Source organism: Athene noctua, chromosome 12 (genome assembly GCF_965140245.1).
Source record: "Athene noctua chromosome 12, bAthNoc1.hap1.1, whole genome shotgun sequence".
Classification (NCBI taxonomy): Eukaryota; Metazoa; Chordata; class Aves; order Strigiformes; family Strigidae; genus Athene; species Athene noctua.
The window spans coordinates 3,625,277-3,747,172 of record NC_134048.1 but is presented as its reverse complement, the minus strand read 5'-3'; the positions used below and the strand labels follow the sequence as shown (position 1 = coordinate 3,747,172).

At 45.5% G+C, this 121,896-nt stretch overlaps 2 protein-coding genes across 7 annotated transcripts; both read right to left on the bottom strand.

Annotated features, from left to right (window-relative positions):
* Nucleotides 1–531: 531 nt before the first annotated feature.
* Nucleotides 532–106,885, bottom strand: LOC141965032 (protocadherin alpha-C2-like). Of its 6 annotated transcripts, XM_074916100.1 has the most exons (6): nt 47,055–49,865; nt 46,860–46,889; nt 38,664–38,722; nt 36,351–36,439; nt 2,361–2,462; nt 532–1,921 (listed from the first exon to the last, which is right to left on the bottom strand). In XM_074916100.1, the coding sequence occupies exons 1-6, from the start codon at nt 49,566–49,568 to the stop codon at nt 1,851–1,853; spliced, it is 2,865 nt and encodes a 954-aa protein (XP_074772201.1). In that variant the 5' UTR covers nt 49,569–49,865; the 3' UTR covers nt 532–1,850. The 6 variants fall into 6 exon arrangements, with proteins under 6 accessions (XP_074772201.1, XP_074772196.1, XP_074772200.1 ...); XM_074916095.1 differs by having other exon boundaries at nt 532–2,462; nt 47,055–49,864; XM_074916099.1 differs by lacking the exons at nt 46,860–46,889; nt 47,055–49,865 and adding an exon at nt 104,373–106,885 and having other exon boundaries at nt 532–2,462.
* Nucleotides 106,886–115,784: 8,899 nt separating this feature from the next.
* On the bottom strand, nt 115,785–118,648 carry LOC141964940 (protocadherin alpha-6-like). Its single transcript, XM_074915882.1, has one exon. The coding sequence runs from the start codon at nt 118,590–118,592 to the stop codon at nt 115,980–115,982; it is 2,613 nt and encodes an 870-aa protein (XP_074771983.1). The 5' UTR covers nt 118,593–118,648; the 3' UTR covers nt 115,785–115,979.
* Nucleotides 118,649–121,896: the final 3,248 nt, after the last annotated feature.

The window sequence follows — 121,896 nt, the reverse complement described above, 5'->3', positions numbered from 1 at the left end:
AGTAGCATCTTTTTCATTGCCAGTAAAACAAGACTGGTAGAAAAATAAAACTCTAAATAGACCACACGAGGCCATTGGTGGTTTATGCTTTGAGATATGAATTCTTTTATTAGAGCTTTACCTTCTGTGATGTTTTAAGACTTGCTGAAGGTTCTTAAAAATGAATAGAAATTGTCCTATTCTGCTCTGTCAGTAGTTTGGAAACATAAACCATCCAGGATATGTCTCAAGAAATCCAGTTGTTCTCTTTGATCCTAGATTAAAGGGTCTGTTAGATATTTTAGAGCTATGTAGTTTCTTACACAGTTCCAATTAATACAACACTTGAGCTTTATTCTGTGAATGTACAATAATGTAGAAAACTCCTTGGAATTCCCTCATCAGCTATATTCTATTTAAAAATACATGTATTGGTTTTATAGCAACATCCTCAGCCACATTCATTACTCCATTTATACCCTTACGTTTAGTAATTCACAGAGCTTTAGCTTCACATATTCCGACCAATAAATCCCAAAATGCATGCATGGCTTGATTTAAGAAAGATATTTTACTTGTGTTTCATACACAAAAAACTGATAATCAACAGTGGCTTAAAAAATTAACACTACTCCACTTTTTCACAAGTGTACAAAAAAGAAATAATGAATTTACATTCAACGGTAAAGCTTAAAGTCCACTCTAATAATAGTTGCATTGACATTCACATACACAAGCACAGAATAAATATTTCAGGATTCTTATAAGAGCATACAGCATACATACAGTACTTGAATTTTACATAATGAGTGTTAGTAGGGTCAGAAATTCATAATCTTATAGAAAAGTAAAACTAAAATCAGAAAAGGTTGTGTGGGAGGTAACACCAAGGTACTGCACAGAGCTAGCAAGTTAGTAAATCCATTTGTGTGAGGAGTTTGCTTCTGCTTCTTCATATTAGGACAGTTTGTTTGCAAAGGTGTATTCAAAGTGCAGATTAATACAGAAAAAAAAGATAAGATATTCCTGTATTTATTAATACATGCAAGAGGCAGCCCCCAAATCACCCGACAGAATAAAGCTGTTATTGGCAAGTGGCCGATATAATACAGATGTTTCAGGCAATTTTTCTAAAGCACTTTAATAGCAGCAATTGTAATTTATAATGGCTCTAGATTGACTTCTGTTTGGGTTAAAGGGCATCATATTTCTTTAACATTTACAGCTATATTTCTTTATAAATAAATATCTCAAATAACAAATAGCATAGTTAGCATTTCTTTTTTCTCTCTTTTGCATAAGTGTCATGGAAAAACTCTGACCTTTTCAGAGATATAATGTGCAAAATAATGTTAGAGTGGAAATAGGGACACAGAGCATCACAGTCAGTTACATTCCTGGGATGTCAGCCCAGCCCTTTTACACTCAGAGGGCTAGCCTTGCCAGGGTAATGCAGGGCTTTAAGGGACAATATTCCCAATGGCTTGCTTGATAAGAGATAAAATTTACGGTATCTTAAAGAGCTGTAAATGTGAGGTTTTATTTGCAGGAGTGTGTACAATACGTCATGTATAGGACTCAGTATTTCCACACAGTGACTTCTCAAGATTTGAAAAGTCTGGTCATCTCCTTTCAGACATTTCCTCCCCAGCCTGAACATCTTTGAACATTCGTGTTCATTAGGTGTTTCCTCTGTTGCATATTTACCAGCTCTTCTTGCATTTTATAATCTGATCTCATATCACCTAGCTGACATCTGCACACAAATATTTCCAATCAGATAGAGGGTGCACAACATTAAAAATGTTAAACCTGTCCTGTAAGTGTCATCAAGACAGGAACACAGGAACCACAGTGCAGAGTCCAACCTCTCACTGGCTGTACTGTGAAGATTCTCCTTTTCGGCGTAGGAGAAAGGAAACTTGTGTCTGCTTTTTAGATTCTGAAAACAAGCCAGAGTGGAGAAAAAGAGTTAACACCAGACTTAATAAAGCTTTCAAGACAAAACCTGTTAAGCAATTTAGACAGACACTGTGAACTTCCTGCTGATTTTCTCAAGTCTGTACATACAGGAAATTTGTTAAGAGTAGGAAGAAGTTGGGAGTTGCTACATAGGAGAAATCTGCCATTATTACAAAAACTGGCTAGGTGGGTTCTTTCAGTATAAACCCCTCACTGGTCACTGTTCTCAGTGGTGCTGTTGCCCTTTTCTTTTTTCTCCTGAGTCTTGTTTCCCTTCTTCTTTTTCTTCTTTTTCTTGGTCTCTTCCTTCTTGCCAAAGGTTATGAAGTCACTTTTGTCAATTTGGCTGTTTGGTGGTTCCTGCCGGATGGAGATGATTGCAGGAGATCCTGGGATAATGAATTTGTCTGGCAACTCACCAGGACCACCTTGTTTGGGATTGCCCGGTCCAAATTTAAAGGTCCAGCTGTTGCTGTTCACACCAGCTCCCACTGGGGGGGACACCTCTCCCGCCTCAGGTTCTGAAAAAGTCAAAACAGGAAGAAAAGCTTAAAGCATCATTAAATACAAGCACTCAGTGGGTATCAGCTTTGTATTTGAAAGCTATGGCTTTAGCCTGGCTTTACATTGACACTTGGTTGTCTGGCTGCTCATCTGGATGTTATTGACTGGTTCTTGTCCAGGCTAGTATGCACTGACTGCTGGGCCTAACATGCTCTGGGTCCCAGTGCCTTGAAATATAGTTGCTTATTTTTCTTTCGAATTTGAAGTGCACAGAATAAGAGATGACCACAATGCAGCCCACTGTAGTGTTTTATAGCACAAAACACAAGCATGTGTATTGCGTGGCACAAGGGTATGTTTGAGGCTGTCAGGTCTTGTGGGACAGGGTTAGAGGAGTGTCCAGGGCAGGGGGAGTCAGCCTTGGCAGTGTGCACATCCATGCTGGATATCTTAGCAAATCATCCTGTATCTTCATCCAGGATTCCTCATGGAGGAATGAGTTGGTGGATCCCAGAGAGAAACCTGAGAGCCAGCTAGCATGTATGTATATAGTATGTATGTATGTAATGTGGCTGATCAGCAGACACGGCCCTAGAGCAAAACCAGGAGTGAACTGAATTGTCTGGGTGGATATCAAAGGATTCCTTCAACCAGGGTGCAGAATCTGGTCTCAGAAACATTCATAGTCTTCTTCAAGGTGATACTCTGACAACCTGTTCCCTTTTGCCAGGAAATGGAGTCACTCTGTAAGAGAGTTGTAAAGTTTTTCTAATTGGGACATCAGAAAGGGCTGGTGTCAAATTTGTGCTAAGCTGTCAAGAATGGTTCAGAAGTAAATAATACTGCAGTGAGTTCTCAAACTGGGAAAACCCTCACTACAGTGTTTCTTTTTTCTTACTTTAACATCACAACATAAAGGCTAAAAACCACCAGACTGGAGACTAACCCCTGCTTCTTTGAATCGATATAGTAGAAAGGTAGATCACAATATTTTAGACAGACAAATATAAAGTTCTGTCCCCTGCTTTAGGCTTGCAGTATGAAGCAAGTTTTAATTTTATTTCAACAATTTTGATGAGATTGAGCTAATCAGATTGAAATATTTATGTATGTTGATCTCACAAGGACAATTTTCTAGCATAATGAGAGGCAACACCAATTAGGTTCTTCTGTGAGAGAAAGGCTTAAAACCTGGCTGTTTTACTTTTTTGTAAACTTTGAAAAACCTTTGTAATTTAGACAACTCCCAGTTTTGAATAGGAACAGCATATCCATTTTAGTGTATCATTTTAAGTGTTTAAAGGACTGTGATGAGGGGAAGGCTCAGTACTTCTGCATCTGATGCCCTCAAATCTGATGAAAATATACTTATCTACACTCTAAAAGTGCAGTATTGCAAACATAGGACCTGTCACACTTGTAACACTCCTAGCCACACACAAATTCTTGCAACACTGCACAATGCCAGTACTACTGATCTGATTAAGTCTCAGCATTGTGTGTTCTGCATCAGAGCTGTTCAGTTGAACAGGTAAAGAAGTTCAGGGTAAAAGGATGTAAGATCTGCACTGCTACAAACAAGGGCTGGAGAACCAACTGAGAGTGACTTCATATCCCTTGAAAGAGGAGGCAAGGGCACAGAAAAGAGAAGAAACAGAGAAGTTCTAGGTTTCCCACTGGTGAAAGGAGCAGGAAGAGAAAACAAAGTAGACAATCTAGAGGGAGGTCTCCACTTTTTGCCAGACCAGAAGATGCTATTCAGTAAACTTCAGCTATTGACTGCCCTGTACCCCTGTAGTAGTAATGAACTTTAGCAGCCATTTCATGAACTGAAGAGCATCTCCTGTACTTATTTTCTCATGATTTTTCATCTTCTGTAATGTTGTTTGTACAATTTTCTATCTTATGTAATAAAACATATGTCATGCACATAGACCTAAATCTCTCCTTGTTCAAAAGCTCAAGAACACATTCTGCTGCTTGACAATATTTCTCTTGCATGTCAGTAAAACAAACACCTCTGGAAAGCATGGTTCCTTTTTAAGCTTTTCCATACTTATGCAATACGTCCATGTTACAGAGCCAAAGGAATGTGTATACATGACACATCAGAACTGTCTCTGACACCACCTGTATAATATGTTTGGCACCTGGAATCTTTGTAAAGGAGGTGATATGACCACTCCTACAATCAGATGTTTAATCAAGAATTAGAATAGCCTGTACAATTCTTTTTCCCCTAGACTGTATTTAATGATGAAGATTTAACTTTATGTGCTTTTCAGGAACTGCTGAAGTTGTTTTAGTGACCTCAACCTCCCTAGTCTCAAATATCTTTTTTGAAGGTGTTATTAATGTGGAAGTTCTTCTATTTTATCAGTTGTAGCTTTTCTGTACATTTCCTGTGGTCTTAACTATCAACTTCAAATTTTTTACATGTTTGCTGTTGGCAATAGCAATGTCCTAGCAAGCCCTTCCACACTAAATGCATCAATATGAATCAGATTTCATTTCTGCTTAATAAAGTATTTTGGTCAGGTACCTTTTATATCACTTTTGTTTCTCTGAGATGATAAATTACAAAGGTGAATGCTGTGTGTCTTGGCCTTTTTCCAAATTATTAACCAATTGTCTTTTTCCAGCAATACAAAAATGTGAACTTTCATATTGTACGGAATAAATTAAGCCCTATTTGACAAATAAATCTTTCTCCTTTCCAACAAGCCCATGCAACATTCCTTCCAAACAACATTGGCCCAGACCCAATGCTCTTTTCCTGTTCCTGGCAGGAAAAAAACAGCTGAAGGTGACATCAAAGCATTTTTGAATCATCCTTGCTCTGGCTGGGGAGAGCCTTGTAGAAGTGAAGAGTCCCAAAACTGCTTTGAAGTGTACAGGATACAACAGTCTGGACTGCAGTGCCACCACAGCACAGCTCAAACAACATGGTGTGTGGTCATGCCATTTCAACATGAGCATATTAGGCTAAAGATGGGACATGAGACAATGACAGTGACTTTATATTATCCATTTTACCACACAAATACAGTAACATGTAAGAACAGATAGATAGAGTAGGTACAGGCACCTCAAACCTCCAGCTGAGAAGCAGCTGTAGGTACAGTATCTCTTGCATGAAAATCTTGCCAATCTAACAGGGTGCACATATACATCTGCATTATTGAAATCTAATTCAGAACAGGATACTGAGCCTTTAATCTGGTTCTGCCTAGACAAATCCACTCACCAGATGAAGTCAGTAGCATTTATCACAAAGCCATCTGACATAATGTATCCAAACACAACAAACCCATTATATCTACACTGGAATCACGATTCTGTCAACTTAAAGACTCAAGGGGTTTGCTTGCATTTCTGTTTGTTTCTCTCCCAGCCACTGAATATGTTTTTTTACCATATAAATTAAGCGGTTTAATACGCCTTAATACTCACTAAGCCAAAGGAAACTAATTATCCTTACAGCCATGTGGAGAGCTCACATACAAAAAGACAGAGACTGACAGAACTTAATGAGTTAATAGCCATCATTTCCTAGAGTGGGTCTTCAACAGCCTCCTCAGGAAATTTCCCTTCTGCATGATTTACCTGATAACACGTGTGTTTATCTGTATTGGCAGGCGGGAAGGTCACAGTTCAGCTGTACTAACAATGTTGTACATTTATGCATTTCAGATCAAGGATAAATGTCACTTATCACCTAGTTTCCAAGGCTTCCTTAAATATCTCTTCTGTTTCTTACCAGCAGGAATTTCACAACAAAAACTTTCCACTTCGATGCTATTTTACATTTAACCAGATTAGTCATACTCTTGTTTATTTTCTGGGTCTTACTGAATGCTTTAAATTTGTTCATTAAACTTAGAGGAAAATCTATATAAAACAAATCCATCAGCTATATTTGTAACACTTAATTTAAAACATTACAGTTTTCTTCTCCCTACAGCTACAGAGCAGGTTTTCACCAGAGTTCCTACATAAAAGCACAGGGTCTGGCCATTTCCTCGTATATCTCAAAGGATTACTTTGGAGACTGCTACTTTGCTTTTTTCTCAAGGAACACGGCAGTCTTCATGTTCAATGAGCAAATCATCTATTTTAAAAATGTATGCATGCAGCAGAACCCCAAATCTAGGCTGCTCCTTGCAGCTCCTGATGCTTCTTTGCCTGTGTGTCTGCATACTGAATTGGGAGATAAACTTTTCACCCCTTCCATTTGCTTGTACTCTCACCAAAATACAAGTGTCTCAGTAGACTTTAAATGGAACCTGGAGCAACAGAGACTCTGCAGTCAAGTAGATCCTATACTTAGTTGGGAGGAAAGGTCTTCTAGGTTGTCTTTCAAAATACTTGATTTTCTATCCAGTGACTGTTGTTTGAAATGCGCAGGCAGACTTACATACCAAAAAACCCCACAGCCTAAAATCACCTATCTGAAAGCTTGAAGCAGAAGGGTACAGTACCTAGCTACTTTTTTCTTTTCCAGAGGCATTTACGGTTCATATGCTAATAGACCTCTACCTCCCACAGGACTTGAAAAACATACAAATCTCAGTCAATAGGCACTTGTTCAGCAAGTCCTTAATTGCTCTTAAAGCACCTGAATTTCTACACATTGTTAGATAGTGTCATGTGGATGTCATAGGCTCAAGACCCCAGGAAAGGAGCAGGTTGCATGCTCTAGGCAGTCGTGATCTCAGCACACAGGTTTTTCAGAGGTACCTAACTCTCCCCCTTCTCTGTGCAGGGAGCTCAGGCACTTACTACAAGGAACAAGGTCCCTAAAATTTAGCACCTAACTTTTTTTTTTCTTAGATGTCATCCACAGAGTAAGGTGTCCCTTTTCCAAATTCAGCCAACAAAAAAGTAGCCATCCAACCTAAACTAATTTAGTTCTTGCTACAGTCTATAGAAACAGGCACCCTCAGAAGGCAGTCCAACCACCCAGCTTAAATGCCTGGTTTTGGATGCAGTGAATTTTATTTGTTTCTCCCTCTCTCTGCTGGAGCTGTATTACCTTTGCTTCTTCAACTCAGATAAAGCCCAGATACCCAATTTAAATTGGACAGCTTACTTTTGGATGGCTAGTGCAAAAGGACCTGAATTCCACCTTCAGGAGCAAGTTAAGCAGTATCATAGCTTAGGGAATGTTGTACTTATGACCATGCCAGAGTCTTGAAAAAAATAAGAAGTTTGAAACTAATCTCTTTAACATTGACAGCCACAAAAATTCTGTGCAACATTTTGCAAGAGGAGGTCATTTTCTCAGCCGCAGTCCCCTCATGGGATTTTCATTTAGGCAAGCATTGGCATCTTCTGAGAAAGCTCAGCCATGTTGTTAAGGTTGCACCATTTCCACCCTTAAAAGGCAACATTTTAGTTACGATGGCAATACACCAGTGCTGTTCAGGTTGTCAGTGATACTCTGCTGCAAAACTCTGAAGTACAGGTCTGTCACTGAGATTTACAGTGCTGTCTTTTCAGATGTGGCATTTGTGAATTCACTCAATTGAAGGGTTGGCTTTGATCAGCTTGTAAAACCATCCAAACTGATATTTAAGTGGAACAAAGTCAAAATGCCGAGCGATGGGTACAAACAGTCTGAAATTGAGATGTCTTCTAAATTTGGGGCAAATGCCTGCTCACAGAACATGTCATCACTCAGCCCACAAATTGATATCCCACCCGGTCTGGGCTAAGACTACAGTTTCTATCTCACTGACATTCTTCTCTCATTTGGGGAGGCCACGTGTTTCTTTCCTGTCCCTGTATAGCCCCACAGCTCCAATCTGGTGTTTACTAGGAACAGGTGGTGCTCACTTCCCATAATGCGAGCTGGCCATATATCCCGAGTGTCACGTACACCGTCTCTACTTCCTATGCCTCTGCTGCTTTCTTAAAGAACCTTCATCAGAAGAAGGCTAACTCATGTTAGAACAGATGTGGCTCTGCTCAAGGGAGAGAAGAGGAAACATTTCTGGGCAGTTCTGTATCTCTGCAGAGACATTTTTGGCTGTGTGACATGCTCAGCCAAGACAGCAGCTTGCTTTCACTCTGTGACATCCCTCTCCACTTTGTCCCAGTCTTTAAGAATTTGGTGGCTCAAGGACTCGACTTTGATAAAAGCTTTCAATCAAATAATCTATTATTATGAAGTTTAAAGGAAATATTTTTCAGTGGGTTTTTGGTTTTGTTGGGGTTTTTGTTTTTTTGTTTTTTTTGTTTTTTTTTTCCCTAGACACCAGAACATGCCAGCTAAAGCCACTGTGAGACCAGGAACACCCCATCATTAATCACAGACCCTTCTGTCCGCAGGTCAGAGTAGCAAAACATATTAATTAAATGAATTTATTTAAAACTGAGCTCAGGCAATAAGCAGGAAGCAAACTGCAGAGAAAGCTAGTCATTAACCTGATTTCTCTCTTCCTGGCCTCCTCCACTGATGCTGTACTGACTGCAGATTCTGCCTCTGGCAGGCTTAATGAATATTCACTGTTATAAAGAGTCTGATGTTCTGCACTGATTCTGAAACATCACATCAAATGCAAACAGCATGCACTGAAAACCACTGTGTCATTTGGAGGATCTCTGTGGATATTCTGGCTTCACTGATCAACCCTAATCCTTTTTGGGATTAAAATGCCCATTTAATCTTTTTTTTTTAAAAAAAAAAAAACCACACACAAAAAAACCCCACAAACAAACAAACAAAAAAACCCCATCCAAACCAAAACCACAACAAAGAAAGCAAAATAAAAATCCATCATCAGCTTGATAAAATGACAGAAACTGAACTGAGAGAGAAATTACTGTCAGGACAAAGTTAAACCACTTTCACTATCAGCTTGCCAAAAAATCCCAACCATCTCTAAGGACCATGTCAATTTGGAGACTCAAAGAAAAAGCAAAAACATGATTCTCACTCTCTGCCCTTCCATCTGTTTGACCTGTTATGCACTAATGATTTAGAGACAGGAAGAATGAACAAAATGAAAACTTCTCCCCACCATGGAGCCTGTAGCTCTAATCCTTTGCTTGGATTTAAAGCCAGTAACATTAAACAGGGTAATTATAGCACATATGTTGTGGGAGATCCATAACCCCCCACTGCTCCAACATCCAGACACAAAGCAGCAGGAGGGCATGGAGGTCACTTCCAGCTCAGTCTCAGGTTACTGTCCATGCAGACATTGAAACTGAATTTCAACAGACGTTATCTATCTCATTATAAGAAAACAATCTTACATGGCTGTGTATTAAAGGAATTGTCTCAGCCATCAAATAGCTCTGCCAGCATATTCTGAGCTATGTGAAAGCAAAAAACTGATTTGCTTGCTACTACAGTCTGCTGTGGTCAGAGCACAACACAGGCTAAATGGCTTCTCGCAGCTGCTGAAGAAGCAAACAGAGTCCAGTGTCCCAAGCTCCTCTCATTCTCTTTTCACTCGAAGAGGCTTTTCCTCCCATAAAAACATCAGCCCTCTCAGGTAACATCTTTCTAGTGTTGTACTTATGCCCAGTCCTGCTCCCATTGCTAGAATTTGTCTTGGAAAGCACCTGTTCATACTTGCCTAGCACAAGTCTCAAACTTTTCCTCGCCAAACAGAACTAATCTGCTGTATCACCAAGACAGAATGCACACATATTCACAATTCCCCATGTCATCTTTCCAGCTCTACTGGATGCTGGACTGTGGAAGATGCAATGTATGAATGTTTGTGTTGCAAGCAGAGGTTGTAGGGACAGACTCCTCCAATATAAGGTAGATGGATTTTTATTTGAGCATTTCACCATGTCTGCAGGCCTATAGTGACCATTTTTAAAGTTCATAGTTGAAAACAGCCAAAAAATTGCCAACCCAGACGATTTTCATTTTATAAATATAGTGTGGGCAGCTAGAGCACCAACCATTCTGCCCTTGTTTTAATGCAAACAGTAGGGTAAAGGGCAATGAATAGTGCAGGAAAACTGGACTTGGTGTTGAGGGGACTGCCGTGCCCCTCAGTACTTGGGAAGGGAGAGGGGAGAGGTGGTATGGGGGGACTCGCTGCCACCCATCCCACCTCCACCAAAGAAAAGGCTTTTCTTTGCCTTAATGTCAAACCAGGTGCTATGTAATCTCCTTAAATGCCCTAAACTGAACTGATTGGAGCAGTAAACAGCTACCCAGGCCTCTGCTGAGGGCTGATTTTAAGATTGCTAGGTGACACATTCCAAAAATGTGGACTTTGAGACAAATCTTTAAAAACTGAGATGTCTGATTTGTGTCTCAAATCTGCCTCTGGATGTGACCAGGAGGGAGGTGGCATTCTAACTGCTTTCAGCTGACTGGTGCTGTGTGTTGGTGCTGCCTCTATTATATAAAGACACGAAATATTGCAAAGAGAGCAAAAATCATTGGAGAATACAAAGCTCTGAACGTCAGGAGGACAGAAACAGATCTTGCACTGCTTAGTCTGTATTATGGATAAGACTTAATACCATAATTCTACATAAAAAAAAAAATCTTACATACAAGCACTTTTAAGTCAACAAGACAGCAGGCTCAGAGAGCACCATAAATCCTGCTTGTGAAGGTGAAAAGGAGGAAGCATTTCCTGGCTGCTGCTGCCGCCTTTTAATAGTGTTCTGCAGCCAGCCAGCCCCCTCCTCCCCTGCTCTCTGTTACTGAACTGAGGCCAACAGCACAGACATCCTCTATATCCGGTCACCTCCTGCCACTGGAGGCCACTCTGCTTCCATGGGGTGATCACAGGATCAGCAGCTTGGACTCCAGCCTACAGCTGCTACAGCCACCCTCTGCCTCAGCCCCTATCTCAATGCCTGCCTGTGACCGAGTCCCCAGATAAGGAAAATCTCAGGCTGGGGTTTTCAGGTTACCTGAAGGGAAGACAGAAGGTAGGATTAGATGTTCTTGCATTGGATGTCCTGGACAGGACTAGCTTGTTTTTATTTGTGTCCACCTTGGAGAGTGAACAATCCTATAAGAATTCATTTGAATTCAGTCCTTTCTGCTTATCCTCAACAAAAACGTTTACCAAGTACCAGTTTCTACAACTGTGAAAGACTTCTGCAGGTGAACTTACCTTAGCACAGTCCATATTACTGCTGGTGCATAAAGAGGAAAGAGCCCAGCATGGCTACCAACACCCAGTGCTGGTAGGCAAAAGAGAATCCCCACTTTTTAACAGAGCACAATTAATAGACAGTAACTATGGAAACTTGAAGCATCAATTTTAGTCTTTCAAAGCAGAAGCTAATTTTAACCAACTAATTGGATGTTTGAAGTGGTAGTGAAAGAAAATGGGACACATTTATTTCAGTGCTTTTAGAGGCATCTATTTTAAACATGAATGAATGTGTGAGCTTCAACACTTAGAAAAGATAGCATAGTAATGAATCATAGACACTTAAGAAACAGTCTTAAAAGACAACTTTTTTCTTTCCTGATCATCTATGTTTAGCTTAGAGGCTTCAACAGTTTCTCTTGCATATGGCTCCCACCCCAGCAGTCCAAACCATTGTAATTTCCAGGCCAGATGACCACAGTGTGAAGCTTTCTGCTTGGATCTTCCTTTCTATAAATGTACAAAGCTTGGGAGTGTGGAAAATACAGTGCCTTGTCTCTCAGATGTTGAAGGTGGCTCTGTGTTCTGAATCTCAGAGCTGGAACCTGTTCCCTGGCTCCCTCTGGCTCTGATCACCAATAAAGGGGTAATTTTACTGGAATTTTATGGATGAAAGCCAAAACTGGCCTTTTCTCTATCTGGACCATAGAGGATACTATTACCGTTTAGTTTAGTTTGGTTTAGTTATCATCAAGGGTTTTCTTAATTTTAAAAGTAAACTATACCATATAGCTGTATAAAATCATTTTAGACCTACGTCATCCTTTCACTCACTTACTCTGACTAGTTTATCACTGAACCTCTGCAAACTTCTTCCCCTCCGAAAGCCAATTAACTAAATACTAACCAATGTCTATTTTGATTCTCACCAATATGGCTGTTAGCCAGCAACTTGCCCTAATAGAGGTGTGTTAATTTTAATACCTTTCACAGGAAGGGGCTGTAAAACTCTACACATCAAGGCCTCAGAACAGATTCTGGCAGTCACAGCCCTCTTTCTCTTCCACAATATTCAAGAAACATTAGCAGCTTCCTATCATCTCCTGTTAGGATCACATCCCATTATTATTCCTTTTTACTGACAGGGGATGAAGCTAATAATATTTCACATCAGCTAAAAAGGAATCTTAGTTAAATGTGATGAGTAACTGCTAATACAATACGATAAGCCCCCTGGATAAGCACACTACACAATTTCTCTGTTTTTCAGAATTCTTTAAATATTCTCTGAGGAGAAAATGGAGGTGACCTTGTGAAGATTCCCCACATCCATTTTCCTACTGCAGAAGGACCTTTGCTCTTTCAAGTGGTTGTGAAGTCAGCCCTTGGAGGACTTTTTCTTAGGCTGTAGGTAAATCCAGATATTATGATCATTTCATGTCATCTGGGTCTTTAACCCCTTAAAGTAGATTATTTTGGTTCTGATGAGATGAACCAGATTGACTACCCTAGAAGAGTGGATCCTACTGTATCATGGCTCTAAGGCTTCTACCCATTTGTTCTTCCCTGCAGCTAAAAGTGTCCTCTCTTAATTGAGAGGACAGTACCTGCTTGAACCATATGATGAAAAGTTTGCATTAGGTTTTCAACAGGTGTATATCTGTCTAGTTCTGCTAAATTTAATAGATCTGCATGCAGTTCTGCTCTGGCTGGCTGTTAAAAGCCAATTTAAATGTGTTTTTGAACCTCTTAACTTGTTCAGCCCTTTATTCTCCTTCATATAAATTGAAATCACAAACTGCTAGGTGATGTGCTCTAAAGGCCACACAATGCTGAAAAGAAGAATTAACAAAGAGATTATTTGAGGGAGGATAATATAAAATTATGGAATATTAAGGTATGATTATCTAAGTAAAGACAGGATCAAAGTTGGCAGTTGCTCTAAATGGATGGCACCACATTGCAACAGCAATTTCAACAAAGTTGCAGTTACCTTTTGTGTCTTGTCTCTAGAACTACACTTTCTTAAGTGGTAAGTATCATCAGATGGTAAGTATTAAGTCTTGGAGGCCTAACACTTATACAAAAACTGGGTAGAGCCGTCACTGTAATCTTTTCAGAATAGAGCCCTCATAATCCCAGTTTAAGAGTTAGTAAATGACCTACTTTATATTTCAATTATTTTCATTTTAATTTTATATTGCCAGATCTTTAAGCCAATAATTATTGCCTCAATGGAACAATTGGAGAAATGGTTTAGGTTTGCCCTTCCATGTAAAACAGTGCTTTACATTATACTCAGGAACTGCTCATTTGCTAATGAACTCTCTTTCAAGAAAAGCATTGCTCAAACAGTTGTAGTAACATATCAGAAAGTTATTTATATAATATGCCTGCCATTTAACTTCTTTGAAGGAAATATTAAAAATGGAAGAACTGGCTTGAAATGAACAGGAAGATCAAATCTGCAATATGAATTATTACACATAAAGTGTAATGGATGTAAAATGGATGCCTGAGAGCAACATAAGGAAAATTAACTTCATTTCTATATTATTGCTTAATGGAGGCTGACATAGAAAAAAAATCCTATCTTGATTAGATCTTAGAAAATTCACATTTCTTTTAGCTGTGATTCTTTTAAATTAAAAGGCACGGAGAAAATAAAGGACAGACGGTATCTGGATTGATAGCATAGTTATTTTCCTTCCAGGAAATGTGTCATATGCCCAGGCAACTAGGACAAGCTGTCAAAGAATAGAAACATTTAAAACATCTTAGCGATTATAAAGGCTAAAAGGTGATGTTATTGCTTATTGAATCTTTCACTTCAAAATTAATTTTAAATTACCATCTGGTGGGATCTACATATAGCATATTTAAAAAAATATTTTAAATCTCAATTAAACTTTAAAATTTTGTTTTCCCTTTGTAATTGTGTGTATATACATATGTGTTAATATACAAATGGTTCATTTGCTTTGAATTTCTGTGATTGTTGAGGACGTGACTATCTTCTTAATTATTACATATACGGTCTACATTAAGTGCACTCAGAATGATGCAGAGAGCAGCTCCTGACAGTATCAGGGACCACTATGAAGTGTCAGCCTCATGCATGCCAATCCGTAATATGGGCACTGTGAGAGGCACTTTGTTAGCAGAAAGGAAACCGGTGATGTAGGTACATGCATTGACATTCTTTGCATAAATTGTGGCTTGCTATTACCAACAGTGGTCCTTGCACAGAGCTGGATATACATAATGCAGAGTTTTTCTTGCAGCAACTGTAGGACAAATCAGATGCTTATATGTCAACTTTAAAAATTGATTTGAGTTGGAAAAGTGAAGTGAGACAACATTATTTGCCATTCCATCAAAGCCCTATGCAACCAGGGCCTCCTGAACCAGTCTTTGTGCTTCCAAGGATGGGCCAAGCTCTCTCTCGCTTCAAAGAACACCCCATTTCAGATTCTACTTTCCCAGGATCTTTCCTCAGTCACACCAGTACCACCTGAGGACACGGAGGAAATGGCTTGTTACATTATCAACTTTGTATCTGGAATAATATCTTCAAGGGTATCACATCCTGGTCCATTTTAATCCATGCAGACCACTCAAGTTCACAAAGCCCTGATGTGTGGTGCAGCTCACATACGTCAGATCACATGATGATAAACGCATATTCTTGCTATACCAGGAATCCCCAGGGCCAGGCAAGCCAACTCACCCACCAGCTCTCCAGATCTCTCAGCTGATTGCATTTGGTGTACGAGTTGGCAACAGGAGCAATTCTTCATTGCAAAGGCGTGAGACCAGCATGTGTCAGCAGGAGAGCACAAAGCCAAAAGAGCTTCATCCTCAGATTAACACCTGACAGTTCCACAAAGGGGGATTTTTGTCAGCTATTTCAATATATATGCCCTCACTGGAAAGGGAGAAAAAAAGAGAAGGCAACTTCTGCAGCAAAATACCAATTGCCTGGACAGCAGCAAGCACAGCCATTCATTAATCTTGATAGGCCTTGTCCCACTAAGCACTAGGTGTAGAGGGCTGCAGTCCTTAAAATTGCTTCATATTCTCTTTGTGATCCACAACTGCAGCACTGAACCTAACTTAAAGGTATTCCCTTTACACCAGACTTGAAGAACAAATAGCTTGGGGTAGCCAGCAGAAATGTAGCTTGTGACAAGGAGAAAAAAGCTCTATTTATATCTTTTCCTGCTGACACAAGGAGCAGCACACACTTCATTCAAGCATACACGCAGCTGCTCAGTGACTGGAATTTCTGCAGCGGCTTAGAGACCGGAGGAAGTGCAGTCAAAGCACATATACTCTGTACGGAGGAGAAACGATAGCAAAGGGATGCTTTAAAATGCTGTCTTCGATCTAGTTCATTCTACCCACCAGAGAGGCACACCACTCTGAGTTTTATATTCAAAACCATGTGTGCATATTTACTGAAACTAGAACTAATATTTAATAATTCTTCCTGTAAAAACAGTGTAATCATGCAGGTAGATCTTCTACAAGCAGCTATCAACAATTTTTGCATCTGCAATTATCAAATTTGCATCTCTAGTGAAACAACTCAGTGAACAGGCAAACAGATCTGTATCTCTGTACACCAGCAAATCTGCCATTCGCTTACAGCTGATGTGTCGGTCTTCAGGAGAGGACAATACCTGGAGAGAGGACAATTATTTAGGCTCAATAGCAAATAATGATATGAGCCATATAGTTTGGTGTATAGTATATGAGAGAAAAAAATAGCAGAAATAAATTATGATGGCTTTACTCATTTTTTTTTTCAGGGGCCAGAGATTTCCCTTTGGCACATAAATATTTTTGAGAGAGAGAGGAAACCAACAACACACCAACAAAATAACTGTTTATAAATACTGAGAATAATGTCTTAATTGTTCAGCTGCTCTCTCCAGGCCTTAGCCATTCACCAAAGTATACCAAACAGTGCCAGGTGGGATGACTTTCTCCTTATTGAAGAAGCTGACATAAACTCATTGATCCAAGGCCATGCTAGGACCCAAAGTCACCTGTTTGGACAACTATGTCTGCAACTGCACCCAAACCTGCAGAGCTTTCTTAAAGCAAACCCCACTATTTTTCACTTCTATAAATAATTTAGTAATCAGTTCATCATATTTTCAAATATCCCTCCCGACCCAGCCTGCAGCTTTGAATGTCTTCAGAAGCCAAAGTGAATCACCCATTTTTCTGCCTCCTAATCCTCAACTATCACAAGGCTCTCTGCAAGTTTTCTGCTGCTCCTCCAGGTAATTCTGCTTTGGGCTCAGTACAAAAGCTGCATTTAGCAAGAAAAAATGCTGAGCAGGTGGCACTACCGTAGTCTAACACAAGAGAATAGAATCAAGCTTGTTCCCTTATGGCTGTTGTATTTTAATCACAATTAAATAATGAAAGAGCATGAACTGCAGCCTGAGTTTTCTCATGTAGCTTTTTCTACCTGCATGAGATTTTTGTGTCTCTAGGCTTTGCACTGTGGGATCATGTCAGGGCCATTCATTCTGCCAGTTCTCAGAATACTTGTCACTTCAGTAAAGTATCAGTAGTTTTGTGATTTTGTGAGAATCTCAGGTTTCACAGGGGAAAAAAAAAAGTTACTTTTAGCTGCTAATGCACCAGAAAGCAAATAAAAAGGAACTCCTTTGTTGTTGTTGTTGTTGTTTTTTAAATAATAATTTAAAAAACAACCTCTACATGAGACTTAAGTTTTGAGTGTTCAGGATTGGCAGCATAGGACTGACCCAATGCGATTTCATGGTCTGTTTATCCATCCTATTTTCTACACCATCATGCAATTAATAACAGGTGCTCTCTCTTACCTAGTCATCTGTGGAAAACAACATGCCATGCATGTGCTACTGATGCAAAGAAAGCAACCGCCTTCATAAATCTAATCCCAGTCAATGAAGAGCTCATGTCTGAGAATCACACAACTGACTAATCAATAATCATGGTCTGCAAGACAGAAAAACATCTTCCGATGGCTTCCTTCAAAGATGTGCACTGGTTTCTGGATTATTTTTCAGTATTCCAGTATTATGCTGCTTCCCTAAAGGCTGTGTGGAGCAACACTGTTATCCTGCATAACTCTATCTGGCACTTGACCCGAATATGTTTCTCCTGATTAGGCAGTGACATTCTCATCTGGAAACTCTGCTTGTACATTCACACTGTTGCCTCAGCATAAAGGTTTACCTGAGTTATTCTGAAAACCCATCTGAATGTTTGCTAGGATGTACTGTCTGTATCTCAAAACCTTTAGTGATTAGTATGATTTGGAAGCTTTCACCTCCAGATTCCAGAATCTGCTGCAATTTACACCTCCAATCCTATGTGTTATGAAGTGATGGGTCTCTGTCAAGTGGTGGGAGGGACAAACCTCCACATTGCAAATAACAATTACAACAGCTTTTTTCCCTAACTGCCAACCTCAGCAGATAAATAAAAGAATGATTAACACATAAATAAGAAATAGCCAGTGGTTACTAGTCTTGATTCTTCCAGGTCAAAGATGAAACACAAGCAGGTCTGCAAAGGAGGCACCTCTCCTCTGCAGTAAACAGGAGACTTCACTGTCAAGGTACAACAATTTGCTGCCTTTCACAAATACTAAATCTATCTCAACAACTACATATAGTCAGTCACCTTACCTTAATCCATGTTATATATTTTGCTTATTTGCTATTAGAATTGCACAGTCTCAGACCACATGTTCTGTATGAAAAAACCCCTGCAACTGTTGTCTCTTTTCAGAGTGAATAAAGGCCATTCAAAACACAAACAACCCTCTCTTGCCTCCTCAGTGCCCCTGTGAAAGTAGAAGGACTTTGTATACAGCCCAGAAGGCCAAAAAGTCAGTATCTGGCAGAGCAGAAAGCAAGCTCTGCTCTACAGGAATACCTGTTCACCAGGTTCAGAAGTAATACTCTCAGCATCTGAGCCAACCTTAACTATTAACCCAACATATGAAGGGAGCATCCAGAACTCTGGACCTAGGACATCTGAAAATTCAGTTCAGCAGCAGCACTGTATGCTCAACATTTGCTTGACTAGGGTGTCAAAACTGATGTAGAAATCTGTATTTATATGTTCATAAAATTGAGTACCATGGAACTAATATAGCTCCACTTTTTACCAGTAATTATTCTGGAGTGCAAAATGGCCAATTTTCTCATTTTGTGCATGCTACATGATGACTGCTAGACTTTCTGAAGGCTCGAATGGTGCTCTAGCACTATATAATCTCAGAATTAAACAAAATCAAATCTATAATCCGTATGTCTTTAGGAAAAGCCTGGGGTGGAAAAAGGAAAGGAAAAATAATCATAACTCTGATGATGAAGAAAAAATAAACAAACAGTTTTATTTTCTAAAATCAGATGATCTTTCCACGTTTGACTACTGAGCTCTGTACATGGGACTGGTAACAATTAGCTTTCATGTAACTTCTGAAGTATAATGTTCTGCACAGCTCAAAGAAAAGGTTATTGCTGTGAAGCCAAAATGGTAGAGCAAATATTTAATTACTCTAAATCCTAGCCTGTACGTCAAAAGTACGACCAGTCCAATGCAATCCTGTCCACTTTTGCCAGAATCCATCACCATATTACCCAAATCCCATGCAGTAATATCAAAGACTGTTGAAATGTTTGGAAAAAAAACTAGTTTGACCTTCCAGTCACTGTGTATCGTTAAAGGAAAACATCAACTAGGCTGGGCTTCCATAAATGAGCTAAAAATAAATAAAATTTTAAAAAGATACAGATAATTAGGAGTCTCTAATTAGGAGTCTCCTGACCACAACCTCAGCGTTTTAATTTCAGTACAACAGAAAACAATGAGATTTCACAGAAGTCCAGGTCTCACTGGTCTTGGTCTAGGACTGCTCCTGGAGCATGAGATGGAGTGATGATCTGTGATGAGCATGAACCACAGTGGTTCAAAGATGCCATGAGGAAAGACCTGCCAATGGAAGGCTGAGACTCCTAGCCATGGGCATAGCTCTTCATTTCTCCAAGGGGGAATGAAAGTTCCTGTCCTCAGAAAGGAATTCCAAACGTCAACAAGGCAACTATGGCTTGGGGAAGACAAGCAGCGCAAGCTGTGGTTTAAAGAGAACAAAATATAAATATCATGTTTTCTGCTCCCCACTCAGATCTTCTGTCCCCTCTTTTAAGTAAATGGTAAGGATGCTAAAAGCAATAGCTTTTATTGTGCTTGAAATAGTGCTTGAAAAGAATGCTGACTACCTAAAAGTGAGATACAAGTACATGAAAATAGCAGTCACTTCACCAGGATGGAGGAAAGACAGAGAAAACTAGAGCAAGCTATTACACATATGTGGATTACAGAAGAAAATGTATGGCTATGTAGATGGATAATTCAATCAGATCAATACACAAGGATCTCCTGTATATTGAGAAATCATCAGAAAACCTGCAGCTAAAAGGGTTAATAGTGTAGGAAGGAGAGTGTATACAGGCAGGAACTCTGAATGATTTTTTTTTTTTTTTTAAACTCTTTCAAGAACCTGGTCTTGTTAACTTTATCACAAGTCAACGATCTGAAGAGCTTCCTGGATACTGTTAGGAAAGTACAGAATTTGGAAAGGTGGTTGGTGACACTATAAACTGCTTACTCCCTTCCTACCCTTTGGTCTGGGCTCGTTCATTCAGGCTTTCAGTCTCCTGTGAACTACTGGCGTTTTCAGACATTAGCATTATTCAGTATAGGATTTCTTCTGCCTTATTCATCTTCATCTTGTCTGCCTGGCAAAATTTTCCTGTCTTGGGGCAGGTTTCATGAAAGACTGTAAAGCTGAGTCTGCAATGAAAGGGAAAGAGTTGGCTACATCCTTCCTACACTCATTTCCAGAGGCATTTCTAGGGTATGATCTGGGGATTTTTTTCTAGGCTTGCTTTCTTTTCCACTAAATTGGTAATTCAGTGCCATTTCTCTAAATGGGTGCCATTCAGATGGTTGGAGTTTCTCTACTGTCCGCATATATCAGTACTGAAAAATCTTTCAAGCCCTAATGCCCTAAAGCATTTATTCTCAGAAATGCTTACCAAAAGTTAAGACAAAGGCAGTCAGCTAGTCTGATGAGTCCTCTCACTCTGTCTGGCAGAACACAGTCCTTTCCACAATCAGGAAATACTGCCTTGGGCAGATCACTTTGTCCTCAGATTGTAGAAATAGCTGATATTTTTTTCAATAGGTTGTCAATGCTGATTCTCAGTTTACCTACAAGTTTTAAAATAATTCTTTGGCTGTGGACCTGCTTTTCTATTTTTAGTGGATATAACAATTTCTTTTCTTCACAGACTGTTCTTTCTACAGTGATATTACTACATCCGATGGCCATCTGCATTTCAGAGGTTTCATGAACTTCACAGTGGATTCTGTTTTGACTTCAGTTTGCTCTTAGAAACAACTCCTTAGAGAGCATGGGAAGGGCAGGAAGAACCTGTGATGACCTCCCTCCTCTCTTGTGAATATACTTATGTAATACTTTAACCATATCAAGGCTTACTTTACCTGCTATGATGAATTCTAAGTGTCTCATGGCTAGTGGGTTTCTCATGGCAATTGCCCTCTAGCCATTAAATAGTTTTGTTAATACAACACAAACATTTGGTCATGTTCTCCAATCCAATATTGCTGATTATATTGCAGCTGGCAGCACAATCCATCTGGAATGGAATTGGTCACTGATCAAATAGACTGGCTGCACCTATGGCGGCTGAATGCCTGGCAGCTCTTTCTGACTAGTGTATTTGCTGAGAATGTCTGGGTCTACAAAAATCATATCATCGGTCTCATCTTCATTGTAAGTTTCCACATCACCAGGTGGATTCTTGTACCTAGTTTTTCTTAGTCTGGATAGCTACAGTATCCACAGATTTAGAATAAACCTGTTTCCATACAGTGTCACTACCTGCCTTTCCCAGCAGAAGGCAAAGGTTATAGTCTCAGGTAAGAACACAAAAGTCATGGCTCTGTGTATTTCGGCCTCTGTCTACAACACAGATGTCAGCATTTCTGGTAGTTGTGATAGGCTATTTGAATAATAGTGAAAAAGAAACTTGGCAAACATAATTATCTGATCTGTTACAGTTACCTGCTCTAGAAGTGACAAACTAAATGTAACATCGTTTCTTTACAACAGAATTTGCTTGAGTTCCCAGGTTTGTGTGACCAACTGGGATTCTATCATTTATGCCACAGGTGACTAACATTAAACCAAAAACCTGTTTTTCTCCTGATTCTCAATTTCTGACATGTTGAACTGGTACACTTGCCTTGTGCTCATAGCATTCAATATTGATCCATCTCCTATAGACCTGAGCGTTGCTCTGATGTTGCACCTGGGGCTTTTTTTTTCCTGATTTTTTGTATTTGAGTGGCCTCAAAACCAGATTAACTGACTGATGTAGTGCTTATCTATACCTAAGGCTCTACATAAGCAATCCAGGGAGCACAACTGGGAGAAATGTTCAGTATTTTTGCAAGTCCACTGAAATATGGAGGAGCCATGCAGGCTGAGCATAGCCTAAGCTGTTGTGACAGTATACCTGTAACCCATGCGTATCTCATATCTAATTTCGGAAATCAGTGTCTCCAGTGCTGGAGCAATATGTTCTTCATGCAGATATCTATTCAATTTTTCTACTTCATAAATACACTTCAAAAAGAACACATTTTAGAAGAATTAATTCTGTCAGGGGATTACTATACTTCTCAAACCCCTTATCAAATGCTTCATTGTTCTTGGACATAGTATCTCTTTCATTGTTTGTGTTCTTCTTACTCAGGTAATGAAAGTCCTTATCTTCCTTTTCTCTTCGTTATGTTATGAGCAACTCTACAACAGTTCTTGTTTCCTGTTTCTGCCACCATGTTTTGACAATGTTGATTCTCTACAAGCACAACAGTCCTTTGTTCTGAAGATGCAGTTTCGCACATTTAGTCTGTAGTATCCCTACCACTTCTTGTGCTAGTATTAGTTTGCAGCAGCAGCTAATTTAGCTGAAAATTAAGTCTACACAAGCCTTTTCAGGCAGATCAGCTCCCTCAACCAGCTAACTCTGACTATGTCAGAGGAGAAACAATGCTGATTTGAGAGAAGACTGCAATGTATGGGAAGAACTAAAAGAAAAAGCAAAACCAAAAATCTCAGACTTAGACTGGTATAATCTGATGTGGAACTATACAAAGCCCATCCATTTAGTCCATGTAGCCTCCCTGCAATGCAGACAAGCTCTTCCCTGCTACAAGCCTATTTTCCCTGCCAGCTGCCTCCATGGTTCTTTGAATAGAAGCTGGGTAAGAGCAGGGAAGTATCCCATTGTCCTAAAATTGAAAAATAACTCTTTATAAAAATCAAAATTACTTGCAGTAAGCCTGCAACACATGTAGGACTACAGACAATAGGACAGAGATAAGCCTGCTTCCTCTAACTCCACTTTATGCAGCCTGTCTCCTCCTTCCATCCTCCACAATCTTACTTAACCACCACCAAAAAAAAAAAAAAAAAAAAAGCAGCAAAAATCTGATATGCTCATGATATCGCTGTGCTTTACAAAGTAGGGATTTTTATTTTGGTTTCCTAGCAACTCTGCAGGCCACTGTGGCAGTGATTTTGTGCTGAGCATTAGTTAACATAGCATTGTTACAGTTCTTCTCAAATAGATACTTTAGACTCTTTAACTGCCTCTTTCTCTCCTTTAATGCACAAGTGGAGTGCACTCTAAGGCTGCCTGGAAGATTACTATGAAGCAGGAAGAAACACCTACATTTTACTTTTACTTACATTCCATCCTCTGATGATTTTTGGTCCACATGAAAGAACTGTGAAGAGCTCTCTAGCTGGTATTTAATCCAAATTAATCAGGAGAAATGAACAAATGGAAAGAAGAATCTGCAGATTAGAGTGAAGTTATCAAAAACCTCCAGCCAGGGCTGACCTTACTTCATAGCTATGAAGGACCCAAATGCAGCTTCTGCATTGTCTGTTACAAACACTTGCCATCTGGGAATGGTAAAAAGAGAAATACCAGGCAAGAATAAGGAGGTTTATTGTAAACCTGGATGAGGATTAAGCTTTTAAAATTATATTTGACATATAATTTGAAGATTCATAAAAATGCATCAAGAAATAAACACTCATAGCATCAGTATTCATGGCTGGGGATGTATTTTCCACTGAGAACAGCTACAAAGCTGGTAGAAATGCTCCGAGCTTCCCGTCATGCTGTCTAGCCAATGTGCCTCAGAAAAGATCACAAGCTGACCTGCATGGATTTAGCCTACATGACTCACTGGCCTCCCTGCTAGGGCTGCCAATTAGTTTCAGTTGTGACAGTGTTTTCTCTGATGCGGCAAATTGCCAGCGAGAAACTGGATTAGGGTCACCAAATTATTTTGCTTGGGGGCCCAGAAGTAAGTAGTTCTCTTTCCCGTTAACAGATCTTCTAGATAGGTTTAGCTACAGTTTGAAAGTCTGTACACTGAGATGGATATACTGATTTACAGTGTGAAACAACAGAAATGCGCTTTGTTCTGTCTCCAAACTTCGCTGCTGAAAATTGTTTTACTACATAACTGCATCTGCACTCTTCAGAGGGCAAAGACAGGGATCCAGAGCGGATCACAGCACATGTGGTCCTTGTGGGACTCTGTAACCTTTCTTGCCCCACAGGAAATAAGCTCAATTAAAAGCAAAAGGTGATGTTCATCATGGTGCTTTATTTCTTCCAACTGCAGTGAAGTCTGGGAATAACTGAGGCAGATAGTCTGACACTAATGTTATTCATTTATTTTAATTCTTCTGTTTCTAGTTACACATGTGGGAGGCTCTGCTACCTACTTAGCATAAATTTGCAGCAAGATAATAATCTACCAAAACCAGGTAATTTTTGCCATGAAGAGATGACATTATACATGATAACTAGAGAGAACAAATCCCCTGGAAACCTAATGAGCAGTGTAGTGCTAGCATACTCCTGCTGATAGTCTATGCATGCTGCAATTACAGGTCCCTTATATGGGCCAGCTTATCCTCTATATGTGACCGAATATATTTGACTTTGGGCATTTGGAAAGGATGCTGCTTTCCATTACAGTCTGAGATGACAATGGAGCAGTTCAAAATGGTGTGGTGAACATTGAAGATAAAGTATTCGGTTACTGTAGTTATGAATTATGACTACTTAAACACAACTATAGGCATGCAAGTTGATTTACCACTAAAATGACAGCCTCTTGTTCCTGGTTGCATACAGAATCATGGAAAATTATGTACTAAGAGACAGTGAAAAACTGAGAGTAGGAGGGAGGAGAATGTAATTTGCAACTGCAGATGCAGAGATGTGTTCAGTGTGTAACGTTCCTCAGTAATGAAAAGCCTGGGTTGGATTCTGTGTCTTAAAATCAATGTTGTAAGGTCTGCAGGCAGAGTTTGGAGGAAATTTGGGGGAGGAATTGTTCATTCTGCATTTTTCAGTATTATGATAATATTTTGATACAGGTTTTGCCATTTTTCACTCACTGCCTTTGTTCAAAACCCCTCTGATTTTATTCTAAGTCTTACAACATTCTGTTCTTCCTTTAAGCTCAGCTACCACATTCAAGTGATTATGTGCAACAAAAATAGCAGAAAATTGAATCAAGAGAACTAAAGCAGGGTCAGGACTTCCCTGATTGTTTTTGAGCTCAGTCTATGGTTTCTTGATTTCCAAGTTTCTCCCAGCGTATGAAAAATCTGAATGTGAAAAAACTGATTAAATTATTTGTTGAGAGTTTGCCTCTTGGAAATAATTAGGTATTTATTTTTCAAGGTTTGAATAACCTAGCTAGTATAAGCAATCCACAGGACCAGGCACAAGGCCAAGGAGGTGTGATTACAGGATAAGAAGGTATAACCTAAGGCAAAATCCCTCGACAGCCCTGGTAACCACAGGGACAAATGCAGAGAGGGAAGGGCAGAGGACCTTTCTTGCCATTAATTGTCTAGGTGAGCCTAAGGAGATTAGCTGCACAATTAGGCATTTAATCAGTCCACTCCCAGTCCAGGCAGCAGCCTGCTCTGTGTGTGCTTCAATACTATATGCCTGAGAACTGACCTTTACATGAAGATTGAACTCTCTTTGCAGACCCTCAAATACCACCCAGCTCTATGCGACAGGATAGCACACGCCCCCCAAGAGATCCTATGAATCCATTAGCACAGGATTTGCTTGCCAGTCAACAAATCTTACTTGCTTTTTCAACAGCTCCTTTTCTTAACAGTTAAAAGACAGGTCATGGAAGGCAGGCACAAGACAGAAATGGGCCACTAACAACAGCAAATGAAGCACTTGCTCAGTTCCTAGTAACAATAAGCAATTTAATTTCATCGTGTTCAAACCACTACCAGTGAATTCTGTTCTAGCTCCAGCCTCCTTTATAGCATTTGCTGTGGGATGAACTGCTGCTGTTAACTGTTTTGCCCTGGTCCTCTCTTGGTATCTGAATCCAGCACTGTGTGCTGAGCTGGGATGTGCACGCTTCCAACAAGATCCCGCATTCTGCACCAAGCTTCCCCTGCCTTATCTGAACCTGTCTTATCTACTTCTGCAAGTAGAAGCAGCACATGATTTTTCTCAGCATAAACACATAGAAACAATTTCCACAAGGCTGCAAAGGGTTTGTTGTTGTTTTTTTCTTCCTAATCAACCCAGTCATTTTGCTAACTGTGTGTGCATGCTAAGAGAGGATGCTTCTAGGGATGGGTGACTGTAATTATACAAGACAAGAGCAGAGAACTGTACTCAGATTCATTCCCTCCACAGCCAGAGCCTTGATTTTTCTGAGAATTAAATCCCCATAATGAAGGGGATGCCTCTGTGGGCTGCTGTTACTGTTTTACATCTCTCATTACACCCTCTGAGTGCACACAAGTAATGACCAAATGAGTTCAGAGTTTATCTCCCAAAGTAAATTCATCATGTCCAGGTCAAATAGTCAGAATGTGTGCTGAAAATATAGGCACGGCATTGCAGTGTTGTTTTCTCTACTTTGTGCAGTCCAGTTCTATTCTGGCAGTCCCACCACGGCAAGGATAGGGCTAAGAGATCGCGGAGGTGCAAAGGAGAGAAATGTAATGGCCAAGAGGAATGTGAACCAGTCTCTGCTTGCCTCTTTAAAAGCAGGGCTTGTGAGCTGCTAAAGGTCTGGCACTGCAGGCAAAGGGCCTGTAAGCACCGCAGTGAAACATGAAGGCCGAAAAAATAATCCCATCGTGTTCAGGAAGCCCTGACCTTACAGCGCTCTCTGGCTCAGCAGCCTGGAGAGGAGCAGGGAAGGATGGCCCTGAACAGGCTCACAGCCTCAGCATAGCTACAGAGCACTTTGTGATAAGAATAACTTTAATTTTTCTGCACCTTTTTTTTTTCCTTTATAAAACAGGATAATGATCATGTCCTTTCCCTTGTGTTCCCAGACTGTCTGCCCTGCTCATGTAAGTGGTAAATTCCTTAAGGCAAAGCTTGTCTTTTGCTATTTGTATGGGCTTTGTGTAGTGCCATCTAAGCTGAGAGGCACTGCCACACTACAACATTAGTAACAGACGGTGAAGCAATGCCTGGTCACAAAAATAAACACATGAAAAATACATTCATGACCCTGTGTACAGCAAAGTGCTGTACACAGGCAGACATCCATTAGGGGAAGATGCAATATCTCAGAGTGGTCTGTACTCCCTCAGCCTCTTCTCTCCCTCCATCACTTGTACTATAAATACATTCAGATCAAAATTTCTTAGAATTGTTTAGAACCCTCCCTATTTTACCCACCTATTTTCTATCAGTGAAATGTATATTGCAAGAGATAACAGGGTTGAAATTCCTTTGGGATCATGAATATCATAAGCTGTTTTGACATTTACTTGAGTATATTTTCTTTAAAAAAAATCTAAAAAGCATAAAATTAAGCCCACAGCAATAGAGAAGGGGGGTGGGGGGTTGGAACAAACCATACACACAAAAGGGAGGCACAACAGGGGGAAAATAAAGCAGCTGTAACCTCATGTGGAAACAATTTGATTACCATCAGTTCCCTGAAGTACTGACCAGATAAACACTTATTTAGCTTATAAGTTCTGACAAGATCACAACCCAAGGTAGTACAGCTGTGAGTGATTTTTCTATTTATTTATTGAAACCTCTGAGAAAATAATAGAGATGGGAATCAAAATCCATGTCTTCTGTGTAGCTACAGATTATTACCAGTAGGTAAGCAAGACAAACCCACTGGTATTGTTACCAAGATCACAAAGAAGCACATGCCTAGAGCAATGAAAAATTGGACTTTATTTTATTTACAAAATAATTTCCTACCAGATGTCTACAAGCCAATCACATCATCTGGCAAATGTGTTTTTTGGTAGAGAGTGTTGTGCCATCCCCCCCTTTTTGGCTCAGTTACAGCGTCATTTGGGGTATGCGTAACTTCTAGATGATATGTTAATCAGGGTGGGAAATCTGATAAACCAACTGGAGTTTTTGGTGTTTGATTCAAAAGAGTTAACAAACTATTGGCCTTTACAAACATAAAAAAAATAACCATGATCAAAATCAGGTACTGTTCAAGAGATGTTGTTTTGTTTTTAAAACATAGAGTTAGTACAAACAGTTACTAACAGTAAAGCATACGGTTAGTAACAGCTATCAAATGAGACACATTTTTCAGGTGCAACTGCAACTTCCATTTTGAGGAAGCAAAGAGATACTATAGGAAAGAAATAATTAAGTAGATAAGGAGTTATTGTCATTAAACTTTCTCCTAGCACCTAAATATAGCAATTATAACCAGCTAGCCAAAACCAGCTTGTGTAAAATCTCTTGCTTTATCACTCCTTCAAATGACAAAGTTTTGAGCTGCAGCAGCTTTTACCCACATTTTGGGAAGACCTCCTTCATATTACTCAGTCATAGAAAACCACTAGCCTTTTGCTCCCATTACTCTTATTTCACTCCTGGTTTTAGAAACTGTTCAGATCTCCTGTGTTATTAGTATCCCAGCTGGAGCTATCAGTCTTACATGAACCTTCAAGCAAGTGGAACAATCACCCGATGTGGAGATCAGAAGATGGATGTGGTCATCTCCACTTTGGTAAATTCAACAGCTGGCTGCAGTCAGGGACAAATGTGGCCCTAATCTAAATTAAAGGACTGCACATGCACAGGGACTTGACTAAATGACAAGATGCACAAATGCATTCTGCATTGCCTGGGGCTAATGAGAAAGGTTAATTCCTCTCACAAATTTTTGCAGCAGGTGGAATCAAGAATTCTCCACAGTATATGAAGACATAAACTCTTCCAAGACCATTCTCTTTCCTAGTCAAAATGAAAACAAAGTCTTCTTCAAATATATTAAGACAAACAGACCACTCAACTTTGAAGTTTCCAGCATTAGCATTTTTCAAATTCTGATGAAGCCTTTTTTGTCCTTACACTGATTCTTCAAGGACTAACGTTATCACACACTATTAAATCTCTCATCCATGTAATCTAATTTAGTTGGTACACTCCACTGAAAAATAATGGACCCTGTGATAAAGATCATAAATGCTATTTCAGGTCAGTCATGATTTTTTTTGCAGCTAAGAGGAAAATAACAAAATAACAGAAAGTAAATTTAACATTAGTCAAGTCATGACTGCAGTTTCTGTATAACATAATCTGTCTTCCCCTCCTTTCTTTGACCACTCAGCTGAACAGAAATTTAAACTAACCTATTCATTTATCTAGTCCTGGCTGCAAATACTGAAAGTCCAAACTGCTGGTTCGACTATATTTTGCATGTGGTGAAGCAGATGAGTTCCTGATCAGTCATCAGTTTTTAAAAAAATAATAATCAGTATATCAAGCTGCATCAGTCATAAAAATTCTTTTTGACATGTTCTTTTGAAAAATCTTTCTGATTACAAAATGCTTTTCTTCGGCCCAAGCAGCATCTGAAATCCTCAGTCCTCTCCAGCTTCCATCAGGCTCTCAGAAATCAGAAGCATTTACCACAGAAAATCCTTAGTTCAGTATGAAATATTGAAAAGGTGATGTGTGGCCAAGCCAGTGATCTACATTTCAGCATTCCTGGAATAACAATACAGAGGGGAGACAGAGCAGACAGATGAGCAGGAATAGACCAGAGTCATTAAATGAAAGGAATAAACAGGTTTTGAAGAGAAACAGGAACACAGAGATGCATGCTTGGCAAACCAGGTAAATAACAGGAAAGAGGTGAAGATGTAGGAAACAGAAGTGGAAAGCTGAAGAGCAGCAAGTATACAGGGAGTATCCTGGGAATAAAGTGTACTGGGAGTAAGGGCAAAACTGAGGGCTGTGTATCACGTTGAAGGCCTCAGAAATTAGGTGGAATTAACTTGAGAATTCAGTGAACAAGGTCAAAGCATGGAGATAAAAGAAAGGGATTTAGCCTTATATGGTCCTTGCAGATTATTTCTATTTCAGTACAGTGTGATTGCTCTGCATCTACATGAGAAAGCTGGCATGATTTCCTCCTCCAGAAACTACTGGGCTGGTAGAGATACTGCAGCTTTAAATAATGATTTTAGTGTGCTTTATGGGGATAAATTTTTCCATGATTACAAGAGGCTGTGAACCAAATCTATATGACATTTTACTGTGTAGGCTTAGAAACTAGTTAAACTGCTTATGACCTTCATTTTGGGGATTTATTATATCAGTAATTTGAAGACTAATTTTCATGAGACATGAAAATTGGCTGTTCTGTATTTTCCCTATTTTCTCCATTAAAAATATACATATCATCAGAGTGTTTCTTGCACCACTTAGGGTATGGTCCTTAGGGCTGGTATTTTGATATGTAGGTATTTCTGGTTTTGAAAGTTGGAATAATGAAATTCCATAGGAAACTGGTTATAAATGAAAATAAATATAATGGATATAAATGTGCACAGTCCTATTTTCTAGCTCCTTCCATTTTAAACGGCTGCAGCAGTCTGCAACAAACCAAGATCCCAGTTTTGTATTCTGAGTTGCTAATTAGTTATTATCTTCTATAGCTTTAATCAATGAACTGCTAAAGCTAAGCCAGTGTTCTCTGCTCTTATTTGTAAATTAACCTTTAACAGTTCTCAAAGAAGCAGCACTTTCAGCTCCTGCACATTCTTTGCAGTTACTGCTTAATTAGATCCTTTTTCTCTAGATAAGGAAGGTTGTTTGAAGAAAGTTAATAGAAACTCACTGACATTTAGGAATAAATTATTCCCCATTTATAACCAGAGTGTAACGCTATATCATATGAAATATGTTATACCTCAGGTCTCATGACTCTCAGTTATTTTCTTAGACTCTTTCTCTTTAAACTGAATTTTTAGAAAAATACTTCAGAGGCCAAGAGCCTTGTGAAGGTACTGTGGCTCTCTGTGAGCTTGTGCTGGAGTGTTATTCCTGCTGAATTCCAAGAACAGTGTCTGTTGCAACAGTGAAAGAGTCAACCTGAAAAACAAATCATGCATTTCTTCTGTGCTGATGTTAAATCGACTCAAAGATGCAGACAGATCAAATGAATATTTCATTAAAAGAACAACTAACTGAAGTGTGGCTTTCTGTCCCCCTCATCACAATCTATTGCCCAGTCTTGTTGTGCCAATCTTCTTTCCAGTGACCTATGCTCAGTAGTCACTTAAAGAGTCTACACTGTGCCATTCCTAATGCTATCTGCCTCCTGTAAACCTTCTAGCATCCTTTTCCAATTGTTTCCCTCTACCAGATCATCTGTGCTCACCTTCCCATTCCAAGATTTTTACTGGTGTCCCCTATCATGTTCTTAGATTTCTCTGCTCAGATCTCTCCTGCTTACACTACTGCCCTCTCTCTTATCTGGGTCCTTCTCATGCTGTTCTGTTGGAAGAGAGTATCTCTTTCTGACAGAATGTTATTTATTCAAGTAGGATTTACTTGCTTGACATACAAATTAGTCTGTGAAAAACAGAACTGTGTATGCCACAACTTACACTAGATAATTATAATAATGCCTCCTCCTATCAAGGCATTTTTGGACATTTTTAATTGAAGTCCATGCAAGCGTCCCCTTTCCTTTCTTCACAGCTTTCCCACAGTCATTCCATTTACAAGTCTCTACCCCAGACCAGCAGTACAAAACTTGCTAGGAAGACTGAATTTACCTTTCAGATAGCTTTGCTTATTTGCCATATTTATAGTTGCTTCTCATTAAATTTTCAGTATTCATCACTTATTCTACAGGCCATGCCCCATCAATGGACCTCTTCTGCATTCCAGCTGATTGCAGCAGGAACCATCCTCTGAGAGCAACATAAATTTATTCCAGAGCAACTGTAGTTACCAGCATAAAACCAGGACAGTCTGAGAATATATAGGCATGGAATATCCTGAGCTAGCATGGCATGTGTAAAAAGGTCATAGTTAAGTAGGAGGTAAGGAACAGCAGGATGAAATACTGAATAAAGACAGGAAAGCTGTGATAGACACAAACTTCAGAGGACAAACGCTGAAAGAATCAGGCTTGGGGTGACAGGACACAAGGAGATACACGTCTTTATACAAAGACTTTATATATATACATTAAAAATACATATATAGCACATACACTCCTCTTCAGACCTGGCGTTGATCTCTGTGTTTCTTGGTTATAATATTCCCCTGCCTTTTCAAGTAGCTATGAAACCCACAGCTAACCTGTCTCTCTTGCTTGTTTCTCTTAGGGAACAGCAGCCAATATTACTACTGCTGTTTACTTGGCCAGTTCAAGGGATAAACATATGCACCATGAATGTCAAGCATGGAGGGCTGCCCATATTGAAATCAGCTGATTCTCACACAGTAAAATTGCTTTTTTCATAAGAGTGCTTTAAAAAACAAGGCTATCACCTCTCTTCCCCAGCAAATTATATGGGGAAAGGAAACAAATGTGACAGATTTACTTAGAAGAATGTTACCACTGCAAAATTAGAAGCACAAAATTAGCATGTTTGAGGACTCCATTTGCCTATGCAACCTTTATTCAGTCTCTCGTGCATATTTGTAAGGCTAGACATTGAAATCCTAGCTTCCTTCATGTCAGTGGGCTACTTGCCATGGACTTCAGAGATGCCAGTATTTCAGCCACAATCTTCACCTACATGCTTCCAAAGTTCAGATGCAGATTTTTCCATGAGGTCCTTTCCTCTTTTGTTTATAGAGTTGTCTGAATAGAAGTATTTTTTCCCCTCTATATATGCAATGTGTGGCCCAGTGCCTTATTTATGGCACACATATAAAGCCTACATTGAATAGAGGATTTAAAATTCCTCCTGGTTGTTTTTCATCAAAAAACCTTATAATTCTCCTGAGTCTTATGTAGACTGTTTTGTGAAGCACTTGCATTACCAGTTCTGTTTTGTAGATTGGAACCTGGACACAGAGAAGTACATACAGATTTGTCTAATGCCCACTAATTCTAATCTCTAAACTAAGTATAAGACATTCAGAATCTTCAGTATGTTTAGAGAAAAGTTTCAATTCATCTTCATTTCTATTATGAGCTCCCACCATTTCTGCAAATCAAGCTCCATTTATTGCAAGTTAGGCATCCAGAAAACAAAGTTCACTCAGATTAGTGGTCACCTATAGAAAGTCTGATATAATTCCCAGTTCTGCTGAAGTACATAGAGCAGAAACCAGAAATCTGTCTGCATTTCCCAGACTCACTATATAGCATGTGGGGGACAAATGAGATGCCCCAGAGAGCTAAACCCAATGTTATCCTCTACCCAGAGGGAGTTTGAGCCTTCTTGTCCCACCTTGCTTGGAAGTATTTTGACTACAAACCTAAAATCTATTGGACTGGTACATAAGAAAATGCAAAGACAGTTAAAAATGAATCGAGATTCACTGTCCCCTGCATGGGTGAAATATGCAATAAAGTCAATAAGAGCATTGTCAGTCAAATGAGGACCAGTTTTTGCTTGGGGAACACATATTTGTTGACACATCATGTGACACTGAAGTTCAGCTATGCATTAGGAAGGAATTAAGGATTTACTGGTTTAACACTTATTCATCTTCTTAAAGTGCTTCTATGACATCATCTTTGAATACTCTCATTGATTAACTCTCTGAATCTGTCTCTGTGAGGCACCTTATCCATGGCTTTTGTGGATTGTTAAATTAAATGAATGGTTTAGTGACAAACTGGGATTAATCCATTGACTAAAACAACTGCATGGAGAATATGTACACAGAATAGGCTTGGAAGTGGTTTCTAGTAATCAGAAGTCAAGACCTGCAGCTGCCACAGTATGCTGAGATAACAAATAGCTTAGCTAGGAGTTTATCTGGACTCAGGTGCACTCCATTCACATGCAAATGATATGTCAGGAGAAAATGCATTTGTTGACTCAATTGACCATAATGAGTTGAATCTCTCCAGAAAAGCATCAACTGTGTATGTTAACCTGACAAAAAAATTACAGGTCTTGAACCTAAGCCAGAAAAAGAAAGAAGCACTGGAAGAGATATTCGGGGAAACTGCAGATAGGATTCTAAAACAGTGGTAGTAAATCACTGAAAAAGTGATGCAAGACAATATACTCAAAGCTACAATCACCAAATCTGAGATTTCCCTATGAATCATGTTTACTATTAAGGACCAGGAATATCTGCAGCTTTTGCTTACAAAGAGAGAAGAAGAATATTAACTGAAACCCACTTAAAAACAGGATAATTAACATTATGTCAGGGTCACTAATCCCTTGGGAGCAAAAAAACTCAAACAGTCTTCATCGTGTAGGAAAAAATACTCATTCACAAGGAACCTGATTCACAAAAATTGGATTTAAAGGTAGCTGTAACTATCACGGATATTCTGCAATCTTAACTAGTCAGATTTTCCTATATGGCAGGAAAATTATGTGTTACTGAAGGTATTTCTTACAACTTGTTTAATACATTACCTAGAAATATAATAAAAAACACAGAGAAACAATGGTCTGCAATGCTCAGTCCAGAAGCCAGAGTAAACAGTCTTGGCACTTGGACTCTCCAGCTGCCCAGCTCCACAGGGCCTCCTGCCAGCTTCCTCTCACTGTGCCTTACAGTTTTCTTCACCTTAAGTAGCCACCAACATAGTAAGCAGCATGTGTGACAGGGATGCATTTACTGCATGGTCATGTAGGGAAAGAGCAATAAGAGCCAAGGGTTACTGCTGCTCCTCAAACGAAGAGATGAGTCCCAAAAGGAACAGCAGGGAGGAGTCGGGTAGCAGAACAGGGCTCTGGGACCCAAATGCCAATGGACCTCCTCAGAAGACAGAACGATCCTACTTTTGCATTTACATTCAGGTACTTAGAAATCTGCATTACCAGCAAGCAAATGTCTGGGTGAATATTTGCATCCATATTGGAGCTGGTGTAAGGTAGTACACTAAGTGCTCAGTCAAGGATGATTAGTGCAGCTGAAAGCCCGAGGGAGCCCCTTGTAAAGGTTAGAGTGTACTTGTGGTGACATTTTCAAATGCAAGCTAAACAGTTATGTGCCCTTCGTAACACACGAAACCTCCTGCAAAACCTCCAGCAGAAGGAAGAGCACACAAAAAACAGGTAATTATAGCCTAGGGGCCCATTATAGAACATATTCATTTCCAAACCTGTTTCTGCAGACAACCCTGTTGTAACTGTGATTGCAAATCCTCGAGTTGCATCTCAGTCCTTTATCCAGGTAAAATTCCCACTTAAACCAAGTGAAAGTTTTGCACCAAAAGGGATTAAATAAAGCATCTCTCACATCTTTTCTGTTGGAGATGCCACTTCTCGGCCTTTGACCTGCCTCTGTGATATGAGTGCCACTCCTCATCTGAATTTCTGGAAGACTCACAATGCTCGCAGAGCTGTCATAAAGGGCTCACAACCCTACACAGGGCATCCACTAAACTGACAGCTTAGTTTGAACACGATTGAAACTGCTGATCATACCACTGACTGGCTGCTCTACCATGTCTCTATATTATTCCTGCTCTAACACAAAAAGTGAGAATGTTTTATTGCCTGCACTGCAAAAGGTACAGGTGATTTCTTTTTTTTTTTTTTTTTTTTTTTATTTCTTAACTCAGTAAAGACCTTTTGTCAATTCTTACTGACTGCTGTAAAGTCACCACTCAGTGACTGAGTAAATGAAACTACATTCTAAAATGCAGTTTGGATCATTTATTTTGACAAAAAAATAATAATTTAGTTTCCATCATCGTGCACTAGTGAATGAAAATAACTAGCAAAAAAATAGGTCTGATTTCACCATAGAAAATGAGAAGAGACGTTCAAAGAAACTTACTGGGTTTTTAAAAATAACAAAGGGATAACTGATAAGCTCCTACCCCAGTTTTACTGTTCTTTTGAAATGGAAGGCAAATCAGCCCTAGATCCAAACATTTTTAATCTGAATACACACATCAGAAGTGAAGCCCTTCCACTGTTCCATTAGACAAACCAATAACCTCCAAAGGCAGGGTGAAAGCTGGCATCAAGGACTCTGATTTCCAGTGCTCATCTGAGACTGAGTAAAGAAAAAGACATATTTTATGCTTTATTATTTCACTCTATTTAGATTCCACAGGTTAATTTACAAGAACTCCACTCAGAGACACAAAACAGAAGAAAACTAAGATGGAGACATTAAGTGGTCTGCTTCAGTTAACATTAGTTCCTCACATATATTCTGAATTTTCACACCTTACCTGGAGTAGCACTGGAGACTGTTGGCCACTGCTGATCAGGCCCTCCTGGTCCTCCACGTAGGACTGCTGCCTCCTCCATATGCACAGCACTGAACAAGCACATATCGTAGTTAGATTATACAGTTCCCCTCTGACCTGGGCTTTATAATGTTTCCCTTTCTTGCTACTTTTCAAAGGTTGTAACTGTTTCTCACTGTGCAACTACAGCTATAACATTGCATGTTGCTAACAAAACCTGCTGCTGCGTTAGAGAGCTAGCTGTTTTGACTTGCAAAAAATATCTTTGATTACTTACTAAAACACATTTGTGGCGTAATTTATAAAACAAACACTTGCAGGACACTTTGCTTTCATTGACTGGAAGTCGCTAACAAGGAAATTACAGACCTTTGCTGTTGTGATATACTAACATTAAAGCAAATAATAAAAAGTTGGGGGAGTTAGTTCTGAGCTTCTGTCACTATGCTACTTTAACAGATCCCACCTTTCTTGATTACTATATGCTTCTCGTGAGCAATTCAGAAAGAGAATGCAGAAACTACCACAGCAAGTTTTACAGTGTCCCATTGTGAGCACTTGGCCTTGAAAGCATCAATTTGGGTATGAGCCAGCATCTTACATAGAAGGAAAAGATAAAATCTGCTACTTTTAATGCAAAACTACACAGGTATTTGTGTGCAACTGCTTAGGGAAACAGAATTCTGTGACTGTGTCCCTGCCTCTGCTCACCTGCTTCTGAGCTCCCTTCCACACTCCCAGTTGAACTTAATGGGCAGTTTCAATCAAACTTGGCAGATGTCAGTGGTCCTACAGATACCAAATTTCTACAAGTTTTATGAAAAATCAGTATTTTATGAAAATCATCAGCTGGGCAGGTCACACAGTCTCAGAACCTGAGATTTCTTGTAAGGACAGGGGCTGCTGGTGTGAGAAAACAGATGAAGACATTCAATTTCCCAGAAAGACTTTAACTCCCTTGCTTGTGGGATGAATTGCTTTAAATGAGCTCTGACTTTTCATTAATTGTTGAAGTAACTTCAGGCAAGATCTTGAATTCTGTGTAGAAAGGAAAGTAGATCCACAGGATCACAAGAGCACGTCTGGCTCTGAGGACCAGTGGATAAGATGCTCAGGTAGGCAGGAGACTTCCTGCTTCAGAATCCTGCTCCCTAGACTGTTTATTCATTTTTCAGTAAGCAGTCAGGGAAATTTTAAAAAATAACAGCAGGAACAAAAAACAAAGAAATCAGTTTGCCCAGTGGGCCCCAGAATCAAGCTTGCTCCTTCTTTCTTTCCTCCTGGTCCTGAGGCTTAAGTTCCTTTTTACACAGTGTCCCAAAGTCAGCCAGAGAGGTGCACTGTGCCCTCACCCACATGCAGCACAGTCTCCGGGATGGACAGTCTGAATCTGAGTTTTGGACTTCAGCCTTATGAAGATTCTTCAGCCCTGTGGATAATGGGTAAAAGGTGATGACTACAGTCCCATTGCACCAACAATTTTGGGAAAAGTGTCCCATCCTGCACTGTGTGGTGCCACCAGGAACTACTGCAGTGTTATAATTGCATCTAAACCCGTAAAATAGTCTTATTAATCACATCAGATTACATCTGAATATAAAACCAGTTTTCTAATCTGCTCAGGAAGGGAGAGCAAAAATACTATTTTATTTAGGCTCTACAAAACAACTCTATTATAATTCCCGCTTTCCAGGTATACTGAGTAACAATTTATATCCAAGTGCTTGCGATGTTAGGCAGAGGACTTTCAAAGTTGCCTAGAGATTCGGACACAGCCTCACTTTTCCTCCTCTGAAAATCTGTCTCATATCTTCAAAATGTTCTTTAAACTGCATTAATCATCTTGATTGCACCATGCAGCTAATATACTGACTGCAGGAGCAGCATACTTTTATGGTAATGAGAGACAAGATGGAAAACACATCAATGCTGCAGACAGTCTGTTGAAACATAGCATTGATGATTACAGGGAGCTTTAAAGTAAACAAAAAGTGTCTAATCACAGTCAAATAATTCAATAATTGGAGCAATTATGCTTTGACAGTCAATGTATAAAAAGGCAGGAGGTCAACACAAAAAAAGCACACATCTGTGGTAGTATAATAATACCATAGATGCAGTCAGACCGAATCTGCAACACTGGGAGATTGGAAGTGACAGCAGCAGAACTCGGATGCTTTCCATGTCCTTATACAGAAATTGTCAGGTTAGGGCATCAGAAGAGTCAGACAGCTTTGTCCTTTTCAAGAGAACAAAGACAGAATTCCCCTTAATGTGTGGAAACAGCATACATACCTTTGCATTCCTGCCCTTAGGGATGCAGAGTAGCGCCAGTCAGGATTGGGGTGTTTTGGCTGTAGAAACAAAAAACCCAGGATAATGTTGTTAATATATGTTAAACGTGCTGAAAAGCATGTGCATCTGGCTAATTTTGTCAGAAGAATCTTTACAGAACTACTCAATTTTTGTGAGCACTCAGACAATGGACACACAGAGATTTGTCTCTATAACAAAGAAACTCATTTGCCCACCAAGGCCTTTGGCTAGAGATGATCTCTGTGGAATGGATTTAATTCTGGAAACTGGTGGACAGTTATTTTGTAAAGTCATCAACATTCTGGGCATAAGGAAAAAAAAACCCCATAAATCCATAATACACATTGTTTGTTTACCTGATTAGCTGAGAAAACTCAAGCTCCTGCACCAAATAGCATCTGCCTGAGGACGTATAAAATCCTCCCCCCCCCCCCCCCCCCCCCCCCCCCCCCCCGTGAGGGGAACATGCAGCGTGGTCTGTCAGCTGTGAGGTTTCTGCTAACACTTAGTGTACTGCAGGGGACTGCACTAGATTGTATCAGATTTGCAGACTGCAGCAAGTCTTTGATAAAAGGCAGATGTGTTCTTTCATAATACTGAGAACTACTACATTCTCCATCTTCATGAGAGGGCATAAGAGGTGGAAGGGGAAATAGCCAGCAATACCCTTTGATCAACAGTCCTCAGCGTATGATGATGACCTGCTGCAGAATGGCTTGCTAAATAAAGAGATAATTAAGAAATCCTCTGTTGATCAAAAATTGCTCCAGAAAATCTCTTTTGCATTGTCAGGGGACCATCAGAATAATTTTCAACTATGGCCAAAGAATGCAAGCTCAGGTCCTTTAAAATTAAGCCCTAAGCACATAACTAGGTTATTTCTCAGGATTCTCAAGACATTATTCTGTAGGTGATATTGCAGCCAGTGCTTAACTTCAGGCACTTGAATTCAAAGAGAAAACTTATGTCCAGAAACATAATGGACTACACTCATTCCTGGTCTGTCTTGCACAGTGCCAAACACACAAATAATATATGACAGTAATGGTTTAATTCTCTTCAAGCTATTGGAGGCAGATCAGAAATTAATTTTGTCCCATTACTTGAAAGAAAAAAGGAAAGTGTTGAATGCTCTGAATTATTTAAAGCCAACTCTGTCTTTCCTCTTGAGGTTTGGGGTATGCTTTTCCCTGGATCAATAGGTTTTATTCAAATAAAAATGGAGCAATTACAACTTACGCTATCACTCTATCACCATATTTCCCAGGTCCAGCATCACTCAAGAGTGAGATGCTCTTGGATGATGCACATCCTAGTATTCTTTATGGTCTGAGTTACACAATGGGAACGAGGCTGCTTGTGGTTTGCAACCACACGTTAAACATCTGTGCTAGCAATTTCCTTCCTGTTTAGCCCCCGGTTCTCTGGCATGCTCAGGTTCTGCTGAGTTTAGCAGAAAGTAGCTTGACAAGGAGCCCATTATATACAGTTCCAGCATTTTCTCATTCATTCCATTTTGGACCCAGCCCCAGGGATATCAAACCAACTCGAAAGTCAACCATGTAGTAAGAGTCAATGAAAGGGGATAGAAAATAATACACACTGATCAGATCTTCTCCTGAGTTTGCCTTTCTTGATGCATGAATGGTGCTGACACCAGAAGATTTGGCTTTTCCTCTGCTGGGGATTTTTGTATAGCAGAGGAACTGGTGGGCTATGGAGGGAGCAGAAAGCCCCTTTGCTCTTTTTGTGCAGTTTGAGAGGTGCAGGTTATTAGTTTGTATAGGCTTATAGGCAGTGTGAGGAGGAGAAGGAATCTTACCACAGTCCCAGGCAAAACACAGATGAAGTGAGATTACATCAAAGAGCTGGAAAAGTCTGACATGAGTTGGGTAGGAGTGAGAAAAGAGGAAAATGGCCACTTGCTCACAGTATATAGATTTTTGTTTTTCAGCTGAGACCCTCTTGGCTGGAAGACAAAAATCTATGTTCTGTTGCCTGGGAACTTTCAGACACCAGATCATAAATGGGGGATGATGGCAGGACAAACTCATCAGCTAGGAATTCGTCATTCGTTCACTCCACATGCATGGACCAACATTCACCATGTCAATATAACAAAACCAGCAGCAATTAGTAGATTGTGGTATTTTCAAAGGTTACTATCCAGAATCTGTGGCATCTTGTGGCTATTCTCAAACAGTTCTCTACCTTCTACTACTCTTTAGACAGGGCTGTAGTGCTGCTCCCAGAGGAGCAGAAGAAGGAAGGAGGGGACAGGATCAGAAAAATATACCCTGGAGATAGAAAGATCTGTTGCCACAGCTGACTTTCAGACCTTTCAGGGGCTGTTTCTTGTTTTTAACTAAAAAATTCAATGTTTGAGACTTCTCTACTTTTTGAAGTCTTCACAGAAAGGAGGAGCAGGCAGTTGGGCAGCAGTCAGCCTTTGTCCAGACCTGTTCTCACGCTGTTTTATCATGTGTGTGCTGCTTGGCTATGAACATTCAGACCTCAGCAAGACACACGTTTATCCCACACTTGTGTTATCACAGGCCAATGTCCAAACGGCAAAACTGGTGAAATTCCAATTTGATCAGTGTAACTGGCTTCTCCTTTTGTCCACTACAGACCAATTCTCTAAGATCCTCTGGTCATATGAGAAAAGTTGGTTCAATACATCTTTAAATGAGATGGGGATTAGGAGCAAGAAAAGCAAAAAGGCATGACCAGTAATAGAAGTGACACATTGTAGAAGCAGCAAACCTGTTCAGTAATATCTTTCCCCAGTTCAGATGCAGTAATGTTTCTTCTAATATATCATTCAGGCATTCACAGTCTGCATGCTTGGATTGGCTTATACCTCTGGCTACAAACAGTCCACCTTTACCAGAGCACCCACAGAAACCTGCCACATTGACATGTCACTGTGTCATGACATGATATGGCTCATCTCAATGTAGAGCTGTGTCTTCAGCACAGTCCCAGGGGACAGGAGTCTGCACAGCAGCTGTCAGCGGCCTCCTCTGCAAAGCCCTGTCACAGGCTTTGCTGTGAGAAATGTAGCTGTGTCATAAATCAACACCACCAGGACAAGGTACAGCTGGCCAGGAAGCATGAGTACAGAGAAGAAGCACAAAGAGGAATATAGGCTCTGAAGTGGCTCAGATGTTTCCCAGTTTCATATCCCCATACTCTTGCTACATCACACAGTCTGACAAAGATAACATTGTTCCTTTTACCTCCCCAGCTCCCACCTCTTTACAAGACCCTCTTTATCACATGCCAGCCCATTCTACCAGCTTTAAAGTAATCTTAGCCTGCCATTTCCCTCAGAGACTTTTGGAGGCCATGTATCCAGTCCAGTGGTCCTGTCCTTACCACATCAGTGGAGGTGAGAAAAATCACACGATCCAGCACAGAAGTAATCAGCCATTCCCCATTTCTCACATCACCTGTATTTTCTGATTTAGTAACAGAACACATCATCATAGTCATGAGATGAGTCAAAACCTATCCAGGTGCCTGAAGTAGTGGCTGTCACTGCACCAAGTGAACACCTCACACCAGCAGTTTGCTCCTAGGGCTGCATTCTGCCAACCACATAACCACAAGCATTAATGTGACTAGTCATAAACAACCAACCCTACGGGAAAGTCTGATAAGTGAACTTATAATATAAAATGGAGCCACCTTAGTAGCAAAAAAGCTTATGCAAATTTTCACACAGTTGTTTTCAAATTGCAAAGCATGGGTTAACTTAAGAATCATTTCATTGGTTCATGAAGAATAAGTTTAGTGGAAAATACATTGTGACAAATGTTTTGCTCAGTTCTCTTTTTAGCTAATACTTTAACACAATAAGAATTTGTCCTTGGGATAGAAGGAATTTCTGAATGTTTTTAATGTCCTGATCCTGTATTCATGAACATCGATGCAAAGGCTATCATTCACTTCAGTGGCTATTAGAACAGGGTCTGCTTGAGGTAGAGAAGTGTGACTCAAATATTTACAAACAGTTACCAGATGACGAGGCTGCTAAAAGCATCCCACTCCATTCCTACTTCCACACAAACACACAACAGAGTGACATAAGATATATTTATCAAATGTATCGGCTTTGAAGCAATAATAAAAGGCTTTTCAGAACCCCTGACCACATACAGCTCTGCTTATTTTCCACTGAGACAATGCTGACGGATGTGGGGAAACAGAAGTTTCTATTCCTGTTTTCCTTTTGTAAATGTTTAGACTTAATTTGATGTGGAGAACAAACTATTTATAGACTGAACATGTGTTTATCATACAAGAAATAAGAATGGAAACTGAGAAGGGTGTAATTCAGAAGTCCCAAGATTTTCTTCCTGGCAGTGTTCATTTGCATTCCTAACTCTGAGAAAATTAAGGTGAAGGGAACAGTCAAGTGTTTCTGTAAAGTATATTCAATGAGTTCTGAGAGAAGGAAAACACCCCTGCCTAATATTGGATGCAAATTTCTGTCGGCACAGCAGTAAGCATCAAACCAAGAGTCTGACTGCCCTGAAACACAGAACAGGCTCAGATACTACCACTAAACAAAAGAACAAACATTTATAGTTAACCTTTACAATGTCAGTGGGGCTGGAGAATTTCTTAAAGGCTTAAGTTCTTGAACTGAGATTGCAAGATATTCCACCATTAATACCTTTAAAGCCTCTGTGAGAAATCTCTTGGAAAGACTGCTCCAGACAATGCTGTGGGTTTACTAGATCTAGACACTTCAAAACATGCCTGCATTTTAAAGCAGTATCAAGATGTGTTCACCTCAAGTGTTATTTGTTTTTTCCTGGTGTTTAGCAAGCTGGTTTTGAAGTGCAAAATACAGAGAAAGAGCCAGAAGCAGAGCAAACAGCCGTAGAACTCCAGTGAACCCCTGGGTCTTACCATCACTAATGTGCAGCTTTTGTTTCGCCTTCTGAAAAGTGTGTATAAAGTACCAGGCTAATTTATTTCTGAACATCACATAAAACATTGTATTTTGTCAGCCATATGTATCACCACTCAAAAAAGGGTACAAGGAAATGTACGATCAGAAGAGTTTATGTCTAGTTCTATCAAGTATTCAGACTGTCCACTAATCATTAGGAATGTGCCAGTTTGCCTTCTGGAGCAGAAACTCCTGTTACAGCATGTTGGTTTGATAGTTTTCCCCTGCACTAAAGGGAAAAGGTTGTAATGAGATGCAAGACATAACAAGCGAGCTTAACCGCACAGAACGTAAGAACAAGATGGGAGAGATGAAAACATAAACCAAGGACCAGACCCTACATAGACATCACTTGGCATCTTCACAGGCATATGAGGAAAAGGACTCCAGACTAAAGCACTGAAACCTTTCCTGAAAATGATGGATCATTGCTGTAAAAAAATCACATCTTCACACACCCCCTTCATAACGTGTGCACCTCCCCTTCAAAAGGCAAGAACGCAGGCTGCCCATAACCTCACACAGTGCCAGCAATGAAGCCACAGTATTTTGCTATCTCTGTATTTTGCCCACACTGCTGCCTGGTCACCCTGCAGTAGTTATCCAGCTGAGGAGAGCACGATATACAATAATTCTACATTCTGATGCTTATCAAACTCCTGCCAGCAGTAACTGTTTCTGAGGTTTTCAGTGCAGCTGTGTTAGTACATTTCTTCTTTCACAAAGACACTTGGCTTGAGATGGTCTTATAAACCTATAAAGGACCATACAGGCAAGTAGAGTGAAAGCAGAAGCACAGGTTGTCTTGCAGAAACAAGCTCCCATTCCACCATCACAACACTAGCCATACAAGTCAGAAGTCACACAGGAATCAGCATTTCAACAGACAGAATAATTTCCTACCTAACCTTCATACACTGGGTCTTCCCTTGCACTGCATCCTTCTAATGACCCAGTGAAGTCAATCACAACTTAGTGTACAGTAATTATTAACATCTTTCACCTTATTAGCAAATATGAAAAGGACAAAGGCCTTATTGCATCAAGTGTTACTGAGATTAATCCCAAATAACTTTGAAATATTTTTCATCTCACTGTATAAACAACACTTGCAAAATACTAGCCCTTGTTAAACCCTGTGTAAAATATGCATGCATAGAAAGCCCATTCACCTGGTCCCACCCTCATAACTGAACAGCTAATAGAAGATCAACTTCCAAAAACGGAAAAAAAAAGACCTTTTCACATTATCCAGAAATAATATACACATCAGACACTAACTTTGTAAATCAACACATTTGTTATGCTTCACAGGTGAAGGCAGGGGCTGTTAAAAACTGATTTAAAGTTCACTTTAACTAAAAAGAGAAACGCGGATCTCTGAAGCTCTAGTAATGCAAAGATCATTATCCTTAAAAAGCAGAATTCAGTGTTCCTAAGAAATGGCTGGCATTCAGTGCATATGCTAAGCTTGAAACAAGGGAAAGACAGGATTTTATAGTATGTAATTAGCTAGGAACTAGTAATTAGTGAAAGCCATTAGATTCAGCCATTTTCTCATGTACACCAGGCACTGATACATTTTCACAGTATGTACTACTACCCCAGGACAGTTTAAGAAGCAGAGAGCTAAGAAAAGAACTCGTGACAAATAGAACTTGCTAGAATTTCACCTCTGTTTATGTCATACAGAACTATTTGAATAATTGATTCCCCTTTTCGATCATAACTCCACACAGGCAGGCATTCTGTTTGCTCTATACATTTCTCTTCTTTACTCCAGGTTTAGGCTGGCTTTGCTGTCACTGCCTGATCTCCACTGGTATTCAAAACTTGCAAATTCATTGCATTCAGTGGAGTGATTCCCATAATGTGATAGGATCTGTCTGTTAAACTAATTTCCTACTGGTCTTGCATCCAAAGTGAAGTCATTTTCAATTATTCCTTCCTTTTTTTTTTTTTTTCCCCCCAGAAAATCAGATGTATTTCACTCTTTGACTCTTCAGTGTACGTGCTTATAGAGCATGTCTCATGTTCCCTCCTATATCAGATATACAGTTTATTATACTCAGAAAGATTTTAAGGTACAAAAACTGTGTAGAAAGAGAAAAAATACTTCCCCCCATACTCTGACACTGTGATTTACAGAAACACACTGCATTAATTTTAAATGGATTAGTTTTGAATAGATGAGCACTACAACATGAAAAGCATTTTTATGGAAGACTTGCTAGTCCTTAAGATCTGTGCATCTTTGTGTAAATAAACTACAGTTCCAAAAGATGCTAACGTCTTCATATATGAATAAATATAAAGAAACAAATAAATATATTATATTTCTGTGGCAAGAATACAGAAGTCACGCTCCTTTCTATCTCACCAGTTACTCCCCCAGCTTTCCCTCATCTGGAGGCATAGCACACATAAATGCATGAACTGATCTTATACCTGCCACAATTGTAGGGTACAAACAACACACAGTAATTGCAAAATTTTCCTTTTGTGAACCAGAATTAGTCTCTCCTGGGAGTGTTTCTAGGTTTAGTTCCAATACATGTAGAAAGAAAACTGTACAGAGCATGCAAACCTCACACCAGCTGCAGATTGCCTGTGTGCCAGCATAAAGCAACCATTAATTCTTCACTGTGGGAAAATATTAAAAAGGTTAATACACTGCTAGTCAAAGCATAGGTATTAAACAATTTTTAATAGCAACCCAGCAGGTTAGAAGTTGTCAGACTGTAACGTAACGATGGTAACTTGCTGTAATTCCCTACAAAGATGTCACTGAATTGTCACTGTCCAGAAAGCACAAAATGCAGCACCGGGTAGAACAAATATTATCAAAAGAAGGATTGCAGTTTTCAGACAACTAAAACACACCCACATTAGTAAACAAAGCACAGTATTGTAATGACCCAAATTCAAAACTTCAACATCTTTGCCTAGGTATGAAATCAATGAAGTAGCAAACGTTTATAACTTCCATGATCTATTGATTTCCAGGCTGATCACTTCTTAAATTTTCTTTTCCTGCAATATTAATTTTAGCACTAAAAATTTAAGACCACATGTGTCATTCCCTAGCACTCTGTGGCAGCAGGCAATTTTAGATCTGCAAGAGAAAAGGGAAAGAGGCAATATACTATGAAGCCTATGCTGCAAACGCAAAGTGAATCTCAAACAACAGATGCATACACTGAACTTACCAAATGGACCCTGAAAGTCCCAGTATTTACCTAGAAACAAAATGCATTGCACAGATTAGATTCGTTAGTACCATGTTTCATAGCTGTGTGTCAGTGAGCCTAAAAGGGCGTAATCTGAGTTTTCCAGTTTGAATCTCTTCTTAAGTACAGATTTTCTCAGAGCACTGTGCTGGCCATTTATCAATGCAGCCTCACCTCATTAGGAGTAATGGAGTCATTTTTAAGTATGATCAGGTTTTGTGCACTCTGCCCACTCTGTCCTGTCAGATGCCTCTCGGTCATCACTGCAGAGGGACCAGTAGTTCCTGTTGGGCCACAGGTATTGTAAAACATAAAAGTGTCACTTCCTGATCCTGCAGTTAGGCATGCCTTATAGCAGTAGGTCTTAGTGAGAGACCCATTGCCCCTCACTTCAATGAAATGGGGCTGTACTTTCAAACCATGGGGCAACCTAGCATCGATGTTGTTGTTGGCCTGCTTGTATAACTCAGCAGGGCACCGTTCTCTGACCCCACAGAACCCTGCACAGCAGGACTCCCCATACAGACTGTATCTGTAGCACTTGATAACAGTAAGCCCAATGATTGTGAAAAGGAAAACGAAGGAGATGGCGCTCAAAGCGATAATGAGATAAAGTGTGATCTCTGAGTAATTGCTCGGACTTTTAAAGTGCCTTCTTGTATCAGGGATGATTCTGGAAACTCTGTCCACCACAGCAACAGTGATGGCTACTGATGAGGACATTGGTGGCTCTCCATTGTCTCTCACTTCTACCGTCAGGTTGAAAGTAGGTGTGCTGTCCTCGCCCAGTTTGCGAGTAGTCCTAATCTCCCCAGTATGGAGCTCCACCCTGAACAAACCTGGATCTGAGGTTTGTACCAGGTGGAAGAACAACCAGGCATTTTGTCCTGAGTCCCCATCAATGGCTATAATTTTGGTTACCAAATATCCAGCATATGCCGAACGTGGGATCATCTCCAGGGCTGCTGAAGTGTTTGTTGAGGTAGGATACAGAATCTGTGGAGCATGGTCATTCTCGTCCACCACGTAGATGTAGACAGTGACAGTGCTGCTCAGTGGTGGGATCCCGGCATCCTGAGCCTGGACAACCACCTGGAACTCCCTTAGTGTTTCATAGTCAAAGGACCTGACAGCATACATATTGCCGCTATCGGATTTAATGGAGACATAAGAGGCAACAGGTAGCCCTTCAATCTCCCCAGCTAGTAGAGAATAGGACACATAGGCATTTTCGGCGACATCTGGGTCAGTGGCTTTGATAGTGCACAGCAAGGCTCCGAGGGGGTTGTTCTCAGAGATGTAAACCGAGTACACAGGTTCTTCGAAGCGTGGAGGATTGTCATTGATGTCGGAGATCTCCACATGGATCACCTTCTGGGAGGACAGAGGGGGGCTCCCAGAGTCAGTAGCTGTAACTGTGATGTTATAGGCTGCTGCTTTCTCGTGGTCCAGTTTGCCCTGGGTGATCAAGGTGTAGGAATTCTTGAAAGAGTTGAGTGTGAAGGGAAGGCCAGGGGGAATACGCAGGCTCACCTGCTTGTTCAGCCCCGAGTCCTGGTCAGTGACACTCATCAGGGCCACTACAGTTCCTGCCTTTGCATCCTCCGGCACTGGGCTGTACAGAGAGGTCAGGACCACCTCAGGAACATTATCATTGGCATCCACAATATTGACCAGCACCTTGCAGTGCCCAGCCATAGAGACAGGGCCCTGATCAGTGGCTTGCACATATATCTCATAGGAGGATGCCTCTTCATAGTCTAAAGTACCATTAACCCGCACCTCCCCTGAGTGTGGGTCCACACTAAAGAGCTGCCTCACCTTCTGTGGGGTGTAGCTGCCAAAGGAGTAGATCACATCCCCATTGGAGCCCTCATCAGGGTCTGAGGCATTGAGTTTGACTACTAGCGTGCCAGGTGGGGCGTTCTCCAGAAGGCTCACGGTGTAGGTGGAGCGGTCAAAGGCAGGTGGGTTATCATTTGTATCCACAACTCGCACAGAGATCTGGGCTGTACCGGACTTAGGGGGGTCCCCACCATCCACAGCGGTAAGCACCAGCTGCTGCAGGGCACTCTGCTCCCGGTCCAGTGGCTCCTGCAGTACCAGCTCCAGGAGCTTACTGCCACTCTGGAAACCTTTAAGGTCCAGGGCAAAGTGGCGGCTGGGGCTGAGCTGGTAGCTCTGCACGGAGTTGGTGCCCACATCAGGGTCTTGGGCACTCTCAATGTGGAAGCGGGCCCCGGGCACGGCGGACTCACTGATCTCCAGGCGGTAATCCTGGCGGGGGAAGCGTGGCGCGTTGTCGTTGATGTCCAGCACCTCCACTTCCACGTTGTGCACCTCGATGGGCTGCTCGATGACCAACTCCAGGCTGAGGAAGCAGGCGGGGCTCAGCTCGCACAGCGCCTCGCGGTCCATGCGTTCCCGCACCAGCAGCGCCCCGCGGCCCAGCTCCAGCTCCAGGTACTGCCGGCCGCTGCCCGAGGTAAGCCGCGCTCCCCTGGCCGCCAGGCGCCGCGGGTCCACGCCCAGGTCGCTCGCCACGCTGCCCACGAAGGCGCCGAGCGGCAGCTCCTCCCGCACGGAGTAGCGGAGCGGCCCGCCCGCCGCCCGCCCGGCGCACAGCCCCAGCAGCAGCAGGCCCAGCACCGCCGCCCCGCCGCGCCTCCGCCGAGCAGCCGCCGCCATGGCCGGGGCGGGGAGGGGGAAGCTGCCGGAGCCCGGAGCCGCCTCGCCCGGCCCTGCCCCTGGCCCGGCCTCACTCCCCGCCGCCGCCCGGCCGACTCATGCAAGCGGCGAGCAGCAGCCGTCGGCCGCCTCCGGCCCCGCCGCCGCCCGGTCCATGCCCGCCGGCTGCCCGAGGCAGCGGCTCCCACCTCCGACAGCTCCGGGGAGGAAGAAGAAGAAGAAGAGGAGGAGGAGGAGGAGGGACCGGGATCCGCTTTCTCCTGCTCCGGCAGCTGCGCGGGAGGGGGCGGGGCGGGCCGCTAAGCCGGGGCTGGCTCCGGTTCAGCACCGGGGCCGGGAACAGCGACACGGGCCCGCCCGGAGCCGCCCCCGCTGCCCGCCCCCTCCGCGCCCACGTGCTGCGGCCGCTCGCCGCCCAGCCGGGAGGGGACGGGAGGGGACAGGAGGGGGGCGGCTCCCGCGCCGCCGCCGCCACCGCCGCTGAAGCTCCGGGGGCGCGGGGCGGAGGGGGAAGGGCCGCAAACCGCCTGCACTTCTGGACCTGCTGCTGCAGTGCTAAAGTGCATCTGCTTGGGAGGAAAAAAAATGGGCCTCCAGCCAGGTCTGGTGTCGTCTGTGTGTTGCGGCAGAGTGTTTGGCAACCTCTTTCTTGGAGACCTGCGGCTCTGCTCCCTCGGAGATTCATCGTTGCTGCAGCACTGTCCCTCTGCCCGGCCCCCGCGGGCCCTCCTGCCCCGCTACCACCCTCCTCCGGCTCACGCTCCCTCCCGCCCTTGCTGCAGCCACCGCGCCCCGACAGCAGCTCAGCCGGTACAGTCCCGCAAGTCACACCCACAAGTTAGGAGCGTTTCAGGTCGGCTTCAGTTTCTCATCCAATGCAATACTCGGGCTCAAGGTGATCAAGTGCAGCTGGAGAGAAGATGGAACACGATCTGTTTTCAGGTGACATTTTTTTCCTCCTCCTTCCTTGTGATGGAGGACTGACAAAACCCAGGACCTTGAAATTCAATAAACTCAGCAGGGGGGTGAGGGTGCTGCAACTGCAATGAGTTTTACCCCAATGTCACAAACCCCAGTGAAGACAATAAACTTAAGCATTCATTCATATAACATCTAAGTCACTAAACGGACATATTCAATGAGACAAACCACAGGACATAGTTGTCCAGGGGTGCAACCATCTTGTACCTACTATGCAGTATGGAAACCTTCTCTACTAGTATTTATCTCCCCGTTGTTTTTTTCTTTGCTTACCCCACAAAGTCTTTTGCTATGTCCAGTGAATCCTCTCTGGATTGGGCTGGTGTATCAAGGGGAGGGGGTGATCCCAACATTCAACTAAAACCTCTTTCATTGCCCTCTGTGGGCCTGGGCACCCCTCCCCTTGTGGGATGACTTTTGAGAGCACAACCTTACATATAAATCCCAAAATTTTTTACTATAATGTACCTGATGCACAAACGCTGGGGAACAATTGCTCTGACTCTGACTCAGCACTGCTTTTATCAGTGGTCACCATTATCAGAAGAAACATTAAGAGCAGGACTACACCATTTATGTTTTGGATGATGGGTTCATTTACTTCATTAATCAGCTCATTTTTGTGGCCTGAATATTTGCCCTCATATTTATTCTAACATGCCCAGTACCCCAGTGTGTGCAAATACTGCTGTGGAACCATCCAACCCTGTTTATCTTTTTAAAGAAGATAAATGTAGGTCTGTACAGACCAAGAATGGCAGATAGACATGCCAAGTGCCTAGAACATCTGGAAATTTGCCCATTTAATCCAGTTGTCTAAACAGGAGCCAAATACTTAAAAAAAAATCAGCTTCAAATTTCTGGCTAGTTACCCACCTTTATGATCATGATATTCAGAGTCAGAACAAAATGCCCTGACAGCCTCACCATAAAAAACCCGTCAAAAGCCAAAACTCTGGTAAAAGCTATTAAAAAAGTTACAGCAGCACTAATATATATGGATTATGCATGCCTGTGTCAAAACAACTTGCAGTCATCATGTAAAACAGAATCATGAAGGTACACACCCTCAGTTTTCCAGACAATCAAACAGTGGTTTCATCCAGACAGTCCATGGATCATGTCTGCCCCACACCTCCCATTTGTAGAGCCACAAAGTCCTCTGACAAATGTACAGCACACCAATAAAAGACCAAAAGCCACAACAACACTGCCAGCGTCTAAGGCTTTGCCTTAAGGAATGTCTTGGTAGAGACTCTCCTGGAAATGGACAATGCCCATGCTAAGAGTTGGTGGGAAAACAGAACTGATCTCTGTAGACAATGTCTTTCTAGCCACAAGCTGATTTTACTTACAGTGTGTGAATGAAACACACCAACCACACCTCCAGGGGGGTTTAATACCAGTGAGGAATCTTTCACACTGTTCTTAGACCCCAGTGAGTAACTTCTGAGAGACAACCAGGCTCTGCTCTGATGCGTTCCAGCTGGGTCCCCCATCAAGGAAGGGCTGATGAACATTCAAATCCTGGCCCAGCCCACTATATACACGCTACCTGGGTTCATCTTTCCTCACATCCTCACAGCTAAGACTGTGCACATCCAAAGTTTTCTAAAACACCATAGAATGTAAAACTGAACAGAGATATCATACACACCTAACCAAGCTATTCTAGAACATATTCCATAATCTTTTGATTCCCAGCAAACACATCTCTAAACCTCAGGTTCTTGAAAATTTTTCTCCTAATTTCAGAATCATAAGTTCTAGGATCATCTGGCTTCTTGCGTTTTTGTAATTTTTATAGCACCAATAAAATAGGTACTCTGATTTTCAATTTACAGATTAATACCGTAGCTTGACTTATTTATAGTAGCACTGTACAAATGTAAGAGTCTTTCTCAAAATGTTGGCTTTATACAATTTTTGCTGACTACAGAGCTTATAAGTGATGTACTGAAACTTGTTCTGTTCTGATTAAATGTTCCCCGAGTTCCTTTAAATCTATATAAAATTCCTCGATGGCCACAATAATTTTAATTATTTCCATCAGCTTCAGTGGTAATGCTGAGTCAGTCCTGCAGGCCCCAATTTTTAATTCAGGAAAAAACTTCCATTGAGAAAACACTTCAGGATTTGGTCTGTAGTAAAACTGATTTTTTCTAGTGAAATGCAAAAATTGAAACACAGAAAAACTTTTTTTCAGTTTCAATTTAATTGAGGCTTAGGGGCTTTCTAGTTTTCTTTTTACCAGAATTTTGTTTTCCAGTAATTTCTTGACATTTCATCTAAGCATCAAATTTTGAAACACCTTTGAAGCTCTCTAAATAAAAATGTCGGTCCAGTGAGTTCAGATCAGTCTACATGAGCAAGAGAATCAGAATCCATCCCTGCAGCAAAAACAGCTGAGAAAACATACCAGGTCCAAATATTCATTTGCTGCTGAACTTGATAACCCATGAAGTGATTGGATACTGCCTGTATGCAGTATCTGTATACACAGGCCTACTGGGCTTTGCTGACATACAAAAATTGTACTACTTCAATTAGCTTAGTTAAATTCAGTGGTATGAGTCCTTTAATGTGAGTACAAACATACAGGTGTAGTAAAGAATACACTGATTTTATCAGGTCCTGCACAAGAATATTAAGTATATATCAAGATAGTAATACACTGATATATATCCATGCTAGAGGTGATAGTAATATAACTATTTTAGTATGCAAAGTCCTCACATCCATATGTAAACCTTCCTTGAGATAGATCTACATATAGACGTGCCTGAATTAGTAGCAGCATAATGCAGTGCCACAGAAATGTTTCTGTGCAGATATTTCTCTCAGGAGTGATAAAATTATACACAGACACAGTTCTGTAGGTATTTAGGGCCTTGAAAAGTTCTTCCATTTCAGATCATACTGTACAAGAAATGTTTCTTTATACCATTGTAACTAGAATCGCTTAAATTTGCTTGAGCAGCAATAAATCTGTGTTCAATTTGCTTCACTGCAGAACACTATGCAGAGTCCTTCCTCTGGCTATTTCTGAGGCTCACACAGCAAAAGGAGAAAGACATATCAGAAAAGAGGAAGATGTGAAAGTACAACATGTTAACTGAAGAAGTCCAAGGTAATTTGACATCTGAAAAGATGTTTTGCTTCTTTGTAAATAATTTTATCTTCAGTAACTTACATTCCTTAAACACAATTTCCAACAACTCAGTGTCATGATGTAGCTCCTTTTCTGAACTGGTGGGAAGTCACCAACTCCAAGGATCAGGGTCGCGCTGTTTGCATGTAGTCTTGTCAGCATTTACGTTTTCAGCAACAATGAGATTGCTTCCATACCACAGAAATGCACACACAATTCCTGCCTACTGATAAAAGTGTGCAAGAAAATATGGAGACAAATCTAGAGAATCCATAACAGTTTAGTGATTAATAAGGAGGTAAGCAGGGTCATTCTCTAGAAAAACAGATTTTCTCTATGTGTCTGCTTTCATGTGATGCCTACAATTTGTCTGTCTGTCTTAGAATTAAATCAAGTCTAGAGGAAAGGAACATCCATCAGTCACAGGCCAGATTACATCAACCACCGTGGAAAATAATACCCATAAACTGTAAGGGAATGACTCAAATTTGTGGAGTTTCTTATATAGATTTTCCAGTGAGATGGTGGACCATCTTCTAGCCCATGGGTACTCATGAGATGTATGGAGAAAACATCTTGATAATTTCAGGGGACACTAACACTCCTTCAGTCCAACCCCATCTTTCACTTCACTGGCTTGGGATTCCTGCATCCTACTTACTTCAGTCATGCCCCCCCTTTCTCTGAAGGATGACATGTACAGGAAGGTTTCTGGTGACTTCCCATGTCCCAAGTACTATCTGATCAGGAAGATACTACCTAGAGATGATAAGGCAACGTAAAGACAGGAGTGCAAGGCATTCACACCCTCCAGTGACACCCTGCCTGACAAGCCTCCATCAGTCCCAATTTAGCAATCTGAGCTCAGAGATCCCAATATATGAGAGCAGGTTCTGCAGGCAGAACAGAGGCACTGAGCAACCTCTTGAACAGAGCTCTCCAGTTGAACTAGATCTCTTTCAGTATATGGTGTGCATTCTCTGTTAGGGATTTTCTGGGGACATGGGAGTCTCCCTCATCCTAAAAATACTGCAAAATGCCTCCCCGAGGTAATGTAAACTTGTTTCTACACCCAAATTCTTTGCTCCATGTTCAAATCATCTTTCACACACTTGCTGACAAGTAATTTTTTCACATGCAACTTGCCTCTCCCATGGTTAAATACCAATAGGTCTGGTGTCAAATTGCTCATTTGGATTGGCTCTCTTCTTTTGTCTCTTTCCCTAAATCTGTTTTTCACATTGGTATGAATCTAACTGGTGAGAATTCTTTCTGTATCACAAACATCTGAAGCCAGACTATTTAAAACATTGCTGTTATGGGAACCAAGGCTGTTAAACAGGCAGAAAAAATCCTGTTTGTATTTAGGTCACCATTTCTTTGCAGTAGTGTACTTGCTGTTATTCTAGAAAACTGCATGTAAAGAAAAAGAAGTGCTGGGTTGGGGCATGCAGAGGGATCTGTGCTGTAAATCTGAATTCAGACAAATTACATATAACAACGATACACAGAAAATACACTTCACCTGGTTACTGGTGTACATTCAATTATTTCTCACCTCTAGTCTAAAGGAGGGATATCTCTGACATTCTGTTTGTCTTCTATATTTTTCTGATGACTTAAAAAATGCTTAATTTATTGACCATAATATCACATACTGCACCATTTTAAATGGAAGGACATTTGCAGCTTAGACAGTGACAAAATAAAATTCACTTTTCTGAAGTCACCACAAAGACTGTAAGTACTGTTTCTACTGCCAAATGTTTTCTTGAAGGTTTTGGTTGCTGTGTTTTCCTTTATCACCTTTGTTTCTCTTCAGAGCCAGTCTTTGTCACTCTTCCGTGCAGGCTATGATTCTTCAGCTCAAGCCCTTCCCACTAAATTCCAGCTCAGTGAACTGGTTGGGAAACGCCCTAACCTAACAAATATCTTTCAGACTATTATAACTGCATTTGCTTCCCTAGCTCTGGCTACTGCCTCACCCCATGCTTCTCTTCACATGTGTTGCACACCTTTCTTTACAGTTTCAGAACTGGAACAAAGTTACAAGGTAGCTGTCCCCCTCTTGAAACTGTGTATATGAGTGTGTCAGAGCAGTTGCCCAGAAACTGAAAAATCAGTTTAGTTTTCTGCTTTACCCTAGAAAGTGCCTTCATCATAAGACACAGGACGTCCTCTACCTCCTCCTTAAAACAAGGCAAAAACCTTATGCTATTCTAGGTCAAAGAGAACATCAAGAAGTATCATCCTCTAACCTAGTACCTGAGGTACTCATTTGGAAAGGAGGAGGAGATGGTGGAAACCTGTTTGTGCTCCAAGAAGTTTTATTAACTTTACACTAAGCCACCTTGGGATATAATTCATAGTAGTACTAGTTCAAATGGTTTATAACTTTTGTGTTACTTCTTATACACACATATCTGTGCTTATCAGTGATGATAAACTATTTTCACAGCATGAGTCCTTCCATTTCATGCTCATCGTACCAGAACTTGGTGACAGTGTCATAAACAATGCATAACCAGTATCACTACATGTGCAATAGCACCTTTTATTATTTGCTATGTTTTTAATTTTTTTTTTAAATAAATAAAAAAAAAACCCCAACAAACATAAAAGCTGAGCTCTATGGTTGTAATTTAGTTTTCCTTATGCCACCTTTTTCCTATCCTATTCACAAAATTTAATTATTAGTCAGATAGTCCTTGACCTGTTTTTTGGGGACCCCCATTAATACCGCTGTACATGAAGCATTTCATACATAATATTCCCATGTTCAGGCATGTTAGTATTTTGTTAACTTTACACTTCCTATGAGAAAATCCCAAATCTGAAGGGTCTCTTTTCCATCTGTTTCTATTGAAACCAATTCTCCTGGAAGATTTTCTAACCTGTCCAATGTCATGCATATATCTGCCACTAAGTCATATTTCCGAGAAACAGGTACATTCTGGCACAAAGTTACTGTCAAAGATTGCTTTATTTATCCCATTAAACAAGATCTTCTACTAGACTTGAATGGTCCTATTGGTCCAAGTCTCAACTAATGGCTCCTGAGCTCTCCTAAACATTGGCAGCTCTAAATCTGCCAGTGTTATCTTCCTGTTCACAGTCTGACTCTTAAAGCCGTCTTTTTATTCTTTTCCTATTTATTCTCCTTCTTAAATATTTGTTCCATATGTGGGTTGTTCTCTTTTTTTCTATTACTAGTGACAGCTTAACTTCAACTTTCCATCTTTTATTCATATTATCATCCCCTTTTTTTTTTTTTTCATTTTGGTTTCTATACTTTTCTCCTTTTTCTCTTTCTGCTGAATATTCTCCTCTTTCCTTTCCATCTTCTACCTCTAGTCCATTCAGTTATTTTGCACTCCATTTTCAGTCAGTCCTCCTACCTTTTTCACTTTTGCCTGGGTCATCCACTTACTTTCTCTATATTGATTTTCCACATTTCTTTCCCCTCAGCGTCCTAGGACTTTTGCATTTGTCCTTCTGGATATACAATGAATTTGCTGTGTTCCAAAATGATGCTGATAAGGGATGCTGATGTCTCCTTTTCCCTTCATTTTTGTCTACACAACTCAGATAAAGTAGGAAGCTTAGCACCGAACAGTGGCAGTGAACCAGTGGAAATAGAGACCTAAGTATAAAAATAGATAGTGAGAATCAAAAGTACAGGCAAGGAGTAATATGAGGAACAGTCACCTTCTTCATTGCTGAGAAAGACTGACAGCATTTTCTTTAGAGCCTGTCAGTGCCTCTCTTTAATAGGCAAAAGAGGTCAGGTTTGCATTAGAAAGGACTACACAAGTACCCAAGTACTGTGCATCTGCTCTCTTGAAAGCATACACTGAATTACGTCTATTAACTTTATTTCAGATCCCTGCTTACTCCTAAGTGTCTCTTAGAAGTTAAACCACCTAAATCTGAAACTGCCTAGTTCGGATCTGAAAAGGAGCTGGAATCACATAGGTTTGTTATCACACTGTTTTCATGATGACCTAAGTTTGCCTTTAAGCACGTTAGAAGTATCGACTGTCAATGCCCTAACTATAACCTGTACATCTTGTGCTAGATCATATTTTGCTTTTTTGGTGCTCTCTCCTCCTTCATTTGCACTTTTCTTTCTTGCTCTACTGCTCACCTAATGACTTTTCCAGGTTTGCTGCATTTCCTAATAGCATCTCCATGAATTCTTTTAATCCATGAAAGTACATCAAGTTAGAAGATGATGAAGTCAAGACATAAAAGCATACCTTAACCTTTAATTTCAGTGCTTAATTTATTAAGCCCTGTATATGGGCAATCATATTTAATTCAGAACAACAAAACCTCACAAAAAAACACTGTGAAGATTTCCTTTCCTCAGCAGAGTTGCCCCGCTAATGTGTTAACAAGACTACTACTTGTACTGAATGGCTAACTCATGCTTTTATTTAAAGATTCTTTGACTGAAACTTCTTTGACAAGCCTGCCTAATCCATCCTTAACATATCTTCAAGGTACCTAAAATGTTATACACTTTCCACTGACTAAATTTAAAAAAAAAAAAAAAAAAGGAAATAAGAAAGAAAAAAAGAAAACCCAGACTCACCCATCTCACAACTGCTGCCACTCTATTTCCTTGTATTTTCAAAAAATACACATCACCAGCCAAAGCATGCATTAACCTATTACACTGGGCTGCTGATACCAAAGGCATTTTCTCAGCAAAGCAGACCTGAGTGCAACTTCAGTCCCATGTGACATCTTAAGTGTGACTTAAGTGTTTTGTGTTTATTCCCTATGCAGAATGCATTCCAGTATACATTAACATACTGCCTGCAGCCCCCCCAGACAGCCCAAAACACAAGTAGAAGTCCAAGATAGACAATGTGAAAATCATCCAGTGGTTACAGCTAAGCAGATTGCTCTAAATTTCTTCCAGCAGCTGAGAGTCACAGTTCTGTCCTTTCTTCCTCTCAGGCACATCTCCACTCCAAAGCCCTATGGGAGGTTATCACTGCGCTACAAGTGTCTGCTCCAAACCACCATGATACTCTTACGCAGCATCAAGCTGTAACTTGCTCCTGAAGCTAAATAGGTAAAGCAGCACAGAAATGATGGACAGATTTTCTCAATCTAAAATCAGACTCAGAAATGCTCCTGTATTGAGTTGCCCTAAATTTCAGTAATATCTCAAATTAATAGAACAAATTATACTTCCTCAGAGTTAAAAGTGTAGAGATTACTTTCCTTTGCAAGGTTATATTTTAGGATTAACTACTTAATTGATGTTTTCTTGATGTTTGAAAAAGTCAATGTCAAATTTACAAGAAATTAAATTATTAGAGCTATGCTTTTTAAAACATCAAAGTGAGGCAGATCATCACCTCTACCTCTGGCTGTTGCACTCAGACACAACTTGATGCTTTGTGTAGCCAGAGGCTCAGCCACCACTACGGTATTGTTTCCAAGCCAGAGTAGGTAGAACTCTCCATATATCATGGAAGTTCCTTGCTGCAGAATGGATGAGCAACCAGAAGAACAACGAAGGTGTTGTTCTGGGCTTCCAGAGTTCACCACAACAAACACAGGTTGGATACAACTTGTATTCTGTAAACCAGCCATGACAGGAGAGCCAGATATAGTGAGGAGTGAACCTCTGGTTCCAGGCTTTTCTTTCACAGCGTTATCAGGATTAGTCATTGTTTAGATTTGAAATTCTCTATACGGTGGGAAGGAAGAAACTTCATCCCAAGAACAAACGATTGAGGAAAATCTCCATCACAGAATCTATTCAGCTTTTAGCACAAATGGGAAAGACTTTGCTCAGCAACATGGCCAAATACCTAACAACCCTCTACTCTTACAACCATTGCAGTTGTGCTTTCAGCAGCAGGTTTTTGGTGACAGTTCTCATACAGGTACCATGATCTCAAGTACACTGACAGAAAATTAAGGCCCTTTAACTATTATAAAGAGCAGCTGAGAACCATGAGAGGCAGGAGTAGATTACAGAACAGGCCCCATAAAACATACCAAGTCTTTGAGGATTTTTTAGATCAGTATGGTGCTCCATAGCTTTCTGTATTTCATGTGTCTGCACAGGAATGGTTGAGCAGGCAAGATAGGGCAGAAAAATATTTTACTTTTCTGCTAATTCTCAGCAGGCATCTCTGAGCTTAGAAGATTTTTACCTCAAATCCTATTAAAAAAAAAAAAAAAATTCATCTTCCCAAACTGCTGTGTTTGGACTATTTTTAACCTATAACCACATATGTGATGGACAAAATGTTAATACTGCAGATTCTGCTGATATTATCTGACCTCAGGACAGTCCCATTGATTTTCTTACTCAGCATTTGACCCTTACTTATACTCTCTGCCACTGATTTTGTTTTATATTTGTGTTTCTCTCCAGGGCCCTGGCACACAGTGGGATCCCACACCCTCCTTGACCCCCAGCTCTCTGAAATAGACATGAAAAGCTTGTTCTTTTTTCTCTCTTGACTCATAATCTATGTTCCAGCTATTTTATTCCCTTTACTTATATAATCTCAGTCATATTTTCCTTTTAATAAGGCAATCAGAATCATAGAAGGGTTTGGGTTAGAAGGGGCCTTAAAGATGGCCTAGTTCCACCCCCCCCCCCCCCCCCCCCCCGCCACAGGCAGGGACACCTTCCACTAGCCCAGGTTGCCCAAAGCCCCATCCAACCTGGCCTTGAACCCTTCCAGGGAGGGGGCAGCCACAGCTTCTCTGGGCAACCTGTGCCAGTGTCTCACCTCACAGGGAAGAAATTCTTCCTTACATCTAACCTAAATTTACTCTTTTTCAGTTTAAATCTGTTACTCCTTGTCCTATTGCTACATGCCCTTGCAAAAAGTCCCTCTCCAGCGTTCTCATGGGCCCCCTTTAGGTACTGGAAGGCTGCTATAAGGTCGCCCAGAGCCTTTTCTTCAGGCTGAACAACACCAACTCTCTCAGCCTGTGTCCATAAGAGAGGTGCTCCAGCCCCCTGGTCAGCTCTGTCGTTTCCTCTGGACTTGCTCCAACAGGTCCATGTCCCTCTTCTGCTGGGTGCCCCAGAGCTGGATGCAGAACTCCAGGTGGGATCTCATGAGAGTGGAGTAGAGAGGGAGAATCCCCTCCCTTGACCTGCTGGCCACAATTGTCTTGCTGCAGCTCAGGATATGGGTGGCTTTCTGAGCTATGAGCACACTGCTGGCTCATAGTAATTTTTTCCATCCACTAATACCCCCAAGTCCTTTTTCACAGGGCTGCTCTCAATCCACTCCTCGACCAGCCCACATTTGTGCTTGGGAATGCCCTGACCCACAGGCCTTGTTGAATTTCATGAGGTTTGCATGTCCAACCACTCCAACCTGTCCAGATCCCTCTGGATAACACATCCCTTCCCTCAGCATGTTGACCTCACCACACAACTTGCTGAGGGTGCCTCAATCCCACTGTCCATGTCACCAACAAAGACGTTAAACAGCACTGGCCCCAACACTGACCCCTGAGGAACCCCACTTGTCACTGCTCTCCACTTGGACATTGAGCTGTTGACACAATACTTCAAGTGCGATCACCCAGCCAATTCCTTATTCACTAAGTCATCCATCTGACAAATATGCGTCTCTCCAATTTAGAGACAAGGATGTCATGCAGGACAGTGTAAAATGCTTTGTACATCCAGAACAGCACAGAGAATTGGATTGTAACTGTGCACTTACAAGTAGCACCTGATACCGTGCCAAAAGATTTTCTGCCAATAATTCTGTGCAAAAAAACCCCACCCAGCAACAATTTTGCTTTCTAACTTCCTGTGAATACTTTATCAATAGTTTGAGTTCACTACCTGTAACTAATCTGAGTTTTTCCTTTGTGTAATCCGTGGCATTTTACCTGTACCCATTTATTACCTTTCCTTTTACATGTAGAGATTTGCAAAAAAATACACATTTAAGATTAGTATGAGGGAAGTATGAATATAAGTGTGTGAACACATGTCAAAACACAAAGAAAATACAAAATAAAGATTAACAGAAAAAGTATGTGTTAATTGCTACAGAGCACCCTGTATGGGGGTTTAATCCAATGAATGAAGAGGAACAAAATTACCTAAAATAAGGTGTCAGGAAGATGAAGAAGAAAACTGGAACTTTAAAATGCACAACTGAGGAATATAAAAGATCTGTGAAATTAAATAATTTTACCTAAGACTTATAAAGGAGTGAGGCACAATAATGATGCAAAAGATTCCAAACAGCACCCATTCCTGAAGGGAATCAGTGGCAAGTCCCAGGTCAGTCTATTGTGACCAATAAATGAGACCCTATGAGCATGATAGCGTGTCCCTTGTCTTCTGCATTGTACACAAGTGATCCTGGTCACCAGTGACCATCAGGCACATGAGCTGATGCATGTGAGTATGTGGGTGTCAGTGAGGAAAATTTGTAAAGGAATGAGTGAGAGTGGGAAATTTTAAAGGTTTTGTAGAAAATCACTTTTCCCTTCCACAAGGTCTTTCATTCAGTTCTGTTCTACTAATTTCCTACGTAATAATTACACACCCTTTTATGTGAGAGAGAAGGCCAGATTCTGAGAGGGTAAGGGTTCAGTCAGAAAGGATGAGACATAGCAACAGCCAGAAGATGCTGTGAGGAACAAAAAAAACCCAGGCATTATGTGAAAGGGCCCAGAGAAGAAGCAGCAACAATAATTTTTGCAACCCAGGGAGACTTTAAGAGACGGTTGAGGGCACAGCCATATTAACCCTCTGCTCCAGGTCCACTTCCCCACCTACAGACAGACATCAGCACCAGCTCCTGCATCCTTCTTCACAGTTCCCCACAGCCTCTAGCACTCACTGCTGCTATTGCTGCTGGAGAACAGGATGAGCTCCATGGAGCAGAGCAGGAGGGAGATGGCATGGGAGCAGTTAGCCGCATCTCTCAACTCACCACCTGGATAGGAACAGCCACAGAGAATGAGGCAGCAATGAACAGACCTTAGAACATACAACTGTAATGTCACACACAGTACTAAAACAGGATTTGGCAGCATAGCATGAAAAAATCGTGTGTTGCACAGGCTGAGAGGCAGATCTCAGGGTAAAACAGTGGTCAAGTTATTAAGATGACAGAAAGTCGCTGACCACAGCTGCCCAGTTTAGGGCTTGTACACCCGGCTTCAGCACTGGTGAGATAGTTCTGTTCAGATTTACCAGCGCAACAAGTTCACTTCTGATTTATAGCACATAAGAACATCTGAGAGTATTTGGAAGGGGAAACAAAGAAAAGGTGAGGTGCAGTGTATGTGGTGGGGCAGATTATGACCAGAAGCCCAGAGGAAGGACACTGAGAAGCACTGGCTTTCATGTAGTAACAAGAACATCAAAAAAGCTCCCTGGAGCTAAATTGGGGCTTTTGAAAATGGAACAAGACAAAAGCAAGATGGCAAGAGAAGCAGTTGATCATGCCATAAAAGCAGTAAGTCAGGAGAACTGGGTTCTGTTCACTGTTACATCATGAGCTTCATGATTTTTAGCAAGTACATTAATTGGTTCCAAAGATGTCAGCAATACCTGAGCCACTGCAGGGTTTAAAGCACTACTGTAAACGATACTTGGATATTCTCAAAGAAGAAGGTACATATATATATATATATATATGTATAATTTATTATTTGTAATGGGTGCTGAAAGGGGAGAACTCTTTGGCTTTTTTTAAGAATACATTAAGCAAATCTCTTTTCAGACTTCTCTTCAGAATTCTTAAAAAGTCAGAGGCACTAAATTCAAAACAAATATTTCATAAGAGTTCAATGTTTCTTCCCTTGAGAACAAGAATTCTTACTGAATAGGTCGGAGTGGTTGACCTAATACAATATTCTTTTAAAAGCTAGACTGTATCTGGTGATTAGCACTGGTCAGTACTATAGTATTAATGCAGATTTACCTTATGCATTTTGCACAGATCATACACATGGCAAGTTCATTCTTCTGTACTGAGGAAAACCCACAGTGTATGTACCTGTTCCTGCAGCAGCAGGCAATGGTTCTGTGATGCAGCGGGCAGGGTATCCTGCCTGGTCCTCAGCTGCTCTCCCAGAAGGGCACAGATCTCCCACAGGTCACATCTGCCAATCTTACAGGGATACACCTGTTAGCCTTGGTATACCTCAAATGACACTAGGCTTCTAGCATTTAACAACTCAGCTGAGCTCAGTGTATTTCTTCCATCCTTGAACACGGAAACCATAACAGGACATGTGAGACTCTGAGTGGTAAGCAGTGATGAAGATATCAAATGTACTCACTGAAATCAATCCCCACTCCTTGTACGAATCAAAACATTGTCCTCCACAACCAGATAGTCCTGCAACGTTTCAGCATGATTCTTCCCATTTAATATTGTTTTTAAACCGTCCTGTTGGACAGATTTCAGGATTGAGCATTTGAAATACAGCCTATTACCAGCCATATGATTAGGAAAAACCTAAAATCATATCCAGCAGCAGCACCAGCATTCCCCCTGGGCTTCTTTATCACACTTAACAGTGGTCGAAGGCACAAAGTTTAGAGATCTTCAAGTCCACTCCACTGAGAAGGTGGCCATATCCCCCCAAACCATTACAGCAGGCATCAGGGCAGGTATTTCTTTGGAAACAGAGCCAGTCGCCATGCAATGAAGTCAAGGTTCATGAGATCAAAAAAGACATCCTGGTTTTATGTCCAGAAAAGGACACAGTAGGATCAGGAGATTGGGTCTGGTCCCTCTCTCATGGGCTTATATCTTTCAAAATCAGAGTACAATCTGAAAAAAAATCTAGGAGTAGGACCCAGATCTCAGAAGAAGGTGAGAACAGAGGGACAAGCACCAGGGATCACAAAGTGATAACAGAAAGAGCCAAAAAGAGGTTTGGAAAGACAGGGAGGCACAACCGAATCAGTATTCCTGTCCTTTGGGTACTTAGTCCTGCAACCATGCACACCATAGTTATCTTCCTGCTGTACATACACCGGGAGCAATCTTGACATTGTATTTTCACCAAAGACTTTCAGTTCTTTTTTAGTCCTTCATTCAAGAATTCTGGCACATAAAAGCACTTACAACGGGAACCCTGCCAAATGTTAATACTGATGAGTTATTTTCTTGTTTTTATACTGTTGCAACACAAAAAGCCTTTACACTTTTCAGTCTCACTAGAATCTTTCTGAAACAAAGCATCTTCACTCCAGGTAGAAGTATTAAAAGAAAGAAGCTGTTAGGTTTCTGAGCCATCAAACATTTTATCTATTATATTCCACTATGATACTTTATATACTGTTGCATCATGCAATGACTTAGTTAAATTCTGTTTATTTATTCTCATATTTAATACTTCTGATTTGTTCACTTCTCTGTTCTTAGCTTCTTAGAATCCTCTGAAGTGTTGTTAGCAATACTGTGAAACTAGTCTCCCACATGAAGCTTCATATGGCCTATTTGTTCAAGAAGTAATGTCACATTTTCTACTGATGAATGTCCACTATGTGATAACTGACTTACAAGCCTCTAAAGTTTTGAGCCAGATTCCCTCCTAAGATAGATTTAAAAAAAATAATTGTCAGCCACAATATATATCCAGTCATTGGAAGACACAAACAGAAGACAGTGGTGTAGTAAATATTCAGTTAATATAATTAAGTATTCATTACACCACTGCCCTCTAATTGTATATTCCTAAGAATGAGATTTTTGGTCAACAATTGATCTAAAAGTCAAGCACTGCATGACTGAAACATGTATTTCTAATATAGTTTTATAAAAGTAACCCATTAAAAAAACATACAGCAAACAAATCCGTGAAAGAAACAATGCCAAGCTCTGCAAAGGTGGAGAACAGAACAATCCTGGGGTCAAGGACTCTTGATCTGTAGGAACTCAACTCTCCTCTACATGTAATACTAACATCAGACGGGAGGAAGAGGCTGAGCCTTTCAACACTAGATACCAGGTAAGACTTCACATGACACCTTTCCTATTGAACTCAGTCTTAAAAGCTGGTACATGCTGAACCCCAGTGGAAGGTTCTTTCTAATTATTACAACCTTTCTTCTCTTACCAGTCTACATGTATTATGGCTAGTTTATGCCCATTTGTAATTGAGAAGCGCTGCCTTTTAGTGTAAGTAGATAAAGGACTTTCCCGCAGAGAATAAACCAGTCTCTACTAAACATTCCAAGCCTTTCTATTGCATTCTCATTTAACATACTCTTCTTTCCTCAGTCATACACGCAACCCTTTGCAACATCTCTTACAATTTCTGACTGTCCTTTTTGAACATACATGGCAAAAACCAGAACTTGCCATTACTTCTACCATGTTGTCAATACTCCCCAGAACCACTACAAGCACCTTGACTAATGCATCCTCCCATACATTTTCTTATTGATGGAGACGTCTTCCAGGCAGCTTATGAGTCATGCTGCAATCCATGTGTTTTCCTCCTCAGCTATAGTCCATTCATGAAACCCCACTTCCATTAAAACAAACTATTTTAATTCTATCCCAAAATTTTACTGCATTTTGTTAAGGGATATCAGGACCTTTACTGCTTGGCTGCTGGAACCCAATCCAATGCACTGGGAAATAGGGTCTCTGTCCAGGCCGAGAGACACAGCTGTCACCCTCCTGTTTGCAGGTTCAACCGGTAGCAAAGCTGAGCATGGATCCTAGAGACACATGACACTGCTACAGCTGGTCACACAGACTGCCACAGCCAAGGTGGTCCTTCAACACCACCCACACACAGGACTCATATGAGACACAAGCACAGACAGCCATGTCCCCTTCTCCACTTCAGCTGGCAGAGACAGGAAATCACTAGTGAAAGTGCACACACACACACACACACACTCTCTGGATTCATAACTTTCTGGGATCATATATTCATGGATCCCTCAAGTACCAGCATGGCCCCTCTGCTGCTTGGCACCCCTGCCCAGCTCCTGGCCATCTGATCTACCCCATGGGTCCCCCACTCTCTGCCTGTTCTAGCTTGATGCTCCCTGCAAACATGCAGCACTCATCCAACAGGTAAACCCACATTCATGGATCCCCCTGGATACCATGGGCCCCAGCTTGCTCAGATCTAGGGCCTCCTGTACTGTCCAGCTTGAAGTTTGCTGGTGAATACACATGCACACCCCACATACACTCATTTGGGGAAGATACAAGACACTCACTGCCCCCCCCCCCCCTCCCCCAGCTGCCAGCACTGGGCACATTGGCTGTGACCTGCTGTCCCACCCCAGCCATTGGTGCTGAGCCCCTCGCTCAGTTCCCTAGGAAGCTGGTTTCTGGGACACACACCATTTCCACCCCACTAGCTGGCACTGAGACCTCCCCTCACTCCAGCTGCTGAGACCACAGGCCAGGGGCACCTACAGCCCCCCTCTGACTCTAGTAACTGGCACCCAGTCCACTCACTCACCCACCAAGATCCAGAGGCCCCTCAAACCACTGCTGCTAGGACCTCAGGTTTACATCCTTATCAGCAACAAAGTCCCAGTTTGCCTGCAGTTTCTTGATAGCCTAATTGGACTGATTAGATTTGTTTCTGTTATTATCTTTGTTACGCTTATTGGTCAGGTTTTCTATCTCCTGTGTGTTTGCCTCCTACCATTTCCCCATCATCTCAATCTAGTGAGGTCCTTAGTCACATAATCTTACTGGAAAAGACAAATATTCTTACACTCCACATATCCTTACCAATTAGAGTGGCTGACCAGATTTGTTCTTATCACTATCCCTTTTATCATTTGTCCATCAGGTTTGTCTCTGAATGTTCTTATTTATGGTTCCTCTGACCAGATACCTTCAAAGGAGCAGATACTCTCCTTCCACATACCTTTCCACATTTCACTTGAATCCTCCAGACTGTGAACTCCTTCCTGTATGACATGCCAGATTTCCTCTATAGCAATTGCATCTTTTATATTTCTGTACTGAACAAATGCTACTTCTACTTTTTCTGTTGTGAACTTTCACAAGAATCCACTCTAGAAAAATCCTTCTGGATAGTTGCCCTCTAGCCCATGTCTCTGGAATTTACAGTCAGTTATTTATTTATCTATTCTTCATCATCATCTCTAATAGTTTCCTATGTGGCACTTGATAATGTTCCTCACTGGTGTCCAAACACATGGCCCTTCTTCTAAAGTTCTACACACTATGCACACCACTGTAGTCAGATAATGAAATTTTCATAAAGTCTCCTTCCTTCCACTCCATAAGAAGATAAAATATATAGCAGGTCTCCAAATACACTTAATTACTCTTGATTTGATAAAACTCTTAGCATAACTTGCTATTGGATTTTGATTTTTGTGTCTACTTTTTTTCCCCACGCATTCCACAATTTTCTTTCCTTCCTTCAGCAATTTCTTTGTTAACATCTCCAAGTCACCTCCCAGCTTTCTCTCTTCCTCCTGCCAGTTCTCATCTGACTTCCCTGAAATACATAACATTCACCAACACTTAGCTTATATTTGGTACTTCACTTTGGAAAGTCTCAGAGTACTTCACAAAGATGCAGTCAGCGTGATTGACATAAATTTACAATGGGAAAATGACTCACAATGGCAGAACGTGTCAAGACCGTGAAGGAGAACCAAGAACAGATCCTGCCTATCTCCCACAACCCAGTTCAGTGCTCTGCTCATGGGATCACTTGGTCTCCTCCTGTGCCTTGTATTTGTACACCTTCCGCACCAAAATTAGGGACCCTCCCTTTCCCTGAACCCTGGTCCTGGACTGGACATTGTTTTCTCCCAGTCTTCTTGTTCTCAGCTCCAGCCTCAGCCCCAACTTTGGTCTGGACCACAGTCATACAACTGCAATTATAGGAAGGTTCTGCCAGCTCTTGGCTGAAGCAGGGCTCTATGCTGGCAGGACCCAGAGGGAACCAAGCTTTCCAGCTCTTGTAAGTATCTACTAAGCACAGTGAACAGGAATTTCTCAAAAGCTTGTAACTTAGCCAGCCTTAGCAGATATTAATGGCTATCAAACATGACACAAAGACCACTTCATAACAAATATGAAGTCCTTTTTCCAAAATATACTTCAGCAAGACTTTTAAAGGAAAGATCAGACACATTTTTATTACAGGCAAAAAGAATATTTTTCACACTCTCAGTCTGAGGAGTAACCAAACTGTTCAGTCAAACTTGACTAACAGGCAATCCCTGGTTCACATGTATCACCACCCTGAGAGACTGGAGGGTTTTTTAATGAATAGGATCAGACCAGTTTTATAGTAAGCAGTGGTATGAGCACAGCCTGAAACACTGAGAGGTTTTCATTTATTCAGTAATGGACAGCGCTGGAATACAGTAAGTCCATAGCTCTAAGATAATAAATAGTAATTGCTTTCATTAAACAGAGTAATTTGAAAGTTGCTCACGCTGCTCAATTTCCTTCCATCTGTTACTGAGGTGACAGATTTCTTTTCAGATGGCACATTAACCTATCCTTTGGTTTAAGCAAAATATACCCATATAAACAATATAGATCTGCTACTAGAAGCAAATTCAGTTTGAACACAAGATACTACTATATACACTAATTACTACTGTCCAGTTTCTCACTATGAAAGTATTTTGAAAAACATTCCTTTTGGAAGAATTAATATTACATTAAAAATGCATGATATTAAGTGACTAAACACTACTTATAATAGTAAGTAAAAAGTGTATTTCAGGCAGAACACTTTTTTATATACAACTTTCCCAGCTTTACTGGAAGCAAACCACGCTTGAGCATTAGCAGCACAAGCATATACTTGGAACAGTCTATTTGTACATCATCACAGCTGATAAAAAAGGATAATTCTGATACCTCCGCGGAGGTGGCTGGAAGCCCTTGGCATGGAGAAATTAAATATATTATGAGATAATGTAATATACATTTGTTTGGGATTTTAAATGTGTTTTAAATGGCTACAAGTTATGGAGATTTTCCAGAGTGCACATAAAAAATGCTTATGCCAAGACTGTGATTTATTTAGAGCCAATGTGTTTGGGTTTTTGGGAGGTTTTTTGGGTGGGGTTTTTTTTGTTTTTGTTTTTGTTTTTTTGGTTTGGTTTTGTGTTGTGTTTTTGTTTTTTTACAAAATACAAAAAAATATGGCATAGTTTTCAGGAAAAACACACCAAAACCATAGCTATTGTAACTCCATTCTTCTGTTACTTCTCTGTTCTAACATGACTTCTTTTATACAGTTAGGAGGGAACAGCGACATTTAAAGGTATCTGTGGCTTTTTCAATGTTTTGGACTGTGATGAGATGGAATCCAAAATTCCTCAAAGTCCTCCAAGTCCAGAAGTAAGTGCTGTCTCATTAAACAAATTATCATCTCCCTTCTGTAATGGAAGAATAGCATCATGGTAGTCTTGTAAATCTGCAAGCTGTCTAAACTTGAACACTAGGTCTCATGCAAAAGTTAAACTTCCCCATCAATCTTACAATAGTGTAATCTCAGACAAGAATGCCCTGTGAGGGGGAATAATAAGGCTGTGAAGCAAGGTGCAAAATAGTTGCAGGTGCTCAAATGTTTCTTTCTTACTTCCATGTATACTTTGGAGTACTGACCACAAGATTGTTAAAAGCATAATGAATGAATAAATTCTGATAAAATTAATTAGAATCTTAATTATGAGTAGATAAGTAAGCATTCAAAAGGTCATTATAAAGGTGATTTATGGATGGCATTATTACTTCATATTTTAAAGGAAAGATTTATTCATTTTTCCAAACACCACCTTGCTATCTGGCAGAAAAGGAAGTAAAAAATCCTTACAGGACTTCAGTTTGGAAGGACTGACGCAGTTGCCACCATTACAATAGTTAGCTCTCCGCTGGTATCAGTGATACAGTGAGGGAATAGGTCTCAGTAGGTACAGGTTCATCTTGAGGTATTAACAATGATTTCCAGTAAACTGAATTTTACATTAAACCAGAATGATAGTTAATCTAACAAAAAAAACCCAAACAAACAAACTTCTCTTTTGTTCTTTTTTTCTTACTGGTATTTCTAACCTGGCAGGTATCTCTACCCCACTAATTTGTCTGCCTTTTATCATGGCTTTCAGTGGTTCACAAAATGCCATCCAGGAGAAGCAAAAAGCAATAACACAATGCATCCTTTCAAATTCAGGCCATATGTAGAATATTAATCCCTTCAAATCAGGCCATATGTAGAAGATTAAATTATTCAGCATGTATCATGTATGAAAACTAACATTTCCTTTAATCAAGTTCCTGATGACAGTCATCATTGCTTTCATCAGTGAACCAGACTACAATGACTGTGTATAATCCCTTCCCACAAACTTTGCTTGAGTGCTAGAGTTACCAAAAGGTTCAAGACAGAACCTGTGAATTCCACGGCAGAAAGAGCAGAGTAGGATCTCCTTGCAGAAGGTAATATATGAGCTACAGATTATTATATAGTGCACCACAAACTAATGGCTGCAGTAAAGCTATTTCCACAGCTTCCCACCGAATCAGGATACTACACCATGGAATATCTCTCCTCTTCCCTGTTTACAGTTATCCTAAAACCCTGAGCACAGATGACCAACTGTTGTTTCCACTCTGTCACCAGGCTCATCATTTATATAGTGCTGCTTTATCTAAGGAACTCCCATTTTATTAAAATCTCCTCAGCAATATGTACATGAGAATAAGGATAAGAATTGGGCTTCCTGTGGGAGCTGAATTACTAGCATAAATGCTTTCTAGAAAAGGAAAATAACTATTCTATCGCAAAAATGGATTATTTCAGAAGAGAACTCAGGACTACAATTAAAAGTACAAAGATGGTTTCAGATAACAAAACTTTCCCCAAAACTAGGTATGTGTGGTTTCAATCTCATGCTTGTGTGGCAATGCAGAGCTTCCTAAACTCATGTAACTTGGGTACAATCATCGCTGTAGTTGCAGATGGAGACAGCTGGGTGCAATCCAGCATTAGGATCCATAACAGGGGATGCCACCAGCTATGCATCTGACACGAAAGGAATTCAGATGTTTTGGCATGATTTTCATATCTTTCACAGTGGGATCTGAACATCTATTGGGAAATATACAGTAGTTTTATAACGTCTGCAAACACCTCAGTACAACTTTTGAAAATGGAAGGAAGTATCATTTTTGGAAAGGCTACAACAATTTTTAAATGTTTACATTTTGGCACATTTCAAAGAATCACAAGAAAAAATTAAGTTGAAAAAGACCTCGGGGGGGTCTCTACTTCAACCTCCTACTCAAAGGGAGGAGGGCTAACCTGACAAGTAGATTAGGTTGTTTAGGACCTTTGTCCAGTCAAGTTTTAAGTATTTCTAAGGATGGAAATCCCAATACCTCATCACTTGGTGATGAGCTACTAATTCATACAGTGGTGATTTACAGCTCAGGGCTTGATGGTTCAATTCAAATTTTATCCAAAAAATCTGGGTCTTCTTTGAGCAGCCAGAGTGAAGAAAAGCTTTTTCATGAAACATAACATTACAACAGTAAAGGGCATCACCAGATTAAGAGCTCCAAAGTGATAATATTCTTCAGTGTGGATTTGTATTCTACAGCTACGTTCTGACCATGATCAAACTGGCATCTTTCCATGTTCTGCACTAGCTTGGGTTAATTTTTCTTGTAGTTTTTCAAATAAAGTGAGATACATTAAAGAGATTGGATGCCTTGTAGAAGAGCATGATGTTGTAAAAGAGAAGACAGAAATTTGCTAATTTTAATCCCAAAACAAATATATAATAAGATTAAAACAAAGACAAAAGTGCAAACAGCAGTCCTAAACCAACAACCCCAAATCCTTTGAAGGTATTCCAACTGGCAGCTCAGATTAGACAAGTAATTTGCTAGGGTGATTTTACTTCACCAGCTCAAAAAAGGTGAGATAAGGTGGCAGTTATATCTCCTCTGACTGGAAGGAAGAAAGCCCTTTCTTTTCCCACCAGATTTCCTTCCTACCAATATTATACCGAAAACAAATAGCTTTAGAGTTCAATTATCTTTAGGATATTTATGATTGCCCAACCAAAACGAAACCAAACTCATAACAACAACAAAAGACAAACGAGTGAATGATTCACTTGAAGGAACATATATAGGCAATAGAATTGATATAGGTCACGCTCCACGATACTAGGATTCTACAAATAAGGAAACTGAGTCAACAGAAGGAAATATGTTCACAGCATCACCATCAAATTTTAATGCTTCCTGAAATATTTCAAATTTCCTCATTATGTAAACCTATTGGAGATAAATAGCAGGCTGACATGCAGAGCAGAATTAAGATTATTTGAATAAATTTGGCTAGACTTCCTTTTTTAGGGGCTGGGGGTGTGAGTGGTACACAAAAATTGGTAATGCAAGCAAATGGAATTCTGGCTACAAATCTGAAAACCTTAAAAAACCAAAAAAAACCCACAACAAAACCACAAACACCTCAGCCTGCATTGTTTCGGGGGTCATTGGGTTTAGAATTTAAAATATAAAGTCAGTCCTGTTTCAGCACCTTTAGCATTCTTGTACTCTTTGCAAGACCCATGCCTTTTCACAAGATTTAGTCACTGAACATTCAACTCATCAATCACCCCGAGCAGCACTTTTACTGGTGTTTATCAACATTCCTAAATTTCCCATTTTCTACTAAACAAAAGTCCCCACATTCTGCAGTTCTTTTAGGCCTAACCAAATGCCAGATGTCTTGAGCTCCTGGTATCTGTGATATCTTGAGACAAGTAAAAATGAAAACCAGAGAAAAGGTCTCCCTAAGCAAACATGTAATTGAGGGTTTGGGTTTTGGGGTTTTTTTTTTCCTTTTCTGTTCAAAAAAAGATTCCTCAAACTGCATACAAACAAAAATTGACTCTCATCAAAGTCAGCGGAATGTGATATTTCATACAGAAATTCCTTGGCACCACAGATCCTATAGATAAATCATCCTCTCACAGAGTACCTAGTTGCTAAAAACTTCTGTTACATTAACCCATTCTCTCCCCCCTCCCCCAGTCTCCACTGCACTAATTTTGACTGATCAGTAAATGTCCAGGAACATTGCTTTTTATAGACCAGCACACTTGGTCCATATTGTAGGCACAAACATGAAACCCAAGAGGTTTGTTAAATCCCGTAACTTTAAAATGGCCTAATTTAGTTATTATCTCAATTATGATAAATCAAAGGCTTAAACTTGTTAAGTCAAAAAAAAATTTAAAAAAAATTTCTGAAATCCTCAAGCATTAACACATACTTTACCAACATCCTTCTCACATTTCTAGCCCAGCACCACCCTCTTCCCCAGGAACTGCTCAAGAGTATTCTATCCAATGGAAACCTACTAAAGGATATACTTTGCATCCAGAAGTTGCACCTTTTCTCCATCGTCATCACACAGCTCTGTAAGGTAGGGCACACCCAGCACACTCCTCCATGAAGGGCAACACAGAATCACAGGCTGGTTGAGGTTGGAAGGGACCTCTGGAGTTCTTCTTGTGCAACCTCACTGCTCAAGCAGGGCCAGCTAAAGCAGGTAATCTGGGACCATGGCCAGATGGCTTTTGAATATGTCCAAGGATGGAGACTCCACAACCTCCCTGGGCAATCTGTACCAGTGCTCAGCATCCTCACAGTAAGAAAAACAACCCCAAAGTTTCCTTACACTTAGACAGAACTTCCTGTGTTAGTTTGTGCCCATTGTCTCTTCTCCTCTCACTAGATACCACTGAAAAGAGCCTGACTCTGTGTTCTTATTAATGAGATCCCCCCCCCAAGCCTTCTCTTCTCTGGGTTAAACAGTCCCAGCTCTCTCAGACTTTCCTCCTATGAGAGCTGCTCCAGTCCCTTAGTTATCTTAGAGACCCTTCACTGAACTCTATCCAGTAGTCCCATGTGTCTCTTGTATTGCAATCTGTAGAGTCTCACAAAGTTAGAAGACTGAAATCAGGTTTATATTGAAATATGTTCATGTCTTAATACTATAGGTCTGATCACAACCCTGTGAATTTATTACCATGCAATGAAAACTACTTTAACCATAAGGATATCGCACTAATCTCCATATAACTATTGGATAGAAAGCAGAGCCTAATAGCTATCTAAAATACATTCCCAAGACACATAGGGAACAGCTGTGTAGTTCAAAAGATGAAGAGCCCCATTCAGCTGTAAAGCTTCCTTGCTTGGCTTCTGCACCCTACAAAGGAATCAGAAAAGGATGAGGAACAGCACATAACTTTTTGAAACCAAAAGTCTCAGGTTTCATGAGTGAACATCATAAACTTTGATTCTGCAGATTGATCATGAAAAAAAAAAAAAAAAGGCAAGCTAGATTTGGGAAGGCGGTTTTTGCAGAACAAGAAAGAAATTAAAAGCCACTAAATGAGGTGCCAAGTAGGAAAGACACAATCGGGCTGGGACAAGCCCAGGGGAAGATGGAAGAAAGAACAGATCAAAGTATAAAAATCATACCTTTGGAGAAGAAAGAATCCAAAGAATAAAATATGTTCATTTTCTTTAGAGACTGCTCAAACCCCTGAAAGTACAAACCTTTTCTTTATTTCTTAATGTACTTTATTTCTCTGTTATTTAATTTCCACTTTCGATATTTGTCAAATTTGCTATTATTTTCCAAATGCCTCTGATAGCATCAAAGCTTTGAGCGGTTGCCCTGCCTTTTTCTTTGCCTTACAAATTTCAGCTGAATGTCTTAATTCCCATGTGCCTACTTATCTCCCTTTTCAGTTCTGGTGTTGGATTTTGTTGCTATTCTTTTGATTAATTGTGACTTCAAACAGTCCTCAGCAAGTCCCGCTCTTAGCAGAATTTCTTTCATTGCACTGAAACAAGTGTAATCCCCCAAATACACAGTATGAGTACTGCTACATTGGGCCACACTAAAAGCTGCTGCAGCCTCTCTCCAACGGGATACAAAGAATGCACAGACCAATAGTACAAAACCACGATATGCATGGACCAATCTTCCTCTTGAGACACCAGCCCATTTTATGACAATAAATCTATATTTTCCTCTGTTTTCAATATCATGTGATGTTGACTATGTGACAAATTACTCCAAGGGAATGGGAATTGCTATCACCAAGGCAGAATTAAAACGCTGGGAGTTCAGCACCCTCAAATCCCTGCTACCTGATATCCATCACAGATTTCTAAAAGATCTGACAAACAGAAGCATAGGATTGAGGGGGGTTTGTTTTGGTTTGGGTTTAAGACAAACCTGCCAAGTCTGGAGTAGAATAATCCGACTGGAGAAAAGCAACTGCAGTGCCAGTAATTTAGAATGGAAAAATAAGGCCTATGTGACCACAAGCCCACTACCCTGCCTGGATGAAAATTTTGAGAAACAAATAAATGATAAATGAAGGTACAGTGAAAAGGAAGGAAAATTCTCGTAGATTTTTCAAAGACAACTATTTACTAGACTGGTTTTCAATTCTCTTAAATGGAAACACAAACTGAAATTCATCTCATCTATTCTGATTTCAGTAAAACATTCAATACAGCACTACAGTGAAAAGTTTAACAATGGCACAACAAGTTGGGCTATTCTAACAACAGTTGTGGAAGACAGTAATATGGCATAATTCACTGCAGCAACAACTTGACACATGTCACAGAAATGGATGACATCTAATAACCCAAAGTGCAGACTCCCATAAGGTACTACTTAGATCAACTACTTTCAGTTATTTAAAAGTCATGTATCTAGGCTCAGGGCTGTTTGTAGACCATGTCTAAGATGAACAGGATGAGTTGCTCTCAGCAGGTGGCTATGAATTTTTAATGTCTAATGTTCAAATATCAAGTATTTAGACGGATGAAGTTAGGCAGAAGAACCACCATCTTGGGAACCAACCTTCCCCCATCCATCTCTACCACAAAGAAGTTCTGCAATAATACTTACATGACTGCTCAATCGACATATTACAACTATGGAGAAGGTAACTGCCATCCAAGGAAGTATCAGGTGATGTATTCCCTGTCCCCTGGGACAGGAAGTTTTCCTATCACTGTGTAGGAGGCCTTTTGTCTGAAATATATATAATTCTGGTCACATATTTGCAAGAAATACATATTCACAAAGGACAAACAGATGCAGAGAAGAGATATTAGCATCATCAGACAAGTGCAGAGGCGGCCATAGAAAAAAGACTGATAGAGACTGACTTGTTTAATTTAGTCAAACAAAGCCTAGGAAAAGATGTGGTTGCTCTCTAAACTGAAGGCAAATCCTAAAGAGAGAAAACTACTTTTGCTGGCAAAAGTTACAAGAGAAGGCAAAGTTACAAGAACAAATATATGTCTACAATTTCATAGCAAATAATTGTTGACAGGATGTCAGAAGAGTTTCAAAGCCTTAGAATAACTTTCCACCAGGAATAATGAGAACAACCTAGTGAATTTTGCAATTAAAGTGTGTATTTGTAAAATTAAAATTTAAATAATTGAATTTAATGGTGGCTGATACAGGAAGGACTGGACTTGATCCAGATTGTATTTTCTTGTTTGATGCTTTAATACAACAATTACTACTCACCTCTACCCTCCCTTAGCCCAGGTCACCACCCAATCTCATCCTTCCCTGCCCATCAATGCCTTTGCATCTCCAAATACAGTCATATTACTCTCCACATCCCCTCAAATCATTTGTCTCAAGCTACTCCCTTCTGTCATTCTGCCTTTCACTGCCTCCAAAAATAATACTCCAAGGCAGAAAAGTAACAAAGTTTCAGCCCAAGCATTTGTAGCCTTTCCTGAACACTGGAGCTGAATCCTTCTTAGCAAAAGATAATTGAAGAGTTCAGAAAGAAGAAAATCTACAGCAGTTTCCCTTGCTGAATTTTCTTCGATCATCACTCTTTCTAGGATTTTCTTGGCCTGACCCCAAGAGTAACTTCTGTAGCCAAAAGATCTGCCTACACAACTGAGTTCTTACAATGTGGGCATAAGAGTCTTGGTTCTAGGCAGGTTATTATCAGCACAGAAAAAAAATGGGAAGGTGCTTCACTCTTATATTTGGCTATGTTATGGGGTATGCTCCCATCAGAACAAGATGCAGGTAGGGCTTACTCACACGGCTGGTCGTTACTTGTTCGAGTAAGCCGTTGGTGCTTAGCCTGCAGCAGTTCAGCCTAGATTGCCTGCCACTGTCTCAATGCAAACACATCCATTTTCGTCACTGGAAATGCATGCCACGTTCTGCAAAATTATTCCCCTTCTGTTACAGTTCGGCAAGAAATATTCTCCATTGCTAGGTTTGTGTCTATTCTTGGATGTAATCTAAATATTGAATGTCAAATCATGGAGAGGTCACTACACTCTGAATGTAGAAATATCTTATGGGCCTTTTGCGTAACACAATGGACAACACAAGCAAACAAAAGAACTGTAACAATCATGATCCCAGAAATACCCAGTGAACTACTGCTTGGTTTAGTAATCCCACTAGTGCCTTTATCTCTAATACAGCAAAGTAGCATAGCATTGTAACACATTTTTCACTTAGCTGTCACTTTTGCTACATTGCAGAAAGACACAGCAAAATACTGAAAGATACAGTTTACTATACTGCTATTATGGGCATAGCTCTAACCCAAATAGAAGATGTAAAGTACAAAAGGATGTCATGCATCTGCATATGTAAAAATCATTCAAGCCTATCATTTAATTCAATAGCAAAAAAATCACCAAGAATAAAGAAGTTAACCTAAATTTTGAAAATACATTTCACTTCTGGAATTTCAATTAAATTTTGATATACATAGACCTTTTTCTATCTTCCACATACTAAAACCTGTAATCTTCCCCTCAATTAAAAAACAAACCAAAAAAATCAGGGATATTTAATTTCTGCTCAAATTGTAATTGTGGAGTAATTTCCAGTGCCTTGAATTATAACTATGGAGTTGTTTCCAGCACCTTTTAAATATTTAATGCTTTCTTTTTGTTACATTCATATTCTTAGGGATTAACACAATGATCCTTCTTCAGAAGTTCAAAGGGTCACATGTTTATATTTTTAACTACAAATGAGTCAGTCTGAGAGCACTTAAAAACAACGTTTAGTCAACACTCAAACTTAAAATTTATTTTTTACTGAAATTTCTATTGCTAAACACTTTAAAATTATAATCCTCTCATTTTAATATAAAATGAGTAAAAACATTCCCCACTAATAAAGTGACGGTGATCTTTCTGCATCTAAATCATATTTAAGTCCACAGGGATTTGGACTAAGGAATAGTTTTCAAGATCGAGTGACACCTCTCTTTCCCACCTCAGATGACTGGAAACTATTTTCCAAGCATCTCTCTAACACAGTTATACTTTATTTTAAATCTTGGTGAATCTAAAGCATGTACAGACATGACAGGAACCACAGCTTCTTCCCACTCCTGATTATTTGAATATGAATGCCATTTTAATAACTTGCAAATTTTGCAAGAAATATAAATTGTATATATGGACATATATGTGTGTATATATACATATAGTTGATTCTCCAGTATACTAGCCACTGGAATCATCAGCAACAAATGAATAGCAACTGACATCCTTTCTTTCTAAGGGTGGGTAAGTTTTCAGTCTCTGCCTCTGCTCCCCTCTCAGCTCAATTAACACACAGCCTTTGGACTTTCCGTGTAGGTCACATCTATGGTTACCCAGTTGTGTGTGTTAGGAGCTAAGAAAATAAAATTGCCAAAGGTGACATCTGGGATTTATTTTGCACACTATCAAAAGCTCCTAAAAAGGTGTCTCATGTTTCAAGTTCAAAAATTCACCTGAATGACTGAAATACAGTGAGATGTAATGAGATAGATTTTGGTTGTTGTCATTACAGAGATCAGGGATACTTTTGCATTTTTATTATTTAATTTAATATTTAATATAATTTAATTTAATCAGTCCATTAACGTGTTGGTAACCAGAGTTTCAAAATCTTGCTCAATAGGAACATGGGAATTAGTTGTGCCAGTGATTTTTTTGTATCAACTTTGTTATAGAAGTTTTACAATTACGAACTACTTTCCAGTCAAGGATATGTCCCCAAGACACTATCAGGGTTCCTGCAGACACCTTCTGCATTCAGAGATTGCCAAAAGGTTTTTAGCTCCCTATTACCAAGGTTCTAACTCAACCCTTTTTTTTTTTTCAGATCTTCAGAATAATCAATACTCCCAAAGCACACCAATGCATTAGACACAGATACTTCTTTACATGCTGCCAACTGCTATTTTCCTGCACTCCACAATTTCTTGCTGAAAGATACTGATGCTTCTGCAAGATTTATTTCACACTCCACATGCGCAACCCTCCCCTCTGCCACTTCAAAGAACAGAACTTAAACCTGATTATGACTTTGACTAAATACTAGGTAAACCGTCATGTGTAAATCAAACAACACATATTTGTCAGTAGGATTTATGTGGAAAAGGTGTTCAGAAAAGGGTTAGAGGGGGAAAAAACCCCAACCCATAAGCCTATTTATCTGCTGGCAAGGTGAAATAAGAGAAGGCATGATAAACTCATTGCATATTTAAGAGCAAATCGGGAATCTTTTCTAGAACAGGGGAAAACTTACTAAAAATCACTACTTGGAAATTCAGGAGTTATAAAAGAAGTACTATGTAGCTGAATATGTATTTGATTATCCAAAGAAGCTGCTGAAACTACCCTTGCATCAAGGTTCAAACAGTGGCTGGCCATTTGCATATATTTAAAGGTACTATAATTATTTCAAAAATGAAATAAACATAATGGTTACAGACTTAGGATAACTGCTAATAATTGTAAATTAGGATAAAAATAACTTCAGGAAGCAGATTATATCATGTCTGTCTAACAAGGATCCTTATATTTTCCTTAGAAACATCTAGAACAGCTCTTACCAGAGTACTGGCCTGGACAGAGGCAACTGTGGTTAGTTACCATCTCATGCACACTAAGGAAATTTGACAGTCCGCAAGCAAAACATCTCAAAACTTCACAAAAATATGACTCACAGCACTTTATTTTTCATATAAGAAAACTGAGTCTTGGACAAGTGACACAGCAACACCCAGCAGATCAGGTCTGCAGATATATCCTGCATCGCAGCCCTAGACTGTGATCAAAGTAAGATATTTTCTCCTGCAAAGTCACCCATCACACTACTGAGAAGAAACCAGCTTGGTCAGAGGCTCAGAAGAGTATTATTTTAGATTCACAAAACCTATGGATTTCTTGGAAAGAGAGATGAGCACTACAAATCACTTTTCCTAAAGAGATGCTAGATATTGAATTCCTGCTATTTTACCACAGCACCACAGACTTACCCAGGGCATTGTAAGCCAGCAGCTTGGCTCAGCACACTACTCATCTCTCAATGAAAGAATCTTGGGGGGGGTGTGTGAAATAAAAAATAATTTAAAAAAGAATATTATATCACAGGCTCCATACAGTGTAGATTAGAACCACCAATGGATTAGAAACTTGCATAGACTCTTATCATGCCCCTATTTAGCTATCTGGAGAAATGGCTCAGTTTGCAAGGTATTTAGTTGTCACTTACATCTTCTTTACCTTCAGTTAAGTCTGAAGGTCCTAAATGTTTGTGGGAAAAAAAATCCTCTTAATCTCTTGTCATCCATGACCGTATTTCACACAAAGAGATCTTGGCTTTACAAAGGATAGAAAGGGAACTGAAGTCTCTTACAGATACCATGAAATGACGCATGGTCTCCTGCAAATACCCTCAATACCTTCTTCCACATTGACAGCAACCCAGTGACGCAAGGCCACGTGTCTGGGAGAAAAAAAGTGAAAGGAAGAAGTACTTACCACAAGGACAGCACTCAACCGATCACTTTGGACCTGCTGCACTTGGATGCAGGGTCCTGGCACTTGTAACCTTGAGCTGCTGGGAATGTTCCCAGCATCATCATTTGGGAGGCTGCTGTTACTAGGCCCAAGACCTACAGATGCCCTGTACAAGTAGGTATGCGTCAGTTTACCCACACCAGTGACCTCCAGCATGTCCGGTGGGAGGTGGGAGCTGGGAAGCATGTGCACGCTATAGCAATACTTTTCATACTCATCAGCTGGGCAGCAGCAGCAAGTCCGGCGGTGGCACAGGCGCACAATGGCAAGAAAGAGGAGGAACGCCATGAAGATGCAAGAGACACAGACAAGGGAAACGATCAAGTAGATGTTTGTAGCATTGAGCAGTGGTGGTGGCTCCCCACTGTCATCAAAGTCTGGCAGTGCCTGGGGCAGGGTGTCAGCCAGCAGGATGCCCACTGTCACGCTAGAGGAGAGCGGTGGATCCCCGTGGTCCCGCACCACCACAACCACCTTGTGCTTGAGGAAGTCAGTGGAGCGCATGGAGCGTGTGGTGCGCAGCTCACCAGAGTGTGGTGCCAAGTGGAACAGGGTGGAGTCAGAGGAGTGAGCAAGGTGATAGGAAAGCCAAGCGTTCTGTGCATTGTCCTCATCATCTGCCACCACTTTGGTCACCAGATAGTCCTCATCAGCCAGGCGGGGCACAACTTCCACCGCTACTGAGCCATTCTGGCTGATGGGGTACAGAATGGCTGGAGCATTGTCATTCTGGTCTGAGATGTAAACATTCACAGTTATGGCAGCACTCAAGGCTGGTGACCCATTGTCCTTGGCTTCCACTTGGAAATAGAAGCTCCTAAGCTGCTCAAAGTCAAAGGCACGTTTTGCATAGATGCTCCCGTTGGCCAAGCTCACAGACAAAAAGCTGGCCAGGGCACTACCTGCAACTGTGGAATTCCTGAGCGTGTAAGAGACCCGTCCATTCTCCCCCGTATCAGGGTCAGATGCTGAGACCTGGTAAAGAAAAGCACCAAGTGGATTGTTCTCCTCCACAAACACATCAAATCTGTCAGCACTGAAGACAGGGGGGTTATCATTCACATCAGAAATCTGCACCCAAAGGGTCTTCTGAGCCGTGATGGGTGGAGAGCCCAAGTCTGTGGCAGTAATGGTGATGTTGTACCCACTGATCAGCTCTCGATCCAGAAGCCCGCTGGTGATCAGGCTGTAGTAGTTTGCAAGGGAAGGCTTTAACTGGAAGGGAAGGTTATCAGGGATCTGGCAGGTTACTTTCCCATTCTCCCCAGGATCCTTATCCAAAATACTCAGCAGAGCTATCACTGTGCCAGGAGCAGCATCCTCAGGAATGGGACTGGAAAGGGATGTGATTGTTATCTCTGGGCCATGATTATTCACATCAGTGATTTCCACCAGCAGTTTAGCTGTGCTGGACATGCCAAATGCCCCGTTATCCCTTGCCTCAATAAGTATCTCGAGGAGAGGTCTCTGAACAGCTAAAACGCCATTGATTGTCACCTCCCCAGTGTGCGGGTGAATTAGGAACATTCGCTGTAGATCAGCAGAAGTAGTATTGCTAAATGAATACCTGATCTCTCCATTTGGACCTTCATCCAAGTCTGTGGCACTCACTTGCACTACCAAAGTGCCACTGGGGGAGTTTTCCAAGATACTTGCCCTGTAGACTGAATGCTCAAATTCTGGTGCGTTGTCATTGGTATCCAGCACAGTCACAATGACCGGGACATCACTGGACTTTGGAGGATCCCCACCATCTTTGGCTGTAAGGACAAGTTTGTGAGTGGCTTGCTGCTCCCTGTCTAAGGCTTTCTTCAGCACCAATTCAGGATATTTACTCCCATCCCCGCGTGTCTGCATTTCCAAATGGAAATTTTCTTCAGGGCTCAGAGTATAATTCTGGACACTGTTGGTACCTTCATCGAGATCTTGGGCGTTGGGGAGTGTAAACCGTGCCCCAGGTGACAGGAATTCAGGCACGTTTATGTGATATTCACTTAAAGGAAAGCTGGGGGAGTTGTCATTTATGTCCAAGACTCTAAATTCCATCCTATAAAGCTCTAGAGGGTTTTCTAACACGAGTTCATAATTCAGAAGACAGGCAGACTTTAATTCACAAAGCTGCTCTCTGTCTATGGGCTCGTTAACAGACAAAACCCCCGTGCTTGCATTTATATTAAAATATTGCTTACTTGAACCGGTGATCATGCGAAATTTCCGAGCTGAAAGTGTAGCTGCGTCTATTCCCAAATCCTTTGCTACGTTCCCCACAGGCGCTCCACGCTCTGTTTCCTCAGCGATGGAATACACTACTTGCCCGTTCGCGGTGCAGCAAATAAGGCAGAAGACCAATAAGTAGACCCGCATTCTTCCTCCCCTGGCTCAGCTCCCCGCAGACCGGCTCAGCAGGAACATAATCCAGAATTTCAGCGAACACCTCAAGTTCCCAGCGCAAACTGAACCGGTACCGGGGCTCACCGGGGCGCAGCGGCGGCGAGGCAAGAAGTTCCCTGCGAGCGCCCCGGCTTCCGCGGCGGCTCCTCCCGCCCCGCTCCGCCGGCTGCCGTGGGGGGAGAGGCGGCAGCTCCCCTGCGCTGCGCCCGCCGCCGTCGCTCGCTTGTGCCCGGTGCGGCGGCCCCGCGCGTCTCTTAGACGCGGCGGCGCCACCCAGAGGCCGCGGAGCCGCCGGGGGAGGGGGCTGCGCTCCCCCCGCCGCTGCTACCCCGACGGCTTCTCCCCTCGCCCCCTCACTTTTTTTTTTTTTTTTTTTTTTTTTTTGTGTGTGTGTCTCTCTTTTTTTTTTTACGCCCCGACGGAGATCCGGGGGGGGGGGGAGGTCCTGGACCCCGAGTCCGCGGCACGGATGTGCGTCCGTGAAGGTGAGATGGAGAGCAGAGCCCGCTCCCTCCCTCCCTCTGCTCCCGCAGGAGAGGCAGCGGGGGATGCGCTGCCGCACGCTGTCAGAGTACGGCGGGGGAAGAGAAATGCCTATGAGGAGTGACAGGCATCGGCTAAACATGGGTCAGCACCGTCCAGGCACGCTCCAGCTGAGCACAGCATCTCCCAGAGGGGTTTTAAGAGCACAATTAATGGAGGCAGTCGACTCGACCCCTGTTAAACTTTTTTTTTTTTTTAATAAAAAAAGGAAGAGAGGAGGGGGAAAAAAAAAAAAGGGGGGGGGGGGAGAGAGTAAAAACCTCTTTCCTGCTTCGCCTTCTGGACACGTTAACACAGTTAAATTAACACGGATTATTGGAGAGAAGGATCTCTCCTCTGACAGTCGCCAGCCGGAGCACCCGCAGCCACAGCCGAGCTCCCATCCAGCCCTCCAAAGCAGGATGCGGACGGCTGGGGGGGTACGGGGAGGGCGAGCGGGAGGCTGAGGCTGCAGCTGCCGAATTACTTGTAGAGAAGTAAATATCGGCGCCAGAGAGATATTGTATTTAGGACATGCCCAAGAACTATGGGGAGAGGCGAGCCAATACCACATAGAGATAGCAGATTACAAGTGGAAAAAATAAAAATAAATTAAAAATCAAAGCTCTCTGCTCCCCCGATTTTCTGCACTCAGGGCACAGTTAGCAACTACTCCCTAAGCAAGTGAAAGAGGGCAGAAAGCATTTCAAAATACCCTCCTGGAAAACCTTCCTGGAATGACCTTCAGCAGCAGTTTACACAGATGGGCCTCAAGCCCTGACTACCCCACCAGTCTTCTCTGTTTCCAGCTTCCTTCTATGGGAACTTATTACCATGAGATCCTGATCAATCAAAAGCAGGAGGTTATAAATGTGCAACAAGGACAGATCTTAACCTTTCTTGTATTCACTGTGTTTCTTTATGCAGCTGAAAATTTCCAGGCGAGTGAAAAAGAACATTTCAATTATACATAGTATCGGGGGCCTTTCAAAATAAGAGCAAATTGGGAGCACAGCCAGAAGTTGTACATTGAATAATAAAATCGATACATCTGTTTGCATTCTCACAACTCAGCAAAACCTCCCAGTGAGGTTCCTATCCTGCCTGCACAGGAGCAAGCCTTGGTCGGCCCCAGCACAAGTATCTGCAGATATTTAGATTTTTTAACTCCAGGCGCCCCTGGCAGTACCTGAATGTTACATTTTAGTTCTACTGCGTTAACACTGCAGCACCCGTTAGAACTGTGGGGAGTGGGGGCTGAGTGCAGGACCTGCGGAGATGGTGTGCATCCACCTCAATTCACACATGAAGAAATTTGTTCAATGGACCACTGCACGCAGTATACAGTGTAATTATTTACAGTACACTGTTTACCTTGGGTTCATTTTTTAAAATTGAGTGCTAACTGCAGAAATCCTCAACTCCCACCTAGTCACCATAAAATTGTCATCCAGGCTCCCCCCACCCCAGATTTTCTCTAGATTCCTCTTCTGCCAAGATACAATGTAATCTACAATATATGAAAAAGTTGATAGTTTTACTGTTCTGTAGTCAGTCATTATAAACACCCTGAACCAATGCAATAACACCTACTGAAGTCAGAGGAAAGACTGACAAATTTCTCTTGACATTGGCCTATTGCAAAGATAAATCCATCCATCTGGGAAGGCAGCTGGAGGCTGGTGTCCCAGGAGCACACAGAGGTAAAACACACAGACTCTACTCACCCATCCGTGACTGGGTTTGCAATGAAGAAACCCAATCATTTTGGGCCCAAGATCCTCCTGTTGAACAGATAAACCCACTCAAAGGCAGATTTTCTTAAAACCTTAACACTGGAATAGCAAGCTCTGGTTATGCATAGTGGGGCCTGAAATACCAACAGTGCTAGAAGAAACTGATTAACAAGCAGCGGCCAAAATCAAAGTACATTTGCCTCTTTCCAAGATGCACTCACATTTTGGGAAGTATTTGGCAGCCTACATTGATTTTGGCTTTAATTCACTTATTTACTACTCATTTACCATCCAAAATAACTTCTTTCTGCTACACCTCTTTAATTTTGTAGAGTTGCCTAACATTTATTTACAGGGCATTAAGGGAACCTGCTGTTGATTCTCTTTCTTTTTAACATTTTTAAACCTTACAACCCTGCTTTAGTATTTTGGCACCCCCGTTCTATTGTCCTTTTTCACACTCTTCTGTGGGCAGCGATGTCCCCAGCAGTCAGGGAGCTTCACTCACCAGAATATGTGTTGTGGGCACCATCTCAACACCCAGCTCCTACCACGTTGCCTTCTCAGTCCAGCCTGGATGAGTGCCTCTCATTCCACACACTGTTCCAGGTAGTCAGTTCTAGACCACAGCCAAAATCCAGTGCTTAGCAATATTAAACATCCAGGGTCAGTTACACCACAGCCATGTAAGGAGTAACACCGCTGTGCCATGGGGGCAGAATCCTGTCTTGCCCTTTGTGCAAAGCCACTTCTCTGCTCAGCAGAGTCCCAGGCTTGTTCCCCCCTGCTTGTTCATGCTCTGGCTCCCACATCCAGCTGCCCCGGGGATCTCAAGGGTGCCACTCAGTTTCTTCACTCTCACTTTTGTTTGGCCGCCCTTTCACCTAACCATCTTTTCAAGGTCTCCAGTTTCGAAGGTCACCTCTCCATCTCGAGTCACTTGCCCTAATTACGTTATTTGCACATCAGTCATATTAAGCACCTTTAATGTAGACACCTCCCTTGATTCCACAGCGGCTAACGTAACCACTGCTTAAAAACCCCTCGTCTTTGATCTCACATTCACCATCTCCATACTGTTGCCTATTCCCTTCCTACGGTTTGACCCATCCTTAAAGCCGATTTGACTGAACTCGCCGAGGAAACGGTCCAGGACCTCTGCGGTCTCACCCACCACTCTCATCATGTCCCCTCATCACACAACCCCTCTCACCACGTTCCGCTCCCCGACGTGCTCACAGAGTGCTTCCTCCGCCCGACAGGCGGTTGCAGTGTTGCATTTACACCACCTCGGAGCCCCGAGCATCCCTTGCATATTTTTTCTCCCACCCAGTCTTATATTTTCAGCCAATCATCCCCTTTTCCGGCAATAAGACGTCATTAGTCCAGCCGTGCACGTTGTGCTCGGAACAATGGTAGCTGCCAGAAGAGACCGTTAAGCGAGCAAAGGCAAAAAACTAAAGGTGAATAGTAAAACAGGGTTACCTCGGGTCTGTGAAGCTCAGGGCTGCACCACACGAAGGACTACTCCTGTTTGAACATCATCATCTACGTCCGCGCTGATTTGAAGGCGCCGTTTCCGCGGACAGCGCATAAAGAGCGGTGCCGACGCGGAGCGGTGCCTTCGGCGGAGGTTGGCAGGACCCGTCCCGCTTGGTACTGAGGCTTGGGAAAGTCCCAGGGGTGCCAGAAGAACCAAGGGGCCCCACTGATGCTAAATTAGGACACGGAGCTTCAGCGGGAGACAGCAGAAAGGGCTGGATCTGTTCCGGGGAGCAGACGGCGCGACAGCCCTGAGGTTTCTCCTCCGGATCAGCCGATGAGCTCTCGGCGGCAGCAGCTCCGCAGACCGACCGGCAGCCCCAAGCCCCCACCTCCAGCCGGAAAGAAGCACACCGTACACGGACAGAAGCCTGCCAGTAAACAGGGTCTGCCTGCGGACTGAGGAAGACCGGATCTTCTCCTCGGACCGAGCGCAGATCGCCAGGACGGAGCCGTCGCCGCCGCCGCCGGGCATGCAGGGACCCCGCTACCGCCTTCCCTGTGAGGGCTCCTCCGGGCAGGGATGAGCGCAAGGACGGCGAAACTCCCAGCGACCCGAAGCACCGGGCTCCTCCCGCTCGGGATCTGGCGTGGCAGGCAGCCCGCGTTGTCCCCCGTGGGAGTCCCCCCCGCCTCCGTGGGTCAGTCTCAGCCCCGCGCCTCTCCCGCGAAAGGCTGTGCCTGCCGGCAGAGCGGGAGCGATGGCAGGGTACCCTTCAACAACCGCGGGAGCTCGCAGCTGCTACATGGGGACAGCGGGAGCGGAGATGGCTAAAGGAGACCGAAAGAACAATCTCGTACGCAGAGGATTTCTAGATTTCAGCGAACCCCACGGAACTCTTCATTACCCGCATCAAGCCACAGAAATACGGACTCACAACGTGCTGTTCAGTATATCGCCGGCAAGAACCCGTCTCTTGAACGCGAGGGCACAGACTGGTCTATTTAACCCCAGTCAGAGGCCACCGGGTTTCGCGGAAGCTGCCGGGGGGGACACCGGCGGCACCAGGTACGGAGGACCAGTTCCCCTCGTGTGGCAGAGCAGCTCCGAGCCGAACACCCGGCGACTCCCAACTCCTCCCGCAGCCGTGCCGGCCATTTCCCTGCCTGTAAAATCCCCAGTTCTGAGGCTGCAAAACAGCCTCCGGCCGCCACGGCGCTGCTTCGCGGCCGCGGAAGCGCTGCCGGGACCGCCCTGCCTGGGCTGCCACGACCGCGTCTTGCCTGACGACATCGCTGTTAATCAGCATCATTCTCCAAAACAATATGCGGCGGGAATGAGAGTCTGGGCTTGCAGCGACTGACAAGCCTGTGCGAAATTGTTATCTTTTATTCGAGACACTGACTGGATATTTTAGCGCTTTCACTTAACGACTTCCTGCCCAAACTATGCTACAAAGTAAAAGCATCCACAAGCTCTGTTTCTAAAGTTAAGATTGCTTTATGTTTCTAAAAGAAACGCTGAAATATTTCCTGACAATGTACGTCTGCAATAAATCCCATTCACACCTTCAATTCTTTATCGCAGCTCAAAGAAACCAAGAGAAATCGTACGGAAGCCAAAGCCTTCTCTGCTCCAAACTACCGGCATTAAGAGACTCCACATAGCCCTTACTCATAGCTCGTGGAAACTCCTTAACTCGAGGAAACGAGTTGCTTCCCGCACCTGTGCGCAAGTACTGTGTTTTTCCATCCTCTTCTACAGAATTAGTTAAACCTTCTTATAAACTTAACCAGCAGATTCTCCTTTAGGAGATCGCAGTTTGCTGCTCCTGCAGTCTAACACATCCATGTGAATTAAGGAAAGAAAGCGACAGCTCTACGGCTCTGCGATAAGCCTTGCTACTCACAAGTGAAGGTAGTTCACGCATACTTGAGAGGTGATGACCCCCTCTACTTAAGCACATCAGCTATCGGACAAGATCAAAGAAGACTAGAAACGCAATCCCCAGCAAATACACAAAGAACTCAAAAGTAAAGCCCTTACTAAATGTTCTAAGGTAGATGCAGGAAGGAAAGAGAAAGTCGTGGGACACGCTCACATTTTTCTACGGATCAGCGGGACATAACCCACTCCTACCATTTTTTTTCAAAACGAACATGAAGTTTTCAACTGTTTTTAGCCGTTTTCGGTACCTATAAGCGCCATTCTTGTCAATTTGAAACCAACAATCTGCGATTTTGGGGGAGGGGTTTAGTCCACATCCTTCGCCTAAAAGGCTTCTATTAGTACACCCCCCCCCCCCCCACACACACACACACACGTACATTCTCAAAAGAAACATCTGCGTTACAGATATAGTTTGTCATAAAACTATGGTAGATATCCAAACGGGTATCTTTGGCGAATTGAACGCATAACACGAAAATTAATAAAAGTACTGATTGTTCTTACTACCCCGGCAGCCCTACGAAGGACTTCCTTTTTACGCTATAACGAAAATTAGATATAAGAGATCTTCACTTTTTCCTGTGGAAGTTGTATCCAGATTCTAACGTCGAACAAGGAACACGAAACGTGACCCCTAACGTCTCATCACACAAAGTGCTTTGGAGCTGGTCTCGATGAGAACAGAGGCCATGGCAGCGCCATCGCTGCGTGGCCAGGATCAGCGGCTTCGACAGCGGTGTTACAACCACCCAGTAATTAAGCAATTCCCCACACAGGGAAATCAGTGTGGAAACCAGTATCGAAAACTTATTTTTAGTTCAGTCTGTGTTTCCCTGCTTCTTCTGCTAGAAGAACCAAAAGTTTTCAACGTACCATCCCGAGACAAGTCTGCATACAGAAGCTCTCCGTTCTACTTTTCCCATAATCACTCTGCCTCCTTCTCTCGATTCCCACCAACTTTCGACTTTACTTTCCACAGCACGTTTCTGGGGTGGATGGGGTAGAACAGACGCCACAACACTATGAAGAGAGCGGGATCAGGTGGCGGAGAGAGGTACAGGGTGGGCAGGGAGCACTCCCTCCCTCAAAACAGTTCACTCCAACTTTCCTGCAGATTTTCACCGGACTTCCAGAGGCAGAACAATACTCAGGATCTCCACCAAAACTTCTTCCCCTCACGGCACCCCATACCTGTTAGTTCATTATATTTCAGCTTTTTAAGACTCGCGAAACCCACCAACCAGCGAACTTCTGAAGCAATAAAATCCCAAGGAAGCCTTGGCATAAATGAGCAGGATATTCATCAAACCAAGTGTAGTTTCAAAGATAATACACTAAATACAGTCATTTAAAGGGAGCTACCAAACACCTGGGTACCTCTCAGCTGTTCTCATAAATTGATAAACACTTTAAAAACGGAAATAAAAGTCTCGCTAACACTTATTCCTGCCATTCCGTGCCAAGTAGTGGTGTGTGTGTGTGTGTATGTAAAACGTAGAATGCTAAGAATACGTTTACCAACAACGTTCTACGCAAGAAAAAAAAAAAAAAAAAAAAAAGGCAACATGGAAATTTTGCGAAGCATTCAGGTAGTCAATGAAAATTCAAAAGGCGAACACGCACGTCTAGCGCGGATCACTGCAAATACATCCAACAGCAATACAGGGTAGAACTGGCATTGTAAAATTATTACCACAGAGAAAGGTGATTAAATACACAGATGATCGATAAAAAGTGACGGGTAAAAAGAAGGACCAAGACAGGGAAAAACAATTTAAAACATTTGCAGATACACTTACCACGCCTGAAGCAAATGGGGAGAGACACGGCCCCTTCCCAACACAAGCGTTTTCTGCTTCGGGGCCGGGCGGCGGCGGCACGTTGGGGCTGAAAACCATCAGGTCGCTCTTGCCCGCGCCGTCCGCCACGCACAGGCTCCGGCTCTGCCGCTGCGAGTACGACCAGCTCCCCACTTCGCTGGCGCACACCAGCGTCGCCGGCCCGGGCCCCGACAGCACGGCCGCCCGCGGCGCCCACCGCGACGCCCCGTACAGCACCACCGCCAGCAGGAACAGGCTCGACACCGCGCAGATGGCCACCACCAGCCACACGTTCGTCGTCGCCGCCGCCGCCGCCGCCGCCGGGCCGCCCTCCGCCGCCCGCAGCCCCGGCCCCGACGCCGCCGAGGACGAGCCCGCGGCCGCCAGCGCCGCCTCGGCGCCCTCCACCAGCGACACGCTCAGCGTGGCCGTGGCCGAGCGCGCCGGCTCCCCGTGGTCCCGCACCACGATCACCAGCCTCTGCCGCGGGCCGTCCGCCTCCTCCAGCGCCCGCGCCGTGCTCACCTCGCCGCTGTACAGCCCCACGCGGAACGGGCCCTTCCCCCGCGGCTCCCACAGCTCGTAGCGCAGCCACGCGTTGTAGCCCGAGTCCGCGTCCACCGCGCGGATCTTCGCCACCACCTGCCCCGCCGGCGCCCCCCACGCCGCCCACGCCCACCACGCCCCCGAGCCCGGCCCCGACGCCGCCGAGCCCGCGGCCCCGGGCCCCGGCCCGCCGCCGGCTGCCGGCAGCAGCGCCGGCGCGTTGTCGTTCTCGTCCACCACGAAGAGCTGCACCGTGGCGTTGCCGCACAGCGGCGGCTCCCCCGCGTCCACCGCCCGCACCTCGAACTGCAGCACCTGCACCTCCTCGTAGTCCAGGGGCTGCAGCGCCCGCAGCCGCCCGCTCTCCGCGTCCACCGACACGTAGCTCGACGCCGCCCGCCACCCGCCGCCCGGGGCCGCGCCCCCGCCGCCGCCCTCCCACACCGAGTAGCTCACGCGCCCGTTGCCCGCCTCGTCCGGGTCCCGCGCCCACAGCCGCGCCAGCTCCGCGCCCGCCGCGTTGTTCTCCCGCGCCAGCACCGTGTACACGGCCTGCGCGAACGCCGGCGCGTTGTCGTTCACGTCCGACACCGGCACCCGCACCCCGCGGCTGGCGCGCAGCGGCGGCGCCCCGCCGTCCTCCGCACGCACCTCCACCTCGTACTCCGACACCCGCTCCCGGTCCAGCGCCTCCCGCAGCACCAGCGAGTACGAGCCCGCGAACGTCGCCACCAGCCCGAACGGCGCCGCCGGCCACACCGCGCAGCGCACCCGCCCGTTCGCCCCCGAGTCCCGGTCCGACACGCTCAGCAGCGCCACCACCGTCCCCACCGCCGCGTCCTCCGGCACCGGCACCGACAGCGACGTCACCCACACCTCGGGCGCGTTGTCGTTCACGTCCAGCACCTCCACCACCACCTTGCAGTGACCCGACAGCGGGGGGTTTCCCTGATCCGCTGCATCCACTTGCAGACGATAGAGACCAACTTCCTCAAAGTCCAAGTTACCCCTGAGAAGAATCTCTCCGCTGTTTCTGTCGATACCGAAAACGTCTCTTCCCTCCTGAGGGAACAACTGCCCGAGAGAATAAGAGATATTCCCGTTCGTCCCCTCATCCAAATCCGTGGCATTTACTCTGATCACAAAAGTGCCACGTCCCGTATTTTCCAGCAACTGCACTTTATACACCGACTGGTTGAACTGGGGCGCGTTGTCGTTGGCGTCCAGCACCGACACCACCAGCTCCATCGTGCCCGACAGCGACGGCCGGCCCCCGTCACTCGCCGTCAACACCAGACGGTGCACGGGCACCGACTCCCGGTCCAGCGCTTTCCCGAGCACAAGGAATAAGGACTCAACGTCCTCTTCGGTCTTTTGTAAATCCAGGGAGAAGTGCTCGCTGGGGCTGAGGCTGTAGGAGAGCTGCGCGTTGGCGCCGATATCCGCATCCGACGCGCCCTCCAGCGGGAAACGAGACCCGGGAGGGGAGTTCTCCGACAAACTGAGGTTTCTGCGGGCGGCGGGGAAGAGCGGGGCGTTGTCGTTGATGTCGGTGACCTCCAGCTCCACGTGGAAGACGCGCAGCGGCCGCTCCACCAGCACCTCCAGGCGCAGGGCGCACGGCGCGCTCTTCCCGCACAGCTCCTCCCGGTCCAGCCGCGAGCTCACCACCAGCGCCCCGCTCGCCCCGCTCACCTCCACGCTCGCCCGCCGGCCCTGCGCCACCAGCCGCAGCCGCCGCGCCTCCGCCTCGCCCGCCTCCAGGCCCAGGTCCTGCGCCAGCCGGCCCACCACCGTCCCGGCCTTGGCTTCCTCCGGCACCGAGTAGCGCACCTGCCCGCCGCCCAGCGCCCAGGCCGCCGCCAGCACCAGCACCCGCACCGCGGGCCCCCCGCACACGCCCATCGCCGCCGCCGGCACCCGCCCGGGCCCCGCACGGCTCCCCGCCGCCGCCCGCACGCCCCGGCTCTCCTGCCCGCCCCGCGCCGCCCCCCCGCGCTCACAGCCGGGCTCTCCGCCGCACCGGGGCGGAGCCGCCCTGACCGAGCCGCCGTTTCTGAGCCTGCAGCGACACCGTGTGCTGCTCCGCCGCAGGTCGGTACGTGCCGGTCATCTCCTTTGCGCTTCCATTCTCATCCTCTGTGTCGTTGTCCGTCCTCCCTTCCTTCCTTCCTGGCTTGATTTTTACTTGCGCAGTGTCAGTCCTTCCTTTGGTTTTCCTTTTCTCCTCCATTTCCTTCTCACATTCTCTTTTTCTCGCCCTTTTTCTCTCTTTCCCTTCCCTTTCCTTCTTTCCCCTGTCACAGTTTCGTCTACCCTCCTCTTCTCTTTCCATCCTGGTCTCTTCTGTGCTTCTTCTTTACCAACATTTTCCCCAAATACCTACGCCATGCTCGCAATAAACCATGGACATGTCCCGCGGAAAGAGCTCTTCATCCTCTTCCTCACCACCCTTCATCAAGCCTTGCCGAGTGCCCCGCAGTACCGAGGATGCCGAGTTCCTCAACTCCATTCTCCATCTCGAGATAACATCAGTGCACGCTGGGAATCTTCCTCAGTCATCTCTTCTTGCTTGCTTGCTTGCAAGGAATCCTTCCTTTCCTTCCTTATATTGCTCCTCCTTTTTTTCTTTCTTCTTTCCTCTCTTCCGTTCTCTCTCTTTTTCTTTTTGCCCTGCTATAACATTTCTTTCTCTGCCCTTCTCTTCTGCTTCCATTCTTGTCTCTTCGTTTCTTCTTCAGCAAAATGTGTTTAAAAATAGCTGCACCATGCTCGCCATGAAGGAGGTACACGCCCTTTCGCAAGATCTCTCCTTCCTCTTCCCCAGCACCTTCCTACTGTCCATGCACCTGCAGCTTCCCCTCCCCTCACGATGAAGGCCACACTCCTCAGCCTCCAGCCCTCTCCGGGACCCGGCAGAAAACACACCAAGGCAATCCCATGGCAAAGAACAGCTCTGCGACATCAGAACGCAAACCAACACCCTCTGAAACACAAGCCCAAGCCCCAGGTACTTCAACATCCAATAAAACAGGATCCAAACAGTCCCAACAGCCCAGGGCAGTCTCTCCGTCGGGAACTCAAACCCATCTCAGCCCAGCACGACAACCCTCCAGGAAGGCTCACAAAGCACGGGGCAGCCACAGCTCCCCAGCACTCCTCATGTACCTTGGGGAAGAACTGTTCTGCCTGACTCATTTCCCACCTGCGCAAGGAACGTCCAGCTCTTGCTTCCCCTTGCAGGCAGGCAGGCTCTGCCGGGACAACACGGCAAGAACCCCCGTTCCCAGGGGCGTTGGTCCCACGGAATACCTCTCAGCATTAGCATGAGCCACGCATCACACAGCCAAACAAACGCCACCCAGGAAACACCGCGGCTTCTTCAGTGGGAACATCTTCTGGATGCCCAACACATCCACGCCCAGAAACGCATTAAGGTCCCTCCTCCACCTGTCCCGGCTGCCGCCTGCTCCCACCGTGCCTGGAAGCAGCAGCAGAGGAACGAGAGCAGGCAGTGGTGCTTTGCTGCTCCAACCCGACAGGCATTACAACCCAGGCAGCCTTCGCTCGATCCAACAGGAAAATGCCGCAGCTGAGCAGGAACAAAAGCACAGCTGTCTCTCAAACACATCCACTGTAGGTGTGAGCCACTTACCTGGAGCGTCACTGGGTGCTTCTTCAGAAGCAAAATATATTCAGGGGGGGTAAATTGGTTTTAAGGGACATTGTCCCTTTACTTTATCATCAATTTCAGGGGATGCTGGACACAAAAAAATGACTCATCTTCTGCAAATGCTTTGAAAACCCTGGACAGTGTGCACTGCTCCCTCATGCTCTGCTGTCACAGGGGAAGCAGGAGGGACACTTGAAACCTAAGGACGTTCTCTCAGCATCAACCTCAGCTCAGGAGACTTGAAAAGCCATTCCACACACTGATGGCCAACTGCCCAAACATCTGCAACCTGACAGCTGCCAGAATTCCATCCTCTGCATCTCTTCCAACACATCGCCAGTGTGAGAGAAGAAAAAACAAACTGGTCGGGTTCTCACTAAGAACAGAGAATAAAAGCAAAGGACCCCCTTCCACTGTACTGAAACGCCAGGTCTGCCAACATCTGGAACACAGAGACGTCTTCTCCCCCTCCCTAGCAAGACTACGGCCAGAGAGATGGCTGAGGAGGCGTTCAGAGAAGGCTGCCAGAGTGGTACAAATTTCAAAGAGCTTCTCTTGGACCAACAACATTCCCTGTCAAAAACGAGGCATTAAAAATGCGTATGGTAGTCATCTTCAAAAGCAGTAATACCACAGACAACAACAGGGTGTGAGGATAGATGGAAATTCTAGACGTCCTGGGAGGACGCCCCGGGGCTTTTCTCAAGGTTTCCTCCTGGCATCCTCTATCCTGCGCCGTGGGAAATGGCATCTCCACAGCTTAAGCAGACATTCCCCAGCCCTTCCCCAGCGACACAGACCCTGTTCTACCCAGCAGGGTTAGAACATTTCCCTCAGGCAAGACTCTACCGCACTCTGTCACCGTCCCTGTGACACCTGCCCAGGCCCTACTTGGATCCCCTCGCACGATCACTGCCAAAATACTCAGACAGTGCTCAGCCCCAACAACAGGCCCAGCTGTAAACGTCACCCTATAGCTGACCCAGGCCTTTGCACACCCTCACATTCCCCCTAGTTGCACAGAGAACATAAGGAGGGATACAAAGCCACACACCGTTCATTAGGCTCTGTCCAGCTGCGTAAAATTCCCCACCAAATGCTTTTTGAGTTTTCAGCAATCTCAGATGGAAAAAGCACAGAGCTGCACATTAGAGTTCAACTAAAGCACATCCTTCTCTCAGATACATCCACTGCAGTTGTGAGCGACTTACATGTAGCATCACTGGGTGCTTCTTCAGAAATGAAACATTTTCAGGGAAGGGGTACTGGACTTCAAGTATATTTTCCCTTAACATTATCAGTGCTTCTGGGGAATATGGAGAGCAGAAAATGATTCATGATCTGCAAAAAACTGGACAATGCCCAGTGCCCCTCACGCACTTCTGTCAAAGGGGAAGCAGGAGGGACACCTGAAAGCTAAGGACGTTCTCTCAACGTCAACCTCAGCTCAGAAGACGTGAAAAGCCATTCCCCACACTGATGGCCAACTGCCCAAAATTCTGCCATCCAACAGCTGCCAAAATTCTGCAGTCTGCATTTCATCCACTTTAACAGTGTGAGGGAAGTGAAGAAAAATGGATGGAAGTTTTTCATAGGAGGAGAGAAGACAAGTAAAGGATCCCATTCTGCTCTATTGAAACACAAGGTTTGCCAACTTCTTGCATACAGACAGCGCTTGTTCCTCTCCCTAGCAGGACTAAGAGCAGAGCGGTAACCAAGGAGAGGCTCGGAGAAGACTGGCCAAATGTGATTGAAATTTGGAAAATCCCCAGTTTGACCAACACCATTCCCCATCCAAAGTGAGGGCTCCAAGCGGAGTATGGCAGATGTCTGCTCGTCTGACAGGAACAGCGCGGAGAACACCAGGGCACGAGGACATGCAGCGCTGCTGGAGGTCCTGAGAGGATCCCGGGCAAGCAGCACTGTGCGCCAGGCGACTTCCCAAGGCTTTCTACTGCAATGCTCTATCCCAAGCCCTGGGAAATGGCATCTCCACAGCCAAGCACACATCCTCCAGTTCTTCCCCAGTGACACACTCCATGTTCTACACAGCATCTCCATTTCCTCAGGAAAGACTCTTCCCCACTCAAAGTCACCCTCCCTCTGATTGCCACAATTCCTACTCCGTGCCGCTCGGAGGATCACGGCCACAGTACCCAGACATTTCTCCACCACAACACCGAGCCCCAGCACCAAAGTCCACATGGAGCATGACCCAGGACTTTGCACGTCCTCACCTTCCCTCACGATTGGCACAAAGATCACATGGAGGGATGCAAAGCCACGCAGTGACTGGCAGGCCCTTCCCAGCTGCTTGAGCTCCACTACAAACACCTTGTGCCTCTCCAGCGATCTCAGATGGGAACACCACAGAGCTGCACAGCAGAGATCTTAAATATTCTGTGACGAGAGTTGGGACAGCCTGTGCTGGGTTTCTGGGTGTGGCAGCATTTTTGGTAGCAGGGGAGGGTGTAACAGCAGTCCCTGGGAGAAGTTTCTCAAAGCTCCCCTGGCTCCAAGTTGGACCCACCTCTGGCCCAGGCTGAGACAATTAGTGATGGTGGCTGTGCCTCTCTGATACCATATTAAAGAAAGGGAACATGTGATGAAGCTTGGAGTTGTGAGGAAGTGTTGTGAGAAGGACACTTATGCGAACACCAAGGTCAGAGGAAGAAAGGAGGATTAGGGGAGGTGCATCACTGCAGAGACAGCCCCCCTGTAACCTGAGATGAGATGCAGGGCCACCCCCCTGATACCCGTCGAGGTCCACGGTGGGGCAGAGGTATATCTGCAGCCTGGGAAGGACTCTGATTTGCAGAAACAGACTCAACAACTCAGAGTTATACAGCAGGTATGTTTACTCTGGTGCTGGGGTGCAAGGGGATTTCTCCACAAAGCTTGCACACGCTCAGCACATTTTACCAAAAACTGATCCAGTGTGGATATACATACTCATGGGATGACATAACACAAACATGCATATTCATGACTGAGGCTGGGTTAGCTCTAGAGGCTGGTGTCAGCAGGTTTTGTTCTCTCTGTGCCTGCCCATTGCCTCCTGGGGGGCGTCTCCGCGCTCTGTTGGAGGAAGGCTCCAGTCCTCCTCACACTGTACTTTTCCTCGGAGCATGCGTAGATTCTCGTAGCCAATTTCTTGAACAAGTGTGTTTTCAGGCAGTTTACTCATTCTATCTTATCTGAAAGTACCAGTGCATCCATCTCTACCATCCATACATGGCTATCTAGTCATTACCAAGACTAAACTAGTTAGAGCACATCTGCTTGCCAAGGTCAAGAAGCATATTTTTGCTGAACACAGGAATTCTTGGTAAGTTTCCACAGAAAACCGCTTTGTTTTGATGAACACAGTAGCCCTTGGTAAGCTTCCCCAGAACAGTCAGGGCAAGCAGGATTACTGAGCAATATTCAGAAATCATTACAAGTTGCTATGAGGGAATGACTTGTAAAGTAAGAGACCATTTCCTTGTACCAACTCATGTCGGAGAAAGGTTGTGGAAAACGGTCTGCCGTGAGAGAGACACCACACACAAGCAGGGAAATGTGAGGTTTCTGCCCTCTGAGGAGGGGGGAGCTGCGGACTGGCTGTAACCCCCCCATTCCCTTCCCCCTGTGCCACTGGTGGGGAGGAGGTAGAGAAGTGGGGAACAAAACTGAGCCCAAGAAGAAGGGAGGTGTGGGGGAGGTGTTTTTCAAGATGTGTTAATGCTTTTCACTGTCCCACTCTCTCTGTGAGGTGTTGTCACTGTTAGTGTTTGAATTCAAGTGATGGTTTTTCTTCCCCCAACGAGTCTGCCTTTTGCCAGTAACCATAATGGGTGAGTCAGCCCTCTCTGTCCTTATCTCAGTTCCCGAGACTTATACTTTATTTCCTCCTTCCCATATCTGAAGGGGGAAGGGCTGAGTGAACAGCTGCCTGGCGCTCAGTTTCCCTCTGGGCTCAAACCATGACACAGCTCTGATCCCAGTCCACACGGATTTCATTCCTCGGGAGAACCACACCAAACGCTGAAGCACAAGCACAGCCACGATGTCAACTGGGTGGGAGAATTTGTACCACAGAAAACCAGAGCGGGGCTGCTGTGAAGGATTTGGCACAAACGTGCACATACTTGAGTTAAGCATGACAAGGGGACACACCATCTCTGTTGAGGCCGACTGTGCAAGTGTAGAAGGAGGGGAAATCAAGCACACACAGATTACACCCACCTCCTCCTCCATCCGCTTACAAATCCTGCCCGAGGAGGAGCAAGGAACCATCGTGGCAACATCAACGCATGTGGAAGCTACTATGGATGCCCACCAGTGCACAAGGACAGAGGGCTGAAGCGCTGCCTCCCACCACACTCTTCTCAACACCAGCGGGAAATGGTTCATCAGACAACGTCCAGCACTCTGCATCTCATCTCCTCTTACCAGCACATTCCCTACGGCAACCACGTAGCAGCACAAGGGACTGTCTCTGGTGGCAGATCTTCATAACCACAAAGGACATTTCAATACCATGTAACTCTCTCAAGATCTAGGAGGCCTCCAACTCTGCACATCAGAGCCTGGGAAACAATCTTGCAAAAGAACACTCTCTGCCCATCCTGCCTCATGCTTTCCTCCAGGCATCCTCCATTCCACAGTCTGTGACACTCATTCTCAACACAAGCACATCATCTCTCATTCTTGGTTTATGACATGGCCTATGCTCTTCCCAGACATTTCCACTTCCCTCAGGGAACTCTTCCCACTGCTCCAGGTCACTCTTCACATCAGGAGATGCCCAGGCCCCACTCACGGCCACTGACACATTCACCTCCATGCACATGCCACAATTTCCCTTCAGTCCAGCTTCTGTGGGCCCTCTCATCAATGATGGCCCCATGGAAATACATACAGCTGGTATCGCATGGACGGTGTCCAACAGACTCTCCGCAGCTCACCCTTCCTCTTTGGCAATGCTTCAGTAACCTTAGATGGAAATCCCATACAACTTGGAGCAATACTATTTCCAGAGATGATCATAAAATCAGAGAAAAATTTATGTTGGAAAATACATTTGAGAGCATCAGATCCAACCATTAGATGTGAGGGAGAAATGCTCTGCTGTAAGGGTGGTGAGGATCTGCAACACATTGTCCAGAGAAGATATGCATGGCCCATCATGGAAGTCTTCAAGGCCAGATTGGAGGAAGCTTTGAGCAGCCTGGTCTATTGGAAGATGTGCCCACTCACTGCAGAGGGGGCTGGAAGTAGAACATTTTTAAGATCCCCTCTAAATCAATCCATTCCATGATTCTGTGATCAACATCTGGGAAAGCTGCTAGAGATGCCCGTCACTACACAAGAACACCAGATTGAAGCACAACCCTCCCACAACGCCCTCCCAAAATGGGAGCAAAAAGGTCCCTCAGACAGCTTTCAGCAGTCTCTGTCTCACCCCTCACACCAACACAAGGCCTATATCAGGCAGGCAGCAATACGAGGGTTCTGTCTCTGTGGCAGATCTGCACACAATATTGCGGGAACTTCAATACCACACAATATTTTGGGATCCATAAGGTCTCCTATTCCAGAGCAACTTCCATAATACTCAGACCTTGCTCAATACCAACAACATGCCCAGCTGTCAACCCTGCTCAGAGCATGACCCAGGCCTTTGCACATCCTCACTTATCCCACAACCAGCACAAATAACATAAGGAGGGATGCAAAGTCACACAGCATCTGGCAGGCACTTCCCAGATGCTTGAACTTCACCATTCACTAATGCTTTGTCTGTTTTCGGCAATCTAAGATGGAAACACGACAGAGCTGCACATCACAGGGTCTGTGGTTAGAGCTGTGACAGGTTGATCCCAGGCCACATGGATTTTGTTCTTGCAGAAGAATATGTATAATGCCAAATGCAAGTGGTCTCACAATGTCAATGGGGTAAGAGAACTTCTACGATAGAAAACCAGAGCTGCAATGCTGTGCTGGGTTGGGTGTGTATGTGCAGATATCTGAATGAGTTAATAGTGAGAAGACAACACAACATCTCCACTGCAGCCACCAGGATTACACCCACCTCCTCATGTGTCCTTACAAATCCTGCCTGATGAGGTTGCCATCATGGCAACACCAAGGGCTGCGGAAGCTCCTCCAGATGCCCACCACAACACAAGGACAGCAGATGGAAGCACTACCCTCCCACAGTGCAGTTCCCAAAACCTCAGCGAAGATGTTCATCAGACAGTATTCAGCAGGCTGCATGTCCCCCCCCTTACCCACACACTGCCTGCAGCAGGCAGCACCAGCACAAGGGACTGTCGGGGATGCGAGACACTCATAAAAGACATCGTGGGCATTTCAGCCCCGCACACTACGTTCAGATCTAGCAGGCCTCATAGTCCAGACCCTCGGAGCCTGGGAGTCGATCCCGGGCAGGAACCCTCTGTGACCATCCTGCCTCAAGCTTTCCTCTGGGCATCCTCCACTCCCCACTCGGGGACACACGTTCTCAAGACAAGCACATCAGCTCCCATAACTGACTTCTTATGACACGGCCCATGGTCTTCCCAAGGATTTCCAGTTCCTGCAGACAAGTCCGCCCACTCCTCAAGGTCACCCGTCACATCAGGCAATGGCCGGGCCCTACTCAGTGTCACATTCACTTCTGTGACATGTCACAGTCTCCTTTCACACCTCAAGGCTCAAGCTGACCTCCCATCCATGAGAGCACAATAGAAAACCACCCGGAGGTATCACATACACGGTGCCCAGCAGACTCTCTGCTCCTGAACTGTCATCTCTGGCGACGCTTCAGCTATCTCAGATGGAAATGCTGAAGACCTGACAGCAATACTCTTGCTGAAGCAGATGTGGAGACAGCTCTGAATGGCAATGGCATTGAAATCATCTGCGGGAGAACAACCCAACTGTCGATGCTCACCTCTCTGTAATGGATGATATTGAATTGTGTAGAGAATTCTGTGTAGGTTTTGTTTTGGTGGGTTGGTTTGGTTTACTTTTGCTTCTTTGCTTGTTTTTCCAAAAAGATTTCCAGAGTTTCTATTGTACAGGTGTAGCTGCTGATGCAACTTTTGAAAGAACAAAACAGGGTAGCATACATCACCCCACTTCTCTGGCCAAGAACACAAGTACACGGCCTGGGAGATGAGGGGAGTAAGAAGAGAAAAATTCCATTTCCAACAGCTACCTTGGAGGAGACTCCTCAGCCTGAAGACCTTATAGGACTGAGTGCAGCTGACACATGCTTGGGGAAAAAGAAGGCTGTATCGCCTTCCCTACTTCCCCAAAGGCTCTGGTGAGACAAGTGAAATGGAGGAAATGCACCACAGGGAGAGAACTCCCTCAAGTCCCAGTTGTCATCTTACATCACATCCCTTCAAAGGATAATCATCCTTGAATGAACCCAAAGTGACAACGGCTCACATTTCATGGCCACAGCGGTGAAACACTGGACACGAGGGCAATGTATTAAGAGCGTGATCAAACACACACAGATTACACCGGTCCCCTAAGCCCATCCACTTACAAATCCCACCTGAGGAGAAGTAACAAACTCTCATGGCCACATCCATGCATGTGGAAGCTGCTATGGATGCCCATCACCACACAAGGACAGAGGACTGAAGCGCTACCCTCCCACAGCCCCTTTCTCAAAACAAGAAGGAAAAGGTCAATCACAGTGTTCAGAAGTTGCATGTCACTGCCCTTACCAACACATTTCCTAACCAGGCAGGCAGCAGCACAAGGGAGTGGATCCGGTGCAAGATATTCACAACATCGAAAGACGCTGTGGGCATTTCAGTACCACACACTAGCTCAAGATCCAGAAGGCCTCCAGCTCCTGAACCTTGGGCCCTGGGAAAGGATCCTGGGCAGGAAAACTCTGTGCCCTTCCTGCCTCAGGCTTTCCTCTGGGCATCCTCCACTCCCCACTCTGGGACACACGTTCTCAAGACAAACACATCGTCTCCCATTCTTGTCTTCTGCTGATATGCAGAGGGAACCCAACAATGAGATGAGAGACGAGGAGAGGGAACAACAGGAAACCAAATCTGATACCAGCCCACTCAGCAGCGGTAAGAAGAGAGTACATAGTGCCTGGGGACCATCACCACCACAGCCGGCGTGTCCTGCTCTCCTTCAGCAAGCTCGGGGGCAAATGCCACACAGCAGCAAGCAGGAGCGTCCCCAGACCCCACGTCTTGGCACCTCTCCCCGCAAGCGGCAGTGACTTTACTGACCGGGACAGCAACTGCCCCCCGCAACAGCAAAGCCCAGCGGAGGGCGGGAACAGCTGCTGCTGGGGGCGGCAACACCTTCACTTCCCCCCGCAGCCCCAGCAAGAGCCCAGGGGCTCCGGGGAGGACGCGAGGGCAGATGCCAAGGTGCCACCACCACCCTTCAGCCCCCGCCACGCACCCACCGCCCGCAGGCCCCGCGGGCTCAGCCCGGCTCCCACCAGCGCCTGCCCACGGGACGCGCCAGAAGGGCGGCAGCGGGCAAGGGGCGTCGCGGGAAGGGCCGGCAGGCGAGAGAGGGAGGCACGGAGGGACAGAGGGACGGAGGAAGAGACGGAGGGAGGGGAGGGCCACTGACCGTGTCCAGCAGAGCGGGCGGCTGCGGCTGCGTCTCCTTCGCCGCGGGGCCGGGCGGCGGCGGCACGTTGGGGCTGAAAACCATCAGGTCGCTCTTGCCCGCGCCGTCCGCCACGCACAGGCTCCGGCTCTGCCGCTGCGAGTACGACCAGCTCCCCACTTCGCTGGCGCACACCAGCGTCGCCGGCCCGGGCCCCGACAGCACGGCCGCCCGCGGCGCCCACCGCGACGCCCCGTACAGCACCACCGCCAGCAGGAACAGGCTCGACACCGCGCAGATGGCCACCACCAGCCACACGTTCGTCGTCGCCGCCGCCGCCGCCGCCGCCGGGCCGCCCTCCGCCGCCCGCAGCCCCGGCCCCGACGCCGCCGAGGACGAGCCCGCGGCCGCCAGCGCCGCCTCGGCGCCCTCCACCAGCGACACGCTCAGCGTGGCCGTGGCCGAGCGCGCCGGCTCCCCGTGGTCCCGCACCACGATCACCAGCCTCTGCCGCGGGCCGTCCGCCTCCTCCAGCGCCCGCGCCGTGCTCACCTCGCCGCTGTACAGCCCCACGCGGAACGGGCCCTTCCCCCGCGGCTCCCACAGCTCGTAGCGCAGCCACGCGTTGTAGCCCGAGTCCGCGTCCACCGCGCGGATCTTCGCCACCACCTGCCCCGCCGGCGCCCCCCACGCCGCCCACGCCCACCACGCCCCCGAGCCCGGCCCCGACGCCGCCGAGCCCGCGGCCCCGGGCCCCGGCCCGCCGCCGGCTGCCGGCAGCAGCGCCGGCGCGTTGTCGTTCTCGTCCACCACGAAGAGCTGCACCGTGGCGTTGCCGCACAGCGGCGGCTCCCCCGCGTCCACCGCCCGCACCTCGAACTGCAGCACCTGCACCTCCTCGTAGTCCAGGGGCTGCAGCGCCCGCAGCCGCCCGCTCTCCGCGTCCACCGACACGTAGCTCGACGCCGCCCGCCACCCGCCGCCCGGGGCCGCGCCCCCGCCGCCGCCCTCCCACACCGAGTAGCTCACGCGCCCGTTGCCCGCCTCGTCCGGGTCCCGCGCCCACAGCCGCGCCAGCTCCGCGCCCGCCGCGTTGTTCTCCCGCGCCAGCACCGTGTACACGGCCTGCGCGAACGCCGGCGCGTTGTCGTTCACGTCCGACACCGGCACCCGCACCCCGCGGCTGGCGCGCAGCGGCGGCGCCCCGCCGTCCTCCGCACGCACCTCCACCTCGTACTCCGACACCCGCTCCCGGTCCAGCGCCTCCCGCAGCACCAGCGAGTACGAGCCCGCGAACGTCGCCACCAGCCCGAACGGCGCCGCCGGCCACACCGCGCAGCGCACCCGCCCGTTCGCCCCCGAGTCCCGGTCCGACACGCTCAGCAGCGCCACCACCGTCCCCACCGCCGCGTCCTCCGGCACCGGCACCGACAGCGACGTCACCCACACCTCGGGCGCGTTGTCGTTCACGTCCAGCACCGCCAGCTCCACGCTGCAGTGACCCGATAGCGGGGGGGAGCCTCTGTCTCTTGCTTTAACGTGTAGTTCGTAGAAAGTCACGGTCTCAAAATCCAGCGCGCCCGTCAGACGGATCTCCCCGCTTTTCCCATCGATCCTGAACAGGTCTGACGCCGATGGAAGAACAAATGTTTCCATTTCATAGATCACTTCTCCATATATTCCCAAATCCGTGTCCGTGGCGTTCACACGCGTTACCAGCGTCCCCTCTGCAGCGCTCTCCGGCAGCTGCACTTTATACACCGACTGGTTGAACTGGGGCGCGTTGTCGTTCACGTCCAGCACCGACACCACCAGCTCCATCGTGCCCGACAGCGACGGCCGGCCCCCGTCACTCGCCGTCAACACCAGACGGTGCACGGGCACCGACTCCCGGTCCAGCGCTTTCCCCAGCACCAGAAACAGGGATTTCCTATTTTCATCAGGGGATTTAACATCGAGGGTAAAGTGCTCGCTGGGGCTGAGGCTGTAGGAGAGCTGCGCGTTGGCGCCGATATCCGCATCCGACGCGCCCTCCAGCGGGAAACGAGACCCGGGAGGGGAGTTCTCCGACAAACTGAGGTTTCTGCGGGCGGCGGGGAAGAGCGGGGCGTTGTCGTTGATGTCGGTGACCTCCAGCTCCACGTGGAAGACGCGCAGCGGCCGCTCCACCAGCACCTCCAGGCGCAGGGCGCACGGCGCGCTCTTCCCGCACAGCTCCTCCCGGTCCAGCCGCGAGCTCACCACCAGCGCCCCGCTCGCCCCGCTCACCTCCACGCTCGCCCGCCGGCCCTGCGCCACCAGCCGCAGCCGCCGCGCCTCCGCCTCGCCCGCCTCCAGGCCCAGGTCCTGCGCCAGCCGGCCCACCACCGTCCCGGCCTTGGCTTCCTCCGGCACCGAGTAGCGCACCTGCCCGCCGCCCAGCGCCCAGGCCGCCGCCAGCACCAGCACCCGCACCGCGGGCCCCCCGCACACGCCCATCGCCGCCGCCGGCACCCGCCCGGGCCCCGCACGGCTCCCCGCCGCCGCCCGCACGCCCCGGCTCTCCTGCCCGCCCCGCGCCGCCCCCCCGCGCTCACAGCCGGGCTCTCCGCCGCACCGGGGCGGAGCCGCCCTGACCGAGCCGCCGTTTCTGAGCCTGCAGCGACACCGTGTGCTGCTCCGCCGCAGGTCGGTACGTGCCGGTCATCTCCTTTGCGCTTCCATTCTCATCCTCTGTGTCGTTGTCCGTCCTCCCTTCCTTCCTTCCTGGCTTGATTTTTACTTGCGCAGTGTCAGTCCTTCCTTTGGTTTTCCTTTTCTCCTCCATTTCCTTCTCACATTCTCTTTTTCTCGCCCTTTTTCTCTCTTTCCCTTCCCTTTCCTTCTTTCCCCTGTCACAGTTTCGTCTACCCTCCTCTTCTCTTTCCATCCTGGTCTCTTCTGTGCTTCTTCTTTACCAACATTTTCCCCAAATACCTACGCCATGCTCGCAATAAACCATGGACATGTCCCGCGGAAAGAGCTCTCCTTCCTCTTCCTCACCACCCTTCATCAAGCCTTGCCGAGTGCCCCGCAGTACCGAGGATGCCGAGTTCCTCAACTCCATTCACCATCTCGAGATAACATCAGTGCACGCTGGGAATCTTCCTCAGTCATCTCTTCTTGCTTGCTTGCTTGCAAGGAATCCTTCCTTTCCTTCCTTATATTGCTCCTCCTTTTTTTCTTTCTTCTTTCCTCTCTTCCGTTCTCTCTCTTTTTCTTTTTGCCCTGCTATAACATTTCTTTCTCTGCCCTTCTCTTCTGCTTCCATTCTTGTCTCTTCATTTCTTCTTCAGCAAAATGTGTTTAAAAATAGCTGCACCATGCTCGCCATGAAGGAGGTACACGCCCTTTCGCAAGATCTCTCCTTCCTCTTCCCCAGCACCTTCCTACTGTCCATGCACCTGCAGCTTCCCCTCCCCTCACGATGAAGGCCACACTCCTCAGCCTCCAGCCCTCTCCGGGACCCGGCAGAAAACACACCAAGGCAATCCCATGGCAAAGAACAGCTCCGCGACATCAGAACGCAAACCAACACCCTCTGAAACACAAGCCCAAGCCCCAGGTACTTCAACATCCAGTAAAACAGGATCCAAACAGTCCCAACAGCCCAGGGCAGTCTCTCCGTCGGGAACTCAAACCCATCTCAGCCCAGCACGACAACCCTCCAGGAAGGCTCACAAAGCACGGGGCAGCCACAGCTCCCCAGCACTCCTCATGTACCTTGGGGAAGAACTGTTGTGCCTGACTCATTTCCCACCTGCGCAAGGAACGTCCAGCTCTTGCTTCCCCTTGCAGGCAGGCAGGCTCTGCCGGGACAACACGGCAAGAACCCCCGTTCCCAGGGGCGTTGGTCCCACGGAATACCTCTCAGCATTAGCATGAGCCACGCATCACACAGCCAAACAAACGCCACCCAGGAAACACCGCGGCTTCTTCAGTGGGAACATCTTCTGGATGCCCAACACATCCACGCCCAGAAACGCATTAAGGTCCCTCCTCCACCTGTCCCGGCTGCCGCCTGCTCCCACCGTGCCTGGAAGCAGCAGCAGAGGAACGAGAGCAGGCAGTGGTGCTTTGCTGCTCCAACCCGACAGGCATTACAACCCAGGCAGCCTTCGCTCGATCCAACAGGAAAATGCCGCAGCTGAGCAGGAACAAAAGCACAGCTGTCTCTCAAACACATCCACTGTAGGTGTGAGCCACTTACCTGGAGCGTCACTGGGTGCTTCTTCAGAAGCAAAATATATTCAGGGGGGGTAAATTGGTTTTAAGGGACATTGTCCCTTTACTTTATCATCAATTTCAGGGGATGCTGGACACAAAAAAATGACTCATCTTCTGCAAATGCTTTGAAAACCCTGGACAGTGTGCACTGCTCCCTCATGCTCTGCTGTCACAGGGGAAGCAGGAGGGACACTTGAAACCTAAGGACGTTCTCTCAGCATCAACCTCAGCTCAGGAGACTTGAAAAGCCATTCCACACACTGATGGCCAACTGCCCAAACATCTGCAACCTGACAGCTGCCAGAATTCCATCCTCTGCATCTCTTCCAACACATCGCCAGTGTGAGAGAAGAAAAAACAAACTGGTCGGGTTCTCACTAAGAACAGAGAATAAAAGCAAAGGACCCCCTTCCACTGTACTGAAACGCCAGGTCTGCCAACATCTGGAACACAGAGACGTCTTCTCCCCCTCCCTAGCAAGACTACGGCCAGAGAGATGGCTGAGGAGGCGTTCAGAGAAGGCTGCCAGAGTGGTACAAATTTCAAAGAGCTTCTCTTGGACCAATAACATTCCCCGTCAAAAACAAGGCATTAAAAATGCGTACGGTAGTCATCTGCAAAAGCAGTAATACCACAGACAACAACAGGGTGTGAGGATACGTCTAAATTCTGGACGTCCTGGGAGGATCCCAGTCACGAAGACCCCTGCCCCGGGGCTTTTCTCAAGGTTTCCTCCTGGCATCCTCTATCCTGCGCCGTGGGAAATGGCATCTCCACAGCGTAAGCAAACGTCCCCAGCCCTTCCCCAGCGACACAGACTCTGTTCTATTCAGCAGCTCCATTTCCCGCAGGCAAGACTCTGGCACACTCCAAGTTACCGTGCCAGTGACACCTGCCCAGGCCCTACTTGTAGCCAGTTGCATGATCACTGCCAAAATGCTCAGATAGTGCTCAGCCCCAAAAACATGCTCATCTCTAAACCTCATTCTATATCTGGCCCAGGCCTTTGCACACCCTCACCTACCCCCGGACGCACAGAGAACACAAGGAGGGATACAAAGCCACACAGCATTCAGAAGGCTCTTCCCAGCTGTGTAAAATTCCCCATCAGATGATTTTTGCCTTTTTAGCAATCTCAGATGGAAACACTACAGAGCTGCACGTTAGAGTTCTTAGGGATTCTATGATGAGGGTTGTGACAGCTCTGATCTCAGTCCACACAGATTTTCTTCTTCAGGAGAACCACTCCAAATGCTGAAACACAAGCACACTCACAATGTCAACTGGGAGGGAGAATTTGTAACACAGTACAACAGAGCTGGGTGCTGTGCAGGGTTTGGCGTGTATCTGCACATGTCAGAATGAGCCATGTGTGACAACAGGACACACCGTCTCTACCGAGGCTGCCTGTGCAAGTGCACAAGTAGGGGAAGTCGAGTGTACAAAGATTACACCCACCTCACCACGGGTCCTCACAAATCCTGCCTGAGGAGGAGCTAGGAAACACCATGACATCAACACATGTAGAAGCTGCTATGGATGCCCACCACTGCACAAGGACAGCGGGCTCAAGTGCTGCCTCCCACAACCCCTTTCCCAAAACAAGGTGTTCATCAGATGACATTCAGCAGTCAGCACCTCACCTCCTCTTACCAACACGTAGCCTACGTCAGGCAGGCACCAGCACAAGGGATTGTCTCAGGTGCGAGCTCTTTATGACCTCAAAAACTCTGTGGGCATTTCAACATCTCAAGATTTAGAAGGCCTCCAGCTTCAGACCCTGAGAGCCTGGGAATCAATCCTGGCAAGAAGACTCTGTGTCCATCCTGCCTCATCCTTTCCTCCAGGCATCCTTCATTTCCAATCTGTGACATGCATTCTTAAGACAAGCACATCATCTCCCATTCTCGTCTTCTTATGACGTGGCCCATGGTCCTCCACAGGATTTCCAGTTCCTGCAGACAAGTCCTCCCACTGCTCATTGTCACCTTTCCCATCAGCACATGGCCTGGCCCTACTCAGTGCCACTGCCGCATTCACCTGCGTGACATGTCACAGTTTCCTTTCACACCTCAGGGCTCACTCCAGCTCTTGTGGACCCTTCCCATAGATCAGAGCACCACAGAAAGACACAGAGATGGTATCACAGAGACAGTGTCCTCCAGACTCTCTGCAGTAAACCCTTCATGTGTGGCAATGCTTCAGCTATCTCAGGTGGAAATGTTATGCACTGGGGAGCAATAATCCTTCTAAAGGTGATGTCGGCACCGCTCTGTCAATGGCACTGGTTTCCTTCTGTGAAATAACAGCCCAAACTCTGATGAGCAAAGCACTGTAATGGATGATATCTACTGTGTGGGACAAATTGGTTTGTGGTTTGGTTTGTTTGGGTTTTTACGTGGTTTTTTAATCCATCAAAGGATTTCTCAGTTTTCCTATACCGCGATTAAGAGCTATACTTCCTGCCTCACTTTCCCCCTGCATGATGAATGGCAAGCCCTTGCTTTTCCTTCAGGAAGACATGTACTGCCAGAGCAATGTGGCAAGAACCTGCGTACCCAGGGCCATTGATCCCCACAGAGCACCTCTGCTTCATTAGCATGAGCCACCCAGCACCCATACAAACAAAAGCCTTGAAAGTAACACTACCGAATTTTCACTAAGACCATTCTCAGGGTCCTGAGGGCACTGGCTTCTGGAAAAGTCACAGCAGTCCGGGGAAGTCCCCAGTGACTGGAAGAAGGGAAGCATTGCAGCCATTTTTAAAAATGGTACCAAGGAGGACACGGGGAACTACCAGCCTGTCAGCGTCACCTCTGTGCCTGGAAGCTCATGGAACGGATCCTCCTGGAAGCTACACTCAGGCACCTGGAGGACAGGGAGGCGACTGGAGAAAGCCAGCATGACCTCACCAAAGGCAAGTCTTGCCTGAGCAACATGGTGGCATTTTGTGCTGGAGTGACTGCGTCAGGGGACAAGGGAAGAGCTTCAGGTGCCACCTATCTGGGCTTCGGTAAGGACTTGGACATAGTCCCCCACAACATCCTCCTCTCTCAGTTGTAGAGATATGGATTTCACGGATGGACTGTTCAGTGGATGAGAAATTGGCTGGATGGTCACAGCCAGAGGGTAGTGGTCAATGATGTCCAGGTGAAGATCAGTGACAAGTGGTGTCCCTCAGGGGTCCGTATGGGGACCAGTACTGTTTAACGTCTTCATCAGTGACATAGACAGTGGGATCAAGTTCACCCGCAGCAAGTTTGCCAATGACACCAAGCTGAGTGGTGCGGTTGACCTGCCTGAAGGATGGGATGCCATTCAGAGGGACCTGGACAAGCTCAGGAAGTGGGCCCATGCAAAATTCATGAAGTTCAACAAGGCCAAGGGCAAGGTCCCGTACCTGGGTCTGGGCAACGCCCAGTATCAATACAGGCTGTGGGATGAAGGGATTGAGAGCAGCCCGGACAAGAAGGACCTGGGGATACTGGTGGATGAAAAGCTGGACATGAGCCACCAGTGTGCACTTGCAGACCACAAAGCCAACTGTATCCTGGGCTGCATCAAAAGAAACGCAAACAGCAGGTCAAGGGAGGGGATTCTGCCCCTCTACTCCGCTCTGCTGAGACCCCACCTGCAGTGCTGTGTCCAGCTCTCGGGTCCTCAGCACAGGATAGACACAGACCTGCTGGAGTGAGTCCAGTGGAGGATCAAAAATGATCAGGGAATGGAACACCTCTCCTGTGATGACATGCTGAGAGAGTTGGGGTTCTTGACCCTAGAGAAGAGAAGGCTCCAGGCAGATCTTACTGCGGCTTTGCAGTACTTAAAGGGGGCTTATAAGACAGATTCAGAAAGACCTTTTAGTAGAGCCTGTTGCGATAGGACAAGGGGTAAGAGTTTTAAACGGAAAGAGGGCAGATTTAGACTGGGCATAAGGAAGACATTTTTTACAACGAGGATGATGAAACTCTGGAACAGGTGCCCCAGAAAGGTGGTGGCTGCCCCCTCCTTGGAAACATTCAAGGCCAGGTTGGATGGGGCCCTGAGCAATCTGATTTAGCTGACGATGCCCCTGCTCATTGCAAAGGGGTTGGACTAGATGAGCTTTAAAGGTCCCTTCCAACCCAAACTGTTCTTCCATTCCCTGGACACCTAACACATCCACTCCAAGGAAAACATCAGGGTCCTTCCTCTACCCACGCTTGCTGCCACCTGTCCCAGCTGTGCCTGGAAGCAGCAGGAAAGGAATGAGAGTGGGGAGTGGTGCTTTGCTGCTCCAACACAGTCAACATTCAGTCAGTCCAACATAATTACCAGTTACCTCGACTAAACTGGAAAGAGAGTACACCTGTCTCTCAAACACAGTCCCTTCAGGTACGAGCGACTTTCCCAAGTGACCATCACTGGTGGCTTCTTCAGAAAAGAGACCTTTTGAGGACAGGAGAGTTGCTTTCTGGGAAGCTGGACAGAGAAAAACCACTCATGTTTCCCAGACGCTTTGAAATTTCTGTACATGGTGTCATGCTCCCTTATGCACTTCTATCACAGGGGAAGCAGGTGGGGCACCCAAGAGCTAACGATATTCTCACAATGTCACCCTCAGCTCGGTACAGTGCAGAAAACCATCCCCCACACTGATGGCCAACCACCCAATCCTCGGCAACCCAAGAGATGACCAAATTCTGCCCTCTGCATCTCATCCACTGGTACCAACACACTGCCAATGTGAGAGAAGGAAAACCAAAAGAGTGGGAGTTTTGGGTAAGGGCAAAGAAGAAACCCAAGGGATCCCATTCAGTGTATTGAAGCACCAGCTCTGCCAACATCTCCGATATGCAGAGCACTTCTTCCCATCCCAGCAAGAGAGTGAGCAGAGAGATGACCAAGGAGAGCTTCAGAGAAGACTGGCAGCGTGGTGCAAATTTGGAAAAACTTCTGTTTGACCAACAACATTCCAGATCAAAAAGAAACGATCAAAGGCAAATATGGCAACTGTCATCACATCGGGCAGGAATATCGCAAAGAACAAGAGTGCCCTGAGAAATTCAGAACTTCTGGAGGGCCTGAGAGGATCCCAGGCAAGTACCACTGTGCTCGGGGACATTTCTCAAGGTTTTCTGCTGGCATCCTCTATTTCGTGACACGGGGAATAGAACAGCTGAGCAGCTGTTCTCCGATTCTTCCCCAGTGACACAGATCAGGTTCTCTCCAGCATCTCCCTTTCCCTCAGGCAACACTCTTCCCTGCTCAAGGCCACACTCCCCGTGATACATACCCAGGCCCGAGTCACTGCCACTCGGAGCCATCACTGCCACAATACCCACACATTGCTCCAACACAAGAACATGCCCCAGCTCTAAACCCCTCTTTGAGCATGACCCAGGCCTTTGCACATCCTCACCTTCCCTCACAATTGGCACAAGGAATATACGGAGCACTGCAAAGCCACTCTCTGACTCTTAGACTCTTCCCAGCTGCCTGGATGCTTTGTGCCTTCTCAGCAATTTCAAAGAGAAATTGAGTTCTTTCAGATTCTGTGATTAGAGGAGCTGCGACCGCTTCCCATCTCACTGCACCCAGCTCTTATTCTTCAAGAAGACCACACCAAAGGCTGAAGTGCAATTGCACTCAAGGTGTCAACTCAGTGGGAGAATTTGTACCACAGGAAACCAGAGCTGGGCCACTCTGGACGGTTTGGCTTGTCCATCCAGACATCTGAAAGAGCCACATGTGATAAGAGGACACAACATCTCTACCGAGGCCAAGTCTGCAAATGCACACCTCAGCGAAGATGAGTGAACAAAGACTGCACCCACCTCCTCGTGTGCCCTTAAAATCCTGCCTCAGGGTGACCAATGAACCATCATGGCAACATCGATGGCTGTGGAAGCTGCTATGGATGCCCATCACCACACGAGGACAGCAGGCTGAAGCGCTGCCGGAGCTCCCACCACCCCTCTCCCAGAACAAGAGGGAAAAGGTCCATCAGACGGTATTCAGCAGTCGCCATCTCACCAACCCTTATCCAGCACATTCGCTATGTCAGGCAGTCAGCAGCACAAGAGACTGTCTCTGATGCAAGTTCCTCATAACCTCAAAAGCCTCCGAAGGCATTTCAATACCACACACTGTCACAAGATTCAGAAGGCCTCCAAATCCAGACCCTTGGAGCCTGGGAAATGATCCTGGGCAGGAACACTCTGTGTCATTCCTGCCTCACGGTTTTCTCTGGGCAACTGCCACGCCCCACTCTGGCACACGCATTCTCAAGACAACCACATCATCTCCCGTTCTTGTCTTCTTACGACATGGCCCATGGCCTCCCCAAGGATTTCCAGTTCCCACACACAGATCTTCCCACTGCACAAGGTCACCCTTCGCATAAGGACAGGGCCAGGCCCTGCTCAGTGTCTCTGCCACATTCACCTCCACAACCTGCCACAGTTTCCTTTCCCACACGAAGGCTCAACCCGAATTTTGCTTGACCATTCCCGTCCATGACAGCAGCATGAAAAACCACAGAGATGGCATCTCATGGACAATGTCCAGCAAAGTCTCTGCAGCTGACCCTTCAGGTGTGACAATCCTTCAGAAATTTCAAAGGGAAAAATACTACAGCTCTGAGAGCAATACCCTTTGAAGAATTCCTGTCGGGAACACTCCGATGACAAAGGGCACTGATTTCATGCTGAGAGAAACCAACTCACATGTTGATGAGCACACGAGTATAGCGGATGGCATCGACTGTGTAGCTAAATTTGATTGAAGGGGTTTTTTTGTTGTTGAAAAAGGATTTTCAGGGAATTTGCTAATGCAAATATTGACAGAATATCAAAACAGTTCAGTGCACAACAAGCCACCTCGGCAGCCCGCAATGCAACTTCACAACATGGTCAGGGGAATGGGAGAAACAAAGACATTTGTCCTAAAAGACTCTTCTACAGAAGAACGAAAGAAGAAGAGGACAGAAAAGAAAATACAACTCATTACTCCAGAGTCACCAGTCAGAAAAGGTAAAAAAAAAGCAGTAGATAGTGCGTGGGGACCATCACCACCACAGCCGGCGTGTCCTGCTCTCCTTCAGCAAGCTCGGGGGCAAATGCCACACAGCAGCAAGCAGGAGCGTCCCCAGACCCCACGTCTTGGCACCTCTCCCCGCAAGCGGCAGTGACTTTACTGACCGGGACAGCAACTGCCCCCCGCAACAGCAAAGCCCAGCGGAGGGCGGGAACAGCTGCTGCTGGGGGCGGCAACACCTTCACTTCCCCCCGCAGCCCCAGCAAGAGCCCAGGGGCTCCGGGGAGGACGCGAGGGCAGATGCCAAGGTGCCACCACCACCCTTCAGCCCCCGCCACGCACCCACCGCCCGCAGGCCCCGCGGGCTCAGCCCGGCTCCCACCAGCGCCTGCCCACGGGACGCGCCAGAAGGGCGGCAGCGGGCAAGGGGCGTCGCGGGAAGGGCCGGCAGGCGAGAGAGGGAGGCACGGAGGGACAGAGGGACGGAGGAAGAGACGGAGGGAGGGGAGGGCCACTGACCGTGTCCAGCAGAGCGGGCGGCTGCGGCTGCGTCTCCTTCGCCGCGGGGCCGGGCGGCGGCGGCACGTTGGGGCTGAAAACCATCAGGTCGCTCTTGCCCGCGCCGTCCGCCACGCACAGGCTCCGGCTCTGCCGCTGCGAGTACGACCAGCTCCCCACTTCGCTGGCGCACACCAGCGTCGCCGGCCCGGGCCCCGACAGCACGGCCGCCCGCGGCGCCCACCGCGACGCCCCGTACAGCACCACCGCCAGCAGGAACAGGCTCGACACCGCGCAGATGGCCACCACCAGCCACACGTTCGTCGTCGCCGCCGCCGCCGCCGCCGCCGGGCCGCCCTCCGCCGCCCGCAGCCCCGGCCCCGACGCCGCCGAGGACGAGCCCGCGGCCGCCAGCGCCGCCTCGGCGCCCTCCACCAGCGACACGCTCAGCGTGGCCGTGGCCGAGCGCGCCGGCTCCCCGTGGTCCCGCACCACGATCACCAGCCTCTGCCGCGGGCCGTCCGCCTCCTCCAGCGCCCGCGCCGTGCTCACCTCGCCGCTGTACAGCCCCACGCGGAACGGGCCCTTCCCCCGCGGCTCCCACAGCTCGTAGCGCAGCCACGCGTTGTAGCCCGAGTCCGCGTCCACCGCGCGGATCTTCGCCACCACCTGCCCCGCCGGCGCCCCCCACGCCGCCCACGCCCACCACGCCCCCGAGCCCGGCCCCGACGCCGCCGAGCCCGCGGCCCCGGGCCCCGGCCCGCCGCCGGCTGCCGGCAGCAGCGCCGGCGCGTTGTCGTTCTCGTCCACCACGAAGAGCTGCACCGTGGCGTTGCCGCACAGCGGCGGCTCCCCCGCGTCCACCGCCCGCACCTCGAACTGCAGCACCTGCACCTCCTCGTAGTCCAGGGGCTGCAGCGCCCGCAGCCGCCCGCTCTCCGCGTCCACCGACACGTAGCTCGACGCCGCCCGCCACCCGCCGCCCGGGGCCGCGCCCCCGCCGCCGCCCTCCCACACCGAGTAGCTCACGCGCCCGTTGCCCGCCTCGTCCGGGTCCCGCGCCCACAGCCGCGCCAGCTCCGCGCCCGCCGCGTTGTTCTCCCGCGCCAGCACCGTGTACACGGCCTGCGCGAACGCCGGCGCGTTGTCGTTCACGTCCGACACCGGCACCCGCACCCCGCGGCTGGCGCGCAGCGGCGGCGCCCCGCCGTCCTCCGCACGCACCTCCACCTCGTACTCCGACACCCGCTCCCGGTCCAGCGCCTCCCGCAGCACCAGCGAGTACGAGCCCGCGAACGTCGCCACCAGCCCGAACGGCGCCGCCGGCCACACCGCGCAGCGCACCCGCCCGTTCGCCCCCGAGTCCCGGTCCGACACGCTCAGCAGCGCCACCACCGTCCCCACCGCCGCGTCCTCCGGCACCGGCACCGACAGCGACGTCACCCACACCTCGGGCGCGTTGTCGTTCACGTCCAGCACCTCCACCACCACCTTGCAGTGACCCGACAGCGGCGGCGTCCCCTTGTCTGTCGCCTTAACGTGTAAGTCGTAGAAATTCACTGTCTCAAAATCCAGCGCGCCCGTCAGACGGATCTCCCCGCTTTTCCCATCGATGCTGAATACGTCTGAGGCCGAAGGAGGAACAAAAGTTTCTATTTCATAAATGACTTCTCTATTACTTCCAACGTCCATGTCCGTGGCGTTAACCCACGTCACCAGTGTCCCCTCAAAGGCGTCTTCGGGCAACACCACGTTGTACACCGACTGGTTGAACTGGGGCGCGTTGTCGTTGGCGTCCAGCACCGACACCACCAGCTCCATCGTGCCCGACAGCGACGGACGGCCCCCGTCACTCGCCGTCAACACCAGACGGTGCACGGGCACCGACTCCCGGTCAAGTGGTTTCGCGAGCACCAGAAACAGGGATTTACTGCGCGACTTAGTGTTTTCTTCCTCTATTCTAAAGTGCTCGCTGGGGCTGAGGCTGTAGGAGAGCTGCGCGTTGGCGCCGATATCCGCATCCGACGCGCCCTCCAGCGGGAACCGCGATCCCGGCAGCGTGGTGAATTCCGCGATGCTGAGGTTTCTGCGGGCGGCGGGGAAGAGCGGGGCGTTGTCGTTGATGTCGGTGACCTCCAGCTCCACGTGGAAGACGCGCAGCGGCCGCTCCACCAGCACCTCCAGGCGCAGGGCGCACGGCGCGCTCTTCCCGCACAGCTCCTCCCGGTCCAGCCGCGAGCTCACCACCAGCGCCCCGCTCGCCCCGCTCACCTCCACGCTCGCCCGCCGGCCCTGCGCCACCAGCCGCAGCCGCCGCGCCTCCGCCTCGCCCGCCTCCAGGCCCAGGTCCTGCGCCAGCCGGCCCACCACCGTCCCGGCCTTGGCTTCCTCCGGCACCGAGTAGCGCACCTGCCCGCCGCCCAGCGCCCAGGCCGCCGCCAGCACCAGCACCCGCACCGCGGGCCCCCCGCACACGCCCATCGCCGCCGCCGGCACCCGCCCGGGCCCCGCACGGCTCCCCGCCGCCGCCCGCACGCCCCGGCTCTCCTGCCCGCCCCGCGCCGCCCCCCCGCGCTCACAGCCGGGCTCTCCGCCGCACCGGGGCGGAGCCGCCCTGACCGAGCCGCCGTTTCTGAGCCTGCAGCGACACCGTGTGCTGCTCCGCCGCAGGTCGGTACGTGCCGGTCATCTCCTTTGCGCTTCCATTCTCATCCTCTGTGTCGTTGTCCGTCCTCCCTTCCTTCCTTCCTGGCTTGATTTTTACTTGCGCAGTGTCAGTCCTTCCTTTGGTTTTCCTTTTCTCCTCCATTTCCTTCTCACATTCTCTTTTTCTCGCCCTTTTTCTCTCTTTCCCTTCCCTTTCCTTCTTTCCCCTGTCACAGTTTCGCCTACCCTCCTCTTCTCTTTCCATCCTGGTCTCTTCTGTGCTTCTTCTTTACCAACATTTTCCCCAAATACCTACGCCATGCTCGCAATAAACCACGGACATGTCCCGCGGAAAGAGCTCTTCATCCTCTTCCTCACCACCCTTCATCAAGCCTTGCCGAGTGCCCCGCAGTACCGAGGATGCCGAGTTCCTCAACTCCATTCTCCATCTCGAGATAACATCAGTGCACGCTGGGAATCTTCCTCAGTCATCTCTTCTTGCTTGCTTGCTTGCAAGGAATCCTTCCTTTCCTTCCTTATATTGCTCCTCCTTTTTTTCTTTCTTCTTTCCTCTCTTCCGTTCTCTCTCTTTTTCTTTTTGCCCTGCTATAACATTTCTTTCTCTGCCCTTCTCTTCTGCTTCCATTCTTGTCTCTTCGTTTCTTCTTCAGCAAAATGTGTTTAAAAATAGCTGCACCATGCTCGCCATGAAGGAGGTACACGCCCTTTAGCAAGATCTCTCCTTCCTCTTCCCCAGCACCTTCCTACTGTCCATGCACCTGCAGCTTCCCCTCCCCTCACGATGAAGGCCACACTCCTCAGCCTCCAGCCCTCTCCGGGACCCGGCAGAAAACACACCAAGGCAATCCCATGGCAAAGAACAGCTCCGCGACATCAGAACGCAAACCAACACCCTCTGAAACACAAGCCCAAGCCCCAGGTACTTCAACATCCAGTAAAACAGGATCCAAACAGTCCCAACAGCCCAGGGCAGTCTCTCCGTCGGGAACTCAAACCCATCTCAGCCCAGCACGACAACCCTCCAGGAAGGCTCACAAAGCACGGGGCAGCCACAGCTCCCCAGCACTCCTCATGTACCTTGGGGAAGAACCGTTCTTCCTGACTCATTTCCCACCTGCGCAAGGAACGTCCAGCTCTTGCTTCCCCTTGCAGGCAGGCAGGCTCTGCCGGGACAACACGGCAAGAACCCCCGTTCCCAGGGGCGTTGGTCCCACGGAATACCTCTCAGCATTAGCATGAGCCACGCATCACACAGCCAAACAAACGCCACCCAGGAAACACCGCGGCTTCTTCAGTGGGAACATCTTCTGGATGCCCAACACATCCACGCCCAGAAACGCATTAAGGTCCCTCCTCCACCTGTCCCGGCTGCCGCCTGCTCCCACCGTGCCTGGAAGCAGCAGCAGAGGAACGAGAGCAGGCAGTGGTGCTTTGCTGCTCCAACCCGACAGGCATTACAACCCAGGCAGCCTTCGCTCGATCCAACAGGAAAATGCCGCAGCTGAGCAGGAACAAAAGCACAGCTGTCTCTCAAACACATCCACTGTAGGTGTGAGCCACTTACCTGGAGCGTCTCTGGGTGCTTCTTGGGAAATGAAATATTTTCAGCAGAAGAGAAATTGGTGTTAAGGGACATTCTTCCTTAAATTTATCATCAATTTCTGGGGATGCTGGACACAAAAAAATGACTCATCTTCTGCAAATGCTTTGAAAACCCTGGACAGTGTGCACTGCTCCCTCATGCTCTGCTATCACAGGGGACGAAGGAGGGACACTTGAAACCTAAGGACGTTCTCTCAACGTCAACCTCAGCTCAGGAGACTCGAAAAGCCATTCCACACACTGATGGAAAACTGCCCAAACATCTGCAACCTGACAGCTGCCAGAATTCCATCCTCTGCATCTCTTCCAACACATCGCCAGTGTGAGAGAAGAAAAAACAAACTGGTCGGGTTCTCACTAAGAACAGAGAATAAAAGCAAAGGAACCCCTTCCACTGTACTGAAACGCCAGGTCTGCCAACATCTGGAACACAGAGACGTCTTCTCCCCCTCCCTAGCAAGACTACGGCCAGAGAGATGGCTGAGGAGGCGTTCAGAGAAGGCTGCCAGAGTGGTACAAATTTCAAAGAGCTTCTCTTGGACCAATAACATTCCCTGTCAAAAACAAGGCATTAAAAATGCATACGGCAGTCATCTTCAAAAGCAGTAATACCACAGACAAAAACAGGGTTCGAGGATACGTGGAACTTCTGGATTTCCTGGGAGGATCCCAGGCATACAACCCCGTGCCCCGGGGCTTTTCTCAAGGTTTCCTGCTGGCATCCTCTATCCTGCGCCGTGGGAAATGGCATCTCCACAGCTTAAGCAGACATTCCCCAGCCCTTCCCCAGCGACACAGACTCTGTTCTACCCAGCAGGGTTAGAACATTTCCCTCAGGCAAGACTCTACCGCACTCTGTCACCGTCCCTGTGACACCTGCCCAGGCCCTACTTGGATCCCCTCGCACGATCACTGCCAAAATACTCAGACAGTGCTCAGCCCCAACAACAGGCCCAGCTGTAAACGTCACCCTATAGCTGACCCAGGCCTTTGCACACCCTCACATTCCCCCTAGTTGCACAGAGAACATAAGGAGGGATACAAAGCCACACAGCATTCATCAGGCTCTGTCCAGCTGCGTAAAATTCCCCACCAAATGCTTTTTGAGTTTTCAGCAATCTCAGATGGAAAAAGCACAGAGCTGCACATTAGAGTTCAACTAAAGCACATCCTTCTCTCAGATACATCCACTGCAGTTGTGAGCGACTTACATGTAGCATCACTGGGTGCTTCTTCAGAAATGAAACATTTTCAGGGAAGGGGTACTGGACTTCAAGTATATTTTCCCTTAACATTATCAGTGCTTCTGGGGAATATGGAGAGCAGAAAATGATTCATGATCTGCAAAAAACTGGACAATGCCCAGTGCCCCTCACGCACTTCTGTCAAAGGGGAAGCAGGAGGGACACCTGAAAGCTAAGGACGTTCTCTCAACGTCAACCTCAGCTCAGAAGACGTGAAAAGCCATTCCCCACACTGATGGCCAACTGCCCAAAATTCTGCCATCCAACAGCTG

Coding starts and splice junctions, on each gene's coding strand:
- LOC141965032 (XM_074916095.1), bottom strand. CDS start 49,568: ATGGCGGCGGCTGCTCGGCGGAGGCGCGGCGGGGCGGCGGTGCTGGGC. Junction 36,440..38,663: donor CTAAGGGCAGGAATGCAAAG/GTATGTATGCTG, acceptor GTGCTTGTTCAG/TGCTGTGCATATGGAGGAGG. Junction 2,463..36,350: donor AGTCTCCAGTGCTACTCCAG/GTAAGGTGTGAA, acceptor TGACTTTTTCAG/AACCTGAGGCGGGAGAGGTG.
- LOC141964940 (XM_074915882.1), bottom strand. CDS start 118,592: ATGGGCGTGTGCGGGGGGCCCGCGGTGCGGGTGCTGGTGCTGGCGGCG.